The sequence below is a fragment of the Eschrichtius robustus genome, chromosome 2 (genome assembly GCF_028021215.1).
Source record: "Eschrichtius robustus isolate mEscRob2 chromosome 2, mEscRob2.pri, whole genome shotgun sequence".
Classification (NCBI taxonomy): domain Eukaryota; kingdom Metazoa; phylum Chordata; class Mammalia; order Artiodactyla; family Eschrichtiidae; genus Eschrichtius; species Eschrichtius robustus.
In genome coordinates, this window is record NC_090825.1 from 14,506,718 (window position 1) to 14,650,896 (window position 144,179).

General features: G+C 41.4%; 1 protein-coding gene and 1 long non-coding RNA gene across 3 annotated transcripts; one reads left to right on the forward strand and one right to left on the reverse strand.

Annotated features, from left to right (window-relative positions):
* Positions 1-2,339: 2,339 nt before the first annotated feature.
* On the reverse strand, positions 2,340-42,497 carry LOC137759204 (uncharacterized). The gene is made up of 3 exons (XR_011073046.1): positions 42,147-42,497; positions 7,104-7,265; positions 2,340-2,604 (listed from the first exon to the last, which is right to left on the reverse strand). It is a non-coding gene; the product is annotated as an uncharacterized lncRNA (long non-coding RNA).
* Positions 42,419-119,383, forward strand: BASP1 (brain abundant membrane attached signal protein 1). Of its 2 annotated transcripts, none has more exons than XM_068535174.1 (2): positions 42,419-42,440; positions 117,794-119,383. In XM_068535174.1, exon 2 carries the CDS (start codon positions 117,803-117,805, stop codon positions 118,484-118,486), a length of 684 nt encoding a protein of 227 aa, XP_068391275.1. In that variant the 5' UTR covers positions 42,419-42,440; positions 117,794-117,802; the 3' UTR covers positions 118,487-119,383. The 2 variants fall into 2 exon arrangements, with proteins under 2 accessions (XP_068391275.1, XP_068391274.1); XM_068535173.1 differs by lacking the exon at positions 42,419-42,440 and adding an exon at positions 68,559-68,763.
* The last annotated feature ends 24,796 nt before the right edge of the window (positions 119,384-144,179 follow it).

The window sequence follows — 144,179 nt, forward strand, 5'->3', positions numbered from 1 at the left end:
CAAAGTCTACTTGTAAAGTTGTGGAACCAAATTTCGAGCTGAGTGACCTTGGGTATGTTATTCACCCTCTCTGTGCTTCAATCTGTAACATCGGAAAGAACAAGAGTACTCACCTCTCGGGGCTATAGAGAGGGTTAAAGGAGTTAAGATATGTAACATGCCTAGAGCAGTGCCTGGAATACACTGTTAGCTCTTATTGCTTTTAACATCCATAATGTCAGGTTTCAACTTTTTTTTTTAAAGCTTTTCTCTTAGGAATGAAGATGATAGAAATATTCTGGCCAAAACTGCAGGTGTTACTTACTTAGATGGAGTTACTAATTCTCTAGACTGAGAGCCAGCATAAATTTGGAAATGACTTTGATAAATCTGGAGGGTTGTTGAAGGAGATATTTGCTGAGGAGCATGAATTTAGTAAATAGCTATGAAAAGAGATAACATTAATTACAATCCACAGATAGACACCGAGTAGGGAATACAGCACTGGAAATATCTCAAGAGTGAGAACCCAGAGATCCAGCTGCAGGCTTCCTCATCGGGAGCGGGATGATCTCAGCGAAGTTCCAGAACTTCTCCAAGCCCATGTGCTTTTCTGTAAAATGTGCGTAATGACTGACCTACCACTTAGGGTGGTGACGAGACATTAGCAAGGGGCAACAAAGTTAGATGCCACTATCACTGCTGCTGTTGTTGAGATTATTACAGAGACACGTTTAGAGGCAAAATGGCCTGGGTGGAGTGGACTCAGTTTACTAAATAAATATTCCTCAGAAATGCTGTAGTTCTATGGAAGAAAGCCACCATGGTACTGAGACGCCAGAAGTAAAACAGGAAAGGTTTAGGGAATCCTTTTTTGTGTGTTCTTTCTTTAAGTGTTTCACCTTAGTCCAAACTTTGCTAGAAAACACTTTTTTTGTTGTTTGTTTGTTTCTCCTGTTAAAAAGGGATGTGAAGACACCAGAGACACTAAAATGCTGTAAAGGGTACAGTTAGTTCTGTGAGAAGAGGTCCAGGGGTTTGGGGTTGTTTGGCCCAGAGAAAAGCAGGCTGAGGGAGGCTTAATGACGATCTTTACATAAATGCAAGATCTTAACATGGGGAAAGTGTGCCCGTTTTTTGTCAGATTTGTGGAGGACCAAACTAGTGAACGTGAACTTAAATTAAAAAGGAGGGATTTCACATCCATAACTGTGATCAAAAGTCACAGCCACCAACTCTTGCAGGGAACTGCCAAGAGAGAACCGGGAGTTGGCCTCCAGAGGTTGGAAGAAAAGCAAAAACAAAAGTATGCCATTAAGATGCTCTTTCGAAACTCTCTTCCAGGCCAGTAAGTCTGCCGTTCTTTGGATCTCACTCTAGGCAAGGAATGTCAAAACTATTTTCTTATTTTCAGCGCAAACAAACTGGTATTTTCTCACTGATATCTGGGATGTTTATCAAGTCCATCTGTTCCCAAAGCCACTTTCTCCTGGCCCTTGTTCCTCTGGCTCCATCATAAGGCTGGACTTCTGGTTAAATCTGCCCCTGCATGTTTATCCCTATTTTTCTTCCTTTTACCTCTTTTCTGTCCTCCTGGTACTCATCCTCCTATCTCCTCTCAAAGTCGCCTGTCTCCTTCCTCCATTCTCTAAATTCTCTGAGTTGCATGTCTTTGCTTTTTCTTTTATTATGTCTATTTCTAGGATTTAGAATCAAGAAGTGACTTGACAGCATGCTGTCACATGCATTTACATTTTGTAATCCAAATGCATGCATTCCTGAGAAGCATTTCCAAGGTATATTTTCTATCTATGAAAATGTGCAGGTTTAGCCCTTTCATTAAAATATAATTAAAGTTCATTCTAAACTTATAACACTTGTAAGTATAGCATAGTGTGGTACGGTAAGATATATGTGAGCGTTTGGCAACCACTGCCATGGGTCAGATCTGACCTCCTTCTTGTTTTTGTACCATCTGTGGGCAAAGAATGGCTTTTACATTTTTTAAATGTTTGCAGAAAGCACCAAGTAGGAAGCAACATTTACAGTTGTACCTTCAGTTCTCTTGCACTTTAAAGTGATGACACCATGTGGCAAAAGCAGAGAAAAAGCATATAAAGGTGTGCAAGGAGGGAAGTCCTGCCTCATTTCTGACAAGAAATTAATATGTCCAGGACTGAAATTCACATACAGGAAGATTAAGCGATAGTTCTCACAATATGGTCATACGAATTTAATAAACTGCTTTCCTATGACATATATGCTCTGTGTGTGTGTGTGTGTCCATATTATACTGCAGGATATATAAACATGTGCTTTTTAAAAATTTTTATTTATTTATTTATTTCTGGCTGTGTTGGGTCTTCGTTTCTGTGTGAGGGCTTTCTCTAGTTGCGGCAAGTGGGGGCCACTCTTCATCGCGGTGCGCGGGCCTCTCATTATCGTGGCCTCTCTTGTTGCGGAGCACAGGCTCCAGACATGCAGGCTCAGCAATTGTGACTCACGGGCCCAGCTGCTCCGCGGCACGTGGGATCCTCCCAGACCAGGGCTCGAACCCGTGTCCGCTGCATTGGCAGGCCGATTCTCAACCACTGCGCCACCAGGGAAGCCCTAGGAGAACTTTTGCTGTAAATGAAAATAGAAGTGAGGTGATGGCTTGTAGGGTGGGTGGAGCCAAATATGCTAGTTTCATCTTTCCTCTTTGACCTGTTAGATTGGAGGCACTCAGAGCCGCATCCTTGAACCTCACCTCTCCTCTCCCTGTATCACTCACTTGGTGATGTCATCTAGTTTAATCTGATGACTCCCAGATTAAAACCTTCAGCCTCGACTGCTCTCCTCAACCCCAGACTCGCATCTTCAAGGGTCTACTTAATATCTCCATGTGAATGCCTAACTGATCTCTCAAATTTAAGGTATTTAAAACCGAATTTCTAGGCTTCCCTAAAAGCCGCTTTACCCACAGTCCTGCCCAAGTCTGTTGATGACTCTGTCTGCCATCCAGTTGCCCAGGCTAACAACCTTGGAGCCATCCCAGACTCCTCTTCCTCTCGCTCTGCTATCCAAAGGAAAGCCTTTGTCTGTGTCCAATCAAGAAAATGGGCAGCCACTAGGGAGAACAGTATGAAGATGCCTCAAAGAACTAAAAATAGAGTTGCCACATGATCCAGCAATCCCACTCCTGGACATATATCCAGACAAAACTATAATTCAAAAAGATACATGCACCCCTATGGTCATAGCAGCACTATTCACAATAGCCAAGCTATGGAAACACCTAAATGGCCATTGACAGGCGAATGGATAAAGAAGATGTGAGATACACACACACACACACACACACACACACACACAATGGAATATTACTCAGCCATAAAAAAAGAATGCAATAATACCGTTTGCAGCTACACGGATAGACCTAGAGATTATCATACTAAGCAAAGTAAGTCAGAAAGAGAAAGACAAATACCATATGATATCAGTTATATGTGGAATCTAAAATATGACACAAATGAACCTATCTAAACAGACTCACTGACACAGAGAACAGACTTGTGTTTGCCAAGGGGGAGAGGGGTAGGGGAAGGTTGGATTGGGAGTTTGGGACTAGCAGAGGCAAATTATTATATATAGAATGGATAAACAGCAAGGTACTATTATATAGCATAGGGAACTATATTCAATATCCTGTGATAAACTGTAACAGAAAAGAAAAAAGGGGGGGCACCATTTTCTGCACACAAAGGCTCTGCCTGCTTAGTGCATAGAGTGGGATCCTTTAGAAGTCTGTCTGTGCAGAAGCCGTGAGTGAAAGCTAGCAGCAGGACTACTTCTATTTAGAAAGAGAAATGTAGCAGTAATGGGTTCACTAACTTGCCCAGAGTCAAGGGCAACTTAATGGTTCTAACCATAGCTTCTAAACATTCTCAGCCCTGCTGCTTCTTCTTGTGTTTAAACTAGCAATTTGATACTGTGGTAGATTGTAAAAGTGGCCACCAAATTTGTCCCTCCCTGCATCTGTGCCCTTGCAATGTGGTAGTGATAACCCTCCCTTCAAGAGAGGGAGTTTGTTCCTCCATCTCTTGAATCTCGGCTGAACTTGTGACTTGCCTTGATCAACAGTATGCAGCGGAAGTCATCTGTCTCTCTCTCTTCCTATGCCAGCCTGGGCTACCCACCTGCAAGATGAGAGGCCATGTGGGAGACAGTGCCCCAGGCAACAGCCAGCCAACTGCCAGATATGTGATAAAGCCAGCAGGGAAGAGCCAGTCTCCAGAGGACACACCAACTGATCTCAAAACAGCAGCTCATCACAGATACGTGAGTGAGTGCAGCAGAGAACACAGAAGAATCACCCAGCTGAGCCCAAACCAAATTACTGACCCACACCGCTGTGAGCTAAATAAAGAACCGAGATTGGATGAAAATTATCGAGAATTTTTAGGTGGCAAAAACTTAACTGAAAACAGATAACCGCCTTTAATTGATTTCTCTTTAATTTGCCTAACTAGATTAAAATCTTTTTCAATGCAACAACCTGTATGTAAGTTACCTTGTTTTATCATTTGAACTTGAAGTCCTTGACCTTTTTAAATACTGTGACTCATGAATCTCACTGATGGGGGCAGGCTTTGTTGTTGTTTTACTGCATTTCTCTTAGGAACCACATCTAGTTTCAAAAAGGCTTATATTTTAAGGCCCCAAAGCAAAGGAACTACAAAAGTCAACTCTTGAAATCTTCAAACCCTTGAATAGACATTGTGACATCTGGTTTCTTGAAGTCTTCTAATGAATCTCAGCTCCAAATGCAGAGAAAAACTCAAAGCCACAAGAAAGAAGGAAGAGACTTTAGTCTGAAGGGCCTCACTTACTACCTGTGCAAAGATGTTACCTTAGAAATGGTTAAGTAGTTTAAAATTAAAGGTAATTTCCTCTCATTCATCTAAAGATAAATTATTCTAAACATTTTCCATGTATTTTGGACAATAATAAAAAGGAGTATTTTTAGGGTATTGTTCCCTATGCCAGGAAGAAAGTGAGAGTCATCTTTCTATCAGGTAGCAGTAATGATGGACATGAGTGCCTCATTTATGTTATGAAATTTACAATAAATGAATAAGTTTGAATATCGTAATTGCATCTCCCAAATGGCATGGGCAAAAGCCATTAAGGGTGCCAGGAAATTTGGGGGAGGGAACAAGTTTCTTTCAGGAATAAAGCCCCAAAACAAAAAACAGCTGTTTTTAAACATTTGACGTGCAGAAAGACGAATTCCACCCTAACCATTGTTTCACAAAGTGCAAGAATGTCCCGAAGGGTTCTTTTCACTATAAATGCTTTTGCCCCCGTTATGAAATCCTACTATCAGCTTATAAAGTCTGCTTTTAATTTTCATCAAACCTGGAGGCAAAGATGAAAAATATGTCACCCTCTTCTTTTGAATTTTAAAATTTATTTATTTTGGCCAGTGTGGAGAATATTTCCACATAGACAGTATTTCCTCTATTTGTCGTAAAACAACATGAACTGTGTTTTGAAATGCCAACCAAAAAACCAGTTTCACGAGAAACACATGAGATACTTATGCTGATCTATTGCATGTTAATGTGGGGACTGCAATAGCTGTGTGTGTGTGTGTGTGTGTGTATCGTCTTTTAATAAATAGCCTTCCATTGAAAAAACACATTTTAATGCTGACACTTTAACAAGGGAACTGAACACAGTCTTACAGCGAATTAGAGAAAGAGTCCATGAAATCCTTAAGCGTAAACTGTCGGATTAGCAAACTAATTTATGAGATGCTCGTTTTTTCCTCATTTTTGCTCTTTAGGTAAATGTTCTTCTAATCCTTATCTTAAGTTGTCTTATTCTTTTGACTATATGAGTTAGGACTAATGACTTATCACTAAACCTGACCCCCAGGGAATTCTTTATAGACACATCTTGGTAATAAGATTATTTTAACAGACATCAATGGAAATTGTGTTACACATCTGAGTGGAAATAAAATGAAAATTATTCTCAGTCTACGTGTGTTTATGTCTTTTTGGCTAATGGCTGCCTGCCAAAAGTCTATGGTCAGTATATGTAAAATACTACTTAGTCAAAGTAATGAGCACCCCTTGTTACCCCCATTTTAATTTCTCATAGTTTAGATGAGTTAAAATAAGCAGATGACAGAATGCTTGCAACATGTACCGCATCATGACCTAAGGATTGTGCGACATACTTTCTCCAGGACATGTTTTCCCCCAAATTCATAACTTAGAATGACGCCTTCCCTCTTTGGGAGAAAGCCCCAGGAGCACAGGGTCAAGGGCCCCCCCTTTGACCCATGACCAATGCCTGCAGCAGATCTGTGCGGGAATCTGCTGTGGGTGGCAGCATCTTAGCCTTTGAAAAGCAAGTAAGGAGACTCTAGGATGTAGGCCTTTGCAAAAGTGAAGAGGCAGGACGTCAGTGCTGCTGATGTAATTGCTCATTTGGGGAGATTTTTCACAAAGAGTTTCCTCTGGGGTCCTGGGACCCCAGAGCCGCTAAAGGACTTCCGTTTTGGCCACAAACAGGGAGTGCAGGATCCACTGATCTAATGCTCTTTTTGGATCTGTCTGGGTTTTTCCCGTTTTGGTCTATTTTTGGTAACTGGCTACAAGATCATATAAACAGCTATGAAAGCCCAAGAACGAAGCATGCAGTTGCATTCATTTCGGAGAACATTTATTGCGTGACTATGGTGTGGAGGACTTTGTCCTGGATCCTGAATGTAAACTGTGGACTTGGCTCTCCGTGCACAGAGCTTGAGCTCGCTTTGAGATGGGGTGTGCTGGCACGTACACACAGATGCCGGCGCCCGGCCACCTAAGTGAAAGCACTGCTGGCCTGTGATTCACCAATCTACACACTGAGTTAAAAAGCCCCGACTGGAGGATGCAAGTTACAATTTAGGGATGCCCTTGCTGCAAACGTACTCAAACTTGATCTTCCAGACATGACCACATGAAATGTACATGAGGGTGGGGCTCTGCCTGTCCAGTGGCTCCCGGCTACAGGGAGATGTGCGTTAGAACAAGCTAAGCAGGGGCACAGGGCTCGTCCAGGAGCTCTGGTTGAGAGGGAGTTATTACCTATTTTGGTCTTTTGGTTTCTTCTAGATATTTCAATCGTCATAGCAGATAGAAGTGAACTGAGGAAATCTGAGATTCTTCTGATTTAACATTGGTTTCTGATTCCAGCATTCTCCTTTCAGAACTTCGAGTGGGTCATAGATTTCTTAAGCTTCAGTTTGTCTGGAGGGAAAGCACAGATTTCCTTCTTACGTTGACTCATCAGCGTTAAAAAACAGGGCAATTACAGGTCCACCACAACCCAGTCCAACATATGGACACTTGACTAAAGACCAGCTCATACACAGGAACTGGCAGTGGAGGTGGGGTAGCAGGGATAGAGCAGCAGATTCCAGCCCTTCTGCCTTCATGGGGGCAACAACCCTTGTTTCTCAATCCCAAACACCCAAAACTTATCGATCTCGAGCAGCATCTTACAGGCTGTGTGGAGGGCTTCATTAGGCTGTGTGACCAACTGTCCTGGTTTGTCCAGAGCTGTCCTGGTTTCAGTCCTAAAAGTTCATGCACCCCAGGAACGCCCCCCAGCCCTGGGAGAACCAGGATGGTCATCCCACCCTTAGCTGTAAGAGAAATACTGAACACAGAATGGTTCTGTAGCCAAAAAATTGTAGAAACTGCTCCTACAGTTTCCACCTTTTAGAGATATAAAAGATAATAATATACTGAGGCACTTAAACTCTTCAGCAAAGACACCTGTTAACACTTATTGTTTCCCAAACTTATTTGGCCATAGAACCCTTGACAACACCTCTTTAACATTGTTGATTATAACTTGAAAAATACCCTTATGGTTTCAAGGATATTGTGATTTATAAGAAGAAATATATTTCTCATATATATTTCGTCTTTGTCCATGGTTCCTGGTTCACAGCTCCCCAAACCCTTGGAATTTCTTAAGCAGTAAGAGAAATGCGGGCATCTTTTGTCATAATATTTTGTCTCTTGTCCTCAGTTTGTGAAATCACTTCAGAACCATAAGGGGAAAAGGGGTGTCTTGTTATTCATAATAAGCCCCTTTCCAGCACAGCTGGGTTTATGTTAATGAGGTAAATTTTGGAGAGCACCTAAGGATGGGGGCTGGTTGTCAGGAAACCAACCATGAATAGAAGGTTGGAACTTTCTGTCCCATCCTGATTTCTGGGGAGGGAAGAAGGGCTAGATGTTGAATCCATCACCAATGGTCAACGATTTAATCAATTGTGCCTGTAATGAAGGCTCCATAAAAATCCCGAAAGATGGGGTTCAGAGAGCCTCTGAGTTGGTGAACACTTGGAGATTTGGGGAGAGTGGCCTCTTGAGAGGGAGTGGAAGCTCTACGTCTTTTCCCCATATTTTGCCCTGTGCATCTCTTCCATCTGGCTCTTCCTGAGTTGTGTCCTTTTATCATAAACCAGCGATCTAGAAAGTAAAATGTTTCTCTGAGTTCTGTGAGCCGCTCTAGCAAATTAATTGAACTCGAGGAGGGGGTCGTTGGAACCTCTGATCTCTAACCAGTCAGTCAGAAGCCCAGGTGACGATCTGGACTTGCTTTTGGTGCCCGAAGTGGGGCAGTCTTGTGGGACTGAACCCTTAAACTGTGGGCTCTGACATTGTCTCCTGGTGGATAGTGTCAGAACTGAGTTGAGTTGGAGGACACCCAGCTGGTGTTGGAAAATTGCTTGGTGGGGTGAGGAAACACTGCCCCGCTCCCAACTCACACATTGAAATGGGAATTTTTAGTTGCCCTTTTTAATCTTGTGCAGTAATAAACGTATCGAGTGATGTTTTCTAGTAAGCAAATTTCTGCTTTCTGGAAGCATCTACTGACCTTCCCTAATTCACTAGAAGAGTGGAAGAGAAATGTGTTTCTGATTTCCATTTCTGGCTAAGAAAGTATTTTTTCCATAGTAACAAGGTGTTACGAGAGATGGCTAGAGGTCTCTAGAATCATTTCTTCTGTGCTCTGACCTAGGAAATTTCCCATTGCAAACCTATTGGTAGTGCCTGGGGTCTGACATGTGATTGGCACACAGAAATATTTTTACTGAATGGAACTAACCTTCACTTATACTCTTGCTTCCATGGGGGAGATGGATTTTGAATTATAAACATATATAACAACAATTTGTTTAAAAATTAGAGACAACCTGTAATTATATTTGAAGTTTGCCTGTGGTAAAAAAGATTTTAAGAGTCTAAATTTTATAGTTTAAAACATGTCTTTATATTCCCCACCGAAATAGTTCTGTTTGAGATGACACTTTAATCTTCTGAGAAGTGTATGAACAATCTCTTAGAATTTCAGGATGTCGGAATATGGTATGTTCTCAAAAAATGGCAGCCGGTGTCATCTTATTAGTTGGACCAGGTACCTCAGGGATCATCTATTTCTATGGATAAATTGAGGCCCAAAAGTTGAAGTTGCTTATCCCTGTAAATGTCAGAATGGGGGCTAGAATCTTAATGTGATAAATTCTCATCATACCTCATCTCAATATTCTTCAGATTATTACTTCCTGTGAGAAAAATATAAGGTGAGGATTTAATTCCAAGTCCATATGAGTTAGTACAAGCTCTTTCCCCTCCCCCTTTGAATATCTAGCAAGTGGCATTATATTTTCTACAACCAATGTTGCATGATCAAATCAGACTACCTCAAGTTTTAGGTTTTCGGGAGCCACAGCACTTGTGGCTCCTGAGAACTCTGTGACAGAGATTACGTGACGGACGTTTATTAGGGAGTGTATTTGATGTGGACACCTGTCAAAAAGAGAGAAAGTTTGCAGGATTACGTGAGGGAAGCTGTGATGCAACGCAACTCACTAGGAGCTCTGAAGCTGAGGTGGCCCTCAGAGTTGGCTCCTCCTGGGGCAAGGGTCTTGACCTTTACAAGCCCTGTGAATTAGTCACTGGATGTGGGCAGTTGCAGGAAGGGATGCAACTTCGAGTGAAGCAACTCCTTTTCACCACGGCAGTTGTCATGGGGCTGACACACAGAGTCTGGAGCCTGCAGTACTGCCAGCCCCTGGGGGAGTGAGCTTTCATTCCCGAGGGGGATCTGTGCTGAGCACTGCAGGGACCCCCACGGGCCTCATCCCGTCTTGCCTCCCAGGCAGCGGATGATTAGATTAAAATGTTCTGCGCTAACTTCTGCGATGCATCAAAGAACATGGACTGAACCCAGTACAGGAGTGGCTACAGAGCCGACTCCTTTTCGAAACAGATCTGAACAGATAATAATAATCCTTTTAATGTCAGCCTTCTGGATGCTAATTCTGCTTACTTTGATAGAGTAGAGATGGTGGTAAAGAGGTCTGACTTTAAAAAGAAGAAGAGGGGCTTCCCTGGTGGCGCAGTGGTTGAGAGTCTGCCTGCCAATGCAGGGGACACAGGCTCGAGCCCTGGTCTGGGAAGATCCCACATGCCGCGGAGCGGCTGGGCCCGTGAGCCACAACTACTGAGCCTGCGCATCTGGAGCCTGTGCTCCGCAACAAGAGAGGCCACGATAGTGAGAGGCACACGCACCGCGATGAAGAGCGGCCCCCACTCACCACAACTGGAGGAAGCCCTCGCACAGAGACAAGACCCAACACAGCCATAAATAAATAAATAAAGTATTTAAAAAAAAAAAAAGAAGTTTAAAAAAAAAAAAAAAGAGAAGAAGAAGGAGGAGGAGGGGGAGAAAGGGAAGAGGAGGAAGAGAAGAAGAAGAAAAAAGTCATGGTGCCAGAGTATGGGCATTTTTTTTTAACTGTTTCGTTACTTTGTATATTTCCGTGCAATCATGCAATGTGCACCATTTTTTAAAAAGTATTGCATAATGTAAGTATAATTCCGTCCCCCGCCTTGGAGAGTGTCTTTGTTTAGGGAAACCTCAGGGCAAGCAAAGAATAGTGGTTAGTGACAGCCTGGCCGCTAGAGCCACACTGCCTCGTTCAGTTTCTCCAATTCCACCGCACACGGGCTGTGTGACCACGGGCCTCATGTTCCCAGGATCCTGCCTTAGAAGGTGGCTGGAGAGTTTCACTCCGGGGCACTGCTCAAAATACACAACCTCACCATATGATGCAGCAGTTCCACTCCTGGGTATATATATCCAAAAAACCTGAAAACACTAATTCAAAAAGATACATGCACCCCAATGTTCACAGCAACATTATTTACAATTGCCAAGATATGGAAGCAAACTTAGTGTCCATCAACAGATGAATGGATAAAGAAGTGAGATATATATATATATATATATACACACACAGACACACATATACACACAATGGAATAGTACTCAGCCATAAAAAAGAACGAAATGTTGCCATTTGCAGCAACATGGATGGACTTAGAGGACATTATGTTAAGTCAGACAGAGAAAGACAAATACTGTATGATATCGCTTACATGTGGAAACTAAAAAAACCCAACAAACTAGTGAATATAACAAAAAAGAAGCAGACTTACAGATAAAGATAACAAACTAGTGGTTACCAGTGGGTAGAGGGAAGGGGGGAGGGGCAATATAGGAGTTGGGGAGTGGGAGATACAAACTACTGGGTGTGAGGTAGGCTCAAGGATGTACTGTACAACACGGGGAACGCAGCCAAAATTTTATAATAACAGGAAGTGGAGTATAACCTTTAAAAATTGTGGGGCTTCCCTGGTGGCGCAGTGGTTGAGAATCTGCCTGCCAATGCAGGGGACACGGGTTCGAGCCCTGGTCTGGGAAGATCCCACATGCCGCGGAGCAACTGGGCCCGTGAGCCACAACTACTGAGCCTGCGCGTCTGGAGCCTGTGCTCCGCAACAAGAGAGGCCGCGATAGTGAGAGGCCCGCGCATCGCGATGAAGAGTGGCCCCCGCTTGCCGCAACTAGAGAAAGCCCTCGCACAGAAACTAAGACCCAACACAGCCAAAAATAAATAATAAATAAATTTAAAAAAAAAATTGTGGATCACTATGCTGTGCACCTGTAACTTACACATTATACATCAGCTGTTCTTCATAAAAAAATAAACTGTAGGTTCCAAACAAAGAAACAAAAAACACACAACCTCTAGTTGCTGTTTTTCCCCCCAAATGCACACCTTTCCTGTTGACCTCCATCCTAAACCTTTCAAGTGTGCATCTGGAACATCCTGTTTTTTCTGTTGTAAAGACTTTCTTTATATCATCAACTCGTTGTAGTCTAATCCATTGTCCTCCCAGAGGGACGCTGTTCTTCTTGAATTACTGGAGGCTGCTCTTTCTTCTACAGTCCCTAATCTGGGAGAGGGCGTCAGCATTGTCCTCAACCCGTTTCCGGTGCCTGGATAGTACCTGCCCTCTGGTAGAAAGCCTCTTTGTTTTGGGTCATGCCATCCACCTAATCCACCCTACATCCTTGTGGATCACTGTCATCTACTGGCCTCCTGATCTCTCCCAAATTAAGGAAAACCTTGGTCGTTGGTTCACGGTCTCCTCTAGGTCACCATCGGCAACATACAGAGTCAATTTGACGTCCATGTCGATAACCCCAGACATGGTGACCTCTAAGGCTTCTTGATCTCAGAAACAATGCATTTTCCTCCACTGCATTTTAGCATCTCTCTTTCACTAGCACACTCTGTACCTTTTTACTGCCAAACAGTGTCACCTCTGAAAACTGCAACAGCAATAGCTTAATGTTTTGGCTTGAGTCTCGCAAGAAGCAAACACTGAAAAGAGATTCCAGTCCAAGTAGTTTACTGGACCTAATCCCAGTAGGGGAGTGGGGTGACAAGGAAGAGAAGGAAACAGAACATCCCTTAGAGCTATCCCATCTGGAGGAAGGGAAAAGGAGCTGGGCAGCTATCCACCAATTCCCATGAGTCCTTGGCTAAAGGCTGCTTCTAGTGGACATTAATTGCTTGGTGTTTCTGGCCTGAGAAGGCGCTGAGCTGAAAGCAAGTAACAGTCTGGCTAGAGAAGGGGGCATAGAAATAAGGATTGGGTGACACAGACAGCATCCATTGCACCTATCAATTCATCTCTCTTAATGTTGCATTTCCCCTAAACATGCCTCTCGTCTTTATTGAGGTGCCTAATCCCTTGACTTGTTCGTTTTCAGCTAAACGATCAGCCTCCTGGTACCACAATTCCTTCCATATGGAGCCTGGGTCCCAAGAACAATTTGAGCTTCTTTCTCTCAAGCCTCTCAAATTCACTGTCTCCTGGCTGTTGTTGTTTTTATTTTGTCTTCTTTTTCTTTTTCAACCACAATTTAGTATTTCCCAACTAAGCTCAGACTATAATAGCTAGAAAGAATTGCTCACCCAGGCACACTGGTGCCACCGCAAATTAATGGAAATCTGTCTTCCCAGTCTATTATATTTTTTTACTTGTTCTAGATCAGCCCTCTCTTGAATAACTCTCAGTGGCTCGGCTAAACTTTCCCTCTTTCGTCAGGCATCTTCTCAGCTTTTGTCCCTCTCATTCTCTGTGATGACTCGGACACATTTCTTCGTAGACTGGGCTCTATATTCACTGCCTCCATTTCTTCTCCTCTCCCTCATTCCACAACCTGCCCCAGTGTGATTTCTGGTTCCATTACCACAATAAAACTGTTTTTGCCATAAAGCCAAACTCTGTGTCAACTCAATGGACATTCCTACTCTCGTCTTTCTTCTTAGCAAACTTCTTGGATATTTTCTGTTTCTGGAACATTCTCGGCTCTTATTTTCGGTGCCACGAAACTATCTTAGTTTTCATCTTATCTTTCTGGCCAGTTCTTCTGTCTCTGGACAGTCTCATTATCTTCGACGCATCCACTGAATGTTTGAGCTCCTCAGAAGTTTGTCTTGGACCCTACCCTTTCCTCTATAATCTTTCTATAAACCATCTTGCTCTACTGATGCCTGTGCTTTATATCTACAGGTTAGCCTTCTCCTGCAGGATTTAGGCTCCTATGTGCTGCAGTCAAAGACACGTTAAGGTCAGTATGTCCAGAAGTAAACGCATAATCTTTCCCCCAAACACAGCCCACCTTCAGGGTGCTTCATTTCAGCAATGCACCCAGTCTGTGCAGAATGGAAATCTAGGAGCCAGCCTCAACACTCTTTCACCTTATCTTGCTGAACCTCGCTTCATAAATGTCTCTTGAACTCATCCCTCAGTTTTCACCACTACCACCTTTTTGAGCTATAGTTACTTCTTGCCAGGATTACACAAATGGGTCCATCTTGTTCTCTTCTCACTCTTCTAATCCTTTCTCTGGGTTATGGCCAAAATCAACTTCATGAAATCCGAATGTGATCGTGTTACCTCTGCCCCCAGCCCCTCTTGAAATTCCTCAGTGACTTCTTAGTACTTTACTGATTAAGATATGCCTTCCTGACACGTCTTACAAGGTCCTACTTATGTCTCCAGCTCACTCTTTCTGCCCCAGCCACACTGCCTGTCTTTTCCTCCTGGCTCTTTCAATTCTCCCCACTTTCACAGGACTTTTGCAGATGCTGAACCCTCCCTCTATCTCTTCTCTAGTTGACTCCAACTTGTGGATTGCAGTTACATCTCTTCAGGGAGTACATGTCCTAGCTGTGTTACTTTAGCAAAGAAGGTTTTGTTGATACCTTGGTAGGTCAATTCCTTTTTGTTATAAACTGTTATTGCACCATGTAAATCTCCATACATCTATCCCAGTTGCAATTTTACATGCATTTGTATGAGTTTTTGATTAATACCTGCCACTCCATCAGATTTTAAGCTCCGAGTGGACAAGGATGATGGTTATTGTGGTGCCAGGGTACTTGGCAGGCGCTCAGAAAAGATTTATTGAGAGAGTGACAGTTAATGAATGACTAATTTTCTATTTCCTGGAGAAAATCAAGTCTCTAGAAGTGAATGCCCTCATTTTCCAACCCACACCTTAATGAGTCTGTAGTCCCGGGAAGATCTCTGTTCTAGATGAACCCCCTCAACTGTACTCTTAATCACGTGCCCTCCCTGATCTGGTTCCAATGAGTCCATCTTTCTCATATTTCCATCTTTCCTTACTGCCTTATTCCTTTCTTGTATCCATTTATATTTTCAAGCCCCATCAGAAAAAAATATCCCCCTCAATCTTACATGTTGTCTGTCTCTACTTCTCATTTTCATGTGCTGTCATCTTCCTTAATTAATTTTGAAATCAAATTCAAATCTTCTCCTTGAACTCCAGACTCAGATTACCGACTGGTGACTTGATATATTTATCTGCGTGTCTCAGGGGCTCTTCCAATTCAACCTGTTTCAACCCTTTCGAACCTGCTCTTCCTCTACTCCTTTAGAACTGGTAAAAAGTACTATCCCTCACTCAGTTACCAAGTTAGGGTTCTGATAGTCAACCTAACAGCCTTCAACTTACGCTCTATTCCAATTAGTCAACAAGGCCTGTCTATAGTGTTTCTTAAATGTTTCTGGAATCTCTGCATTTAATCCATGTTGATACTCATTGTTAGTTCTTGGACTATGGTGAGAGCTTCAAAATGGTCTCCCAGGTCAGCCCAGCCTCACTTTAGTCAGGTATTCACACTGCTATAGTGAGCTTTCTAAGGCACAAGTCTGGTCCTGTGTAATCCGTACCCCTGCCCAGGGTCCCCATGCTCTCGAATGCATTGACGGAGCACGCAATCCCCTACATGATTAACAGCTTCACCTCCAGCTGTTTCTCCCATTATCCCCTCTGCTCTAGATATTCCCCAGTCCTTGCTAATCTTGTAATGCTAGGACGTTGCACTGTTTTATGCTTCTATGCCTTTTTACACACTGTTTCTCCCTACAACACCCTCCCCAGACCTTTGGAAAAATGCAGAAGCCCTACTCATGCTTCGAAGTCCAGGTCAATGACTACTTGTTTTGAACAGCTTTTCCTGAATCTTCCCAAATAGTGTTGAGCATTCTGTCTACTGTGCTCTCCATGTACCATGTCACATTCTGTTAAAACTCATGTTGGCAGAGTTGCTGCATAGGGTTGTTCAGGTTGCGGACTGCACAACTCTCGGACCCTTGTTCACAAAATCAGCAGAGTCATACCTCATGGCGTTATTTTTGAGCTCTTTTTCCATTCTTTGTTCTTAAGGATCACAGGAATGGGGAAGAAGGATAAAAAGGTTAAGAATGTAGTGTGTGGAAGGAAACCATAAACAAAACGAAAAGACAACCTACAAACTGGGAGAAAATATCTGCAAATTATGTGACTGACAAGGGCTTAATTTGCAATATATACAAATAGCTCATACAACTCAATAACAAAAAAATCAAACAACCCAACCAAAAAATGGGCAGAAGACCTAAATAGACTTTTCTCCAAAGAAGACATATAAATGGCCAATAGACACATGAAAAAATGCTCAACATCGCTAATTATCAGAGAAATGCAAATCAAAACTACATTGAGGTATCACCTCACATTGGTCAGAATGGCCATCATTAAAAACTCTACAAATAGGGACTTCCCTGGTGACGCAGTGGATAAGACTCCGTGCTCCCAATGCAGGGCACCCGGGTCCGATCCCTGGTCAGGGAACGAGATCCCACATGCATGCTGCATCTAAGAGTTAGCATGCCACAGCTAAGGAGCCCGCCTGCCACAACCAAAACCTGGTGCAACCAAATAAATAAATAAATATTTTTAAAAAGTCTACAAATAATAAATGCTGAAGAGGGTGTGGAGAAAAGGGAACCCTCCTACAATGTTTGTGGGAATGTAAACTGGTGCAGCCATTATGGAGAACAGTGTGGAGGTTCCTTAAAAAACTTAAAACAGAGTTACCATGTGATCTAGCGACCCCACTCCGGGGCATATATCTAGAGAAAACATTAATTCAAAAAGACACATGCACCCCAATGTTCATAGCAGCTCTATTTACAATAGCCAAGACATGGAAACAACCTAAATGTCCACTGACAGATGAATGGATAAAGCAGATGTGGTATATATATATATATATATATATATATATATATATATATATATATATCTCCACACATACACACAGCCATAAAAAAGAGTGAAATAATGCCATTTGCAGCAACATGGATGGATCTAGAGATTATACTAAGTGAAGTAAGTTAAAGACATATCATACGATATCACTTATATGTGGAATCTAAAATACGATACAAACAAACTTATTTGCAAAACAGAAACAGACTCACAGACATAGAAAACACACTTATGGTGACCAAAGGGGAAGGGGGAGAGGGATAAATTAGGAGGAGTTTGGGATTAGCAGATACAAACAACTGTATATAAAATAGATAAACAACAAGGACCTACTGTATAACATGGGAAACTATATTGAATGTCTTGTAATAACCTGTAGTGGAAAAGAATATGAAAAAGAATATATATGTATAACTGAAACTTTGCTGTGCAGCAGAAATTAGCACAACATTGTAAATCAACGATACTTCAATTAAAAATTAAGAATGTAGTGTGTGGAATTTACACGTGCAGCATTGCTATGTTAACTCAAGACAAATGAAGGACAAAGACATGGGTGCAAGTCAGGATGCTCATGTGGTAAGGCAGGAGCTTAAGAGCTAAGCTTTGTTGGGCTTTAATGTACCACACTTAAGTGGCAAATTGTGTAAGAGGTGTGACAAGAAGAAGCTGGCTTAGGGTGGTGATGTTCATGCAGAACCCCAGAGCAGGAAGAGCTGGAAGAACACAAACAGGCTCTTTAAAAATGACCTGCCCTGGTGGCGCAGTGGCTGAGAATCTGCCTGCCAATGCAGGGGACACGGGTTCGAGCCCTGGTCTGGGAAGATCCCACATGCCGCGGGGCAACTAGGCCTGTGAGCTACAACTACTGAGCCTGCGCGTCTGGAGCCTGTGCTCCGCAACAAGAGAGGCCGCGATAGTGAGAGGCCCGCGCACCGCGATGAAGAGTGGCCCCCGCTCGCTGCAACTGGAGAAAGCCCTCGCACAGAAACGAAGACCCAACACAGCCATAAATAAAATAAAATAAATAAATTAAAAAAAAAATGACCTAAACACAATTGACCACTGAAAGAGGAGTTGATGATTGGTGCTGGCAGTGGGGAATCTCGCCCAGAAATCTCCTCCCAGGGCTGCTTAAGTACTCAGTTATGGACAGACCAAGGCAATCACCGCTAGTGTGGGTGGGTCGTTTGTTTATATGTTTGTCCCTCCCCTCTCTCAATAGATGGAGAGCTTCACTAAGCCAGGCGTTGAATCTTTTGATTTTAAATCACCGGTATCTTAGGTGGTGCCTGGCCCATGATGGGCCCTGCCACACCCGTCCCAGCCAGAGGGAAAAAAGGGAGAGGTTTATGGACTTTGACAATAACAGTAATAATAAGAACAGTCAACACTCATATAATCTTTATTACGTGCCCTGCACTTTTCTAAGTGCTTATCTATAGTAACTCACTTTATCCTCATATGTAGGTATCATAATTCCCATTTTACAGATGAGGAAACTGATGCTAAGAGATGTTAAGTAACCTGCCCAGGGTCACACAGCTAACAAGGAATGGAGCCTCCTTGGCACCCCACCTCTTGGGATGGCAATTTTAATCTGAAGAGAGGTTGAGGAGTTTAAAGCAGATTAATTTCCACCTGCCTTTTTTTTTTTTTTTAATTATTATCTCAAAGCTCTTAATTTTTATTTTATTTATATTTTTTATTTTTGGCTGTGTTGGGTCCTCGTTTCTGTGCGAGGGCTTTCTCTAGTTGCGGCAAGCGGGGGCCACTCTTCATCGCGGTGCGCGGGCCTCTCACTGTTGCAGGCTCTCTTTTGTTGCGGAGCACAAGCTCCAGACGCGCAGGCTCAGTAGTTGTGGCTCACGGGCCCAGCTGCTTCGCGGCATGTGGGATCTTCCCAGACCAGGGCTCGAACCCGTGTCCCCTGCATTGGCAGGCAGATTCTCAACCGCTGCGCCACCAGGGAAGCCCAGTTGAGGAGTTTAAACGAAACTTCTGTGCAACCTCCTGCTCTGTCTCCCTACAATCTCATTGCTTTTTGTCTTATATTTTCAATTATATTTCTTTCGGAAACATTTATAATTTAATTTTCTTTGTTACTTAGCTGTATATCCCTAACCTGTAGAGAGCTTGGAGATACAGTGTTATAATACGAGGTCTGTGAGCCTGAAGTTTCCTGGTGAAAGGCAAAAAACAAAAAAAACACACCTGGCTTGCATTTGCGGAGGATCCCACATGTTCCATTATTTTCTTTGGATCCCCAACAGGCTTTTAAACATGTACATGTTAGTATTTTTGTGTCACGTATATTAATAAATAAGAGCTTTGATTTTTAAATTCTAGTTCTGTGGGAGAAAACAGACATTGTGTTTGATATGCACAGTATCAACAACAATGGACAGATTACAATTCATTCCTTGATTTGGATCTTGAAAAATATTTAGTTGAAAATAATCCCTTTCCACCCCTGTCCCCTGGTGTTTTCTAATTATATAGTTGGTTGGCCTAAGAGTCTGCAAATGCTGGCCTATGCCATTTCTCTTACAGGATTTGTCTTCTTGAAGCATTTAGGCTTCTTAGATTTCCTCTTGCCTAAAAATAGAACAGTATGTGCTCACAGTCACTTATATGTTAAGGACAAAAAGTCCATGGATTTCTGTCCTTAATTCTCTCTAAATTACATTTGGTTTCTAAATGGTGTCAAAATGATGCATGGCAGTAAACCTTCAGTTTTACAATTGGTACATTTCCAGTGGTGGTAATAGAGCTCCCTTTTGTAAAGAACTGAGTAAAAGTTATTTTTCTAGGATTAAGTCATGTCCTATTTGGAAGTGAGACTACAGATTAGGTATGGCTGGGTTTCAAATATAGGGTATTCCAGTCAATTGATTCTATAAATCACTTGTACTTGTCAGGCCACGTGTCCTAATTTTCCACTAGGAAAATATGGTCCCTGTATTCATTTTCTAGGGATGCCATAGGCTAGGGGGTCTTAAATAACAGTAATTGCTTTTCTCACAGATCTGGAGGGTAGAAGTCCAAGATCAAGGTGTTGGCAGGGTTGGTTTCTGCTGGGGTCTCTCTCCTTGGCTTATAGATGACCATCTTTTTGCTATGTCTTTGCTATGTGGTCTTTGCTCTGTGTTCACATTTTGTGTCTTAATTTCCTCTTCTTGTAAGAACACCAGTTAGATTGGATTAGGGCCCACTCGTATGACCTCGTTTTACCTTAATTACCTCTTTAATGACCTAATCTCTGAAACTCTCTTATTCTGCAGTACTGGGAGTTAGGACTTCAACATATGAATTTGGGGGGTGGGATGTTGGGGACACAATTTACTCCATGGCAGTCCCTACAGGGCTGGTCATCTTCTGGCCCTTGGCAGGTAACTGGAACCTGACCTTCTTTAGGATATTTATTACTATACTGAAGAATGATAGTGATCTCAAGGGGTTGACACACTCCTTGATACCACCAAAGAATAAGGAATGTTTTAATTCCAGAAAAATAGTTTAATAGTATAAATATAGTAATATAATAGATTATTATTATATAATAAATATAAGAACCTGGAGTGCCTTTAGATAATAAATCGCTTTGTCTGGCAATGGCAGAATCTTAGGCTACCAACTATGATAAATGACATCTCAGTACTTACTAATTAGTTAAAATTTGCAAAGTAATGCATTAATATTCTTTCCTCACCTATTATGAAGTAGGCACTTTGCCCTGCTAGGAGAAAACAAACACTTTATCCTCCTATCCTTGAGTTCCTAGTTTAGGATCTCAAAGATTGCAGATATAATGGGGTCTCACATATGTGTCAACCAGGGATCAGGCTACCCACCCTGCCCTTAGATCTGGATCAGATCTGTTCAAACTCCTTGTCTACCAGGAAGTTCAATGCAGTTGCCAAAAACTTCTATCCATTCCTGATGTCACACTCCCAGTCACCTCCACTTTCAGCTTCCTGCTTCTGCTGAATTTTTGTTCTCCACTCTATGTTTTGCAGCTGTTCCTTTATCTTTTCCTTGGAATCAACCCAAACATGGGACACAACCCTTGATTATTTGCTCCTTCCACTAAAATACAATATATGATGTAGCTGTGTGCAGTAGATTTCTGCTGGCAATTTGATGACAAGGAAAGTTACACTGCAAGGCCATAGAGCAATTAATTTAAAATTCAATAACTGACTTCTCTATTCTTCAAAACACTTCTTGGGCATTTGCATTAACTCGAATTCCATTCCTCCACTATTTTGCTGAGATCTCTTTCTGTTCTCTGCCTTCCTTCTCATTTCCTTCTCTCCCTCTCTGCCTGCCTTCCCTGCTCTCCCTTACCTCACTCACTCCATCCATCTAATTCTCTTTCACTAAATAAGCAGAGCTGTTGGACTATCTTCCTGTAGTTTGCTTCCAAATTACACACTCAGGGCCTCAGCTTCTACCCCTACAAGTTTTTTCTTATACAAATACAGTTCTATCCCAGAGTAAACCACTACAGCTAATTGGGAATAATGAGATTTCTTAACTTGATATTCATGCAAACAGATTGAGTATTAGCATTTTAGCAGTAGAGGTTAGTACACATTCTTTGAAAATTTAGGGAAAGAGGTAATTAGTCATGCCTACAAGTGTTTGAACTTCGTAATAGGAGGAGGTGACTTTTTAACAGGGTCTTGAGGGATGAAAGGAGGGAGGGAATTTTCCCCTCCTCCACCCCCATTCTACTTAGAGGGAGTAGCCCAGGCAGTGAAGCAAAGCACTCCTTGGTTGAGCAAGGGGTCCTAAAAGCAGAAGGCTGGGACATACAGGGGAGAGAGAGGCTGGGCCCACATTTCTGATAGCCTGTGGCAGGTTGGAAGGTCCAAGCCTCAATTAGGGCTTTTATTTGTTTCATTTTAACAGAGAATTTTCTGCAAAGGCTACTACAGATCTGAGATCAAAAGTCAGAGGCAGTCGACTTCTTCGAAAGTTTAAGCCCCTCTAGTCCCAAACTGCAGCACCTCTATTTACTCAGAGAACAGAAAGATGACAGGAGGGAAATTTCTTTTGGTTCCTTGCTCGCTTATCAAGGCGATTCACTTTCCTATGTGACAGGTCTCAGAAGCTTTCCTGGGTTCTTGGTGTTAAAGGGTAAGTTTTTAAAAAAAGGCAAAGTCATGATTCTTATGAAAATGAACACATGAGAGAGATATTCTTGGACTTCCCTGGTGGCGCAGTGGTTAAGAATCCACCTGCCAATGCAGGGGACACGGGCTCGAGCCATGGTCCAAAAAGATCCCACATGCTGCAGAGCAACTAAGCCCGTGCGCCACAGCTACTGAGCCTGCGCTCTAGAGCCCGTGAGCCACAACTGCTGAGCCCACGTGCCTAGTGCCCGTGCTCTGCAACACGAGAAGCCACAGCAATGAGAAGCCCGCGCACCGCAACGAAGACCCAACGCAGCCAAAAATAAATAAATAAATATTTTTTAAAAAAGAAAAGGCAATTTCTTTTAATTCATTAATTAATTTTTGGCTGCGTTGGGTCTTCGTTGCGGTGCGTGGGCTTTCTCTAGTTGCAGCGAGCGGGGGCTACTTTTCGTTGCTGTGCATGGGCTTCTCATTGCTGTGGCTTCTCTTGTTGCAGAGCACGGGCACTAGGCACGTGGGCTCAGTAGTTGTGGCACGTGGGCTTAGTAGTTGTGGCTCACGGGCTCTAGAGCTCAGGCTCAGTAGTTGCGGCACACGGGCTTAGTTGCTCCACGGCATGTGGGATCTTCCTGGACCAGGGCTGGAACCAGTGTGCTCTGCCTTGGCAGGCGGATTCTTTTTTTTTTTTTTTTTTAAAGTATGTTTACCACCTCTTTCATGTCTTACTTTATTTATTTATTTATTTATTTAATTTATGGCTGTGTTGGGTCTTCGTTTCTGTGCGGGGGCTTTCTCTACTCGCGGCAAGCGGGGGCCACTCTTCATCGCGGTGCGCGGGCCTCTCACTATCGCGGCCTCTCTTGTTGCGGAGCACAGGCTCCAGACGCGCAGGCTCAGTAGTTGTGGCTCACGGGCCCAGTTGCTCCGCGGCACGTGGGATCTTCCCAGACCAGGGCTCGAACCCGTGTCCCCTGCATTGGCAGGCAGATTCTCAACCACTGCGCCACCAGGGAAGGCCCGGCAGCCGGATTCTTAACCACTGCACCACCAGGGGAGTCCCTGGGTCCTTTGCTTTGATAGGTGATTTTTACTTCGTATTGTAGATATTTCTTCCCTGGACTGTATCCCTAAGGCCAGTGCCTTTCTCTTTCATTGCTTTGGGCAGGTCACAAAAGCAAGTTTAGACCAAATATATGTTCTAGAAGAGTAACACGAATAACCTTCTATTTTGCAATAGTTGTACACATTACGACCCATCCTCACTGTCAGTGTTCCCATAGCACCATGCAACTGGAGGTAGAGTCATTCTGAAATGAATAGAAAAGCCCTCCGATGATTTAAAAATTTTCTGTTGCTTCTTTTGCAGTAGTAGCTGAAAATAATAATCTGACACACCAAATGCTGCGATCCTCAGATGGGGTTGTGTGTACTCAGAAGATGCAAAAGCTAATCCAGTCGGGAGTGGGAAATATATTTAAACTACTTGAGTTTATTCTCATATTTTTAAATGTATATGCAGTAAAATTGACTTTTTTTAGTGTACAGTTCTCTGGATTTTAACACATATATATATAAATTTGTGTAACCATTGCTGTAATCAGTACCCAGGACATTTTCATCACCCCAAAGTATGACACACGAGATAATGTCACACTTTCAAATTGATTTTCATGTGTGTATTATTTTATGATATGCACAATATATTAGCATAGTAATACGTATTTGTAATTTTTGAATAAGTCATCATATTTTACAGGTATGAGCTTAAAATTCTTTACTAACAGAGGCATATAAATAAAAGTGTTTGAAGACAACCTCTATAGACAGTAGTAATGAAAATCGTTAACTGGGAAAAATGACATAAGCTGATTTGTTTTAAAGGTAACTGGGCAGCTGTGCTGAAGCTACGACGCAGAGAACCTGAAGGTTGGTGGACCAAATGGACCATTATGATTACTTAGGCAAGAAATGCTGAAGGCCTGGATTAGTTAGTGACAGAGGAGCAAGGTGGCATTCAAGAGACTTCTCTGGGGTGAACTGGGAGGTGTGGGTGAGTGAACGTGGGAGAAATTGAGCAGAGATGTGGGGTTTGTTGGGTGTGAGGCAGGGCTGATGGTGGTACCACCCACGGAGAACTTGACTGCAGAGGCAGACCTGGTTTACCGGATGCGGAGATAATGAGTCCAGGTTGGTTCCATTAAATTGAAGAGAAACTGATTGAAATCATGTGAATGATGTGCAGTGGTGAAGGTCCTGGGGTCCATGTTGGGATAACCTTTTGGATTTATAGTTTATAGTTACAGCCAGTTGGAGCCAGTTAGGAGACGCATGGGCCCATTTCCTATCTGTCATGTAACAGGACTGACCTCACGCTCCAGGATTTAAAAATGCCTTAAAAAGGACAGTACCGGGGCTTGCCTGGAGGCACAGTGGTTGAGAATCTGCCTGCCAATGCAGGGGACACGGGTTCGAGCCCTGGTCTGGGAAGATCCCACATGCCGCGGAGCAACTGGGCCCGTGAGCCACAGCTACTGAGCCTGCGCGTCTGGAGCCTGTGCTCCGCAACAAGAGAGGCCGCGATAGTGAGAGGCCCGCGCACCGCGATGAAGAGTGGCCCCCGCTTGCCGCGAGTAGAGAAAGCCCTCGCACAGAAACGAAGACCCAACACAGCCAAAAATAAAATAAATAAATAAATAAATAAAATTTTAAAAAAAAATTATCAAGTCTTAATAATAGAGAAAAAAAAGATTAAAAAAAAAAAGGACAGTACCTCTTCATATATATATATATATATATATATATATACACACATACATATATATATACATTTTATATATATATATTTTATATTGGAGTATAGTTGATTAACAATATTGTGCTAGTTTCAGGTGTACAGCAAAGTGATTCAGTTATACATATACATGTCTCTATTCTTTTTCAAACTCTTTTCCCATTTAGGTTGTTACATAATACCGAGCAGAGTTCCCTGTGCTATACAGTAGGTCCTTGTTGGTTATCCATTTTAAATATAGCAGTGTGTACATGTCAATCCCAAACTCCCTAACTATCCCTCCCCCCATCCTTCCCCCCTTATTTATATATAGTTTTAATTGAGATACAATTGACATATAAGATTGTATTAGTTTAACAATGATTTAGATATATGTATGTATTGCAAAATAATTACCAAGATTAGTTTAGTTAGCATACATCACCACACTTAGTTACAAAAAAATTTTTTTCCTGTGTTGAGAACTTTTAAGATCTACTTTCTTAACAACTTTCAAATGTACAATACAGTGTCATTAACTATAGTCACCATGCTGTACGTTACATCCTCAGGACTTATTTATCTCATACTGGATGTTTGTACCTTTTAGCCACCTTCACTAAAAGGGACACTTTTAATCTCCTGAAAAGTTGTAGTTCAGACTTCTGGCCAGTTATACCTCAGGGGTGTTCTCAACTGGAAAGCAACTTGGCTTCTGGCTATCAGGAACCTCTGCCTTTTCTGTCTTAACTCCTTCGCTGCCAAAAGTTCAGCAGGACTGGAGCAAAGGGCCAGATGGAGGGGGCATGAAAATGAGGGTGAAGATGGGGACGCGTGGGGTGTGCTCATCTGAGCAGATACCTGTTTATCTTTAGAGCCAGATCTGAGGCTACAATGAGCAAAAAAGGAAATCCAGAAGGGCCTTGGGTTTACTTTAAAAGCTAAAGACCATAAATTGCATGCAGGACTTCAGAAAGGGACTTAACTATGATCTGATATCTTTTCAGAAAGTTCGCTCTGGTGGCTGTTTTGAGCAGTGGTCTCACAAGTTGCAGGGGAGACTTGTACTCTGAAAAGTATGCAAGAAAAAATGAGAAGAAAATTGGTTGCAGATGTACTCTTTTATTTGAAAAAAGAAGACACTAAACTTGACTGATATTTAAACAGTACTTCAGAGTATTACATTTGTATAACTTATAAATAAATGTACCCAGATTGGGAATGCCTGCTCAGAAGTATTTTACTGATGGAGATGCAATTATGGTCTTTTGCTTTTACTTTAAAATAAACCCAAGGCCCTTCCGGATTTCCTTTTTTGTCCTTTATGGGATACAAAAGAGGAGGAGATGAAGCAGTTGGGATAAAAAGAAAGAAGCAGATGGGAATGGTATTTAGGATTTGGTGATTGATGGTTTGTGAGTGAATCTCTGATAAAACCCTGGCCCCTCAATGAAGAATGTATTGCCTTTCTAGCACTTCTACAGAACTGCCATCAATTCTGTGACGGCATTGTAATCTATCTAGTTATTTACTAGTCGTTTTCCTCTCTGTCTTTCAGAGGTGTATTCCTAGCAATTTAGTGGATGCTAAAATAATATTGCAATGTGACCATTACTTTAAATGTTTTAATAGCTCAAAAATGGAAGAGATTCATAGTTTTGAATAACAGAGTATTCCATATAACGGTTGGCACTCAGCCTTTTGCTTCAAGAATGAAATAAGAATGTATTAGGCTATGCTGTGGAATTAGGGCTGTTAAGACTGGCCTTACGATTCTGCACTACAGGTTGGAAATTGAGTTAGTCATTTGTTGGTGCCACTATTTGAAATTTACATGGTGATTCAGGACACTATTAAATATTCACATTTTACAAACTGCAAACATCAGAGTCCAAATTAATCATAAAAGTTATTTTTTCCTTACGAAAATTTAAGAGTCAAAATTAGCCATAAAAGTTATTTTCAAAGCATTTCCTTTTGGAGATGTAAGGAATGCTGACTATTCAACAAACAGTAGTTGCATAAAGAAGATTTTTGGTCCCATGATCTGGCTGAAGCTTTGCAGGAACAGCTGCTTATCTCATGAATGGAATTTCCTGTTAATATTCTTGTGGGCTAATTGTTCATCAAAAGTATAACAAACGTCAACAAATATCACAAATGTGTTACATCTTAATATTTAAGAGACAGCAGAAATAGTTCAGATGTTTAACTTGGTTGCGCTTAAAAGGCAAGAGCACAATCTTTAGCTTTTGTCACAAACTACCCTTGAAAGGATTAATGCTATTCAGAGAAACCATTTGGTTTAAATGCCCTTTTCTTTTAATTTACAGCAACATATGGCTTAAGATAAGACAGGCTAAGGGAAGAAACAAAATTGTAACTTCAAACATCGTTATTATAAAGCACCTTCGTTTTAAATGGATTGCATATAGTTTTCGTCCCAACTACATATGGAAATAAATTTTCTTAGACTGAAAACACTTCAAATGGACTCAAATTCCTCGGCAGCAACCACAAGGACATCTACTTTTTAATGTGAGATGCGAGGTGCTTAGATGGAGGTCCCAACCATGGGAAGTAACATCACCGACCCCAGGGCTGAGGTCAGAAGTGGAAATTTAGTGTCAGTAGAAACTTCCCGGAACACAAGACAACAGGTTTTTAAAAAGCATTTCCACTTTTGTTTTTTTGTTTTCCTCCTAGTAAAATTAGCATTTTGCACTAAGGAGCTGTTTCAGGAATTTTAGCATAACACTCTGCCCTTGTTCAGACTGTTAATCCTGCCCTATTTTCTCTTCCTTCACCCTAACACACTCAGAGTGCCCAAGAGCTAGAAACAAGCTACAGGTCTTTTTCCATTCGCTTCCAGATGGAGTCAGGCTTCTGAAAACCAGAGCTGCCTCTCACCTGGTTGGCATCTTCTCCTGGGGAGGGAAGGTCACACCATCACAGGCACTGGAAGCCACATTTGGGGTTACAAGGAGGGAAGTTTAATTACTCCCACCTCTGCTTTCTTGTCTGTTCCTGTACATTTGCAGCTGTTAACTCTCTTCTGGCTACCCGTGTTTAGTCCCAAGAACCTCCACGTCAATGATGATCAGACCTAGGCACGGCCACCAATCTCCTCTCACCCTTGGAAGAAGGCTTGGCAAGTGTCTGAACACACAGGGTGGTACTGCCTGTAACCAGTGCTCTGTTTATATGTAGTGTTTTTTATAGTTCTGTATAGCTCAATTTTCTGTATTAATAACAAATTCTTGTAAGTATGCCATATAATAATTTTATATATTCATGAGCTTCGCAAACATTGAGTGAGTATCCCTTCCTACGTGCCCTGCTATAGGTGGGGCATACAGGGATGAGTGACACTTTTCCTGCCCCCAAGGTACACGAAATAAGAAAATGAAATAAGGAAGGTGTTGGCAACCACCCAAAAGCCAAAGCTCAGGGCGTCGCCTGTTTTTGTCCACCCTGCTAACTGAGAATATGAAGAATTACAGACGAGAAGAAGAGTATGTGAAAGAGATGCATGTGACTTGCAAAGCCTACAGTAGCTACTATCTGGCCCTTCACAGTCAAAAGTTCGTTGACCCTGGACACAAGGACTGTAATGCAAGGTAGATCTTTGAATGTTTTACCTCCATTGAAGTCCTATCAGGAATGGTCAAAATGCTATAGGGTTCCAGAGGGGGCAGCTGCTATTTTTGAATTGCATCCTTCGTCCAACTGACACTTTTTGACTCTCCTTGACAAAAATGAAACAACACAAAAACAAAAACAAACACATTCTACAGAGTTTTTATTTTTATTTTTTATTTTTTTATTTTTGGCTGTGTTGGGTCTTCATCTCTGTGCGAGGGCTTTCTCTAGTTGCGGTGAGCGGGGCCCACTCTTCACTGCGGTGCGCGGGCCTCTCGCTATCACGGCCTCTCTTGTTGCGGAGCACAGGCTCCAGACGCACAGGCTCAGTAGTTGTGGCTCACGGGCCTAGTTGCTCCGCGGCATGTGGGATCTTCCCAGACCAGGGCTCGAACCCGTGTCCCCTGCATTGGCAGGCAGATTCTCAACCACTGCGCCACCAGGGAAGCCCTCTACAGAGTTTTTTAACTTCACTGAAACCTTTGGAAATTACAAATATGGCAATAGTTAAAGCCGTTTTATTCTTTTGGGATAGAAATCTCTTTACCTCTGAGAGCGGACACAGAAACCGTCAAAAAAAAAAAAGAGAATTTCCTTTTGTTCTCTTGGAGTTTCCTAAAGCATCTCACATTTAATTAGTGGCATCATTTTGTTGAGTTATCCATTTCTTCTAGCACATGCTGGGTGATCATTTGTCTTCCTACACTATCCAGAGCTGTCATGGGAAGCGTCCAGAGGAATAGCACAGTATTATTATTATTTTTCTCCACAATTCTCTAAACTGAATAGTAAATCCTCATAATTTTAAGTGCAAGAGACTGAAAACTGTGGAACGCTTGATGAATTTGCAGGTCAGCCTTGCGCTGGGGCCAGGCTAATGGTTCCAATTTTAGTATATGTGCTGTTACTCTTGACTAATGGGATCAAAGGAAGGATTTAGAATGGAGGAAGTGAGCCTTCAAGAAAAGGTGGAATTTCAATAAAAGCAAATGGGAGAGAAGCGGTTTCAGGAGGAGGGAAAGGGAAGAGAGAGCAAAGAACGCAGTCCGTGCCTCTCAACCCATAACTGCACCCTGGAATCCCTGGGGAGTTTTAAAACATACTGAGGCCAGACCATAAAATGGAAAACAAATGGGAACAAATACACCTAACTGTATATCAAGTTGCAACATAAGCACACGGAGAAAGAATTATTCCAAGTGACTTTTGAACGCAGTACTCTAACTAGATATCCCTAGCAGGAAATATTGTAAGGATAAAAAGAATTGCAAAGAAATGTTAAACTTCCCTCAGCAGTTTTATTAGTAGTCATATGGCACTGTGATCTTGATACTATTTTATTTGTATGATGAGATAAAGCAGATTAGTAAATATGTTAATTTTATTAATGTTTGGTGAAAGGGAAAAGAGGTACAAATTAAAGTCAAAAATGTTGAGAAGGCTAAATTTTAACAGGAAATACTGATATGAATTCATGATTTGTATATATGTAGATATCTTAGTTTTTGATCTAAAGTGTGTGTGTGTATTTCTACTGAAAGAACCTAAACGTGATGACATCCCAGTAGCCACGAGAAGGCTATGGTCACTTAGTTTCTCAATATCATTTAAAGAAATCGGTGCTTTTGGAGAGCTGGTTGGTTCTAGGCCTGGGTCAAGGGAAGTTCAAGGTGAGAATAGGAATCTTACTGTGCCAGAAAGGAAAATAGTGTCAAAGGCTAATGAAGTCATCAAAAGGTCAAATGCTACCAACTTGATAGCATTTCCATTAGGCAAATTTGGGACACTTTGAGAATGAAAAAGAATGACAAGTGTTATTGATTGTAAAATATGGAATAAATTCAGAAGAGCATAGTTACAGAAAAGAAAGAGAGACAGAGAGAGAAAAAAGAAAACCTTGCTCGCTACCACTGGAGGTGATTCCTATAAAAACTCTCTATTCTAAAAATTGGTAATTAAGCAGAAAGAATTAGCATTTACTCTGCCTTTATGATAAGAGATAGAGCTCATATCAAGTTGATGAGAAAATGTGTTTTTTTTTTTGCCCCCTATGGGAGATTACCAGTTAAGAAATATAAAGGATGATAGAATTTAAAAAATGACCATTTAACTCTCATGCATCATGAGTGAGAATGTAAGACGGTACAGCCACTGCGGAAAAGAATTTAGCATTCATTTTCTTATAAAGTTAAACATACACTTACTGAACACTCCAGAAATCCTATTCCTAAGTATTTACCCAAGTGAAATGAAAACGTAAGTTCACAGGGAGACCTGGATGAGAATGTCTGAATGGGTTTGTTCGTAATTGCCTCAAACTGTAAACAACCCAAATGTCCCTCACCTTGGAATGGATAAACAAACTGCAGAGCACTCTTGCAATGGGATTCTATTCAGCAATAAATGGGAAAGAACTACTGATACATGAACACCATGGATGGGTCGTAAATACATTCTGTTAAGTGAAAGAAGCCAGACTCAAAAGGCTACACAATGTATGATTCCATGTACGTGACATTCTGGAAAAGGCAAGTCTAAAGGGACAGAAAATATGTTAGTGGTTGCCAAGGTCTGGGCTTGGGGGTTGACTGTAACAGGATATGGGGGGACTCTTGGGGGGGAGTGGAACTATTCTATATCTTAGTGATGGTGGCACAAACATATACATGCATTTGTTGAGACCTACAGAACTGTACAGAAAAAAGAGTGACCTTTCCCTGTACATGGATTTTGCCTTAATAAAAAAGGGAAAAAAAATACTTTTTTGCAACTTCTAATCAAATAATTCTTCCAGGCAAGGGTAATCAATAGGTCCTAAAACTATTAGATGGAATTTTGTTGGGGAAATAAGAAATTCATGTGCCAGAATACCACCTCACAGATTCCTTGCTAATTTTAATAGAAAAAAGAGTTTTAATGGAGATATATGACAGTCACCCCCTTAATCACAGGGTCAAGGTCAGGATCACTAATGGTATGACAACCCAACATTATATGCCACCTGGTGTGGTGTAAATACACACCTCCTATGAATTATACTTGCCTCAATGCTTGATCTGAATCTAGTCTCTTTAGACTTAAATTTCAGTTTAGGACCAACTGGGAATAGATGTATAAGTTAAATAATGCCACAAAGAGACAATCAGACCAATACAGATTCTAGGCTATGCTATAAGACAGCCGGCCTGGTTGCTTTAAAATGTCAACATAATTTTAAAAATAAATAAATAAAAGGGAGAACAATAGACTAAAGAGTCTTAAGCAAGTGCAATGCATGAAAATTGATTGGATTCTGGTTTGAAAAAAGAGGAAAAAATGAGATTTTTGAGGCAATTGGGGAGATTTGAACATGGACTGGATATTGGGGAGTTGCTGTTATTTTCTTAGATCTGATAATGTTACTGTGTTTATGTAGGACAATGCCATTATTTTTGGATAGTTCCATGCTTAAATACTTACAGGTAAAATATTATGTCTGCAAATTATGTTCAAATAGTTCAGCTATATATATCTATCTGTGTATCTATGTATCTTTCTATGTATCTATCTGTGTTTATATATGTCTATCATCTATCTCTCTATCAATCTATCTATCACATTGCAAAATATTCATGATTGTGATGGGTTCACAGATTTCCATGTGTTATTCTCTCCACTCTTTTTAAAAATAATTAATTAATTAATTAATTAATTAATTAATTTTTGGCTGCGTTGGGTCTTTGTTGCTGCGCGCGGGCTTTGTCTAGTTGCGGTGAGCAGGGGCTACTCTTCGTTGCAGTGCGCTGGCTTCTCATTGCAGTGGCTTCTCTTGCTGTGGAGCACTGGCTCTAAGTGCGTGGGCTTCAGTAGTTGTGGCACGTGGGCTCAGTAGTTGTGGCTCGCGGGCTCTAGAGTACAGCCTCAGTAATTGTGGCGCACAACTACTGTGGGCTTAGTTCCTCCGTGGCATGTGGAATCTTCCTGGACCAGGGCTCGAACCCGTGTCCCCTGCATTGGCAGGCGGATTCTTAACCACTGCGCCACCAGAGAAGTCCCTCTCCACTCTTCTTGATGTTAAAAAAATTTTATAACAAAAAGTAGGGGAAAAATTAATACCAGATCCTACTCTAGACAAAATAAATCAGGATGTCTTGGGGACAGGACTTCAGCTACAGCATTTTTTAGAAGCTCCCCAGATGATTTTTTCAAAAAACATAAAACAACCAATTTATTAGGCTCCTGGATTCTGTTGGTCAGGAATTCAGACAGGGCAAAGAGGGGATAACTTGTCTCTGTTCCACGATGTCCAGGGCCTTGGCTGGGATATACTGGTACCTGGAGGCTGGGGTCATCTGGATGCAGCTTCACGTGTGTCTGGCGGTTGAGCCTAGCTGTTGGCTGGAGCCTTAGCTGGGCTGTCAGCCAGCACTCCTCTAGGTGGCCTCTCTACGTGGTGTCTCTGTATGGCCTCCAGGTGATTTTAATCTGAAGTCAGCATTTTCCCAACCTTGGACAGTCAGAAGAATGATCTTAAGCATTTATTAAAATTCAGATTCTCTGGCTCTTTTCCTGGGTGTGGGATAGGGACTATTAATATTTACGGTTAAAAGCCACCCAAGTGATTCTAACAGTAAGGTGAGTTTGGAAAGCACTGACCTAGTGCATCAGCCGTAGTTTTCTGTTAAGGTCCCAGATCTGTACAGACACCAAGTACCAGACACCAGAGAAGAGGGGCCATGTCATTTTCTATTGCCTTATTTCTGAAATTTTGTCCCACATTCTTCCTCTGATTTCTAGATTATCTTGCTGCCTTTGACTCTGTCTTTCACTTGGCTGTGATTATGGTTCTTCCATGGCTATGTGGCTTTTGTTGCTTTAGTTGAAACACTTGTCTCATTTGACTAAGCCCTTGGAACTTCTTACTCAAGGCATGATTATGTGGGTATAGAAATTGGATGAGTTTGAGATAAACTGGGAGAGAGAAAAATGAGGCCAGGTCAGACCAGGTCTTGAATACTGGGTTGAGGAATTTGGCCTTAAGTCAAACTTCATATGCAATGGTAATTCAGAGAGAGTTTCTTGGTTAGGAGTGCAAAAGGATCAAGGATGTGCATTAAGAAAGTGAATCAGGGGCAGGGAGGACCTGGAGGCATGGAGAACAGGTTAGGGCCTAGGAGAAAAGTTATGGGGGGCATTTACCAAGAAGGCAGCAATCTCAGTGTTAAGGAGGAGATGGATCTGGGATCCATCATTTTCAAATTCCTTACAGACCACCATCATATTCTTTGGCATTACTGTTGGTGTATAAAATGGAATAAATATTTTATCTTTGAAGTAGAAAGATGACGCTGCTGACTTATAAGCTACACTCTGAGTTGGTTTTAGGCTAGTCATGATGTACTTGAGGTGATCAAATGAGTTCATGACTCTGGTTCCCCTCTTGACCAAGGGAACTGAAACTGAGCCAAACTTTGGATGTGTGGACTTTTACCTCAGGCGCATGATTTTCCAGCCAACTGAGCCTACTATCATAATCTAAAACTAAGGAAGAACTTCTCTAAGGATGTTCTTCTGAGGAGGTTGCCTCAGAGAAAAGGATGGTCTTCTGAGGAGTTCCCAGTGGAATCTGTTAAGTGATTACTCAGATATACTGGTGTGTTTTTTGTTTTTGTTTCTTTTGTTAAAATTCTGCCTAACTTTAATGAGGGTATAGTTCCTGCTCGTTAGTTTGGAATAAGGAATAACTTGTAGATGAATCTAGGATAGGTCATCAAATTATAGGCCACAGCTGAATAAGGTCCAATGCCTGTTTTTGTAAACAAAGTTTTCCTGGGGTGCAACCGTACTCATTCCGATATGCCCTCTATGGCTGCTTCCAGCGACAATGGCAGAATGGAGTAGCTGCCACAGAGCCTTGGGTATTTACTATCTTGTCCTTCATAGAAAATGTTTATTGACCCCTGATCTAGGAGAATGACTTTCTCATCAACTGATGGCGTGATTCTGCACGTTCAGGATATTGGAGGAAGGACAATGAGAGGAATGCAAACATCTTTATCTATTTTTTCCTTTAAAGCCAAGAAAGTCTAGTTGGCAGAAACAAATTTGGGTCCCCTTTTGTGTGTATGTTCTTTGAAGTTTCCCTTCTTTTTCTCCCCCAGCTCCTCCTCCCCCTCCCCCTCCCCCCTCCTTCTTCTCCTCCTCCTCCTCCTTCTTCTCCTTCTTCCTCTCACATCTGTGGTTTCATCTGTGATTTGTGGTACCAGTTAACCCTGTGGGCTCTGGAAGCAGACTGCCCATGTCCACAGCTCAGCGGCTCTACTGATTCCCTGTACACCTTGGGCAAGTCATTTGACTGCTTTGTGCTTCAGGCTCACCTATGATAATAGAACCTGCTGTCCAGGGTTGTTGGGAGGATTAAGTGAGATAATGCAAGGCATGGCTAGGACAGTAGCTGCCTACAAGCAATACGCTGTAAACACTAGCTCTTACTAGTATCAATTTGACTTAGGGTCATCTACAGCCAACATTCCTTGCTGAGACTTCCAAGATTCTTCACGTCAGTGATGACTTATTTCAGGATAAGAACCTGTCATCCGTTTCAGGGCTCTCTGAGATGTTTTTCCAAGCAGTTCTCAAAGTGTGGTCCCTGGACCAGCAGAGTCAGCTTTACCTGGGAACTTACTAGAAATGTAAATTCTCAGGCCCCATCCAAGATTTACTGAATCAGAGACTCCGGGTGATGTGGTGATAAAGGTTTAACAACTGGCTCACCAGGGGAAGATATGTCCTAGAGTTTGCTGACTCCTGTCGTTTAAATTCTCCCATTGTGACTGCTTTCAAGCTACCAAAGTGAAGTTATCGAATGCATTGTTATTGAGTTGGAAAGAGATACACACAATCATCTCTCCTGAGCTGATAGGGGAACCTGCTCTAGCATGCTACTGGCCCAGAGAGCTGTGTTTCAACAAGCTTTCTGGATGATTCGGATGCACGCTGGAATTTGACCACCATCGCCCTAAAGAGCTTAGTCTTCCAGAGATCCGGGGAGAAAGTGTAGCAGAGCGCCTGGGCTTTGACAGCAGAAGAGCTGGGCACACATCCCACTCGGCCACTTCCTGACCTTAGGCAAATGCCTGGCGTGTACTTAAGCATAACTGCATATCCGTTGTTATTATTATTACTCCAGCTTCATTCCTTCTGCAGTCAACCAACACCTTCTCAAACACTTAGAGGAGCTCCGAGGACTTCTACTGCTGCCCAAGCCCCCTTGGGTAAGCCAAGGATGATCCCATTGCTGCGCTTTGCAGGTAGAATGGGAGAACTTTCCTGAGGACTTTGTCATATTGTCCGTTGTGTCTCACGGTGATTATGCAAAGTGGAAAATGGTAGTTACCCCTATGTGACATGATCATAAAAATAGCCAACATCAGTGTGGTGATTTGCAGAGCATTGTTGTAACACTAGTTTGGGGTCCAGGCTGTAGGTGGGCTGGAGGTTCATTTTTGTCCTATAATATCTGTAACTGAAACGACTCAGATGGAGGTCTGGCAAATCTTTTTTTTTTTTTTTTTTCCTGGCTGTGCCCCACGCAGCTTGTGGGACCTTAGTTCCCTGACCAGGGATTGAACTCACCCCTCCTGAGTTGGAAGCGCAGAGTCTTAACCACTGGACCACTGGGGAAGTCCAAATCCTTCTTGATAATCCCAATTTCCACCACAGTCAAATAGCTGGGCTCCTGCGTGTAAGGGAGCCTAGAGGCCAGCGTGCTAATCCTGAACTCTCATGAAACTTCCTTAACTTCGCTGAGTACGCCCAGCCGCACCCCAATGTTCATACCAGTGTCTATGCCGGTCCTCCTCTGGTCTTCCTTTTTTTGTTGATTGCCAGCCCAATGTCCACCTCCACTTCTTCCTTGTGAACAGAGCCCTGAATTTGTTCAGACACCAGGCGAAGATGTGCTTAGGGCAGGTGGGTCCCTCATGCATGAACTCTGATTCCAGAGCTGTCCAATAGAACCTTCTGTGAGGATGGAAACAGTCTATATCTGCATTGTCCCTTCTGGAGACCACTGGCTGCATGTGACTATTGAGCCCTTGAAATGTGGCTTGTGTGATTGAGCAACTGAATTTCTAATTTTTTTTTTTTTTTTTAAATTTACTTATTTATTTATTTATTTTTGGCTGTGTTGGGTCTTCGTTTCTGTGCGAGGGCTTTCTCTAGTTGTGGCGAGCGGGGGCCACTCTTCATCGCGGTGCGCGGGCCTCTCACTGTCGTGGCCTCTCTTGTTGGGAGCACAGGCTCCAGACGCGCAGGCTCAGCAGTTGTGGCTCACGGGCCCAGTTGCTCCACGGCATGTGGGATCTTCCCAGACCAGGGCTCGAACCCGTGTCCGCTGCATTGGCAGGCCGATTCTCAACCACTGCGCCACCAGGGAAGCCCTAATTTTTTTTTTTTTTTTGGCCACACCAAGCAGCATGTGGGATCTTACTTCCCCGACCAGGGACTGAACCCGCGCCCCCAAGTGGAAGCGTGGAGTCTTAACCACTGGACCACCAGGGAAGTCCCTGAATTTCTAATTTTAACTGATTGTCATTTAACTCTCAATTGCTTCGTGTGGCTGATGGCTACCGTGTCAGATCATACAAAGACTCCAAATCATGATAGTTCCGGCCCTCTTTGCCAGGTGTTGCCAGGCATGGTCACCTGGCCCAATCCTGACCTCCAGGCTCTGGTGAAAAGGGATGTGAGTGTCTGGGAAAGACTTCTGTCCCGGCTAAAGGAGAGGGATGCCCTAGGAAGCACCTGTCATTCTCATCCCCTGCCCCGTCCCCCTCCCACAGTTTCCTCCCTGCCCTGCAGGTTGTCATGTGCAGTGTGAAGCTTGGTGCCTTGCGAACCCTCCTGTGACAATGAGAGGATGATATTAATAAATAAAGATGATACAAACTAACATGTATGGGGACTTCCTGGAGGTCCAGTGGTTACGACTCTGTGTTCTCACTGCCGAGGGTCCAGGTTCAATCCCTGGTTGGGGAACTAAGTCCCACAAGCCACGCGGCCAGAAAAAACACAAAAAACAAAAAACAAAAAACAACCACCCCGCCTCCAACATTTACGTAGTGCTTATTACACATCAGGCCCTGGCCAAGCAGTTTACACGTACTAATGTAATGCTAGCAAGGCCCCTGGGAGGGAGGTACTGTGTCACCTCCAGTTTCACAGCGGAGAGAACTGAAGCTCAGAGAAGTTAACTTGTCAGAAGTCCCACAACCAGGAAGCACCAAAGCTGGGATTTGAACCCAGGGACACTGACGGCAGAGGCTGTGCCCCTCACTGCGGCACCATCCTGCCTTTCCAGAACCGAGAGAACGGCATAACCCTGAAACCACCAATTCCCTAGACTTCTTGGTATGTGAGACGAACACACGTCCTTATGTTCAAGCCACTTAAGGTTGGTTTCCTGTGACTTGCAGCCTCAGACATCCTAACTGATACTGTATCTTTGAGTGGGTCTCCTTCATCTGGAGTTCCTGACCACGCTGGTCCACTGTATCACACCTCCACCAAGGGCTGATTCACAGCTGACATGGATTAGGAAACCATCCCAATGTCCGGGAGGAACAATCCATCTGAGGCCTGGGAACACCGATGTCGAAATATCTAGATAGAGATGCTCACGGGGGGGATTCCATCTGTGCTTACCCTGGAGCTTATATTACAGCAAAGCTCTGTCTTTCAGCTCCTGCCCTAATCTCTGATTCTGATAAATGAAGCTTGTCCAGAGGTAATGTGCAAAAGAGAAACTCAGAGAGATAGGGAGACTTGAAAATCATGCATACAAGTCTGCAGCGCAAATTCTTCAAGTCTGTTCATTATGTTCTCATCATGGAGTCAGCGTCTGGGCTCCCCAGTCTCTCAAGCCCTCTTCTGTGACTAAGAATTCAGGCCAACTTGAAGTTGTATTTCACTGATAATAAGTAGGGTGTTTGTCTCTCCAGGCTGATGAAAATTTGGAAAGCTATGAATGTTCGATTCATTCAGTTAGAAGTAAACATGGGTTTGTGGGAATAATGCTAAGACTCTCTTGTCCAAGACAGCGTGTGACACATTGAGCAGGGACAGAGCAGGCGCCCATTCACAGGTGGAGCAGGAAGTCCCTTTCCATCCCCAGAGCCATCCTCCTTCCTTCCCTGCTGCTGGGTGGCTCTACCTTCTCCATTGCCTTTCTCCACACTGCCCCAACCCTTGTAGTAAAAAAGAATTTTACTACATCCCAGGACTAAGTAGAGCCAGGGCTGCAATGGCAGGATGCACGGGATGGTCTGAGAGGAGGAAAGAGCAAACCTAAGTGGCAGACAGTCCTGGGTCCAATCTTCACCACTCTCTTTATTTGTCCCTTTACTTATTCAGCAAAGAATTCATGTGCACCTACTATTAAAGCACCAGAGATAACAATTGTGGAAAAACTCTTCCTGGGAGAAAAGAAACTGCTGTAGGATCCCGCTGGGGTTTTATTTCTTAATCTTATTTCAATATTTGGTGTATCCAAAGACCCAACATTATATCAAGTCTGCAAGATAAATAGGTTAGGCTTTATTGTCTCATTTCACAGGAAGGTTGAGGTCAAGTGACTTTCTCACGGGATGTGGGTAATTGGCAGACGCAAGCTGCCCGGACCCACATCTTCCAACTCATTTCTTTCCTCCCAAGACACCTCACCCTGGGTGAGGGCCAGTCCCTGCCGGGTTCACTGCTCTGAAGCAGACCCTCAGAAGTTCTTCTTTCACCATGAGCCCCTCATTGTAGGGATGGGAGGGGCCCCTGGCAGACTGTGCAATCCTGCTGGCTAGTCTTTGAAGTAAAAAAATCTCGAGATCAAAGGAAATATTTGGTTGAACCCAGTCATTTGGACTTGATCTGCTAGAAACCTTAATTTAATTAGCAACATAAACTTTGTAAAGACTTCACTTTCTCAGCTTGGTTTAACATATATCATTTTTTAAAATTTCTGAGTGACTTGGAACAAATAAGGGGAAAAAATGTAGAATATCTCATGTAAGAAACGAACTTTGAAATACTTCGACCTCATGAGTATTTTTCAGTAGTACTGACCCAGACTTGTATAATTTTCATGCTACTATGAGTAAGAAGTTAGAGTGGGAAATATTTTGGACTGAATTATCTAGCTGTGTTACAGAAAGGCAACCTTCCCAGATTATTTGATGTTTCAAATCATAGCATTTTAGGAAGGAGGGTACTAGCAATGTGGCATATTCCATAGGTCAGGTGCTTTATATATGTTGAAAGAATTCAGTCCTTATAAGAACCTGTGACATAGGTATTCCTCTCTCTAGATGGCAGAAGAAATCAAGTGACATTCCCGTGGACACACAGCTTGGATGCATGGAGCTAAGGTTTGATGCCGGCAAAGTCCGAGCCCTGGTCTGTGTTCATAGTTTACTATGTATTTAGAGCTGCCTTTAGACCTTCAGAAATCATCTGGTTCACTTCCTCTTACATCAGAGCTGAAGAAATTAGGTCCTGAAACTTAAATCCCTGATGGAGTGCAGACAAAATCCAGCCACTAACTCTCTGGAGGGTGGTCCTCTCTTTCGCACCTCTGCAGATGGTAAAGAATCGCGAAAGGTTGTCCCAAGTGGATGCAACCACCTCTGGGGTCCTTGAGGAAACCCTTCCATTTCAGGATGTTTGCCTGACAGTGAGGAGCCTTCCAGGGCATTCATGGCCCAAGAGAATGGGTCTCCTTATTTCTATTTGTGTATGGTGTGTGTGTGTAAGCTATGGAATCCACCCTCCTCTGTGGGAAGCCATTCATTTTAGAGACGTGTCTGCCTTAAGCAATTTTTTCCAGAGAGGAATACACGTGGAAGTGGCGATGCCTCTGGCCAAGATTTCAGCCCGGATCTATTTCATGCTAAACCTATTGTGTGCTGTTGCGTAGACATGGTCAGGATTTGGAGGCCGTCCGTCATTTGAGTTCATCAAATCCCACATTTGGAGGTTTCCAGTGACTCTGGAAATAAATTACATGGCTAGATCTTGAGCGAGAATTGGTACCTACTGCTTATATTTTTTTCTTTTCAATTTCACCTGCTAACAGAAAACAGGAGAGTGATTGTGTGACTGCTAGTACTGATGATGTGAATTCTCTTTTTCTTAATAAGGCCAGGCTCTTTAGAAAGACAGAAAGAAAGAGGGAAAGAAGGAAGGAAGAAGGAAGGAAGGAAGTGACGAGCTACATTTGAGAAACTCTCAACAGACGGACCAACCTCTCCCCCTTGCTCAAGAATAGTCAGACTCTCTCTAGAGTAGTCTCCGTTGACTCACCCTAAAGTGACCTCCATGGACTCTTTTTCAACAGTCCGAAATGTAAACTTGCATGACTTGGCTGGAGGTTACAGAAATCCAATATTATTTGTACCCCGCCCCCCTCCTTCTTATTCCTGCCCCGATCCTGCCACCACGAGCATTTCTTTACCTGGGAAAATTTTAAAGCTTCTTACCAGAATTTGCTGCATGTGGTTAAAATCCCCAGGTAAAATGTGAGCCTGGCATAAAGAATCAGTTTGTTTCAGAGCCACGTTCAGAATAATAAGTGACAATGAGATAAATTCCTTTGTAAGGAGGCTCCTAATTCCTATCACCTAATGATTTCCCTGAAATCTATTTGAAATTCAGAATCTAGGAACAGTTTGCAAAAACAGATCATATGTCATTTGTGCTGAGAACTATTTCAAATCTGGGTTCCAGTGTAAGAGGAAATATGGAAGGAATGCGGGATTGTACTCCAAACTGTGTGCCACATTTTAACGCATTTTTAAAGGAATACTGAAGATAGTGGCTAAAATGAGCTGATGATTGCTCGATCTGAGTGATGGATACATAGGGCGTTACTATTCTTTCCTCCATGCTGTTGTGCATGTTTGGAACTTTCCTTACCAAAAAAAAAAAAAAAAAAAAAAAGAAAACCAAAAGACAAAAAACAAAAAAACAAAAAAGGAGAAAAGAGAAAGAAAACAGTGGCCAAGAGAAATGATCATGGCCCTCGTATTGGACTGCTCTCAACTTGCAAGAGGCTTCAAGGGGACCTTAACAGAAGCACGGATTCCATTCAGTTCCAACTCATCTTTTAAAGAGACTTAAAAAAAAATGTTTTCTTGGAACTTTAAAAGCACACTCAAAAACTATTTCAACACAATCCAGCCTGGGAGGGGTCAGAGATGGCAGGAGAACAAGACGGTTGAGAAAGTCTATGACGTACCGTTAGCGGCTGGTTGAGATCGTTTCCAAGCAGAAACAGAAAGGGAAGATTAGAAAAATAGCCTAAAACCAGTGATCCCGAGATTAGTCACGTGGCTGCTACATAACTCGACTTTACCTAGGGCCGGAAGAGAGTACTTCCGTTCCCGGGTCTTAATTATCCTAATTACTACAGGTCTGGCTCCTTCGGGTGACTCCGTGTCCCACCCCTTCCAGACAAGCAGAAGGTACAGTCATGCTTTAAGGCAAATTGTTCTCTGGTTCAGATTTTCCAGTGGAAAAAGGCATGTATATTAGGCAGATTATTTTACCTTCGCTGTCACGCCAGGGTAAGCTTCCTAGACTGGTTAATTCTCCTCCTGCGGGACTGACGGCTCCCAGCCGTCAGCGGGAGAAGCAGAATCTCTTCCTCCTCCACGGTGTCTGCGGCCCCAAAGATCCCCCTTCCACCTGGGGTGGCGCCCAGCCCACCGAGCGCTCCGGTGCCCCGGGGGCTCAGCGGACTGGAACCGACTGGACGCTTGTGGGGCTCCTGGAGGCTGGCGAGTCCCATCGTGTCTGCCGTTCTGTTGTCTCCAGGGATCGCCCAGGGGCTGGCCCCTCCGGTAATGTGTCTCCCGTGCTCCCTGCTGCTCTGTGGGTCTCTCGCAAGGACTTCTGACTCCGCCTGTGCTCCAGATCTTCCCACAGCGCTGGCTGCATCCTGGTTACAAGCCGGATAATCTCTTCTGCATTCTCAGAGCCTTCAAAGGATGCCAACCTTACCTGCAATCTGGCTTTCTGTTCACTTTTCCACCTTCCACTGGCCAGGGTGGGGATTCAAGGTTATGTCAGTCTCCTCTCCTCCCCTCCCCCGCCCCTCCCCCAATCACTTGCAAGCCATCACTTTCCTTCTTTTTCGGAAAATATCCTCCGTCTGTTTGGTGCTTGACATTGTGTGATTCCTCTCCCTTTCCTCCTGACTGTCCCCTATGGGATGGCTTGGTGACTGCTCCCTCCCACCTCCCCAGTTCAATTTAGATGTGACTGTGAGTGTGTGTGTGTGTGTGTGTGTACCTATATAGTGTCAAGACCCCGGCTGCAATACCTGCTGACTTGGATTCTAATTTCCGCTTTGTACTCGCTAGTTTGTGTGACTTTTGGCCAAGTGACTGAGTGTTTTTAGGGTTATGAACTCCTCTCTAAAATGCAGATAACAGGAATTCCTAGAGCATATGGTTGTCGAAAGGATGGAATGAGAAGATCCAAGTAAAGTGATTGGCACGTTTCAGGCATAACTCAAGAATTATTAACTATTATATCTGGCTGCTTCCTTTCCTTCCCAAATCCACCACCATCTGGGGAAACTTCAGTGTTCTTTGGAACAACCTAAGCTGTTTCCCACCAGAGATTCCCTGCCTTCTGCCGCATGCCCATCCCACATCCTAATGACAACGTCCTGGTCTACGTGTCCCACCTTCACCGCCAGTGTCACTGCCTTCTTATCCATCACATCCTCCTCTTCCTGTGTCACTAGCTGGAACCTTCAGCCTTGGTCAGATGAATTACGTTCCCTGCAACCTACACGGGCTGTGATGTGTATGTAATTCATCTTGTGTGAGATTCATGTTTATTCTAAGGTTGTACTTTCATAATTCTTCCATTAAAAGGATGAATATGGGGCTAAGCCACTCCCTATGTGAAGAATCTTATCCTCTACCTCTCAGCTGGAGATTGGGCCTTAGGCCAGTAATGGCCTTGATCCCAGGGGGTGATCCGTCTAGGACACTGGCTTGGCAGGGAGGCAGGATGGCACCCCTCACCTGATAATGACTCAGTAGCTGGGACACCAGGAGATGGTCTTCATCATCTGAATTCATTGTCTGAGCTCCGATGAGGAATGGGACAGGACCTCTGAGCCCTGGGACAAACCCAGCTATGCTTCTCTGCTTCCTTGACTTTCTTTGATTTCCCTTAAATTTTTCTTTGGTAATTTCGGAAATTCCAGTCTGACTCAACCCTGCTGAGTCACAGCAAGGATAAGGGATTCTGTCCTAGCGTGAGCCAGACCTGGAAGATGGCACTGCTCTTTGGGAGGCAACATAGGGACGGCAGAGGGAATAGGACCAAGGGCTGCCTAAGGCATTCTGAGCGATCTTGGCGCACAGAACCAGCAAGCTAATGATCTTCCTGTGCCAGGGACGTGGGGAGCCAGGAAAGTTGGGGAGAAGGTTTAGCTCGGCTTGATCTTTCCCATATTCTGAGAGGTGGCTGGCCCTTTTTCAGCGATGCAATGGGGAGGAAGGGAGAAGAAACTCTCATGGATACTGAGAAATTAGAACATGACAATGTACTTGTACCACATGGCTTGAGGTTTTATGAAGTCCCAGAGAATCAGACACATTTCTATCCAAAATACAGGAAAGGCACCCAAAAGGCAACTTTTGATTGACCCTGATTTTGGAGGATTTCTGCACTCTTCTCTTATTGGTGGATAATTAAGAATAAAATAGAACTGTACAATATTTAAAAGAGACCACAGTAGCCCCCGCCCCTTATCCATGGGGATACGTTCCAAGACCCCCAGTGGATGCCTGAAATCACAGATAATAACAAATCCGATATATTATGCTTTTTTCTATACCAACAGACGGGTACGCTGGACAAAGGGATGATTCATGTTCTTGGTGGGACAGAGTGGGACAGTGTGAGATTTCATCATGCTACTCAGAACGGTGCGCAATTTAAAATTTGTGAATTGTTTACTTCTGGAATTTTCCTTGTAATATTTTTGGACCGCGGTTGACCTCAGGTAATTAAAACCATGCAAAGTGAAACCTCAGATAAGGGGAAACTACTGTATACAAGGAGTTGGGAGATCTGTCTCCCAAACCCTGTTCATCCACTGAAAGGCTATGTGATTTAGGACAAGATGCTTAACTTGGCTCTGTATTTCCTGAGGTTTAAAATAACTTCATTAAAAACAAATCTCTTTCTTTAAGATGTCATGAAGAATAAGGGAACATTTATGTCATCCTTTGAGCGACTCAAGGGAGCAAGATGCTTTAAAAATGCCATCTGCTCTGTGAAGTTTTTAGGTAGTTGAGGAGAGCTATAAAATGCACCAGGAAAAAAAAAAAGGACATATCTCTAGAAAGCATTAAGAGCTGTGCATGTAAAGATAAATAAAAATAGTGTTTTATATTTCATAAAAAATTGGAATAGTGGGGTTGGTTAGACAGCAAAAAAGGAAACGAAAGGGAGAAAACAGAGGAAAAATTCTTTAAAGCCTTACATAGTAAGTTAAGTCTCTCTTCACTGCCATTCCCAGAATTCCATCCTACTGTTTCTGAGTTTGGTCATAAATAATTACCTTCCTAGGGATGCAGTAACAAAGTGCCATAAACTAGGTGGCTTAAAACAACAGAATTATGGATGCTGGAAGTCTGGGATCAGGGTGTGACCAGGACTAGTTTCTTCTGTGGGCTCCGAGGGAGAATGTGGGCCATCCTTCTCTCCTAGCCATTGTCCGCAATCCTTGGGGTTCCTAGCTTGTAGATGGATGACCCCAATCTCTGCCTCTTTCATCACATGCCTCTTCTCTCTGTGTGTCTCAGCGTCGAAACTTCCTCTTCTTTTAAGGACAACAGTCATACTGGATTAGGGTCCACCCTAATGACCTCACCTTAATTTGATCACATCTTCAAAGAACTACTTTCCAAATAAAGTCACATTCAGGTGTGTTGGGGAGTTAGGACTTCAACATATTATTTTGGGGCAGGGGGACACAATTCGACCTACAACGCTGACCAAGTTAAAACTAAATCTTCCCTTTGCCCGGGTGATTGAGGCACTGGTAACTTCTCTGCGTGGGAAAGGCGTCTGAGGGCACTTTAGAGGGCAGGTGGGAAGCCCAGGGACTGAGCTGTAGGGACTTGAATTGTGCTGTACGTACCTTTATGGTGCCTTTGCTGTAGCTTTTGCCCAGGTTTCCATCGTGCCCTCCACTAGCCCCGAGCCTCAGCTGTTCTGCTCTCAGCCCAATAAATTTAGTTTTAGTTTAACAAATAAATCAAATACTTTAAAAAATGGAGTTAGTTAAATGCAAAAGTCAAATGCTTTTAAGAAATGGGTCAGAATACGTGCTTCTGGCCTCTTGCACTCCACTTCATTTTCCTCCGCTGCATTTCCTGCAGCCACAAAGGAGCCCCTCTTGACCTTCTGAGGCAAAGGGACCACATCCCCCTCGAGATTAGGCCCTCACTCAGCTGGAGGCAGCTGGTGATGTCAGATGCATTATGAAATTAAATGCCTTCTACTCCTAAATCTTATTTTAAAGCTTCTCTGAGTCCCCTAAATTTTCTTGTCTGTGTTTATCAGCAGGGGTGACGAGGGGATGGGGAGAGGAGAAAGGAGGGGGGAGGACATTTTCAGCAGAGCCAGTGCTGTACGACAATTACAAGACCCGCTGTTAACCTCTGACCTGACCGGCTTGGTTCACATTCTCATGCAGCTTCATGTATATTAACCTTAGTACAGAGTCAATTCTGGATGCCCAGAGTGAGCGACTTTTTAGCTTCTGCTGCCAGAAAATGGATTTTTTCCCCTTCAACAAAATGTGAAAAAGGTGGCCTCTCATTTTGTGAAAACAATATGCTTTTGACAATATTAGTGAAATGACTTGAGTTTATCCCAGTTGATGAAAGGTTTAGAGTTCATTCTGGTCTGCTTTGACTGCAGTGCTCCCTAGTGGATACTTTTATGATAAGGTTCTCACGGTTGATCACTTGACAGAAATAGAAGAATGCATTTTAACAAACTCATTGTTTTCTAAAGTGGGTTCGTATTTCGTTTCTTCTTTTTTTTTCCAACGAAAGTTCACTTAAATACATGACCAGATTGTGTATACGTATAATCCTCTGACTGTTCACATGAAATTCTCTGCACGTCCCCTCTTGCTTGTTTCAAGAGAAGGGAGAAGGAAGGGAGATGTAATGAAATAAGCACAGAAGGAAATGACCATAAGGACTTTCTGAACTGTGGTTGGTAACTTGATATAGGTGCCTCGAAAACTAAAATGCTGAAAATATGGCTATAGTGAAGATTTTTTAAAAAAATAAATTTATTTATTTTATTTTTTTATTTTTGGCTGTGTTGGGTCTTCATTGCTGCACGCGGGCTTTCTCTAGTTGCGGTGAGCGGGGGCTACTCTTCGTTGCATTGCGGTGGCTTCTCTTGTTATGGAGCACAGGCTCTAGGTGTACGAGCTTCAGCAGTTGTGGCTCACAGGCTCAGTAGTTGTGGCTCGCAGGCTCTAGAGCACAGGCTCAGTAGTTGTGGCGCACGGGCTTAGTTGCTCCGCAGCATGTGGGATCTTCCCGGACCAGGGCTCGAACCCGTGTCCCCTGCATTGGCAGGCGGATTCTTAACCACTGCGCCACCAGGGAAGCCCTATAGTGAAGCTTTAAAACTGAGATTATCATGACTAAACAATTCAGGATAAGGATATGAATTCACACAGCCAGAGTCTGACCTCTATTTTCTGCCAGAGGGCTTGTAACAAGTGTGTGGGGAGGAAACAGCAGGTCCCCAGATAAAGGCCACTTTCTTGCTGCTTTGCATAAAGATATTCTGCCTGTGACTTTATCCCCATTTTATTCGGCTAAGACCCGGATCTCCAGCTGCCCTGCCGGCTCCCTCTCCGTCTGGTCCATAATTGGGGTGGGGGTGAAGGCCCTGGCCTCCCTTCCTGGCTCTATAGCGTCCAGGAGACTGCACGGCTGCAAAGCCAAGGGATTCAAGCAAGGATTGTCTTGTACGGGAAACAGATCTAGGGCGAGGTTTCTCAAGTCTTCTCTAAAGCTATCGCAGAGATTCCCAGACTTTGAGATTTTACACGCAAGCCAAAAATAAAAGAAAGTTTTAAATGGGGAATTAAAAAAAGACTGCTAGTTAAAAAAGTTTTCCCCAATGAATGGCATTAAAAGTAATAATTAAACAACTACTATCCACATTAGTTCATAAAAGAGAGAACAATTATATACGAAAGATAAGACATAATTATAGAAGGACATTTCTTCCGGTGGAAATTGTGTTTTCTGTATATGTTCTATATATGTTATACATGTGTGTATGTGTATGCATAGACACACACAAACACACACACACACACACACACACACACTTGCCCTTCCTTGTCTTTCATTTCACCACGGAACAGGGAAAAGTTTGTCCTGAATTGGCAGCTGTCTGTGAACTGGCTTTGGGGGACGGTGTGGGAACTTGGCTCCTGAACTTTGACCCTCCCTGGCATGATTTGGAGAGCACCTCCACTACCTGATTTCTTTGAAATTGGACTCAGGACCCACTGCTGTGTAAGGAGAGATGAACTGTGAGAGACAGAGTTTGCTGTCTAGGGCTACAGAGCTTGTTCCCTGCTGGGCTCTGCTTGCTCTGAAGGGCACATGAGAAGTTCAGACTTCTGAGAACCTTGGGGACCACAGGACCCAAAGACAGTGCCTGGTTAATCCTTCCAGGTTAGTGCAGAACCGTGTGTGAAGCATCCCAGACACATGGGCTGTGCTCACGCTTAGGGCCAAAGCATCCTCGTACACGGTAATCCTACCCTCAGGCATGCTCGCTCTCAAAAAGGAAATCCGCAGACCCTTAGAATCAGCAATTTAGAGCCAGAGTGGGCCTAAAATCACGTAGTTGAATTTCCCCATATTATGAAGTCACTCATTCACTTGGAAGAGGCAAAGGACAAGCACAGATTCACTAAAATGCTCTTGGAGCGGCTGGCACTACTCCGTATGCACCACTGCCCAACATTGGAGCCTTGAACACCTCAAGGTGGTGGGTGCCTGGGCTGGGGTCTCCTGACACCCAGCCTCACTCCTAACCCCAACCCCCTGAGATACAGCCTTTACCTACTAGTAGCCCTGTGAGCCGAGGAAAAGGCAACAGCAGAGGACTTTCTTGAGAGCCTTCTCCTCCTGGGCTGGGATCAGTTATTTTATCGTCTAAGCTTTCTCTTATTGATGCTCAATCTTTTTATCCTTTCTTTAAAGCCATTATTTTACAAATATTTAATTGTTAGTTATTGTTTTTTTCAAATTTAGTTCCCTTTTCACAAGTATTGTTCCAAATGGGCCACAGTGTCCTAATGTTCAATTGACATTGAACATTTACACAATTTAGGCATTTTCCTATTCTGTCCATTTTGAGTGTCTGTGCATTGCACACTCCTCATATTTTTATTGGTTGTGTATCCTTCCATTTGCCTTGTCTTATGCTGCCAACCTTTGAATTAGTTGTATATTTCAACTATTTAACTCAGTTTGTTGGTTTTGTTGGTGTCTCTGTCGCGAACTTAATGATGCCCCTTTCCCCACCCCCCATAAAAAGAGAAATGTTCACATCCTAATCCCTGGAACATGTGAATGCTACCTTGTTTGGGAAAAGGAACTTTGCAGATCTAATTAAGTTAAGGATCTTCAGATGGAAGATCATCTTGGATTATCTCAGTGGGTTCTATATCCAGTGACAAGTGTCCTCGTGAAAGACACACGTGGGAGAGACGCACGGAAAAGGTGATACGGAGATGGGAGCAGAGACTGGGATAGGGCCACAGGCCAGGGAATGCTGGCAGCTCCCAGAAGCTGGAAGAGGCAAGGAAAGGATTCTCCCCCAGAGCCTGCCGAGGGCGTGTGGCCCTGCCAGCACCTTGATTTTGGACTTCTGGCCTCTAGAACTGGGAGAGAATACCTTCTGTTGTTTTACGCCACCAAGTTTGGGGTCACTTGTTAAGGTACCACAGAAAACTCATGTAGTCTCCAATATTCTAAGACTATGTTCAGCACATTTCCTATATAGTGCTAGTCATTCACTATTCCCACATTTAATGCTATTTTCCAACTGTCCACATTTTACTGCAACTTTTCGGTCACTGATCTCAGTCCTTTGTGTATTCTAATCATTACTTTTTTTTTTTTTTTAATAAATTTATTTTTTAAAATTTATTTATTTTTGGCTGTGTTGGGTCTTCGTTTCTGTGTGAGGGCTTTCTCCAGTTGCGGCGAGCGGGGGCCACTCTTCATCGTGGTGCGCGGGCCCCTCACTATCGCGGCCTCTCCCGTTGCGGAGCACACGCTCCAGACGTGCAGGCTCAGTAATTGTGGCTCACGGGCTTAGTTGTTCCACGGCATGTGGGATCCTCCCGGACCAGGGCACGAACCCGTGTCCCCTGCATTGGCAGGCGGACTCTCAACCACTGCGCCACCAGGGAAGCCCCTAATCATTACTTTTTATGTGTCAACTTATGAGCTGTGTCTAGGATTGGAGGAGGCTTCAGTGTCTCTCTACCAGTCAACAGAAAATAAATTGGTTTATTTTCTGATCCGCAAATTTTGGAGCAAAAGTCTGGGAAACTTATAGAGTTGAATGGTTTGACAACTCAAAAGGAAATACATGTCCTGTGAAGGTATTTGTGAGCTATTACACTGATTACATTCTTGTAGCAGTTTAGTGTGGTTTGGAGCTAGACTTGCTGGGCTGGGATCCAGCTTTACCAGTTGATGGTGGGCAAGTTATTTATCTTCTCTGGGTCTCGATTTCCTCATCTGGGAAATGGGTATGATGATGGGTAAGAAATGGGTACCAACTTATAGGGATTTTGGTGAGGATTAAGTTACACATTTAATCCTGTGTAAAGTTCTTAGAACACCAGCAGAGGCATGCTGAGTGCCACAGAAATCTTAACTATTCATGTCTTTATACCTCAAACATCCAATTAGTGTGAAAGCGCCTTAAAAACGGGGAAGGACTGAGTGTTCATAACCTTAAATTATTCCTTTAGACTAAGAGTATCAAGAAAGATCTCTGACAGACATACAGAACAGACTTGTAGTTGCCAAGGGGGAGGGGGTGGGAGAGGGATGGATTGGGAGTTTGGGATTAGCAGGATTATATTATATATAGAATGCATAAACAACAAGGTCCTACTGTATAGCACAGGGAACTATATTCAATATCCTGTGATAAACCATAATGGAAAAGAATATGAAAAAGAATGTACGTATATGTATAACTGAATCACTTTGCTGTACGGCAGAAATTAACACAACATTGTAAATGAACTACACTTCAATAAAATAAATTAGAAAAATAAAAGAGAGTGCCCCTAGGTACATAACCCTGCGTATAACTGAAAATAAAGTTTTAAGCAGAATACAGTTGCCTAGGGACAAACAAGGAATGATAGTCATAAAGTTAGTAGTATTATCGCGCTTTATGCTGTTGATGGTTGTTTTTACCAGGCAGTGTCATGACAAATGCCCTCCCTTATTAAACCAGCCAGGACTCTTTTCTTGGTCCTTTGCAGTATTCCTCCAATTTATTCCATCATTGCAATTCAAGGGCTAATAGATTAATCTCATTTAGCTCATTATGGTTACATGACTGCGCTGTTGTAAATATTCATGGAACCCATCCCCACGGGACTAAGTCTTTTCCCTTCAGTAGAATTCTGAGCACAGCCTTCTGCAGTCCCCAGACCTTATGAAATTCCCGTCATCTACAGTAGCGGGCTCAAAGCTCTTTTGATCCTGCGTACAATCCGTGGAGAAAAAAAATTCACAAGTCATATAAATAATACGCAAATACAATTATACTAAGCATAGGTACATGATAAAGCACACAACAACAGGAAGCTTTAAAAGATAAATCTATGCAGAAATAGAAAGTATTTCTAGATGTCTTGCTAATCATGTTGCTCAATCCCGCCATTAGCTGTCACCTCCAGGCACGGTTTACTTTTAGGGCGAGGTTCCTCTTTAATAATAGTGGGTGCAAATCCTCATGACAATGCATCTTCCTGGTGCCTTAAAACTTTTTGTCCATAGTATTATCAGAGGTGATCTGATTAGCGCTGCTTTTACCTCATGCTGAAGTAGAGATATATCTGCCCTGACGTTTTCCTGTTGCTTGTCTGGGTTGGCTTTATGTTCAGTATGCCATTTCTTTCTGGGAATCTATTTAAGCCACTTGTCCGTTTTTTTGAGGGTTAATTAAGCTAAAACATGAACTGTCTGCACTGCAAAATGTGACAATAAATAGGAAGTGAAGAAACAAAGAGGAGCCCCTTTGGTCACCCACTCCCCTTTGGGATAAACTTCCGCACTCACGGGCCGTCTGACACCCAGGCTGAGTGAGGACATCGGTGTCCATTGCTATATTTAATGCTGACAAAAGAGAAGACCCCGTATGCTCTTGTTGCCTCCCATTTTGTGTACTTTCAGGGTGAACGTGCATCTCTTTGGGGACCACTGTCTACAGATAAAAAGTCCAAACTGTTTAGCCCCACTTCCAAGACCCTCCAAAACCTGGTCTCCGCTGGCTTTTCCTGCTCAGATGGTCAGACAGCTGGGGTCATACTGGATGTACACAGTTAGACTTGTCTAAGTGGATTGCTCTCTGTTCCCTTCAAGTATCCCTCATTTTTGCCTCTAAAGTCCTTGGACCACCCTCCCCATGTTCAAGTAGACAATTCTACCTTTCCAAGGAAACTTGGGCCGGATCTCACCTCTCCACAAAGTCTTTCCTTACAACCTCAAGGCTGCAGCAAGAGCTCCTCTCTCTGACTCTGGAAATAAACTTTTGGGAGTTAGTCAAACTGCCTGCTGAGATATCTTCTAGTATTGTCTTTAACTGTTATTGAGAATTCTATTATTATTATTCTAGTTCTACATGCTTCTGTCTTATCTCCCCAACTGGATTGGTAATTCCTTGATGATGAACCTGTGTTTTATCTTTTTTTTTAGTTAACTTAAAATAATCAAGGTAATAGGTGCACATAATTTACGATGTCACAAGTAAGAAAAAGTTTATAATGAAAAATACCATTTTTCTACTCACTCATCTTTCTTTCCATGTTCCTTACAGGAATTCCCTTTCTAGTCTTATTTGTTTCTCCTGGCAAATTCCTCCCGGTATTATTGCCCTTTCTCTAGGTCTCGAATTGTCACTTATAGGCTATCTATTGAATTTCTGCTAAGGAATATAAACATAGGGTATTCTTCTCCCCATCTTTTCCTCCCCGTTTTCAACCTTGCATTTTCCTAATAAGTCACAATTTGTTGTTAAATTATTAGTCAGTATTTACATACTTATGACTATATAACTGAGCCAAGTAGAGTATACGAGCTCATTTCTTTTTCCAAACTTTTGTTGTCTTTGAAACTGTCATTACATTTTATTTCCAAATGCTCTGGTAGAACTAACAAGTGTCTGTCAGTATTATTTTCCAAATTCTCAAATGCATCATATAAGCTTTCAGTTCAGGTTTTGCTGGGAGAACTTCCTCCTCTGGATTTTAATTCACTTGATCTAGCCTGGACCAGTTGTTGACTGAACTGGCGGCACTGCTGCTCTACTAGGACTTCCCTCTGATGCTCTCCTATGTTCAGCATCCTCCTTTCTTGATTCCATGTCTCACTTCTCCTTGGTGTGGGTCCCCATTCTGATGGGGTCCTTAAAAGTCTGCAAATGTCTATTCCACTCTTACGTTTGGTGCATAGATTGGCTGGGTATAAAATCCTAGACTGAGAACAATTTTCCTTTAGAATTTAAGAAGTTTTCTCTCTCACTTCTGGTGTTTCCATTCTTATTCCTGATTCCATTTGTTTCTTTCCTCTCTGAAAGGCTCTGGCATCTTCTCTTTATCACTGGGGAATTTCAAGATAGTCTGCTTTGTTGTGATATTTTCATACATTGTGCTTGGCACTCAGTGTGCCTTTTTTATTTGGAGACTTGTGATCCTCAGTTCTGGGGAAAATTTTTCTGTAAACTCTTCGACAATTTCTTACTTTCTGTTCTTTTTCTGGAATTTCAGAAATGTTGGACCTCTTATTCCATACCTATCTTTCTTTTCTTTCCTAATTTCTATTTCTTAATATTTTTGTTTTACTTTCTAGAATTTGCTGCATATTATATTTTAATCTTCTATTAAAATTTATCTCTTGGCTATAATTTTTTTTTTAATTCTCAGGAAATCTCTCTTGCTCTTTGACGCTTGTTTCATATCTTCCTGTTCTTATTTTATGAACAAACTCTGTTCTCCAATAGCTCTGATGGGGGAATTCCCTGGCAGTCCAGTGGTTAGGACTCGGCACTTTCACTGCGGGGGGCCTGGGTTCAATCCCTGATCTGGGAACTAAGATCCTGCAAGCCGTGCAGCGTGGCCAAGAACAAACAAACAAACAAACAAAAACAGTTCTGATGGTATACACACACACACACACATGCACACACACATGCGTGCACACACACACACACACACACACACACACACACACATCTGTTTCCTGCATCATCTCTATTTCCCCCGGAGTCCTTCCTATCACTCTCCTCTAAGTCATGTTACAAATTTTCTTAAATACCTGGTAATCCTTGGCTGTCCTTTTGTAATTTAGACTAAGAGACTTGAAAGTGATTTACAGCTCTCTGTGTGGGCAGAGCTGTGGGCAAATGGGCTTCACAATGGTGTCAAACTAAAATTTTGGCTAGAGGGCCAACTGGCCTTTTCATTAGGGAGCCATTTCTCCAGAGAAGACTCCAATCTCCTATTGAAGGGTATTTTATGGCTGCAGGAAAAGACAGGTAACACGTTCTGGAAAACGTTTCTGGCATCAGGTTGTGGGAAATGGGCTGGGTATTCTACTATCATTGGGGCGACTCTCAGTTAATTCCCGCACTTTCAGGCCTGTTGCCTCATCCTCTTTCTGTGCTCACCAGTAACAATTAGGCTGGTGCTTCTCGGAGTCAGTTTCTCTAGAGCAAGTTTCCAGTCCAGGCTGGGGGCAGGGAGCTTGGAGGCGGTTGCCTCTGTTGAATGGTTGGGAGGGAAGCTGGGGCTGCATTTGTTCTACGCAGAGACTGTCAACCACCCCCCTGCACCGCCCCTCTGCCTTTGGGTATCTCTCACCTCGAAGTTGTGGCTCTTTGAAGGTTCTATAAGGTAAGCTGGCTTTCCAATACTTCTGGAAAAGAATTACAGTTTAAACCACTTTCTTTTTCATTAAAGGGACCAGCTGAAGAACTATTGTTATGAATTGTGTGACGGGGTGGAATTGGTGATGCTTGATCTGGGCTGAAAGAATCAGCAGGAGCTGCAGGCCAGAATCTACATGACTCAGCATGCTGGCTGTTAACAGGCACGCATTAAAAGCTGTATTAAGAACACTAAGTTGTCACCAACTGGAAAGTAAATTTGTATTCTTCGGGACATTAGAATGCATCCTTGCAGAAACATCAAGGGGATGTAAAAATAATTTTAATCTGGCACCAAACAGACATTGCTTTGTTACCAGTTAGGACCAGTAGGGGAGTATGTACTTTCCCTTCCTTGATGCCGAGAACATAAGTGAAGAGCACAAAATTATTTAATGGGATGGAATTTTAAAATCAGAGTATCTCAGGTTAAGTAATTTGGTTTCATCGAATGCACTTAGCAGTCAAAGAAATGTGCACCTTCTGAAGAACAGGCTGTAAAGGCAGAGTAGCAGCATCAAGAAAATTAACACTAGCTGTTCAAGAAATGACTCTCGAGTATGTGCATCCCATGGATGGCACTTAACCACGCTTTCCATCGCTCTCCATGTAAAATATGTCTTAGTCTCTTTATTAGACTCTAAATCTCATATTAAACCTCTCTATGATGCTGACACTTTCCAATGCAAATTAAATAAAGCCTAAGTATGTTTTTATCATGAATATGGTAGGTAAAGTGGATGAATGGAAATGATCAATGATACTAATAACTTAACATTTATTCATTGTTTAATATACACCACACTTGAGGCTAAGCATTTTATAAGTATTTGTTCACTTATTCTTACAATCACCATACAAGATATTGTATCAGTCAGTGTAGATTAAGTTATGCTGCAGTAGAAAAGAGCCCTCAGATCTCAGAGGATTATGACAACACTCGCTTACTTTTTATTCACATGACATGTCCATTGTGGGGCTGCATCACTAGGGACCCAGGGGTTAGAGCAGCATCTGGGTGGGTGGTGGTAGTCTCAGGCGATGAGAGAGGAGAGATGGTAAACCATGAGCTGGTTCTTAAAACTTCCATTCAGAAGTGAAACATGTCACTTCTCCCCTGCATTCAATGGCCAAAGCGAGTCACGTGGTCACTCCTGACCTCTATGTGTCAGGGAGGTTTTATTCTATTTCATGGAGACACATCTCAAATCACGTGGCCATGCCTGCTATCAGTGGGTGGGGAAGTCCTATCCTCCATCAGGAAGAGCAGCACATATTTTGAGGAATACACCCTACCATAGACAAAACAAAACCAGCAAAACAAAACAAAAACACAATATCGAGGGCTTAATCATGCAGAAATGTTAGAATCAAACCCTGTATGCTACTTTTTTAAAAAGAGAAAGAATTAAATTTCCCCTGTATGTTATTATCCTAGGAGGTAGTTGGGAAAGAAAAAGAAAATATTAAGATATTATCTGTGAGGAATAACACCAAGAGAGTTCTTTACAAAAGGGCCAATCTAATGTTATTTCTACAAATTAAATTCAGGTTCTAGAATCTCGATTTCAGACAGCTTAGGTGGTCTCAAAGAGGATCTTGTTTCACTCTGGAGATTCTGTAGTGTTTTACATTCATCACGTGACTCTGAAACTTGCCAAATTTGAGAAATAGCTGAGGCAGTTAAGTGTTATTGTTTTAAAGGGAAATAATTTTATTTTATTTATTTAGTTTTGTTTTAAAGGGAAATGATTTTAAAAGGAAATAATTTCACATCATCAGAAGCATATCTTAAACTCTTGGGTACCTAGCCAATCTTTGCATTTTATTTCCTGTCTCATGGTTACATGAAGTCTTATCTGTCAAGTAAGTGCTTGCCAAGACAAATAAGTTCATACACATCCCAATACTAGAAATTGTTTTCTAGTTTATTTGAATGTTCATTAAAAAGTCACCATTTCTCTGGGTTTAGCATTTATCACACTATAGCAATTAGCTAACCAGGTGACAGTGTTTTCTTGGTACGAGCCTGCCACCTTGTGGTCATTTGGAAAACCAGAGTTGGCAAAAAAGTGCTCTGCAGTACTTTTCCTTCAATAAGTATTTTTTGACCTCCTAATGTGTACCAAGTGGTGTCCTAGATACTCAGCTTATGACAGTGAATGAAATGGACAAGAATCTCCACCCTCCTGGAGCTTATGTTTTGAAGCACAAAGACTTGCGTATATAAGTTAAAATTTGGAAATGTAACCCCCTTTCATAACCTGCTAACCTTATATCCTACCGGCATGTGTGCCCATTTTCTCTACGATTCTTCCTGCTGTATGTGAGCAAAATATCCCTATTGCTGTAAAGGTCAGCTCGTCCCTTTTTTATTCTCTGGATCCAAATACTTCTTGCCCTCCCAAGGACTCAAGGACTTTACATCTGTAATTAGCCCCTTGTTCTCCTACTTTCTGTTTTCCTCCTTTCTACATTTCCTTCAACATAACACATGCTCCAAAAACTGCCATTAAAAAAAAACTTTCCCTAACTGCAAATTCTCTCTAGCTAATGCTGCATTTCTCTGCTTCCTATCACAACAAAACTTCTCAAAATTTTGTTTTTATCTCTTGTGCCCACAAGAACATCACCCGCCTTGTTTATTGCTGAATTCTCAGCACTCTTGCAGAGTTCCTGGCATTTAGTAGTTGCTTGATAAATGTTTAGTTTGCATATGAATTCATATTTCAAGAATGGCGACTCCCACCCGACCCTGGTCTCTGGGTAATCTGTTATATGGAAAATAGAAGTCGAAAAGGCATTAAATTGATGAGGATCTTGCTTAGCACTTGGGAAGATGCTTTAACCTTATGGCTTCCCAATTTGTAAAATGAGGGACTGGAATACATTGCAGATGACAATTACATATCAGCCTTGGGTATGATCTAATTGGCAGTGGCATCTTGGGTATAGTATTACAACGAATTTTTTGGCCAGGAAAAGAATGCTGTGGTTGACTGATATTGATTGATTAGCGATGCCCACCTGGACGTGGAAGGCGGTGTTGGCTGTGCATTCCTGGGTCACATGGTTTCATTCAGCTCTAAAGGGAATGTGATTTTAAGAGACAGATTGTCAAAACATTGTTGTTTTAACTGCATTTTAGATCTGAACTGGACTTAAACCTTTGAGCAGTTCTCAACTTTTAATGATAGGGTAAGAATTCAATTCAGATGCAAAATGATAAACTACAATCTCCAGGAATAAATCTGAGATGAATGCAAAGGGATCTGCATCTATTTATTTAGCCAGTGTTCATCTGATACCCTATATCTCGAAAGAAAAGCATTTTATTGTATATTAAAAATGTTCCTTTCAGAAAAATGTCCTGCACTGTCCAGTATTTATTATGCCTATTATTTTATTTCCCTAGATGCGTTATCTTTTCTTCTATTTGGCTGGCTTCATTTGCTTTCTTTTCTTCCATTTTGCTTCTTTACAAGGAGATAATTCCAGACTAGCCTGACAAATATTTCAAGCCATATTTCAATTATGGGAACAATAAATGTGAAATTAATGAGATTAAGATAAAATGAACCCCAGAAGGGAGTGTAACCCCCTTTTAATGAAAATCCGGATTAAATGCAAATTTTCATCACTTTATAGGTCACTCAGGCAGTCATAAATGTTTTGAGTGGATGAAAAAAACACCTGAATGGACATGGAGACTTAAAAGAATGTGTAGGGTTTATCTTAGTGAAAAGAAAATACAGTGACTGGTGATTTTAGCAGGAGGAAATTACTAATGATCTAGAGCAGGGGTGGGCAAACTGCAGCCCTTGTGTCAAAGCTGACCTGCCAATGTGTTCTTTTTTTTTCAATAAATGGCTTACACGCCTTCTTTTTTTTTTTTTTTAATAAATTTATTTATTTAATTTTTGGCTGCGTTGGGTCTTTGTTGCTGCGCGCGGGCTTTCTCTAGTTGCGGCGAGCGGGGGCTACTCTTCGTTGCGGTGCGTGGGCTTCTCATTGCGGTGGCTTCTCTTGTTGCGGAGCAAGGGCTCTAGGCACGCAGGCTTCAGTAGTTGTGGCACGCGGGCTCAGTAGTTGTGGCTCGCGGGCTCTAGAGCGCAGGCTCAGTAGTTGTGGCGCACGGGCTTAGTTGCTCCACGGCATGTGGGGGGTCTTCCTGGCCCAGGGCTCGAACCCGTGTCCCCTGCGTTGCCAATGTGTTTTTGTAAATAAAGTTTTATTGGGACACAGCCATGTCCATTTGTCTTTATGGTCTATGTGGTTGCTTTGCTGTGAAATGGCAGAGTCCCAGTGGCAGACAGAAATCTCATGGCTTGCAATACCTAAAGTATTTACTACCTGGCCCTTTCTGGATTATAAGCTTCTCCATTAGATTGTATATTTTTGAAGGCAGGGATTCTAGGTTTAATTTCAGTTTGTAATTTCTCTTTAAAAAAGTATCAATCCCTTTGAGATGATCAGTTAATACCAACCTTAAGAAACAGAGTATAAAATACAAATTTATGCAGTGGGTGGTATTTTGTATCAGTAATTACATGTGTCCTTTAGGCCAACCCTGTTTTTTTCAACCATCAGAGAAAGGCTTGTGCCCTCTGCTTCTCTGCCCTCAGCTGGGGTCTGTAGCAAGCCCCACCCGGAAGGGCGTTCTGCACAGCAGGACATCAGGGCCATCAACCTCCAGCCTGGATCTGCTCCCAACATTCCCCAGGAGCCACTTATGGCATCTTTGAGGCCATCCAGCTGGTTGGCAGGAAACAACTGCCCTCAAAAGTCTTCCCGGCCCAGGCCGCCTCTTCCATCCTCAGGCTTTCAGCCTCTGGAGCAATTTGCAGGCCCTTGAGCAGATTTTAAGCAGCTGGCAACAAGATGTGGGGTGTCCATTGCCAGACTCCCACAGCACCCCTTCTGGCAGACATCGGGGAACCCTCTACCTGTGCCAAAATACAAGCTAGGGGCTTAAGTTGAAAAGAAGAAAAAGAAAACCTTAAAATACAGATATTTTCTTATTATTTTTCTGCCAAAACAATACTTGAGAAGTCAATTTTTGCGCTGCAGTGTTTGCTTAAACTTCACATGAAAATATCTAGTAAGCATTTAGTAAGAAGAAGCTAAGGGAGAGGGGTGAAGAGTTCCCTGATGGCCACCCCTAGGTCCCCGGGGAGTCTGGAGTCCCAGGTTGAAAACTTCTGCCTGAGACTCAAGGGGAGAGGCGGCATCAGAGCCTGGGGGTGAGGGTGGACGCGTATCTTGAGTAGACCCTGCTCCCGCAATGGACATTCTGCCCAGTCCAAGGAGAGGTGCCCTGCTTCCTCCCTGTACCCTCCATCCACATGGAGAATCTGTCTGTGTGCTCCAACACAGAGTTGCTGGTCTGGACCACATGATTTTTACTCTTTTCATAAAAATGCTTTAGCAGAATTATACTGAGATGGTTTCTGCAGTTTGCAGGTGGATATAATAAATGGCCTTATGAGAAAATTGCTGTATCTCCAGTAAAAGTCATTATTGAAAAGTTGTCCTTTGTGAAATTCAGCATCTTTTACAGAAAGGGATATAGTGATACATTCTTCTTAAAGTTGGTTGCTAGGAAGAGTTGTCCCTTCTGACACACTTGAAATGTTTCCCTTTTTAGAAAAATTAATAGCCTATAACATTTTGATTTTTTTCTCTTGGCTGCCAGGAAGCTTAGAGCTAAATTCTTTATGGAAACATAGTGACAAACTTCAGGTTTTCCGTTATAGCTATCTGAGCCCTCCCATCCTCCCTGATTCAGTACTTAACTCTTGTTATTTTATCCCTTCCTTAATGGTCCTGTTGGTGGTGCTGTAAAATTAGCTTCTTTAGGACACATTTTGTGAGTGTGTTTTATGAACTGGCTAAGGGCTTTAAATCCATTTTCTTAGATGATTTTCAGAACAACCCAATGAAGTTGGTAATTTTCCCATTTTTCCGATGAAAAGACCAAGGCTAAAAGACAGGAAGGATTGTGTTCAAACTCATAAAGCTAGTAAGTGAAGGCAAAGTTAGGATTTGACACCATTATCATCTAAAAGCCAAGCTTGTCAACCACGGAGATGGACAATCTCCCCTAGTCATACTCCAGTGGATTTCAACAGATGTCAAAGAGAATGGCTCTATAAAAATAGAATCAATTTTCCCATTGAACAATGATTAAAAGGATGAACAGTTAGAAGACTTTTATCCATAGAATTGACAGTAACATTTTCATAGGAGATTGTTACACCAAACGAAATGCAAGCAGTGAATCAACATTGGAAAAACAGAGTCTAATCTTGTCAGTAATTAAATATTGATATGTGCAACTTAAAACCATTTTGCACCTATGAAAAGTTGTAAAATGTTTTGGCATTGAATCTCTGGGGAGACGGGTTCTCTTAGGTTCTTTTGGTTGCACCAAATTTGTTTAATCTTATTGGAGGGCAAAAGTCAGAAAAATCAGCATAGCGTTGATTTATGGGTCCCATTTCCAGAAGCTGAAACTGAGGAAATATTTTTTTTTTAAATTTTTTAAATTAATTAATTAATTAATTTTATTTATGGCTGTATTGGGTCTTCGTTTCTCTGCGAGGGCTTTCTCTAGTTGCGGCGAGCGGGGGCCACTCTTCATCGCGATGCGCGGGCCTCTCACCATCGCTGCCTCTCCCGTTGCGGAGCACAGGCTCCAGACGCGCAGGCTCAGTAATTGTGGCTCATGGGCCCAGTTGCTCCGCGGCATGTGGGATCTTCCCAGACCAGGGCTCGAACCCGTGTCCCCTGCACTGGCAGGCAGATTCCCAACCACTGCGCCACCAGGGAAAGCCCTGAGGAAATATTTTAAAAGATGAGGGCTATGTGTTCAAAGCTGTCACCGCAGCATTATTAGGAGTAAAAAAAAGAAAGGAGATAATTGATCTTCAATAGAAGATAAAATGCTTAAGTGATTTTTGATTCAGCAGCAATGCTGTGTACTAGAAGTTCACTGATAGACTGAGGAAAACATGAAAAGCAATGCTACAAAGAAAACAGAACTTTGTGTTGATTATGAGTCCATCAATGCAAAAATTAGGTCAATACAAGGATGGAGTAGCAGGGGCTAACTGTAGACTAAAACCTTCTTGTTCCTGCAATCACCTGAAAAGCCGGGGATAGGAGGCAGTCTTCTGCATTAGACTGGATTAGGGTACCCCAGAGACCCAGGCCCACAGCCAAAAGGGGAGTGCCAGGGCTGCGGCCACATTCTTCATCCAAACTGAGCCACTAATTCAGAGGTGAAGAAGCAGAGAGATGCAAGAAGCAGCAGTACGGTGTTAAAAGACAGAGTGTCAGGAAAGCTGATGAGAAGGCAGTTTCCAAGTAGTGATTTCTCAGCCTAGGTCTCCTGAGCAACGTACAAAATTATATATTCTGATTCCCAAAGTAATGAGCGTTCATTGCAGAAACATTCATTCAACATAGAACTTTAGAACACAGTACTAGAAAGCTGAGCAAACCTCCGTCCCACCTCTGAAATGACACCAATTCCCAGTGAGAGCTACGATTAACAGTTTGGGCTAAAATCCTGCAGATGCTTCCCATGTATTGATATTTATTTATAGCATAATATAGGGACAATAATACTCTCTATATTGTGCAGCAACTTCCTTTAGGCACCTAAGAAGTTGTTTTTGACATCTTTCCTTGTGTTTGATTTTGATCAGATGAATATTTTAATTACTACTATGAGATTGCTTTTCTTTTTTGTCCCATGTCCTCCAGAAACGCTGATACTTTAAGACGGGAGCCATGATTTTCTTGTTTTGTCCAATACCCTGGCCCATCACTCATTTTCACCGATGGCTTTTGGGTGCCCTTAAAACTACTGACACGATAGCTACTTTTGTGGTTGGTTGGTTTGGTTTTGGCTATCCTCAACTATTTATGCCAGCTCTTTCCTTACTACATTTTAAGTCTGGCTCTCTCATTTCTCACTGTTTCACTTTTTTTATTTTTGTTTGGGGAGAAATCATTCTTTCTGACATTGAGTTGAACTTAGCTGAGTAGGAGATTCCTCGGCTTGAGAAGCAAGAGGGTTAGGGCATCTGTTCAGGAGTCTTAGGGAGTCTATCCAAAGAGCGGAGTTAGGGAGATGTTGGAATTTGACAATATTTGCACTTGGAGAAGTAGGCAAAGCAGCATCCCTTTATTAATTTACAGCAAAAAGTGCATCCTCTGCATTCTGTTTGGCAACGTGCTTTTGCAATTACCAATTGATTTTGGGCACCATTTCTTGCACTGGAGTTAAAGTAAAAATATTTTCATTACCAGTAGAGGCTGATCTGAGAGAGAAGCAGGTGGTAACAAGAAATGGGGCTAGACTTAAGGTTCACACTATTTAACGTTGGAACCTCTGCAGTCTCATTTACTCAAAAAGGAAGCCATGTGAAAAAGTGTTCTACAACATTCTTTATGCCATTGGAAAGTCACTTGTTACTTGAAGGGTTTAACTGGTGATTATGGGGGAAGGGAAGCCAAAGAATTAAGGACTATTCTCCCAAGACGAAGGTCTCCCTGTTCTAATCCCCTGCCCTGTGTCTGTAGAAACAGGTAAGCACTGCCTGAAAAAAAGCCCTCCCTGGTTAGTGAGGCAAACACCCTTTGATCACTGGTTTTATGTATTTTCTTTCTTTCTTTCTTTATACTGAAGTATAGTTGATATACAATACTGTGTTAGTTTCAGGTATACAGCACAGTGATTCAGTCACATACACACACACATGCACACACACATGTATATATACATATATATATATATTCTTTTTCAGAGTCTTTTCCCTTATAGGTTATTACAAAATATTGAGTATAGTTCCCTGTGCTCTACAGTAGGTCCTTGTTGTTTATCTGTTTTATATATAGTAGCGTGTATCTGTTAATCCCAACCTCCTAATTTATCCCTTCCCCCTTTTCCCCTTTGGTAACCATAAGTTTGTTTTCTATGTCTAGTTGTATGTATTTCCTTAATAGAAAATAAATGCTGGTGAGTAGAAAAAGTGCTTTGGGATTGAAAGGATAGGTGGGGAAATTCTGGTCTATGAAAGGGAGGAGTTGGGAATGAGAACTATTCAGGTGGAGGATAAGATTATTTTTTATCCACCTTTTATCTTGGGCAAAAATGTTCCCAATGTGGTACCAAGGCCAGGTTGCTCCTTGCATTTCAAGTCCGATGCTTCGTGGTAAGCACACGTTGGTTCAGGTTTCCAACTATCCTCTTACAGGACATAAAGAGGAGCGTGAAATAGGGGACCAGGTAAGCTGTTTTCTTCCAGTTACTCAGCGTGTAGTAACAGAGTGGAATTCATAATCCCGGATGGTAACCTTTGTCATTGCTCTGGAAGCCACCGCCTAGATCTATGTTCTAGCCAAAGAAGGTGGCAATGAAGGGCTTGGGGCACAATGCAGCCCCTGCTGAAAGGAAAATCTGTTACATCTTTGCATCTCCAGACCTGCTGCCTGCTACTGACACCCTGAACCACAGCAAGAGGCGGTTCCCCAGGCAGCATGTGCTATTCAGAAAAATCAAGTTTTAAACCAAGGTTTCTCAACTCACCATTATTGACATTTTGGGATGGATAATTGCCTGTTATGGGGCTGCTCTGTGTGCATTGTAGGATGTTTAGCAGCAACCCTGATCTTTATCCATTAGATGCCAGTAGCATGTCTCCCCTTACAGTCTTTTCCCCCAAAGCCTGGAGATATTGTCACATGTCCTCTGGGACGCAGAAGAGCCCCTGCTTGAGAACCACTGATGGAAACAAAGTCCTTTCACTTGGCTATGGGAAGGGTGAGGTTGTAACACCAGAGGGAGGGTAGAAAAGGAGAAAGATGAGGTAAATATACAGAATTAAATATTTTCCTTTGATTAAAAACTATTAACATATTTAAGAAAGAAAAGCTATCTGCTTTCATATGTAATATTGGCTGTTTGGCCTTTAGCTTGCAATTTGTAGAAGAGATCTTGTGAGCAAATGATAGCAGTTCAGTCCTTCACCCAATACTTAGCTGTCGAGCTGAATTGATCAAATTCTCTACATGGGTCTCTGCGGGTCTGCGTTAATTCAGTGGCCTTGAAGAGGAGCTAGCCAAAAAGATGTCAAGCAAAGGTGGCTAGGGCAATACTGGGGTGACACTACTGTCACCATGCCTTTGCTTCATCCATGTTGGTCTACATGTTTTATTTGGGATCTTAATTCTCTTTTTACTGTTTAGAAGGAAAGGATGGGGAACTGGGAAGATGCTTAGCCTTGGTGGGTGATATGAGAGGTACCGAGAGCAGAGATGTGGGTGAGATTTGGAGGTGAGATGAGGTCTATATAATAATCTATTATATATGTCTCAACTGACAATAGATACAATTTGAAAAGCTGAACACATATTGAGGTTTTTGTAAACCTACTAATTTAGGTGACAATGAGTCCATTACATTGCAAGCAACTCTACAGCAAATCATTCAGCAAAAATCAGTAGTCACTGAATCATTTATCTTTTTGATTAATATTTCCATAATGCAGGTTATGCCTCACTGAAGCAAAATATGTAGGCAATTGAAAATGACAGTGGAATTCATTTTACAACCCAGGAGGTCTAGCTTTATTAATTAAAAAATTATTCATTCCTTTAGGAGAATAAAGCAATCTTTATTTTCAGGAGTATAATGTTGAAAGGTAATTAAATTTGTCATAAATTGCACCTTTAACATCTACTCCCAAGTTCATTCGTCTATAATCTAAACAGCTAGTGACATCCACAATAGTTAATGTTAAAAATTTTCTCAACTCCAGAGCTTTAACTGCTTATTCATTAATTTCCTAAGTGTGTGTTTAAAAAAAAAACAAAACTTTCCAGAGAATGCACCTTACAAATGTAAGACGTTAGATGAACAACTAAAAAGGAGACTAAAAACTTAATCAAATTGGATTTTATGTAGTAATGTATTGGGATATAACATTTTGGGTACCATTTGATGTATGTCTATAAATTCTGGAAAAGCTTCCATTCTTAAGGTTAATAGCACTATCAGCCAGTTACATTATTTTATTAAAGAAGAATTCCTTTACAAATCTTTTAAGTAAACAAATAAACCTGATGGAAGACAAAATTGAGGAGACCCACAGTCTCACTGGTGTAAGCTTTTGCCTCCTGTTTCTACGATAACCTATGATCTATATTCTAATCACACCTTTAAAAGGCTTGTTTTCTCCATCATGAAAATTTAGCCAGTAGCACCGAAGACATTAAATTTTATGTCTTTTTTTGAAAAACTGAAAAAAAGAGAAGATAGGAAGAAGATAACATCCAGAGGCTTATCATGCAAACACAATGGGAACATATATTTACTAATTTTGAGATGAGTTTACATGCCTGGAAGATCACAGGGATAAAAACTGAATGCTAAACGAAATAACTACACAGATACACTAACAAGTACACTCAGTACAGGTTTTGAGCATAAAATTGTAAGTGCTCATTTAATTTAATAGAGTAAAAACTTAGAGACTTGCTCACGACAGGTAAAAAAAATTATAGCCCAGCAGTTTTCAACCTGGAGTGATTTTTACCTCCCAGGGGACATTTGACAATGTCTGGAGACATTTTTGTCGTCACAACTGGTGGTGGTGGTGGTGGTGATATGTGTGTGTGTGTGTGTGTGTGTTACTGGTAACTAGTGGATGGATAGAGGCCAACAGTACAGGTTCACCCCCATCCCCATTGGAAAGTTATCTGCCCAAAACAGGAGGTTGAGAAACCCTACATCTAGCTTCATAGATAATGTGCTGGAAAGAGGGACGTATACTTAACATATTAAATTATTGAACATTTACGTTCAAATAAATAAAATGCTTTGGAGGAAACCCTAGCTGTAATTTGCTTCCCTGTTTTTGTACCATATTTACTTCTTTGTTATTTCATTTAAATGGCAAACAGAAAAAAGAAAAAATGAAAAAGACAGCAAAATTCCCCTGCCACTTTGGCTTTCATGTGTGAACATCCAGCTTGCATGTCTTTGTCTGATTTGGTGTGGCCTGTATAAACTGTAAATACCTGCACAGTCGGGGAGCCTTGTTCCACCGCAAAACTTGTAGCCTAGTATGCGGTTGACACTGCCACCCCGCTGAATTTAAATATAGTAATTAGATTCTGGTAAGTTTTCTCCCTGTTCATCGAAAATGGACTTACCTTACCCCAGTTGAAGGCGGATGCACTTGCCTTTGGCGTCTGCCTCCCTAAATACGGTCACATTTTGTCACCCCGATTTTGGATAACATTTCTATCCTCGAATCCACGCCCAGGTCAAGAGGGCAGAACCATCCTGGAGGGGAAACATCAGCTCAATCGTTTTTTTTTCCTTTGCTGCGACGTAGGCGAACATAAGAGCAATTCAGACACAGCCAGAGGGCGCCCAAATGCCGCAAATGAAAGTTCCAACGTTCAGATGCGTTTTGCAGGAAGGAAAAATTGGCTTTTGTCTAGTGAAAGAGCTACCGTTCTAAACGATGTCGTATTTGCTTCTTGCCAACAGATAAGCCAGGTGAGCATATCTCCCCACCCTGGTGGTTACTCTGTATTCCTGTGTTAAACAAAGTGGCAGCCCCCCGGGCCACGCCGACACACGGCAGCTGGCTGCGGTTTTGACCTGTGCGTTTCTGAGCGGCACTGTGCAGGTTGCCTCGGCTAACTCAGTCTTCCTGAGAACCGGTGCCTCCATTAAAGCACAGGCATCAAAAAAACCCCGACGGCTCCTTGCCTAGGGCTCTTGTCTTCCCTCCTTCCTCTCCCAAGTCCTGAGAGTATCCTCGCAGGGGCTACGCCGCCCGCCCGGCCAGCTGAACCTTAGCGCCGCGCTTGCCCAAAGCCGCAGCCTTCCCGGCTCAGCCCAGCGTGTGCGCCCGCCGCCCGCTGAGCGCACTCAGTCCGCCGGGGCACCGCCCAGACGCGCCTGCAGTTGGAGGTCACTGTCAACCGCGCGGGCATCTGTCCTGATCGGCTGAGGGAAGCCACCAGGTCACCCCCGACCTCACTGCCTGCCCGGGGATCAGAATCTCAGCCGGACGTCGCGAGCGGCCGGGTGGGGATGCTGAGAAGGGTAGCAGGTGGCAGGGGGCGTCATTCACCACCTCGAGGCAGCCCCTGGAGTCTGAGCGAGAGCCCGAGCACTTCTTATCCAACCGTTCCAAATAGAGAGAAAGAAAGTGAGAGAGAGAGAGATTGAGAAAAACAGAGAGTAGTGCCCACGGACATCTCCGGCGCCGCGGGGAAGGGGAGGCGACAGAGGTGGGGGGCATGGGACCGGAGAAGAGGGGAGGGGAGGGGAGGTGGGGAGGGAGTGGGAAACCGGCGTTCAGATATGATGTAGAGAGGCAGGAGGGGCACAGGGATGGAGGGAAGGGGAGGGGGAAAGGAGGGGACCAGCCGTTTGGAGGAGAAGGGTGGTGGGGGTAACCGGGATGGAAGGGATTTGAAGGGAGACGGGCGGGGCCCCAGCGCGGCGGGGAGTTCAGGGGAGGCGGGAGGGGCACCGGGACGGAGGCGAAGGGAGGGGAGCGAGGTGGGCGGGGTGAGCGGGAGGAGGGAGGATGGGCGGGCGGACGCGCCGGGGGAGGGCGCTGGGCAGGAAGGGGAGGGGGAGCGCGAGCGCAAGAAATGCAGAGGCTGCAGCGGCGGCGGCGGCGGCAGTAGCGGCAGCGGCGACGGCGGCGGCGGCAGCGCTCCAACTCGCTCCTCGCTCCGGGCTCCGCCGTCGAGCCGGGGAGAGAGCCACCGCCAGCGGCCAGGCACCCGGCCGGACGACGCCAGCGACCCGGGCCCTTCCGCGGCACCGCGTTCACCCAGGGGCGGCACAGGCACCCAGATCCGGTAAGGAGGCGCGCCCCGGTGGCCCAGCTGCCGCCGCGGACCCGGGGTGCCGACCACCCGGGGGCCTCCGTTCCCCCCTCTGCCCCCGCCCCACCCCCGAGGCCCTTTGTTCTCTCTCGGCGCCGCAGCCCGGGGCGGGGAGGGAGTGGTGCGGGCCCCACTAGACGGCGCGGGTCGTGCGGTCCCTCCGTGAGGCCTCCGTCGCGCTTCGGGCATCTGGGGTGATGGGGGGCCCCGAGGTGGGTGGTTTCGACCGCTCGCAGGGCGGGGAGGATGGGGGGTTGGGGAGCCTGATAAACGGAGTTGGGGGTGGGCGGTGGGAGGGAAGCTGCTGGTTAAGGAGGAAATTGCCGAATGTGAAACCCTTTAAATGATTTGCGTCCCGAAGAGACGGTTTTGTGAGGCCGAGGGGAGAGTATCTGCCACCGGCACCGTCCAGAGCCGGGAAGAAAGCGCTTGGTGCGAGGGGCGCAGCAGCAGAAGATGGAGGGTGGGGTGCGGTGGGGCGGGAGGGAGGGAGGGGAGAAGGAATACGGGGAATCTGGTGTGATCCGAAGGGAGGAGGCGGCTTTTTGGTTCAGCAGATGGGTTTCCTTGACCCGTGGGACTCCTGAATCTTGGCTTGGGGTGGCCAAGGAAATGCGAGGTTCACACGACAACGTGCCTCCAGAAGCACAGCTGAGCAGAGCAGAGCCCCAGCCTCGGTCGTGGCTGAACTGCCTTCCCATGAACCCGTGGGCTACATCTGAGCATTTTATGTTTTCGAGTATTCGGTTCGGAGAATGCGCTGAGCGCCTCCTGTCGCGGGCCCGGCCGGGAGGGTGTGAGCTTGAACCTGACAGCGCGCGGCCCCTGACCGCCCAGCCCGGCTGTGAGCGAAGGTTTGGGGTTTTTAGCAGGTTTTGCTTAAAGCGCTAACACTGAAAGCCAACGCCCGGCCCTTGTTCGCCCTCCTCGCCCAATCGCCCCCGCCTACCCCCCCCCCCGCAAGAATAAAAATTGCAGAATCCCTGGGTCCGCGCGCGCACACACAATGCGTGGCTACAAACCGCATTCTTTCATGAATATTCATCGAACGCTTGGCTGGCCTCCTGATCTGCTTCCTTGGAGACATGTCCGCCTTGAAACGGACTCCGTGAACAGTCTTTGCCTGTGTAATTTTCACTCTGCTTAAATTAGCACAGCGCACACGGGTGCATTTTTAGTACCTTGACCAGGATTGACACCACACCTCGGTCTGCCGCGAGGCCACTAGCACATCTGTGGCGGGCTAAAAATCAAACACTAGTCTAGAGGTGGTCTTCCTGCTATAGGGGTGTGGATCAACCTCCCAGGGATTACAGCCGGGGCCAGCAGATCCTCAGTACTGCGGGCAAAATGAATGAATCGGGACTGTAATTACCTATTCCTTTGTCTTGGCCTGGCGCATGCGCCGGAGAACAGGGAGTGGAGGGCCCAGGCAGCCCCATCTGATCTCTCCATCACCCACCCCCCCACTCCCTTCCCAAGCCCAGGAACAAAGGCGTTTGCCCTAAATGTTGCGTGAAACCGCTGGATACAGATGACAGTTTTTTCCCCCCCCCCCTTGTGTGTGTATTTCTTCTTGTCCAGGCTATCTCATCTCTTGCTTTCTTAGAGATTTCAATTGATGAAAAATAAGATTAGCCTTGACGATGAGGGCAAACTGGGGATTAAATATTTTTGTAAACGAACACTGCTGTTTTCCTTTCTCGTGCTGTTCATTGTTCTCTTTTCCTGTGTAATGTATTGCTCTGCAGTGATGGCGGCTGTCTTAATGTGCATCAATTAACCGTTTGTCTGACAGATTTTTGCTGCTGGCCATTTGATTAAGGGACCTTGGTCTCAGAAATGACAGTGGGTATTGCCCCTAGTGTCACTCCTTGGGAAAAATTAAGACATTTTGGCGTTTATACGAACAAGATGGCCTACAAAACCCAGAGCTGAGAAAAGGGTTACCTTGTCAGGATCCTAACGCTGTTTTCTCTTGATTCCTAGTACCTCATTGTTTCATTAGGAATCCCAAAGACGAACCCCATGGAGATGGAAATCCACTGATAGGAGAGGAAGAAGGTAGCTGGGGCTGCTGGGGTGAAGATGGTTGATTAAGTTCTTCATTTTTTTTTTTTTTTTCTGTGTCTAACAGAAGCCATGAGCCATCCTCTCTCTCTCTCTCTCTCTCTCTCTCTCTCTCACACACACACACACATTTGATGGTTGATGACTGATTTTTCTTCCAGTGATGCAGTAACCAGATTATGGCCTCTTTTTGGGCTAGTTTGTTCTACCAACTAAAAGGAGACTTACTGTGTGTATAAAAAGGAGCTAAATATTAATAATATTTTCGCAATGGTACATTATGCTTGAGAGAATTTTATGCTTAAGTATTCTCGGTACACCCTGGTAAGACAACACGTGGCAGGAAAATGGAAATCATCTCTTTTGTTCCTTTCAATAAAACTTGATATTGATCAAGTTGACTGTATCAGGACCTTTCTTTGGTAGGATGGCTGCCTGCTATCGTCTCTACTCCGTAGTATTGAGTGGTTTTTGTTTTTTTTTTATGGTTTAGAGGGCTAGATGTAGGGTTTTTTTGTTTGTTTTTTTTGTTTTTCTTTTCCTTTAGGTTATGTTTTGGTGGAAGGGATGAGTCAATATAGACCACATGCAATAGCAAATATATACCAATATATCCCCAATTCAATGAATCTTAGGTTTTTGAGCAAGATAATTCTTAAATTGAATTATAAATGATCAGTTACCTTTTTCTTTTATCCAGCTAGCTTTTTGGCAAGCTTTAACAGGTAGAGAAAGGGAGTTGGGCCTTTTGACAAAATGCGCCAACAATGACTGCACAGTATTATCAGTGGCGCCAGTGGCGCATCTCTCCTTCACTGGTGCTCGCGCTCTGATTACGTGGGCACAGGAGGACCTTTTCTCCCCACAGACCACCCTAATTTGAACATCTAATTTGAACACCCTAATTTGAATGGAAGAACCCTATGGGCTTTGGCTCCCTCTCTTTGGAAGTATCTTTAAATCTTCCTGGATTTACTAGACCAAACCATATTATAATCTAAGATGTGACATATTCTCTTTAATTTTTGTCTTTTTTAAAAAAATTTCACGTTAACAACAATTTCAAACCATTTTCACTCCGTGGTCAAGATAAGTGGAGTATGAAAAACTTAGGTTTGGAGGAGATTCGGTCACTGTGCAATGGATGTCTGTAATAGTCACTGTAGTTTTGTAAAAAATGGCAAAATCCAAAACCATTTTTAAAGCAAGTAAGGTGCCGTGTATATACACATACACAATGTATACATATATCCTCATGTTACGAAATAAAATTTTATTAATGATATGAAACTAAACTAGTTGGTGTAGAATATCACTTTACAGTGCTTCATAATGGTCTTCGGAAAGTAATCAGTTTTCTGTTTTGCTCAGTATGCATATAGATGGGACAGCCTAGCTCGTCTATTGAGATGCTCATTTCCAATTTTTACCCATGTACCCCTGAAACAAATGGGTTGCATTGAGCATCTGAAATTAACATGTTCGTTTATGGGCTTAAACATTCACGTAAAGCCCTTTAAAAGCTGTAATAATGCTTACTAAATAAAAGATTTATAATAAAGTTGCTCTGCCTTATTTTTGTTATCGTTTGTAAAATTTTGTTTTGAAAAATATTCAGGAAAGGCGTGCTAACTGTTGTTTGTCAAAAACAATGGCCTTTGGTGTCTGCTTCTGTTGAGGGCAATGCTCTCATTTGCTTAGGTCTTTATCTTTCTAATAGGTAGTTTTTACCTACTCATTTTACACCCTGTTTATCAAAAGATTAACATCTCCTTAATGATTGTTTTAGCTGGTAAACTGGAAACCAGGTAACTGCTGAGGGAAAACCGAGCATGTATCTGGGTTGAAGTTCTGGGGGTGGGGGAAATGGGTTCGGAATCTGGCATTTTATCAAGTTTTCTCAACTCACTGAATCCTTTGCATTTATTCTGCCTCTTAAGACTTTGGATAATACAATGCAATGTGAACTTTACAGCTTAATTCTGGTGGATTAGTATCAGGAAATAACGGAGGCTGTGAATAGCCAGAATGTTTTTTTTTTGTTTTTTCTTTTTTATAACATCTTTTTTGAAGTATAATTGCTTCACAATGGTGTGTTAGTTTCTGCTTTATAACAAAGTGAATCAGCTACACATATACACACGTTCCCATATCTCCTCCCTCCTGCATCTCCCTCCCTCCCACCCTCCCCATCCCACCCCCCCAGGCAGTCACAAAGCACTGAGCTGATCTCCCTGTGCTATGCGGCTGCTTCCCACTAGCTATCTATTTTACATTTGGTAGTGTATATATGACCATGACACTCTCTCACCCTGTCACATCTCACCCCTCCCCCTCCCCATATCCTCAAGTCCATTCTTTAGTAGGTCTGTGTCTTTATTCCCATCTTGCCACTAGGTTCTTCATGACCTTTTTTTTTTTTTCCTTAGATTCCATATATATGTGTTAGCATACTGTATTTGTTTTTCTCTTTCTGACTTACTTCACTCTGTATGACAGACTCTAACTCCATCCACCTCATTACAAATACCTCCATTTCATTTCTTTTTATGGCTGAGTAATATTCCATTGTATATATGTGCCACATCTTCTTTATCCATTCATCCGATGATGGACACTTAGGTTGCTTCCATGTCCTGGCTATTGTAAACAGAGCTGCAATGAACATTTTGGTACATGACTCTTTTTGAATTATGGTTTTCTCAGGGTATATGCCCGGTAGTGGGATTGCTGGGTCGTATGGTAGTTCTATTTTTAGTTTTTTAAGGAACCTCCATACTGTTCTCCATAGTGGCTGTATCAATTTACATTCCCACCAACAGTGCAAGAGTGTTCCCTTTTCTCCACACCCTCTCCAGCATTTATTGTTTGTAGATTTTTTGATGATGGCCATTCTGACTGGTGTGAGATGATACCTCATTGTAGTTTTGATTTGCATTTCTCTAATGATTAATGATGTTGAGCATTCTTTCATGTGTCTGTTGGCCATCTGTATATCTTCTTTGGAGAAATGTCTAAGAGCAAATACTCTTGATGCGGAGGTTTCCTAGGATGTAGTTAGTGGAAAAGAGTCAGTTTGAGAAATCTCTAGGCACTGGCTCGGCCACTTTGGCCAAATTACTTCAAACCTCTTTGAATTTCACTTTATTCAGTTGTATAATTGGAGTAATAATTCCTAATCTTAGGCTGTAATAAGGACCACACGTATGTCTGAAGAGTGCGTAAGTACAGTGGCTGGCTCTTAGGGGCCGGCCTAACCTCTCAGCCTGCTTTTTCAGCGCAGTCATCTGTGTGATTGACATCGGCAACTAATTTCTGTATATTGAGCTGTATTTTTGTTCCACGCTGATTAGGACCTGAGGGTTTCGGTGTATTCAGTCAGAAATAGGATATTTCAAACCTCATGTAGATATTTGAAATTCTGTGAGACGCCGTATGGGAATTTGCCCCAAAGTGGATTGAATGAAGCTGGGATGGCCACCCTCACTGAGTTTCCCATGGCTGCTTATGTAACTCAAGAGATGGCGTTTAAGTTCTTTTGAGAAAATACAGGGGTAGTCTTAAAACCACAGAAGTTCCCAGCCTGCCAAAGGAAGATTTTTGTTAAATGCCATTCCCTCCGCTGCTATGAAGACAGACATCTAGGTAAGTGTCATGTGAGAAAAAATGTCCAGTCAACCTTATCAAAAGTAAAAGATAATCACTTAGGGAATCAGATTCTTACCAGGATATAGTGAAATTGTAATTTTGAAAAGACACAAGCCTAAGAAGCAATGAGGTTAAACCACAGTCTTTTCTTCCCTCTGGAACTCAGAAATGGGATGAGATGGATGCAGAGAGTCTCATAGTGTGTTTTCCCTCTTCTGCACCCTGAGGGTTTAAGTAACTTTAAAAATCAGCCTTTCCAAAGGCAGTAGAAGCTTTGAACAAAAACAGGGAAAGCAGAGATTTTTTTGACTAGCGAAGGCAGTCAGTGAGGGGAGGTTATGATTGAGCATGCTTCGAAGTCTAGGAATAAATTCCTGAAAGCTTTGGAGACTTAGAAATGGAAGTCATCTGCAAGCACAACAGGGAACCAGGTCATAAGGAAACATTTCAAGATAATGTAAGAAAATGGTGTTCAGTGAGAAAGGCAAAGTATTTACACATTTCCTTCTTATCTCTTAAACACTTTCTGAACCTGTTTTTGACTTGATTTTTTATTTTCTTGTTCATTTTGGATGAGGGAGGAAGGACTGGACTTCATGGGTTTGTTCCTTGAACTTCTCTTTGAAATATAGGGCTCAGCCACTGTACATTGTGTAGGAAGTATGATATTTAGAAAGCGTGACTTGGAGGGCTGGATGTGGAGCCAGATGCACTGGGTTAAGAATCTTGTCTCAACCATTTACTAGCTGTGTGACCTTTGGCAAATTGCTTAGCTTCTCTGTGCTTCAATTCTTATCTATAAAATGGGGGTTATAATACAGAGTTATTGTAAGGATTAAGTAAAATAGTCAAAGACCTAGGACAATGCGTCACACACATTCTGTGCATCTTTATAATGCACATACACTATAAAGTTGTGAGAGGACCAGCTTTCTTTACTTTATCCTCTACATTTATAGCTGTTTGTATGCTTATTTCAAAGATTATTATTGCAAGACAAGCTGGTGGTGGTACCCTGGACAGTTGGTAGAACATAGAAGTCTGTGGTTTAGAAAAGTCCTCCAGGTGTAGCTATGATACCTTGAATATGTTGCCAGGACACTTGTACTAGTTTTGAAATCCAAAGTGGGTAGAGTCATAGAACCCCAGCCTCCATATTGATTGGTATTACAGTATAAAACAATAATGTGCAAGTCCTTGGAAATTGAGAGACCTTCAGAGAAAGGCTCACTGGTTTGATATGTTGAGATCTGGACTCCACTGGATAACCTTGGGTGTAGACATAATTCATTCATATTCCTGAAGAGGCTTGGCTTTGTTGTGTCCTGAATCAAGGTGCATTCATCAGCATCTGAAAGGAGTGTTTTAGTCATTAGTGCAAAGATTGATATAAACCAATTTAGATATTTAAAATCCTGAGGACACACCAGGAATAAGTTTTCACTTTTCCACATCCCTACCACCCACACCAGGAGTAAAAACTAAAGCTTGTCTTACTCAGGAATGTTGAAGGTGTTGTCACCTGTTGACAAAATCTTTAGAAATAATTATCTCTCTGGCAACCTTAGTCACTGTGGCCTCTTAAAAAAAAAAAAAAAAAAGGGAAGTTCTTTGGAATTTCAGATATTTGAGATGGTTCATCCTGGAATCAGTTTGACCTTTCAGGCATTTAATTCAGGGATCTGCCTAAGTGATTTGTTTTTGGCCTTCTGGACACAGGGCTTTGCTGCTGAGTGAAGGTAAAATCATTCTCATTTTGGCTAAATTTTTTTTTAATAGTTTCTTTAAACAGGATTTTGAATCTTAAGGAATCAGGAAGGACATTATATTTTACTTTATTTATCTGTCAGGTATTCACTATAGGAAAGAGGTTTTGGATATAGTGATTGCATCATTTAAGAAATTTCCTCCATCAAGGTTTTCTTTTCTTTTAAATCTGGAGAAGTTAAGGGACGAAATTGGACACTTGTTGACTATTTATTGTATGTCATATGCTCTAATTGAAATTTATGCCGTCAAACAAATTGTAAGATGCATTTACCTGTGAATAAAGGAAAAAATAGAGGGTTAAATAATGTACATAAGATCCTAGAGCTAATAGAAATTGATAGAATTTGAATCCACGTCTGATAGCCCTATTCCGCTGGCCAATGCTGCTGTCTTTCCCATAAGCCATGGCCATTTTATTTCATGTAATTATGGACACTTGAAGAGAAAATGGATAACATATTGTAACACATTAACTTCTTCAATATTCATTTAGAGAGAGTTGTACTAAGTTCTTCAATGAAAAATTATTTGTCTTAGAAGAGATACAGTGTCTAATAAATATTTCATCTGTAAATACATTAAGTGATCTCTAGATTAGAAATGCTTCCTGTCATAGTGAACATGGGCTGATATCCTTAAATTATTTCTGGGATGACGATGGTGAGGATGAGGGCTGCTTTTCAGGACTGTAGAGAAACGTGGGTTTGGTTGCCCCCTTCACTTTCCTCATTACACTTCCCAAGTGGAAGGAATCATTCAAATGCCGTACCTGTGATTCTACCTCTGAAATACTAATCAGAGATACTAGTCAGCCCTCTTCCAGCTATGTAGTTAGCGTTGCCCGATTAGAAATAAACCAAGTCCTAAATTTGTGACCCCATTTTCCTTCTGCCCCCACACAGGATTCGTTTACAGAAGGTTGGTGGCCGCTTTTAAATACTATCCTAACTCAACTTCAGTCCTTTGTAAATACTTGCCTGATTGTAACAGAAGGTTTGAAAGCTCATGACTAAAACACTTCTTTGGAACTCAAGAGGATCTTAGAAAAGTTAGTGGCTTATTCAAGGTCCCCTGAGCTGGTTAGTGGCTGAGTGGGAACCCAGATTATTTCTCAATAAAGCCTCACTCCTACGGGCCCTCCCTTCTGTCTGATTGAGTCAAGCTCTTACTCACTGTCTGTAACTTTAAAAAAAAAATTCTTACCATTCTTTGACTCTGATACCAGTTTTTGAAAACCCAGTCCTGATCCTGTTTCTCTCCCTGATGCCCTGTCTCTCCTCTCCAGCAGAGAGAAGCCATTCTGCCTTTTGATAACTGTGCTTACTTGTGCTTACTGCCTGCTACTGCTTTATCTATGCGCCATCTTTCCCCCTCAACTTCTCTCTTTTTTTTTTTTTCTTACATTATAGGCATGTGGTTTCCTTTAGATGCCAAAGAATTTACGGCATGCATTAAAACAACTTCGCCCAGAAAACTAAATTTTCGTGTCATATCTTTGTTTTCCTCCTAGAATAAACAGTGTTGCAGGGTTTGGAGCCTGCACATGGGAGGGTAGGAGTTTGAAAAGAAAGCCAGTTGGTTTTCGACTAATTTGGGGGCTGTAGAGTGAGTGGAGCAGTCAAGCATGGTACTCTCGAAATGCTCCGGAATCTCCTGGAAAAGCCAGCGTGCACAGTGCTGTGGAGAGGTGATGGACACGAGCTTTTATGCCGATTACTAGTGTTATCTGGCTTATTGGTTTGAGAGCTGCGTGAAACATGAGGTTTAATCTTTTTTCTTTAAAATGATCATTTATAGTATTTGGGCTGATTTAGAGGATTTAAAAGGGCTGTAAGTTTCTGAAGTAGTCATTAAGATATGGAACTTAAGTACTTAAGTTGTTAAAACACTTCATAAAGCTTCATATTCAGATGTTTGAAATGGATTTTAGCAATGTAAACTGTTTATGTGCATCTGTATTTGGAGAAACTGTGATAAGTTTAGTTTTAGATAAGAGAGTTCTAGTTTCATATTTAAAATAATCTATTTAGACATTTCAATAAGTGGAGAATAAGTTTTAGATAAATTTATATTGTTTCCCAGGGAAACCTGCAATAAACAAGTGGCGTCACAGTTTTCATAATGCTTTTAATTATTACAGTTTTGCAGGTTCAGAAGTGGATATATTCCTAAAATAAACCCAAATTAAAACTTTTTTGTAAGTTTATGAAGAAAAAGATGTCAGAGAACAGCTTTTCCTGGTTGAGCTTTCTAAATTACAAGTTTCCTGGTTTGCTTGGCCAAGTGATTTTGAAAAGACCCACATCATTTACCCACTGACAGGCATTCAAAACACCATTGCCACATAGACTAATACAATAGCCAAGTTAAATAGTAACAGGATCTAATTGGGAAAATAGTATGTCAAAAGAGAAAACAATAGGAACCATCTAATAACTGAGGACATCCCAGTTTCTTAAGGTTATAGAGAAGAGCGTCTCCTTGGAATTGTTGGGTAGTCACAGAGTACTGTTTTAAGCTTCTCTGAGCTTGTCTTGGAAACTGTAGGAGCTGTAGGAATATTTGCTGTCTCTGACCTTTACAAATGTTCTCAGCTGTTTCAATACAAGATAACATCATCTGTATTTGCTTTCGGCATATTTAAGACTATTGGGTAAAAGGAAAATTGAGAGAAATCAGTGACTTACAGGTGGAGAGATTTTGAGATGACTTTCTCTCCTCCTTTATCCTGCATTCCATCAAGAAGGTAGGGTGAGGTTATATGACCACTTGGGTATTCACTAAAGACTTAAATGATTAAATGAGGTGTTCTGGAATCTTTTCTGAATGACTCATTTTCCTAAGGAAGAGTCTCAGTTAACAGTTGGTGGTGACAATAGCTCTTGGAAGGTCTCGTGATCACCCAGCCTCAGTGCATACTACCCTTATTGACCAGAGGTTATTGTGGCACTAGGGTTTCCTCAGTAGCCCTGGTGATCTTTTGTTGAGACCTCAAGCTTTGAATTCCTAGGGCTCACCCAACTGGACTTTTCCAGCACTTTCAGTGTGTGGTTTTCAGACAAATAGTAACAAGTGTTTGTAGCAATGTTCTCAAGAAGGTTGTTAATACAAGATTGATGGTTTCCCAGGTGTGTGTTTCTTCATGTGACTCACATGATTATCAGTCTTCTTCCTCACCTAATCTGGTGGTTGACTAAGGAAAAGTCTCACTGAAAGTTTCATTGGTGTAAGAGACAGAACTAGTAGCTCACTCCATTTACCTCCACCCTTTCTATTCTTACTGGTTTTGTTTCCACTATCCAGAGAGCTTAGCTTTGATTTCATCTATAATAAAGTCTCCTGGGTGGGTGGGTGGGTAGGTGGGTATGAGGGTTGTCCAAGGAGAACTCAACCGGCTACAATGCAGAGAGAAGCAACTACATGATGGGATTATAACACATGATTTCACTAAAGTAAGAGTTGTAGTTTTAAATGGGAAAGGAGTTCCATTAATATTTCTAAGCTTTGATGTTTGATTTACTACTAACTCTGAGTGCTGAGAATATAACCAAAAAATGAACTCCTGAAAAACTGAATTTGAATGTCAACAGGCTTCACATCTCTCTGCCTCATCGGCCATGTTAATTAGTCCTTCCTCCTTAAAAAATATCACATTGTTGCACTTTAAACTTTAATGTTGTCAATAGTAACACATTCTTGGACTGTATCCTTATTTCCGGCAACAAATATTACCATGTTAAATGGAGAAGTGGTGGTTAAAGGAAGCAGTTGGCAAATTAGGATTTGTCCCCAGTTAAATTAGGATTTGTACCCATGCTACTCCCTTTAACTTGCCTTCTTTAAGACCAAGAGCAACTGCTTGCATATTTCTTTTCTGTTATTGATCCGCTTTGCTAGGCATACTACCTAAGGAGTATCCTTTGTCATACCTGTAGTGAGATAGCCAAGAATCCCAGATAAAGGGTAAAGAAGTCCAGAATGATGTAATACTGCAAAAAATGTTACTGCTGTTTCTAAGGGGAGTGAAAAAAAACCTCAAGCCAGTTTTGAGTTGAGCATGATTTCTTTTGGAAGAGGGCGTGACCTGAGGGAGATATATCTAAAAATCAACCCCCAAACCTCCCAAACCCTTAGGGTATTTAGACAGCATAATATAATACAATTAATATTAGCAGCACACAGCATGGCAAACCAGCAAGCAGGCCCTGACATGCTAGCAATTGTTTGCATAGTTTACCTAGTAGAGAAAATATCTAACTACTAGAATAAATGTTTTAGATCACTAACATGCACCATGGTTAGTGTGAGATGTGAGTTGGCTGGGGATGAATTTCCATTGAAATCTGATTCAGATAACACATTTAACTACCACCCTAGCTAATTAAACCATCTCATCTTGAGAGAGGGAGAGGCATTTGGATACAATAGCATTTCTTGTGAAATACTGAGCTTTGTAAAATCCTTCTGAAAGGGAGCAAATGGCTACACTTGAGGGAAGTTTCAACGAGGTACTTTTGCAGCCATATTTCTGGATGGAGAGAGGGGAATGCCATTCCTTTCAGTTCTTAAGAGTGTCTGGATTCCCCTTGCGTGGGCAGGATTTCTGGTAAGTACGCTACAGGAAGCAAAACTACATTGTTCTAGATCAGCAGTCAGTGACCTCGTTTCCAAGCCCCGCACCACCCCCTCCTTCTAGAGTTTTCAGGGGAGAAAAGGAGACTAGAGCATGTGAGGAGGAAGGGGAGGAACAGGAGGGGAGAGGTGGAGATGCTCATGCAGTGATAGGAATGGCAGAGGCAGGGATGCTTTGTTCTTGTGTTCATCTGCTAGGGCTGCCATAACACAATACCCCAGACTGGAGGCTAGAATTTCAAAGTCAAGGTGTTGACAGTCAAGGTGTTCGGTTTCCTCTGGGGTGTCCCTCCCTGGCTTACAGATGGCCGCCTTTTTGCTGTGTCCTTACGGGGTCTTGCATCTGCGTGCGTGCACCCCTGGTGTCTCTTTCTGTATGTCCCAATCTGTTTTTATAAGGACACATCAGTCCTATTGGACTTAAAGGCCCTCTCTCCAAATACAGTCACATTTTGAGGCACTGGAGGTTAGAGCTTCAACATATGAATCTGGGGGAGGAGGGGACACAGCTCATAACAATTCAGGTTTCATATTAGGAAAGGTGGTTTACAGTGAGGAACATTCGAAGCCCCTGTGCAAAGTGCCCTTTTCCCTGCCCTCAAGATGAAGGGGGTGGGGAGAATGAGCTACCCTGGAGCCTGTGGTTTAATCCTCACAAATCCATGTGAGGCAAGCCTAAGTAGCGTTCTCTTTGGACAACATGAGATGCAGAGAAGTTAATTTCCCTGAGGTTCACATTGCTGGAAAAAGTAGAGCCTGTGTGGGATTCAAAGCCTGTTTTTGTGGCTCCCTTGGGCTGGGGTTGGCAGAGTGTGTATGCAGGTACCGTTCCCTCTGTTGTACTCAGGATGGACATGGGTCTATGGATGAGGCCTCAGAATCCTTCTCAACACAGTGCTCTAGGCAGTCGCCACCAATCAATAGGCATTAATACGTGGTGAAGCCTATTTTTCATTCTAGCACTGTATAATCATGTTTTTCCTCTGCTTGAAGCATTTCCCATTGGTTATCCATATACCTAAAACTGACAAGAGTGAATAAAGGAAGAGAGAAGGATTTACCTAGTCCATGTTGTGTAAAGAACTAGCCAGTCTTGGGTAAATTAAAATAGAGGTATTCTGGGGGAAAAAACAACAACAAAAAACTCTTACCAATAGTGGCATTGGTAAAGAGCCCCTCCTACTCTAGATGGAAGAGTTGACCAGATGTGTAAGCCAGTTTAAAATCCTATTCTAGCATCTATGCTTGTTGGTAGGGATTCACCATACAGAGTATTACTACAGGGCAAGTTTTATTGCATGGAGACTTGAAGACATTAGAAGATACAAGCTTTAACAGAAAGCAAATGTGGGAAGAATGGTTGGAGTTTTGATAGGTTTCTGCACAGTGGGACATTAAAGACTGGGAAGTTAGTGTCAGGAGTCATATGAAGTCTTTGATGACAACAAAAATCAAGGCTCATGAATGTTGGGGCCTTTCCAAGTAATAAAACAAGTAGTGATACTGAAGGGATTTTTTGAGGGGCATTCTGAACAAATGTGGATGTGGGTATGTCTTCACTGAACACTTTGGAGACGCTCTTTTTCAAAAAGCAATTTACAACTTTTGAAAGTGCCCTCTCAAGTGATTCAGCCGTTGCCTTTCTGTTTCAAGCTGCAGGTCACGTCATGTTGTGTTCACTACGGCAGTAAAAATATTACCTCACTGAGCCACAGTCTAATTGAATACAGTAATTCACTGTGATGATTCTAGATGAACCAGCAGCCCTAAACTAATTGAAAGTTGGTACTGTTTAATATCTTTTATAAAAAATTTCACTGGTAAATTACTTTCTGCATAAAACCTGCAATGTGAGTTAGTGTTGAATTTTTTATTTTAACTAGTTTAAGCCACATCTATTTTCGAGCCAACGTCTGTGGTCTTCTTTCAGTGCTTGACTTCTGGTCAATAGCAACTTCTTCCATTCGTTCCAGAAAACTGGGCTCTTCCTGCTAACAGAGCTCTATGGCGTCTACCTTATAATTAGCCCTCACATCCGTCCATTTCTCTCTACACTAAGCTAGGAGCCTAGTCGAAGTTTGATCCCTCTCCTCGCTTACTGCTGCCTTCCTCTGCTAAGTCTAAGCATGGCATTCCTGTGCCGAAGAATCTTCTATCATGACTTTATGTTGCACTTAGAATAAAATATAAAAATCCGGGCTTCCCTGGTGGCGCAGTGGTTGAGAATCTGCCTGCCAATGCAGGGGACACGGGTTCGTGCCCCGGTCTGGGAAGATCCCACATGACGCGGAGCAACTGGGCCCGTGAGCCACAACTACTGAGCCTGCGCGTCTGGAGCCTGTGCTCCGCAACGGGAGAGGCAGCGATGGTGAGAGGCCCGCGCATCGCGATGAAGAGTGGCCCCCGCTCGCCGCAACTAGAGAAAGCCCTCGCACGGAAACGAAGACCCAACACAGCCAAAAATAAATAAATAAATAAATTTAAAAAAATAAAATAAAAATCCTTTGCTGATCTGTAAGTTCCCACGTGTGCACCTTCTGTTTTCCTCTTCAGCCTCCTCTCAAACTCACCGTCACCCACCCTCTTTTCACGGCCTGCCTCTCAGTTCTCCCAATGCTCCAAGCTCTTTCCCACTGTTCTTCTGCCGGGAGTGTTCTTTTTTCCCATTGTCCGAGTACACCTCGGCTTAAAAATGCCACTTTCTCAGAGACGCCTTTCCTGATTATCCCCACACCTCTCAGAACACTTGGCAATTTTACCCCCACATTTATCAAAACTGATGTGATTATTTAATGTCTCCATTCCTCTAGCTGGAAAGACCTGGGAGGCAGGGGTGTGTCAGTTTGGTGGATCCGTAACAGTGCTGTGCAACAGTTCTGGGACTTAGCAAGCGCTCCGTGTTTGTTCAGTGTCAAAGGTTGCCTACAGGACATTATATTTATGGAGCGCACACGTCCTCTGAAAGGCTGAGGTACTTTGGCAGCTGAAGTAACTTCCATTTATGGACACGAAATTTCAGCTCATCAGTTGTGCTTACCATGAAGATGAATATCTGATGAACTCCAATTAGTGTAAGTATTCTGTCTCCAAGCGGTAACCTTAGTGGTAATTGTACTAAAGCCCTGGGACATTCTGGAGTAATTAGTGCTAATGGCTCCTGCACCCGAGCTTCCTTCTAAGGTAGAGTGTCAAAGGAAGAATGAAATCGTATTGTTATTTGGGAAACAAATAGTATTATTACACTGTGAGGTCTTCTCAGACATAAACCGCAGTGAGTGAAAGCTGGGGCTGGCTGTGGTTATATTTCTCATCCATACTTGCAAGTCACTGAATGTCATGGATCAATAGTATTCAGCACCTTAACCAATGAATGTTTGTAACAGTCTTTGTGAGGTCAGGAGTATTAGGCCTCCAGATGAGCATATGATTTTAAATCTTAACACATTAGTGGATTATAAACCTAATGAAGTAGATACGAATTTAGCCCTGGTTCTGTGCTGTCACCACTTACTCTAAATGGTGAGGTCATCCATGCCAGGACTTTGCTTCCTTCATCTTTGGATGTCAGTTTCTAGCACAAAACCTATGGTCCAGTAAGGGCTGAAGGCACAGAAGGGCGTGTTTTGTGGCCATGTGACATCATGCGATACAGATAAGGCATATTTCAGTGTTGGCCCTTCACTGTACTTTCACATCCGAGAACCAGCTTGTAACGAATCTTTAGTAAATATCACAGTGTTTTCTTTGGGGGTAGGGGGTTGAATACAGTTAAGACAACATTTGTGATTTAATCCTCACCCCCTCATTTACATGTCATCCTTGGCGGTCAGTATTCAACTTTTATTGTCTCATTCCTGAGTGTATCTGGCCTTAGTGGGAACTAAGATTCTTAGAGATAAGTGTTTTCGTGTCAACCCTGGGGTCTCACAGGACAGTGCCTAGTGCTTTAAAGCTGATTCTTAATGATCGAATTCTTATTAAATAAAATAAGTTTGTAGGTTTTTACAGTGATAGGGAATTGATTTCTGAAATAACCTGTAGTTAAGAAATAATGCAGGGTTCCAGTAGGCAAGTCTAATCTGGCAATACAACTTACTCATTCTAGAACGTTTCTAGATATTGATACTTTATTTGCAAAATTTTTATTTTAATAAGCTTCCTTTTTACATATTCAAAGTGTAGTTATAGTTGAGGTGATGGCCGGGTATTTATTGTCTATATCTGTGAGCTGCTTTGGGCTCTAGGACATTCTCATACCCTCTCCAAGATTTATACCATAAACATGTGCTACTTTTACTATTAAATCAATACTTTGTCTTAAAATGGTCTCATTTTAGACAAGATGGGACACATTCCGGTTGTATGTGGCTGATTACTCAGATGGTCTCATTTTATATGAATTCAGTTTATGAATTAGCCAACGGCATTCTCTGCAGCTGTGGCTCCTTTATCTCCCCCCCTTCCCCTGGTGCCCCTCCCCACTAACATATGAGGATGGCACTTCCATATGGATCTAAAGGAATGGGCCCTCAGAAGGGAGAGCATAGCTAGGGATCATCTACTCTGTAGGGTCGAGTCAGTTGGATTTAAATTAGGTAGTAGAATAAAAAGGGCAGTGATAGCTCTTTTTTTTTTTTTTAACATCTTTATTGGAGTATAATTGCTTTACAGTGGTGTGTTAGTTTCTGCTGTATAACAAAGTGAATCAGCTATATGTATACATATATCCCCATATCTCCTCCTTCTTGCGTCTCCCTCCCTTTCTCCCTATCCCACCCCTCTAGTTGGACACAAAGCCCTGAGCTGATCTCCCTGTGCTATGTGGCTGCTTCCCACTAGCTATCTATTTTACATTTGGTAGTGTATATATGTCCATGCCACTCTCTCACTTTGTCCCAGCTTACCCTTCCCCCTCCCCGTGTCCTCAAGTCCATTCTCTACGTCTGCGTCTTTATTCCTGTCCTGCCCCTAGGTTCTTCAGAACCCTTTTTTTTTTAGATTCCATGTATATGTGTTAGCATACGGAATTTGTTTTTCTCTTTCTGTCTTCACTCTGTATGACAGTCTCTACGTCCATCCACCTCACTACAAATAACTCAATTTCATTTCTTTTTATGGCTGAGTGATATTCTATTGTACATATGTGCCACATCTTCTTTATCCATTCGTGATAGCTCTTTGCAGCTAACTTTTTATCTTATGCACCCTTGAGTATCCCTAACTCACCATACGGATGGCTGATTACCAAACTTCATGTTTTGTTTTGGAGCCCTGAGGTCGTAGATTATGTACTTGGAATGTGTAATCAGCTGGCATGACATGGTATTGATGGTTGAGCAGCAATTTATGACAAATGAGTAACTGGACGACTGGTATACCTTTGGATGTGTATTTCCAAGCAGTTTACTAGATGATATTTTCCTTACTTTATTTTTTTAAAAAGTCCTCTCATGTGACTTGCTAGGGTAAAGGTGCCATTTTGATTTTGCGATTGAGGAATATAAACAGGAAAGTTGGTGTGGTTGCAGTAAGGAAGCCCAGGGCATGATTGGCTTAGGTGTTTAAATTCCACCATCCCCCAACTCCAGGAAACATTCTCTGTGGGCCTCCATCTTCTGCTATTGTGGGTACCTACATAACTCCCCTTCAGTTGTGTGAAGACAATTCTATTTCTGCTCTATAAATGCATTATTGGGTTGGATGCACAAGATGTAAGTTTAAAAATTTATTTTATATAGTTGAAAGGTGCAAGTATTGCTTTGGTGATGAATTCATTCTTTATTTAGAGATCAGCGGTTTTCTAAAAAATTTTAAAAAAAGATCGGTTGTTTTGGTAAGCATATTTTTAAGACTGAGCTTTTTAAAAGCAGTTCAAATGAGCAACGGATGTGGGAGTTTTCTACTCTGTTAAATGCAATGTAGGAAAATACAAACCACATTAAAATCTTGTAGAATTAATGTTTGTTTACTGACTGAGCTGAGAGATGCAAAGACTTGTTACCTTGTTTTTAAGAAGCTCACAGTTGGTGAAGACAAACAAGTACACCAGTAATTACAGTGAGACAAGCGTTGGTCTGTATAAACAGGATAGAGATATTAGCAGATAATCATGGAATTAATAGCATGGATCAATGATTACCTCTGTCCTTTCTCTATTCTTCTGTCAGTAGATCCATCTCTTCCACTTGACTAAACCATGTGGGATATTCCAAATTCAATTGGCTATTATTTAAAAAGAGTTTTATGTAACTATCTCTTTTGAGAATATGGAATTCAGGATTGATTTCACTTAATTCAAAGGTTATAAGCACTCGGTAGAAAAGTCATTTACATATCTTACATTTTCATCAAAAACAAAGTACTTTAGGATTATAAATTGACGGAAAAGCCTTCGAGAATAGTTAGTTCTTAAAACACACTAAGGATCTGCTTTAGATCTCGAGCAGAGCAGCATCCTTAAGTACCTGAGGACCTTCTGGGGAAACGTCCCCAGCTGGTGCTCCCTCCTGCTGGCCTGACTGCCTTAAGACAGGCTACTCAGCTTGAGAAACAGTGAAGAATTTCTGATGTTCTTTTTTGAAGAGTCTCAGAAACGCACACAATGGTTTGCAGGATCCTTCAAGTCTTTATTCTCTGGAAGTTACTCCCTGAATCCAGGAATGAATGGTGCTGGTCCTTTGTTCCAGAGAGAGATGGAATCTCTAGGAACACAATGGGAGGTGCGTGGAAATGACTGACATGCGACTAAAGAGTGTCTCTATACAAAGAAAACATTTTTTTTTGATAAACTGTGCTTTGGAAAATGTAAGTTCGAGTTTCTTCTTGGATTGGGTAAGTCTGTAGTGCTAAGGTTGATAGCAGATCGTTTTTCCATTAATGTTTTGTCACAGGAATTATATTTTCTTATAGGTCTAGTCCTTGCTCTAAAGTGCTGGTTTCTCTTGACTCCTGAAATTTGCAATTCAGGAGCTGACAGAGACTCTTGAACATGACTTAAAAAAAAAAAAAATCTCTCAATGAATTTATGGCAAGGTTGGTAACCAATTTCTTATTGTTCCTCTAGCCTTCACCTTCTAGTCTGATTTGTACTACCTGCCATCTGTATCAGCTGACTGACAAACGATTATTTCTCAACCTCATGGGGAAACTCCTTGGACATAGGAGCCCTGTCTGCTTGACTGTTGTTCTCCTAGAATGAAAGGCAATAGTTGGCCCAGAATAACTGCTCAACATAAATCAATGTTCTCCTAGAATTAAAGGCAATAGTTGGCCCAGAATAACTGCTCAACATAAATCAATGTATTAATCTTGGAGATTATTCTACCTTGAGGGAGAAAAGCAAAAATGATTACTTTTTACATTTTAAAAATTTATTACTACATGAGTTTAAACCAGTGATACATTTGTGGGTCTCTTGGGCAAATCACTCAAGAGAGCTAGTTTCCTGGCTGATAAATGGGAATTAAAGTATTCATGCTCTGTTGATGTTCTTTCCTAAATAGTTAAATGGCTACTGAAGATATCCTGAGACCATATCCTAAGAGTTTAGTTTTCATGTCATTGTTTAAAAAAAACCAAATATTTTAATAATAGGAATTAAAGATTTATATCATCTTTGTAGCTCCTAAATATCAAAAAGTTGAGTAGGTCAAATGTGGCAAGTAATGCACACTTCTAATTAGATCCATCTTAAGAAAAAATTCTTAAGAGGCGGTCTTGATGTAAATAAATCATGTCTTCATATCTAACAAGCTGCTGTGTAATTCCTCTGAAATTTTCAAGAGCTGGAATTTTTGTGTATACCTTTGAAAGCTTGTTAATGGAATGTTCCAGCCCACCCTGCAGTAAACAACCAAGAATTCTTCCTGGAGGTGTTGTAAGGAAGACCCGATAAGGCTCTCTGGTAGGGAAGCAAAGACCCCTCCTTGAGCTCATCTGGAATTCTCTTCTGAATTAAAACACAGACTAAAGGTCTGTTTTTAACGTTAGTGACTTGGATAATTTTCATTTTGAAGAAGGAAAACTGCCTAAACCTGGGGTTGAACTTGCAGGCATTACAGTGTAGACCTTGGATAATGAGGTGTTTAAATGAGGCTTCTGTAACCTGACCTTTCCTGGGTGTTCCCTGATGTTACTTTCTGAAGTCAGAGTACTTGTGGTGTCACCAAGCCAGTACAAAATGGAACGTGTGTGAAGAGGCTATTTAATTATATAAATGCTTGTTTGGGGGAGTCTTGTCTTTTCCAGTTCTCAGGCATATTCTCTTGGATGGATCTGAGCAGTTTGACACTTCCACTAACACTTTATTTGGTTTGCAACTTGGAATATGTTTGTGAATTGTACCTATTCTATTGTCTAGGTGCCTTTCTGTTTTTTTCTCTATATCAATCGCTTTCTCTTTTCAGAACGGCATTGCACTTCCCTTCTCCTTAAACTCAGTCCAGATTCCTTTGGTTCTCCTCAACATCTTAGACTTAGTACAGGAAAAGTGGTCACCATTTTCAACCAACTCAGTTTACATAGCTGGCTATCTGAGTTTTTATTGAAAGCAAAATAAAACTTCAAAGAAACTGAAGAAGCTTGAGCGTCCCCTCTCTCCCTTTCAACTAACATGATACCGAGGTTTATCTTGGGACTAATTTGATGTTTATTTGATGAAACATGTAGTTAAGTGTTACTAATGTCAAGCTTCAGAACGGTGTGCAGAAACCTTGGATATTTTCTGTTGAGCGTTGGATATTCTTTGGTCATGGGTTTCTATGGAATCCATGAAAGCTAGGAGTAGATGCTTGCCTGACTCCCCAGTAATCTCAACCAAATGTACTGAAGTGTAGCCACAGCCATTTCACATCTGAACTTGGTCCACCTTTTCTTCATCTCCTGCTGTCTCTTATTGCTGCCTTGGGCCATCTCCAGTTTGCCATCCCATTATCCAGCACCACGAGCTGCTCCTAATTTCTGATAAATATCTGAAGTGTGGCATAAAGGATATGACTCTTTAAACATAACTCATTATGAACTGTATTTAAATATTGATATGGCGATGATTTTCCAAAGAATACGTGGAGACTTCTTTTTGAGTGTAAACTATTAATCACCTACTTTTCTGTTCAACTTTGGTTATCTTTGGTAAATTTTAAGGACCTTTCCACTCAGATGAAGACTGCCCAGCTCTCTGATAAATGCCTGGAAAAGGAGGATTGGTTTAGTGCTTCCTCATTTCAGTCGGGTAAGAAGCCAATTTAGCTGGCTTGAGCCAAAGGAACTTGTAAAGAAGTGGGGGGAATAGAGCCACACAACTCCGTATTCTTACCTGAATAATCAGTCAGCACTTGGCTGAATATTACACACTACTCTAGCTCCTTCTGAAGAAGGTATGGATGGCATAGATGAAAAGTCCCCTCACTCTGTTTTTTTCTTGGTAAATCATTTTCTTTCTTTCTTCCTTCCTCCCTCCCTCCCTCTCTTCTTTCTTCCTTCCTTCCTTTCTTTCCTTCTTTCTCTCTTTTCCTTCCCTCCTCCCTCCCTCCCTCCTTCCCTTCCTTCCTTCCTTCCTTCCTTATTGAAGTATAGTTGATTTACAGGTAAACCATTTTTGAAGTTGCCAAACCCAGGGTCCAAATAAGAAGGTCAATGTTGGTCCATATACAGAGGGCCGTATATTTGGCGGTAACTGTTGGCCCCATACTCACCCTGGGACCTAGGCCTCAGAGTCCTGAAGGATGTGTTTAGACAGCCTAGACCATCACCTTAATTACAGCTTTGGTTACCTTCCTTCCAGGACCTTGCAATGTAAGGCTGATCCTAGTCTGAACTCAGTTAGGGATTTAGATGTGTGCGGCATATTTGCATCTGCTAATGTCCTCTAAGGGTTGAAAACAGAAGTTTCACTTAGTGAAGTAAAACCTCCCCAGTTTAGATTTCCCCTTCTCCACCACCCCCAATCTGTGAATCTACAGTACTTATTCAAAGTCCTCTTTACTGGTAACCACCACGGTGGTGCTGAAGTCTTTGGAAAAGTAGTACGGTGGTATTTGCGTTTTCTTTTTCCACCTGTAGTCCTGTATTTGGCACTGTTCATAGAGATGCAGTTTCAAAGATTCTACTAAATAAAAGGCCCAGATTGTTATGATTTTGATTCTAAGTTGATAACATGAAACCATCGTTACAGGGAAGGCAAAGCTATACAAATATCTAGTGTTTAAATGGCATTTCACAGCATTTTGTAATCTTTTAAAGTTATATTATTATAAAATAAAACCTTTTAGTCTACTGAATACAAGGTTATCATGGGCCAGGCAGCCAGTGCACCAAGCTTTACAGAGACTGACATTTACAGAGACTGACAAGATACAGCAAACTGATGGTACTGTTGTCATCCCGTTGTACAAGTGAGGAGACTGAGACACAGAGAAATAAGTAACAGGTCACACAGCCAGTGTGACCAGCCATTCTTGGGCCACATTCCATGCTCTTAACTTGCCAAAAGCATTGCGGTCAATAGAAGAACTTAATTTGTTGCTTCCAATTTGGGTCACTTCTCTTTGACCTCCTTAAATAAGTGCCACGCATTAGCTGTATTTGTTGGAAATGAACAAGGTTCTGAAGCTTTCCTATGTCTGTCCTGGGACTGGAACGGAGCCACTGTGCTTGCCTGTGAATCCCTGAGGGCCACCAGTGTCACAGACGCCCCTCCTCCAGTCCCTTTGGCTGCAGTGGGCGGGAATCGGTCCTGTGGGTCAATCTACCAAAACAAAACAGAGGTTTCAACCCCCCGACTGACCAGGAGCTGGGGATTTGGGGACCAGGCTGCAAAACTAGTACATGGAGTCAGGATGCAAACTTGGGATTTTCTGAGACTCAAACTTAAGCTTAAAAAATTAAATCAGAGGACTCTTAACTGAAATATTGAACCATACTGTGGTCTCCCCACAAAATATGAGATGTGCTGAGTTTTAAGGGAAAGTGGTTATCTCAGAGAAGACACCTCATTCCCTCGTATTCTGGGTGCTTTCTTGAGTGGCAGAGAAAGGAGTACAATTACGGTAAGGCACTATCTTCTCATGCTGCACCATAGAGTGGAAGGCATTCTTGATGCACCCTTCATACTTTTGGCAATTACTATCAACTACACTGAATCACTGAATTTGTAGTTCCTTTTTTTTTTTTTTAATTTTATCGATGACTCAGTTAATAAAAAAGCAAGGAGAGGGAGAAGTTTAGGATACGTCCATATCAGCAGTGAATGGGGTTGAGAACGATCCCGTGGCTCTGTCTTTCTCTGTCTCTCTTTTAATACTTTCTAGAGCAGTTTTAGGTGCACAGGAAAATGTAGCAGGAGGCACAGAGATTTCCCCTCTGTCCCCTGTCCCCAGACATGCATAGCCTCCCTCATTATCAACGCCTCGCCACGAGAGTGGCATGTATGTTACAATCCATGAACCTACACTGACACATCATAATCACCCAAAGTCCATAGTTTGGTGTCGTACATTCTGTGGGTTTGGACTAATTTATGACATGTATCCACCACCACTGTGTCATACCTTTGTCTCTTAATAAATGTTCAAGTCAGGCCTCCTCATTGAATTTAAGGGGGATTAAGTGATTGTCAGTGCATTTGTGATGTCATTATGACTACTAATATGTTTTAAAATCTTTAAACAACAAAAAAAATTTAATGTTATTTATAATACTACATATTTGCTCAACTTATTAATATTCCAATGGAGTGGAAGTTTAGGGGAAAAAATCAACTTGGTTTAAAAAAAAATGGTAAGCATCTTTTTCCTCCTAAAAGGAATTTTTTTGGGGGGGAGGAGGGCATATCTTTAAGTGAACATGTGCTAGTAAGATGACATTTTTATAAGCCCTTCCATCCCCAGAAGTTTGCACTTTTCCTTAAAATCTGAGTATAAGAGTGGATCATGTGTGTAAAGGGGAAAGGAACATTCTGGAACACCTGTACCCTACTGTCTCCACCAGGCTCATGTGACAGATGGTGAAAGGGAATCATGATAGACCCATCTGGACTTAAATCTTTGTTCTATGCCTTATTTATATCCAACTCCTCCATCCTTCTTAGCTTCAGATACTTTGTGTCTAATTTGACATGAATGGTATCTACCTCATGTTATTACAAGGATTTGCCAGGCACTGGAGTAATCCCTCAAGAAGGAATGGTAGTTACTGTTATTCACCTCCCTGCTCTAATCCAGATCTTTGTTTTCTTATAGCACTTATGACACATAGTAATTATTTTGTTTGGGAATTTGTCTTGTTTGTGGACTATGTCAGATCATATGACCTTATTGTTGGTGGTCTTGTCTTGTATGTGCATGATGCTATCTCCCTGCTAGCCAGTAATGTAAGCTCTCTGCTAGCAGCCCAGGTCTCTCTCCAGCGCTCTGCACCTTGCATGTCCTCAATGCATAATTATTCACTGCCAGCAGAAAACAAAGCACTGGAGCTCTTGCCAAAGTGTTTATCAGGCACAGTTTCTCCAGTGCAATACATGCTGGGTACTACGTGAAATCAGGTAAAGTTAATTCCTTGCAAATATATCCTTACACTGAACTGTAACACAGAGTTGAAGTTTTCTCTTTTGATATTTTAGATTCTCAAATATTGGTAGATAACTTTCTATTTGGTGAGAATCTCCATATTAGATATTTCCAATATATGCCCTCTTGATAAGAATATATACATTATACATTTGCAAGATTAGGTGAAAGATTGGTCCAACGTCATGCTTTTTTTCCAAACAAGTAATTTAACTCATGCCAGTATAATTGGATTTATGCTCATCAGTGATCTGCTTTAACTTCAGACTGAGTATCATATAGTGTCAGTTTTTGTTTGATTTGCTCTGTGTGTACAGGTAAAAATTATGTTGAATGACAAACATGAATAAAACATGTGTTGCCCGTTATCAGGAAAATACATAATGGCTTAGAAATTTGTTATCCATGGATATCTGGGGACCTACATTCTAGCCAGTAACTCCTGCTGAGTTGGGGTCTGACATTGAATCCTAGGAGCCATCTCTTCCAACTCTCCCTTTTAGGGGTGAGGGAACTGATGACGAAAGGGTCTATGAGTTACCCACAAGCACGCTGCTATTGTATATACTGTCAGATCCTAAAGTTATGTTTTAATGTAAAGGGGGCTTGATAGGTGTAGAGGCATTGAATATATATTTACGTTTATGTGCAAAATACTCCAATTACAGTTTCTAAAAAGGTAGTTAAGACATTTTTTTTCTTATAGTGGATGTCAAATAAACTATATAAAAATTATCTTAAATTTTAATATTTTAATATTAAATTATTTAAAATTAAAATTTAATTTTTAAAAATTATCTTTTACTCTCATTTTGAAGATGGCGTTTATTTTATCATTATTAATACTATTTTGTCTCACGTATTTGATTAACATTGTTTTGTTTCAGTATTTCAGTTGTTAACTAGACATTTATAAACACTAAATCTAAATGCCAGATATATTTATATATAAATCATATAACTCTATAAATACCACTTTGCCTCCTTTATTAATTTCATTTCTTTTATAAACATTCTCACCTCAGCAATTTAATATATGAGATTCTGAGATTAAGGATAAATAAATTTATAGTTTTATAGGCCTTTAAAATTTACTAGGTTCCTCATAGAAAGCTACATAATTTTTTTTTTCTTTCCTCTAATCAGAGAATCTCTTTGGTCTTTACTGTTTGTCTCACTTGAAAAAAAAATACAGAGAAAGCTCGCTGGGTGGGAAGAGGTGAAAATGGAAAAAGGGAAAAGGGAGGGAAGACAGGAAAAGGAGAGACTGAGATCAGAGTGAATGAATACATTGCTTAGGATAACTCAGGTGTTACATGGAGGCACCAGGATTCAGAAGTGTGTGTGTGTGTGTGTGTGTGTGTGTGTGTGTGGTGCTTAAGCTTGTGTGTTTGCTTTCATGGAGTCTAAACAAAACTGGGGGGCAGTAGTGAGTAACTGATAACGTTGAATAATATCAATGGACTGTATGGATAGAGAAAAAATGTGAAGAGGACGCTAGAAAAGGAAAGGGAATAGATGTTTTTCTAGATTTTTTCTGGAATTTTCTAGAATTATTGGAGAAGATGTCATGGTAGAGCCACATCACGTTCCAAGGTATTTGAAGAAGGTTTTTCAGCAAGACTTGTCTCAGCTTTGACGGTGGGCTTAGCCTCTTCAGAGGACGGTCTCAACTGTATTGACCAGAATAAAAGACTCCCTGTACAAGGCCTTTGGAAGGGGGAGAGATTCTAGATCAGAGGGCCCAGAAGACAACCCTGAAACCTAGGTTGAAACTTGGGCTCACAAGATGGCAGTGGGGAGTTAGACTGGTCACTGATGGAGCAGACCACAGCTCTCCAGTGCACAACGTTGTCACATGGGAGGGAGAGAAAGAAACTCGTGTGCCAGGGGCTAACCTGCAGGCAAACTAGTAAACTTGAGAGAGGATTTTTAGGTTTAGAATCGAACCCTGGTTATTATTTCAATTATTGCTGTTTAGTTCAAACTTTGTTAAATACAACTCATTATGAGAGAAACGGTGCTGTGCTTTGGGTCAGCTCACATCTCTGCGTCTAGGTATAAGCTTGTACAGGTGTTTGTAACTTGGCAACATCTAAAGGAGAGGGGTCTTTTTCAAAATTGCATGTTTCTACCTCTGAGCCGCTGGGGATTTGAACTCTGGCTGTCACCATGGAGGTGAATTGCCCTGCCTTCTATCCGCCGTTTTATATCACCTTGTAAAAGTCATCTGGATTTCTGAATGTTGGATTCTTACTTGGATTGAAGTTCTGAGCATAGAAAGTACTGGTCACGGGATCTGAGAGGCCCTTGATCCAGGGGCCCTCGGCATGGAAAAGGGCTCCACGGGTTCTAAAGGATGTGGATCCTGACTTCATACCTACAACTATGTTATTGCAATGTTTCCATTTGGTTCAGAGGACGGGGAAACATAAATGTTACCATGTCTTCATTCAACTATGGAAGAAATCATTTGAATACCAGACTGCCCAGGGGGTGTGTGTTCCCATTTCTTGTCCGGCTTTTGAGACTGATCCAAAGCTATAACTGTATCATGGATGCTGCTTTTTCAAAAGGTACCCGTGGTTGGGAATCAGCTTTGATGTGGCTTATGAAGTTCCTGGACCAGCACTTAAGCCTGCCTTTGATGGAATCGCCCCTCAGTCACGTTTAAGCAATGTGACTGAAATTGTATCTCTTTCAGCATATAAGACAGTGGCAGGAATGAAGTACACGAGTGTGTCTGAGTAAATCTTCTGGCCCTTCACATGTCCCAGATTTAGCTTAAAAGAATCAGTAGAGTTTGTGTTATGAGAATCAGGGGATAAATGTATTGCAGAGGATTTGGAAAATAGTTAGCATTTTTGTGGTCTCTTCAGCAGTGCCCCACTGTTTCCTGGAAAAGCAACATTAGTGATCAGAGAAATTGTGAATTTCTTTGCAACTGGGCCACCACGAAGCTGTCTTAGGCATAGGCTGGCCAATAGCCCCACAGTCATGAGGTTTTCTCTGTCTTGTTCTCAGTTGCTTATGATTATTTCAGTTCAACCATTTAAATATTCCAGGTCTGGGATAGTGAGCAGATGGTTTCATGCTGGTCAGTTTTCTAGTAAATACCTTTTAGACGGTTGCCTGTCGGAAATTCTCACTTCAGCTATAAATGCAATAGTTTCTCTGGCACACACTTAAATGTAGCCATTGTTTATAAACTATTGCAATGAAAGGACCAAGTTCACATCCAGCATCTGTTACCTGGAGAAAGTGACCAACAAGTGTGCATTTCAGAGCAGCCTCTGTTGTGACCTTAATCTATTGATTTGGTGTGAAAACAGTTCCATCATACTTTAAAATAAGAGGTGTTTTCATCATATGCTGTTGCTGTGTGTGCCGGATAAGGATTTTGTAACTAAAATTTACTTCTGAACATCAGTGCATATTGATGCTGTAGTTGGCTGTGTGAATTTAAATGGGAGGTCACTTCAGCAGACTGTTGAAAAGATCTGTCTCAACTTGAGTTGGACATTACTCTGTCCAATGTCTCTTCTATGATGGAACATTCTCATTGCATGAACTAGAGGATTAATAAAACCAAGTTCAGTCACAGAAGTGTTCTTTTGAACTCAGAAGAAGGGAGCGATGTGTTGCCCTATAGGATGTGAGTAGCTTGCAGCCTGTGGTAGAGCATGATGTCCTAAAACAAGCATGTCTGGGGGCCCCCATCAAACAGGAGGGCACTGGATGACTCTGACACCATAATATCTTGATATAAATACACTTCAAACATTGCAATTGTGCTTTTTCGTAGCTTTTAAGCACTTTTACCTATTGTTGCACTTTCTTTGGGCTCCTTCACTACCTTTTTCTATTCGCATACCATCATTCCACAAGTTCTAGCATCTCTTAATTATGGAAGGCTTACTCCACATCATATTAAACATGAGAACACTTTCATCCCAAATTAAACATAATTTGCATAACTATAAATCTCTCTGTGTTGAGTTGTAGGAGCTCACTGGCATAAGTGTTACTGTAGATGCATTTGTCTGAGTCTATTTGGGCTGCTCGAACAAATAATGTAGAGTGGCTTAAACAATAAATGTTAATTTCACTTAGCTTTGGAGGCTGGGAAGTCCAGGATCAAGACCCCAGCAGACTCAGTGTCTGGAAGGGGCAAGGAACTCTCTGGGACCTGTTTTATAAGAGCACTAATGCCATTCACAGGGCTCTGCCTACATGACCTCGCACCTCGAAAAGACCTGACCTCCAGACACCATCACATCGGGGATTAGGTTTCAACATGTGGATTTTGGTGGGAGGGGGGAGGAAACAAACATTCAGTCTATAGCGACACTTAAACACTTATTAGTGAAAATCTGGAGGTCTTCTTTTTGCGCTTTGGAGGCACTATTTTATTTCTTCGAGATCTCAAACTTTTAGACTTTCCAGAGCCCTTGTGAGCTCAGCCAGCCTTGCCCTGCACCTGCAGGGCCTGATGCACAAACCGTTCCTGCTGCTGGCCTGCACTGCTTCACCTCTTGATGGGTGGGTCTGACCTGTATGGGGTCCAGTTTTTGCCAGTGTTCCAGAAGCCTTTTGTTTCTCACCCTGAAGAAAATGTGGTCACAGGTGAGAAGCCATCTGCGCCTCTCTTCTGCAAGCCTGTAGCAACAGGTCAGAGCTGTCATCCTGAGTTGCAGCGTTCAGGCCCTTCTTTATGGTAGCTCCCTCCTGAGCTGAGGCTGGCAAAAGTCTAAATGGAGGTGATTAACTGATGCAAAATTTGCAAAGCCAAATTCAGTGACTAGTTCCATGAGACCCTCTTGGTCCTGTTCAATCAATGCCAAGGCAGTTTCCCATCATACATATTTTTTAAACCCTACTTAAAACCACTTGCTAAACATAGCCTCTTTACCTTTTTAAAACTTCAATTTAGATCCTATCCTGTTTTCTATAAATCACTTTTTTCATACTAACACGTCTCTATCTTTCCTTGCTTTGCTCCTTCCTACTTAATTTTTTTCAACCCACAACTTTTTTTCTTGACCATCCTTAAGGCTTCTCATGCGAGTGTGTTTTTAGGGCTCCTTTTTGCTTTGACTAATTGCTAAGACTCACTCTTGCTCGTGCTGTTTGGTCCATCTTTACTAAAGTACCCCTTCTGTTTCAATTTGATATATGGTCTGCTTGACTATAAAAAGTCACTTTGTTCTTTATAAAATCTTTGCACTTTACAGAAAGTGTGTTCTTTGATTAGCTTGTCTCTTCTTTTGTGAGATTAGCTGCACTGACTTTGTAGTAAGTATGACAAGTCAACCTAATTTTCTGTTACTGTTTTATTTTTTTACAGCGTCAGTAATATTTTCTGTGGCGAACTCATTGAGCAGACTTGGTATTTTCAGGTGATACCTTACTCTGAACACTGCCTATTTAGAAATGTATGTATGTATTATTTGAGAGATGGTCATGGGGAGGAGGGAGTCCTCTGAATGATTTATTGCCAAATGTGTTGAGATACTTTAACCTGAACTTTTGGTGCTTGAGGAGTGATTTTGAGAAATCTACTCTCTGTTAGGATTAGATTTTGCTGCATAGACAGAACAGAAAATCCAAAATTATAATGGCTTGAGTGAAAGAGAAATTGAATTCTCTCTTACGTAAAATTCCAGAGATGGGTCCCAGGGCTTACGTGGCAGTTCAGCAGTGCCATCAAGATACCAGGCCGTCTTTCCGTCCTCATGGTTCAAAATGGCTGCTGGAGCTCCAAGCTATCTTTCTTTCAGAAGTACGTACAACACTTTAGATCATATTTTGTTTTCCAGCACTTAGCTGTGGAATGATGGACTGTTTTAAGCAATTGGATACAAAAGTGCTGGTCGTGGTGGTTCAGCTTGGTCCACAAAGACCCCTGTATTTCTGCCCAGGCAGTGGGATGGATGGTGGTTGTAGTTTCTTGGATGGGAACACTGGAAAAGGAGTAGGTTCAGGAAGGTGGGGAAGGTAGCAATGAGCTCACTTGGGGAGATGTTGAGTTTGAAATCCCCAAGGGACGTCCATGTTGGGTCAGTGGTATATATAATGTGTGTGAGTCTGAAGCTCGGGAAATAACAGTCAGCGAGCTGTAGACACTCGGCAGAGGGAACCTTAGCATCCCAGAAGGCTCTTGAAAGTGTACAAGTGGTTGGATCTCCCAGGAAAAGCAAGACAGCTGAATTGATGAGGATCAAGGGTGATTCCCCCATGGACCTCTGGAGGAAGTTACGGACAGAAGTTGGAGGAGGCTTGAAGATGAGAAAGACAGGTCCAGGGAGAATGGAAGGAGATCAACAGCTGTGCTTCCTTCAGCTTCACTTTCACCATTGCTTGATATTATGGAAGCATCACAAAGCTGAGCATTTTCACTTCAGAGAAGGCCGGGCATGATAGAATCTGGAGGGTGTCACAAGACCACGCACTCTGCTCAAGAGGAGCATTGAAGTCTTTGTTGTCTGATTTGTTATAAATCCTCTCTCGTGTAAAGGTATTATCCCCACTTTATGCTTTTGAAAAAAGAGGCTCACAGAGGATAGGAAACTCACTCTATGCCATGCAGCAGAAAAGAATGGAGCCCTAGCTTGGAAACTAAGCAAGTGTTTTGGTTCTCGTCTGGATTTTGTGCTGGGGCACCATGCCTCCTGAGAGGTTCAGTGGCTTGTCCAGTTTTTGACCTGGAAGTGCTGTGTTGATTCCAAACCTAAGTCTCCCTGCTCTCAGGCAGTCAGAATACAGAGAGTAAGTGATAAGAGGTTAAAAAAAACAAAAAACACTATCTTGTTTCCCAATCTTAAAGCATTCCCATGTGACATTCTTCTTTACTGATAATATTGTTGCAAACCCAAAAGAGCCTGATTAATTTTTGCAGCATCTTTTAGGCTTGAATCACACTTTCATCCGATAGTAGGAACTGAGTCACCGGTGAAGTATGTTCATCCAAGACTCTAGACAGGGGTCAGCAAACTTTTTCTTAAAGGACCAGATAGTAAATATTTGAGGCTTTGCCAGCCCTACAATTTCTATCGCAACTACTCAACTCTGCTTTTTCGGCATGAAAGCAGCTGCAATATGTAAATGAATGGGCATGGCTGTGTTCAAATTAAGCTCTATTTTCGAAAACAAGCAGGTGGCCCAGTTTACTGACCCCTGCTCTAGAAGAAAGCTAAGTTCTGGAATTTCCACGTTTAATCCTGCAAGTAAAGTCATCTGACAAAATTGTGAAAAAAGGCAATTGTTCTTTTTCATTTCCAAAACTCAAAATATTTGGCTAATTTTGTTTTTTAAAATTAACTTATCTCTGTAATGATCTTTTATAAGTGTAAGGACAGTTCTGGGAGAGCAGCTGCAAAGTATGAAACTGGATTTCCTTATTTTGTTCTCTATTTTGTTTTCTCCTGGGTAGTCTTGATGGAATTCTGAGTTGTCAAGGTGCCTCCACATCTCTCAAAATAATCCATATCTTTCAAGTCAACCCCTAAATCGTGGAGATCCTTGAGTACCAAGCTGAGACGTTGAGCTGCTTTGATCCTCATCCATGTTTGTGTGGACCCCAGCATCTGTGGATTCGCAGACTGGAATCTGTGAATGTGAGAAAGTTCCTCTACGTGCATTATTAGCAAAGTTTCACGCATTTTACTCACCAACGATAAGACCACTAGCACATTCTGGGGGATTTATAGAATAGAAAAGTCCTTCAACATCAGTTACTTTATCTCCTGTTTTTTGTATTATGCAGATACACATAGCTATCTTAGAAAAGCATTCTAAGTGGAATTTGCATGTAGATAGTTTTCTGATAGGTTCAAATTGCAAAGCTGCATTTGTTTTGTAGTTGAACGTTTTGGTAACATGAAGTAGATGGAAGTTTTAAGGGAAATAACTTCTTTTCGCATGAAAGAACAAACTAGGAGGACTTCAACATCTTGGATGCAAATAAGGGCTGATTATGACAAATGAGCATAATTAATTTGTAAAAGAATCGTAAGCAGATTCTTGATTCTCTTTAGCACTTCTCATTTATTTGTAATTGAAAAGGCAAATTTCTGCTAAAATAATTGTCATTCATCCTTTCTGTTCATTTCAAAGTGCCTTTCCCCTCCCAGGCAAGGCCGGCTGCATGCATTGTAGTAGTAATACAGGATGCACCTTTGGTGAATGTCCCCTTTCACTGCTGCTGAGTTCTGCTTCTGTGTTTGGCCTTTGCCTCTCCTTGTGACTTACAGGAAATAAAATATTTCTCCTCCTTGTTCAGAAAGTCTTTGAAATTCGAATGCCTGGGGGAACTGAGACGTCGTGACTGTGTTTGGGGAATCCCGTGAGTCTGTTATAATCACCTGTGACAGTCAAGTTTCACTAATTCCAAGTAAAAAGAGACCTAAGAGGATGGTTTGGATTTTAGCGTAGTCTGCTTTCAAAGCTGCGTTATAAACAGAATAAATCTGTGTGAATAAGTAAAGTGAGGTAGGTTGATAGAAATGTTTAATTTGCGATGGATCTTCTGTATTTAATGAAGAATTCAATAAATTTTGAATAACTATATTCATTTCTCAGATAAGCATTCGGTAAGAATCGCAAAGCCCATGTTTGAGTCATCACAAAGTGTGAATCGTGATTTAGAGCAAGGAATTTTTACTGTACAGCATGCTTGGTAATGATCCCTAAGATATTTTAGGCTTAAATTAGTGAGAGGTCCAATACTAAAATGGAGGAAATAAACCTTAAAGCACCGTCTATGTTGAATGTCCTTATTTCAGTAGATGGCACCTTGGACGGCCTATTTCAGTTGACACCAAAAGAAATAACAATGTTCTGACACTGATCTTTACCTTATTAGATGCTCCCTCTTTTATGGGTGGTCTTAGGTAATTTTAATTCACATTCTGCTTCTTTTTAGCCTTCCAACTGACTAAAGGTATAGCTTTGATTTTTCTTCATGTTACATGATAATTTATTCTAACCAGCAACGTTTGTTCATGTACTTATTTGCACCCATTTTTGCAAACAAGTAAACAGTTTGGGACATGCAAATTTTTCTATATTGGTATTTATTGTAATAGTGTTTTACGCACGTGACATTTTAGAGATGAAATAGCTCGAGCCCTTTATTTTACAGGAAAACCTCGTAGGCCCAGAAATGTCGGGGATGGGTGGACAGTCTCAAGGGCTAGAGGATGCCATTCTAACAAAGATTTTCCTTCCCTTTGGTTCAAGTTAATCTACTTTAGGTCTCCTGGTAATGATATAGTAAAATAATTTACCCACTTAATACTATAATCGGCTCACTAGGATTTTCCCATTAAAACAGACTCATGAGTCATAGCCTAGTGTTACCTTCCCAGCTTTGATTGTATACTCTCTGTACACCTGAAGAGTTGTATGGCGTCTGTGGTACCTGTGCCCGTCTCAGGCTGGTGTGTGTTTTGAAATCTCTTGCCCCACACTGATGCCTAGCGTCAATCAGGAAATGCTGTAATTTGTCACCCACTACCCTGAAGGTGTTACAGGGTCGGAAGTTGTGGGAGTGCAAGGTGGGTGGTGGGAATGAGTACTAGAACCTTCGGATTCTTTACTGAGGCTTAGTTTTTCCTGCCTGTATAAGTCAGATGAACTTTGTCACGTTAAATACATCTCTATCACCTCCACCTTCTGTTTTCAGTGGACACTATGTTTGCCTTTGACTTTTTTATTAAGACAGTACACCCCTCCTCAAATGTATCTGTCACAACTCCAGGATTGCTTAAGACTCACGCTGTCACCGGCACATTCCATTTAGCAATGTCCTACAGATCAGAGTAAGGAGAGGCTGGATGACAAAGGACATTAAATGTTACACTGTGTTGCTTAAACTCAACATTGTAGTAGCCTCTTGAAGATAGACATAGCACATACTTTCTGCCTGTGGATTTAATGCATTGTTTCTTAATTCAGCATCCATTTACTGAATCCTTATTTGTGCTAAGCACACCACCAAGAAAAAAAAAACATTCTTTGTTTAAAAATCCAGGACACGTATGAAGAATTTTGGAAAGGTTTTCATCAAAAATGATTAAAATATGCAATAGTTTTAGGACTGGAAATGCTACATTTGCTGTTGGTGCCGGGGAGGGGTGGGGGGCAGGAAAGACACATTAAAATGTCAATATATCACGATTTTAGGCAATCATAGAAAGTGTGAACCTCCCTTGATGATTGGATATAGAAATTACTAGAAGTAAAATTGCAGCTCCTCTTGGTGTAGGTGGGCCGCCTCCCCGTCTCCTGGGCCACCAGCCTGTCTTTGTCGAGTGAGCTACACTGAGCAAGCCTGTTATGGCGCCAGAGCCCATGATGGTCTGTCTAGTGCATTAATAATCTCAGCTGCTGTAAGGTTTTTTTCCGTGTGCTTTATTTTAACTCTGTTTCGAGAATTCAACATTAGTTGTGGTGATAAGACATGATAGTTTCCTGACTCTGTGGAAGAGAGAAAAGGTCCAGAGGTGATCTCAGGGGCTTGAATTTCCTGGGCTGGTTGTGGTTCACTTAGTAGCTTTATTGAATAAAAGACCAGGTGATTCATGTAAAGTCATATGTTAGGATGCTGTAACCAGGGCTTTGGAAAGGGCCACCTTACCCGTTAAGTGCAAATAAATAACGATGTGAATGTACAGCAGACTCTAAAAGCATATTAGACTATTGATGAGAATGAATAATACATGTTTTCTGATAGTGTTTGCTGCATGTGGCAGGATATTTTAAAAGTGGGGAAAAAACCCCTCTGTGTGAGGTCTGCATTTAGTTAACCTTTATATTCCAAGACAAGCTTAACTGTCATCTGTCATATTTATAACAGCAGCGTCAATTCAGAGTTTTATGCTCAAAACTTGTAGACTCAATTAGGAGATACGCTTTGAAGAATTGGTCTCTACGATATGCACGTAGTAACCTAAAAGAAAAATGTCTTGTCAATATTATTGTAGTGATTTCTGTGTATTCTTGTTTTAATTATGTGATGGGTTCTAGTGCTTTAGAGTTTGCCATCATGGATGATCCCTGGAACTTGGCCATGTCTCATTGAATGGAATGGACATTTCAGTTCTAATTTAGCATACTTACTTCTCCTGCTAAGTGAAAGCAGAGTTTACATAACTCAATTTATATGGGTTGTACAGACTTCCATCTTCTGAGTTTTATAACTCTTTCAAGTTAGTTATAAAACTTGAAAATTGCATGTTTCAGTGGATAGTGAGTCCGTAGTACTTACCAAGTACCCATCGTGCTTTACCAATCTTAAAAACAAAATCTTTGTTCTGGGGTCATTATATTTACGTTGAATAAATCTGAAGTTAGACTTCAGGTCGATGTTGAAGTGGGGTCAGATCTATTTTACTGCTAAAACTTCCAGCACAATCACAATAGAAAAGGGTTAAGCAATGATGATACAGGTAAATAACCAAAGATGGAGGCTTATCTAAAACCAAGTCTAAATTGCATAATAAGAAAAGAATAAGGATAGTAATGAAGTTCTTAAGAATTAATGTTCCTTGTATACACTGCTATATTTAAAATAGGTAACCAACAAGGTCTTACTGTATAGCACAGGGAACTCTGCTTAATACTCTGTAATAACCTAAATGGGAAAAGAGTTTGAAAAATTCATACATGAATACTGTATGAATACAGGTCGAGATGTCAGCTATGCATTTCTTATCTAAGAAACTCTTAAACCCCTTCATAATGCACTAAGCCTATTTGCTCTACTTTGCACATTAAATTCTTTCACAATAAGACCTCTCCTGGTTTAGTGGTCACTATGTTAATCCTTTAGCATTTTAAAGCATTTTGGTTGATGAAATGTCTGTCCTTTTCCTCCCAGTACTTGAGAAATCCTCACCGTTATATGAAAGAACTGAGAAGATAAAGTACCAAAAGGTAAATGACTGTTTCAAAGACACATGATCAAACATTTACTCTAGAGAGACCTTATTGAGTCTTTGGTCTGGAATCATTCAGATTTGACTGCGTGCACTTGAAAGACGGTGATGCCAGTGGCCAGGCTGGGAAAACCACTGGATTTGGAATTCATTTCACTCCTCTCTTGCCCTCCCCCATCTGTATAGTTAAGGGTCCCTCCTTACCAAGCTTAATCTTGACTGACCTTTCTGAGTCTTCCGGAACCTTGCCTTATCAATTATTTGTCCTTTGTCTTTGCACTTTCGTTTCTCTCTTTATTCTTCGTCTCATCCCATCTTCCCGTATATATTTTCAGTTCTTCCGGCTGCTTATAAACAAATAGACAAAACTCAGTCTTGACAAAGTTGCAAATTCTTGCCTTGACATTGCTTTTACTTCACTCATGCTCTTCAGCGTGGGCCTTTGTGGATATCTTTTCTGGCTCCTCATGTGTTCTTTGAGCCTTTCCAAAGAGGCACGTGTCTTCACTCCTCAACCTGAGTCACTCCAGGGTGAGTAGTTAACAACTCGTCACAAGATCAAATCGCACAATTCCTGTTCTTGTTTCTTTTTTCATCTTTCTGTAGCAGAATATAACTCCTCCAAGCTGCTTCCTAAAATTCTCTCTTGATTTCTGAAACATATTTATTTTTTTCCCTTTCTGGAAAAAAGCTGGCTTTCTGCTTTCTGCCACCTAAATTCAAACATTCAATTAGGCAACCTTGATAGATTATATTCCATCATACCTCCCTCCAGGTAGGTGAGTCCTTCCTCACCGAGCTCCTGAATATAAATCAGGTTTTCTCATACTCTTGACTGGATTCTTCCTGTTGGTTTGCGCTAACATAAATACTTCCTACTTCCCTATCTTGATCTAAAGGTAGCTTAGTCATCTTTCAAGGCAGTTTATCACGATGGTTAAGAGACCTCACTCCAGAGCCAGAGTGCGAGGGTTCACACCACATCTCCAGACTACTAGTATTTGATCTTGGGTAAGTTATTTGGCTCCAACATGCCGTAGTTTCCTCATGGTAAAGTGGAAGTAGTAATAATTTCTTCCTTGTAGGATTGATGAGACAGTTAATGGGTTAATATATGTAAAGATTAAATAGTAAGACAGTTCTAGACAGAGTAAGTTCTGTGTGTATGGGTACTTTCGATATTTCTACTCTCTCAAACTCCACCTTGTCTATAATACTTTTCTCATCTCCTGAGTCCAACTAAAGGTCATCTCTTCTGGGAAAACTGGGGGTTTTTTGCTCTCTTATGAGGCTTAACTTACTCTAATTTTAATTGTCTCTGTCTTAACCTAGATTAGAGTAGGCTTTTTGCTCTCATATGTTCTCACATCTTACTTAACTTCAAAAAATTTTTCTTTTCCTACTAAAGATCCAGTCTGTTTTTTCCTAAAATAATTTCTGAAGATTTGAAGGTCTTGAGACTATCCTGTGTTTTGAATTTTTGATGAGAGATCCCCAAAGATACTTTGAGGATGCCCTGTAGGGCTAGCCTGAACTTCATGAAGGAGAATAATGGAAGTGTCACTTGTGATTAATTTCCTTTTCTATAGGAGGGCTTTCTGACTGTGTAGCTCTAACTCATCTTACCCACCTCTTTGGGAAAACTGGGTTGTAGCAGTGTATGTGTATCTCTGTGTTTTTCAAATATTTCTTGCACATTTTACAGTACATTTTTACAATGTTGAACATTTTTATTGTGACAAGGAAATAAATTATCTTGAAAATGTTTTCTTTAAAATTTTACTCTTGTATTTAATAGGTTGGCGTTAGAAATTTTGACATGGGTTGACAGCTCTTACTATAGTACCCTCTCCCCAGAGGACATTCCGATACCCTAAATGTTGGTGATGTCACAATTGCTGAATGGAAGCTTTCACTGAATCAGATACTGACAACAATAATTCCAACAATAGAAATTATCACCAGGCATTCATAAAACCTGAGAGCAAATCATTATGACAAAGTGCATCCTGATGGGAATACCAAAAATACACATAGGCTACATTATCTTTATTTCATTTTCCTCTTTTAGAATAAAAGTTTTGATATTTGAAAGAAAAGGGACAGTTGTTTGTTGAAAATAGAAATTGTTGGACATAACCAACCGTATGTTTTAGATTTTTTTCCCTGTGTTCTCACTGAAAATGTATTTTGAATTTGTTGTGTTTCTCCATACTTTGTAAATTCTTTCCTTAAGGTAAAAAAAAAAATTTTTTTCCTTTCTCGTATCCCAACATTTGCTTCAGCTAGGTTTGACCAACAAGTTGGATTCTTTCAGCCTGAGTCATTGTAAAGCCAACATGTCTGGTGATGTTTGTCTGCAGATGCAACTAATGAGTCAGTTCTAACTTTGTATGTTACTTTAAAAAAATCAGTAGTGGATTATCTTGTATTTAAACCTGTTGAACCTCTGCAGCTTGAATTTGCAGAGTGACACAGTTAATGTGCCATGGTCACATGTTTAACTTTGTCAGGAAACATTGGTTCATTTTCATATGTTATCAAGACAAGAAACAGTCTCTTTTTGATTCTGTATCCATCTTATAATCAGAAGAAAATATATCTGCCTCACAGATGGAAACAGAATCAAAAGGAGACTGTTTTTTGTCTTGATCACACCGTGAAGCAGCAATCAAACCAGAAATAACACTTCAGTCTCTGACACATACTGTTGCATATTCAGATTGGGTTTTGCTATAGACTTGGAGTCATCTTTTTCATTGTAATCTGTTTGACATCATCCCTAAGAACTTTAGTCTCCTGGTTCTAGATGACATGGTTAATTAATCCAAATTTGTGTTTTCAAAATAGAAACTTGGCAATGGATGGGCCCTTTGTATGATTCAAACTGTCCTATATAGAAAATGCCTAGATATTAGTGTAGAGAGAGAAGATATAAATAGGAATAGCATTGGAAGTCCATAATATAGTAACTTTCAGACCATATGGAGAAATACTATTATCAGTCATTTTCTTGTTTTGTTTTATACACCAGTTAACGTATGCCAGTGATTTTCACTGTCACAGAATTGCATTGTTGTTCATTGACAGAGTAGCAAAAATGTAGAAGTATGCAAACGAGAAATGGAATTGGGAGATGTCATGGAATACGTACTAATTGAAGGAAGAATACAGTGCATGTAATCCCCGTGGTTTTGGGGTAGTTAATGCCTGGAAACTGTGTCATTATGCAAGGTTGCATTTTCTGAAGAGGGTCAGTGCTATAATTGGGGCTTGCATTTTTTAATCTGAAGATGTGGGAAGCTTTAACTAATGGATATAACCAACAAAGTGCTACCTAAATGAAAATTCAGCAGTCACAAATGGCGGTCATCTGCACACCAAAACATCTAAAATTCAGTACATGGGCTGAGATAAACACTAACATTTAATTACCAATAATTTTGCTTGCCAGCAGAATGCAGAATTGTTCTTGAAAGCTCTTTGGATAATGCAGCTCTCTAGAGGGACTCTTCTAGGAGGCCTGATGGTATGCTATTACTTAGACCTGCCTCAGAGGACTGAAATTTTAAAGTTGGTGATGACCGTTCTCTTGTTGTTTCTCCTACTCAGAACTCCTTTTGATCCAACACTTCCCCCTTCTCCCTCACTTGCACTCAATCAGACTACTTAGCAAGTATTTTATTTCAAAGACTAAAGAAAGGAAACAGTAAATGATAGCTCCCAGAAACCTCACATTTTATTGGAAAGCCATAAGAACAACTTCCGTAACGGCTAAAATTTTGATTAGATTCTATCCTGGTGGGTAGGGTTGTGCCTGTGTCTTAAAACACTGGCAGTTGTCTTAACCGAAACCAAAGGAATATATGGGGAGAGGGACGGAGCTGTGTGTTTTCACTTGGTAGCCAGAGCATTTGAGAGCCTCAGTCACTCGAAGGGGCAGAACTGTCTTCTATAGAGACCACTGAGGACCAGGTCAGCTCCATGGGTCCACTCACCACAGTCTGCTAATTGGCTCCTTTCTTAACACTGGGGAACAGGAAAACTGTTCCAATGGGCTTCTATTCCTAATACCATTGCTTTACCTTTAGTGCAGAATGGAGTCAAGGTTTAAATCCTTTACTGCTGGATACTTTTGTCTTGCCTCCGAAGGTGTCCTGCTAGAGAAGCTTATGGGATTGAATATTTGGCTTCAGTTTCTATAAGTTAAAATGCAGAAAAAAATTGGTTCCCGTGGAGGAGCAGATATTCAGAAGCAGAATAGGGAGGGTGAAGAGAGACTATTCAAAACGAGAGACTTCCTCTTTCTCCAGACTCTCTCCCTCTCTCTTTTACGTGTGAGTAATGAATCTTTGCCCTTACTGTGTTGAAAGTCACCGTGACCTCATGCTGATATTCCCAAAGCAAAGCTGTTGGTATTAAAAACCTATAGCTGGCCTCGAACTCTTTCCCAACTTATGACAAACTCCAAACAAAATCTTCTATGTTGCATTCTAACAGCTCTGTAAAAATGGTTCTATGTCCTAGTTTTGTTTGGTGTAGCTTTCCAATACAATCGATGTAGAAATGAATTACCCCTTGACTTTGGAAATAAGCAATTCATGAGAGATTTCTTAGATAAAACTATTTAATCAGGTTCTGAACATACAGGAGAATCCATGAAAAGATACAGGCCTTTATGAACAAGTGAAAATTTTTTTGTCTTAGAAGAAATATTCCATTTTCTGGGCTCAATTCAAAACAAAACAAAACAAAAATTGTTCCTTCCAATAGTGTTTGCTTATGTGTTCACCTCTTCAGACTTGTTGAAGGAAGGAAAAGGGAATGGCTCCACAGTTAAAACCTTCAACTTTGGCAAAATTGAGACCATTTTTGTGGTATCAGACAATCGTAACACTTATTCTTGCTCAGGAATTTAATCCACTTTCTTCGTAAAATTCAAGATACTTTATCATATTTTTTTTCCATGAGAAGATTAACCTAGGTATAAATAAAATTACCCTTCATACTTTAAAGATCCCTTGCGAACTTTGGGGGACAAAGGAGTCTCTAGTTAGGAACTTGAGAATTTTAGCATTTATTGAGGAACAAGTGAATCCAGCCTCTACTTAGATAATTTTTCTCACCAGTAGCAAGTGGGTGAAAGCTGGTTTCTGGCAGACAAAATACACCCTGTCGGGAGGCCACACATGACTAAGTGCTCAGTGTTAGTGCCCTATGAAACGGCAAATCTTGCTTTAGAATAAAGTCAAGACTTGCATTTGCATTGAACGTGTGTTCCCAAAGGATTTGCAGACACTGTTCGCTATATCGACTAGTTCTGGATGAGGTAGTGGAGATGGTGAGGGCAAGAAAATAATTTCTACATTGCACCAGTTTATGTTTCATAACTGGCTTTTATATATAGGAAACAGAAAATTTGGGCATAGAGCAAATCTTGCCAAGCAGAACCACCAGTGGTTGGTAGGTTACCCATCAAAAGGAAGTAAAGTGGAAACAACTGAGCATCTTCTATAAACACAACGCTATGAAGTAGTTCTGCATAAGCAAGGCTAATGAAACCGATTTTTTCTAGCACTGATATCTTCATCTAAGATGTCTTCAGCGTTCACTTCCATTCCCATTCATTACTTACAGAACTGACACATTATCCTGAAAACATTTCCTAAACGTAATTGAAAACATTAAAAAGTCTGGTATTTGATAAACATTTGGATGTTGTTTTACAAATTTTTATTTCTGATTTTTAACAAGCTTCACACATGTTAAAATTATGTATAAAGAAATCCAATCATACCAATAAACCAACTGGTTGGCAATTTGATCTTCAGGGTGAAAGGTGGTGTAAGTTTTTATGGTAATAATTAACAGGAGTATAGAACTTTATTGATTGTCTTCATCCATTTGGGCTGATCTAACGAAGTATCATGCCTTGGTGGCTTATAAACAATAGAAATTTATTTCTCATAATTCTGGAGGCTGTAGAATTTCAAGATCAGGGTGCCAGTATGGTTGGGTTCTGGTGAAGGCCCTTTTCTGTGTTGTAGACTGCCATCTTCTTGCTGTATCCTCATATACTGTAAGGGGCCAGAAAGCTCTATGGGGGTCCCTTTTATAAGGGCACTAATCCCATTCATGAGAAGTCCGCCTCATGACCTAATCACCTTCCAAAGGTCCCAGTTCCTAATACCATAACCTTGGAGGTTAGGTTTCAGGATATGAATTTTGGGGAGACACAAACATTCAGACCATAGCATTGATCACAGCACATTTTTCTCACACATACCTTATTGTTTAGTGCTATAAGCATCCATAATATATACGTAATTTTTTTTTTTTCAGAAAAAGAATAAACTAAATATCTTCATTTTACTGAATGGGAAATTTGAGACCCAGAGGGGGAAGTGACTTGCTCAGAGTTTTATAGCAAATTATTGACAGCTGGGACCAGCATTCAATGTGCATGCTATGTTTAGCAAACTTCATACTGAGTGAGTGCTAGGTGGCTTGTTTTTGACATGAGTCATAAAGAAAATATTTATAATTTAATTTTTTCTAAATGACATTTTGTCCTCTGCCTATCTACCTTTATTTTCTCAAAATGAAAGACTAAGTTTTAATTCAGTAGGCTATGCTGATAGATTGGTTTATTTCAAGGTGAGAAAAACAATCAGGTGCGTATTAGGAAAGTTCTGGATGAGTTGATCATATTAGAATTTGCAAGAATGGTGATTGTTTAGTGAAACCCCATGATAACTCAGCTTATACAGAGGTGATTTTGCCCAGTGTGTCCTGGGATTGTGTGTACAAAATAAACACAACTTAGCTGATTTGAATGGCTAAGGACCATCTTCCGTGTTCCCTGACGGGCTTCCTGGAGCGAAAGGAACAAAGAATTTGAAGAGCTTTGTAGAGGTGATTATCTTGTCTATTAGAGTATCTTTATTACAGCATGGCATTTCAAATTATTTCTTGCCCAGAACCCCCCAAAGAAATTTTTTTGTTTAAATTTTAGGTTTGCTAGGGTGGCATATGTAGGATCATATTTTTTTTTCCTTATAGATCTATATTTGTATTCAACTTGGTAGTTGAACATTAGCTTGTAAACAGGATTTCCTTTTACAAGAAAAGAAATACTTGTTAGCTCTAAGACTCAACAAAATCCTCCAAATATTTGCTTTGGAGAAAAAAAATTAAAATCTAATATTTAGGCCACTTATTATTTACTTCATTTACTTATTTCTGAGGACAAAAAATTTCTCACCTTACCTAGCCTGCCTAACTAGGAATTTACTCTATCACATGGATGCCATCTCTCTCTGGGACCCTGACGGGAGGTGTAGGCGAAGGAGAACTGGGCTTGGGGGCTCCGTACTGCCACGGATCTTCTCTCTAACTTTCACAGCTTCTCTTCTGTTTTCCCACCTACCATCCAAGGTTGCTTTGATCACATAACGGTGCTAGAATGTCACTTTCTCTCTTCACCAAAAAGCAGAATTTTAATTCTTCTGGACTCTTTGTTTATAGCCAAGTGGGATTAATTAACTAGATAGAGGCTCACTTTGATAAGATGGGGGGAATAAGTCACAAGACAGATGTGGGAGATTTAAAACACTGTTTCTTAGTGCCTAAAAAATATTAAATGATTTGGGACTTTATACAAGAAAAATGTCATCTGTGGAAAATTTAAAAAAAAAAAAAAAAAAAAGGTGGTGACATTTGACTGTTACCTTCCCTCACAGACATTCTGTGTTTAGCTTATTAGCCAAGATAAAGTGTAGATCAATTTTTTTGGTGTCTTTCACGTATGTATATAATATGAGTCAGTAAATGAGTTTTAATTGAAGAATTTGGGTTCTCTTTTCATCCTGATGACTGAAAGGGACTTTTTTTCTTCTTTCCTTGGACCAGGTGATGGAGAGGTAGTGGGAAGATGAAATGATATTTCTTCTATGATCACTCCAGTATCAGATCAAATTGGGAGGAGTTATATTTGATGACTGAGCTATAATTTTTACTTCTGTCTGGAAAATGATTTCTTGGTATAAGACTGTTTATATTTTTAAAAGACTTGGAACCTCGAGAATCTTAAGTACATAAAAGATTCAAATCAAAGAAGTAGACTGATTTTAATATTAGCAGTATGGTGGTAGTATGGTGACAACAGATAACTGTACAAACGTCTTTTCCACATATATCCAGTCAGCAGGAGCATGCTTGGAACACAATTGCCAAAAGTCTTCTTGATGCCATTTAAAAATATTTTTAAAATGTTTTAATGACAGTGCTTCTAATTCCTGATTCTAGAACTTGTGTGTGTTTGTGGGTGTGGAACCTGTGTTCTACCTTTCTCTTGGGGTTTAGAAGCACAGAATTATCTAAGAATTGCAAAACTAAATGATGGGGAAAGGAACTAACATTTATTGCAGGCGCATGAAATGTCAAACGTTGTACTGATGCCTCACATAAAATTTTCCTAAGATTGACCTTTCTTATCGTACAGGAAATGAAAGGACAATGAGGGTAAGTAACTTGCCCAAGGATTCAGGGCCGGTGTGCTGTGGAGATGGGATTCGTAACAACATCTACCATGATGCAATGTGCAAAGTCTCCCTGAAATAATTCCTGCCCGACATTTTCCAGATTATACACAGTGATGTTCCTCTCTCTTGCTGTTGGTTGTTAGTTGTGTTCTGTGCCGATTTGAAGCCATCAGTCTTCAAATAGTTTTGGCCCTTGGAACTTAGAATTCTTTTGTAATTTCAAAGGGCAACTCCGGAGTTTGCTTTCCTTTGAGATGCTGTAACTAATAAATCAACTTTAGTGTTTGGTTATTGTATCAACATGGAGAGCTTTAGTTCCAGTGCATCAGCTTGGGTGTGAGTTTTCTTGCTGTGTCACTCTATGGCTAGTGAATGTCCCAAATGTGGAGAAATGCAAAGGTAATCCCAGCCCTTTCATTGTAGCTTAGATTTGGGTTTAAGTGCCTTCCAGCATGGATTACTAGTTGCTGTGTTGTTTTTGTTTTGTTTTGTTTGTTAGTTTGTTTGTTTAACTGCCTTTTTTTTTTTTTAACTTAGAAGTTCCAGCTTCTGAATTTCTATACCAACTGATTTCTTTCAAAATTGGAAGTAATAGAAATGAGAAATAATTAAAATATATGCCCACCACTCTCCTTATTTCTTAAGGATTTGATACAAATCTCCATTGGCAAATGGGGTGGTAAAAAGTTTAGGGGCAAAGGGTAACTGAAATTCTGAATTTCATCCTTGTCTTGTCAACATCTTGAGTTTTGAATCACCCTAGATCTGCACCAAACTTGTGACCCAAGGTGGGTACCATTCCTGAGACAAGAGCTTTGCCCATTTGCCAACTTCTTGGTGGGGTTTCCTGTAACCTCCTAGATAGTGCCCTCCTGCCTTACCTAATTTTGTTGGCTTGGCCTTTTGCTTATGACACTGCTGCATGAACTCAGCTAGTTAGAATTTCCATATGGGTAAAAGGAGGACACTAATGGTATACTCACGACCTCATGGTCCTGTTGAGAAGACTAAATAAAATAGTTTAGTAATGTGTTTGGAATTAGGATTGTGCTGGACCCCTGGAAACAGTTAATAGATTTTAAGTTATAATTTTAATTTATCCCTGGCTCTTGGCAAGGTTTTCACCCATATTGTCTTGGGAAATAACCAGACTGCCCTGCTTTTCCAGGCTTCTAGTGGATTCTATAAGCCTCCCTCTGATACCTCACTATAACTAACATGAGAAAATTTGCAAAAGTAGGAGTGTTTATTAACTTTGAAAGGCAAACAGGAATGGAGACACACTTTCTTACTTAGAATTTGATTATGTACATTCATTTCCTACCCAGAAATAAAGGATAGAAAGTGGCCCTAACTGTGTTTCAGAACACCAATTTTAGTAAAGTAGATTTTAGGTTTGTAAACCAACATGACTTTAAGCCTCTGGGGATAGCTGTATAGAATTTCATGCCTTGTGGGTCAGAAAGGGGCACTCATGTGTTATGTTCATACACACACTACATTTATCCTTTGTTTTCTATTCTATAATTTCTAAGTTGGTGCATGGGTTTCTATTATAGAATTGGGAGAAGATCCTAAAGGCAGGCCCGTCAGGTTTTCTCTTTCTTAGCTCTAAACTAATGTACCAAAATATCTTGAAATATCAGAGCTGACATTTTGACGTGCACCATTCATGCATACTGGGTAATTAAGAATTCAATGAAAGAGTTGTAAACTACAATTTAAAATACTGCTCCAGTTTATTTCTTCAGATTTTCATCTATTGTTTTGTGATTGCTTTCAGGATAAAGGTGCATTTAAAGTACTTTTACCATATATGTTTGCTCCCACTTCTGAGGGAGAAATAACCAAAAATTAAGTCAAATAGAGCCTGTCAGATGTCTGAAGTAGGTTATGACCAAAAGCCACTCTCTTTTTAGAAAGAAATGTGTAAGAGAAATTCTTACTTTGATAACGTAATAAAGGCCTTCCTTGAGAATTGGAGCAGTATTTTCGTCATCCTTCGGTTTGTTCCTTTTTTTTTTCTTCCCCAGTTTCCAACAGGAGATTCATGTATAGAGTGGTGAGACAAATTTTGACTGAAGAATAGCACTATTCTACTTAACACCTGGCTTCTAAATAAGATAAATGTAGGTTATCACTGTCCTGAGTCATGATTCCAAGGAATGGAATGTATAAGCAGCAAATTTTCTGTTCTAAATGGAAAATACTTTAAAAAAAACACAAAAAAAGATTGGTCAAAGAGTACAGTATAATTCTGCCAGGAGACAGCCCTGAACTAGAACAGAACCAGAGGTCTCACCTGTACACCGGTACATGGGGCACAGGGCAAGGCGTGTGTCCTCTCTCTTTTTCTCTCTCTTTCTCTCCTGGACTTATTTGTGTGGACTAAAGAGGATATTGCCATATAATTTCTGCCGTGCTTCATCAAGGAAAGGCAACAGATTTTCCTCTGAAGAGCAACATTTCAGTGGATTCCCACTGATATATGATGCCGTAAAAATACACTTGAACAAAAAGAAATGGAGTGCCTGTTTAGCTCCGACAACGGTCCTGGATTGAATTTATTATTTTTAAATTTATAATTGATTACTGATTTGGATTAATGCTTTAGTACCAGAGGAGAAAAATTCAGGATCCAAATGTATTCATAGAATAAAAGTGTCAACCTCCAGGAAGTTGGAGACTTAACTTTGAGTGAAATAGGCTGTTAATGACCATTGAAGTTGCGTATCTAGTTTGACTTCTCATCAGGAAGTTGATAATGAAGGACACTTGTATATTACCATGGAACTATTTCTTTTAAGCCGAAAATACCTTGAAAAGCAATGAATACAAGTATGACACAACTAACAAACCAAATGTAACCGGCAACACCATGCTTTGCATTTTCTGCATGATAGTTTTCCTTTAATGGGTCCTTCTTAATAATGAGATAGACTAAATCCTCCTTGCATTTGGTCTTTGAAGATGTGTGTGCATATATGTGCATATATATGAATGATGGAGTTTGAAAGGAGTTTGGAGTTTGAGATTATTTTCTTGAAATTTGTGATTTTCCAGCTGTGCCATTTCTTTGCAAAGTGTTTTAAAGTTATGACACCTTTTACTAGCTTTGCTATAGACCTAAAATGACTGTCACTGCCATTTTGTTCAAGACTTGGTGTTTGCGCCGGACATCGGAAAGCAGATAAAACAAATACTGCACCACTTCTCTTTACAATTGACAAGCTTAGTCTTCTTTTAATCACTGATTCTTTGATCTCAGCTTGGTATGTCCTTGGCTTACTATGATTAGACACTTTACTTTTTTTTTATGACTCCTTTTTTTTTTTTTAATTGTGGCAAAATACATGTAGCATTAAGATTTTCCATGTTTTCCTTTCTAAAGTGTACAGTTCAGTAGTGTTCTGAGCTGTTTACTTTGTAAACAGAACAAGCAGCTTCCTCCACTGGGGCTGCTATAACAAATTACCATAGACCGAGTGGCTTGTAAACAACAGAAATTTATTTCTCACACTTCTGCAGGCTGGGAAGTCCCAGACCAAGGTGCAGGCAGATTTGGTGTCTGGTTGGACCTGCTTTGTGATTGTAGATGGCTGGTTTCTGGCTGCGTGGGCACATGGGGAAAGGGGCCAGAGAGCTCTGTGGTGGGGTATCTCCTGTGAGGTCACTGATCCCATCCATGAGGTCTCCACCCGCAACTCCCAAAGGCCCCTCCTCCTAATACACTCACGCTGGGGGTTAGGATTTCAACCCATGAATTTGGGAGGACACAGACATTTGGTCTAGAGCCACGAGTAACTCTCTCTTCGTTTTGTGTTATGTTTTGTTACAGAACTCCAAGATGGGAGGCAAGCTGAGCAAGAAGAAGAAGGGGTACAATGTGAATGATGAGAAGCCCAAGGACAAAGACAAGAAGGCAGAAGGAGCCGGGACAGAAGAGGAGGGAACCCCGAAGGAGAATGAGACCCAGGCGGCTGCGGAGACCCCAGAGGTGAAGGAGGGCAAGGAGGAGAAGCCAGAGAAGGATGCCCAGGACGCTGCCAACAAGCCCGAAGACAAGGAAGGCGAGAAAGACACAGAGGCGGCCAAGGAAGACGCCCCGAAGGCAGAGCCCGAGCAGGTGGAGGGAGCCGAGGGGAAGCCCGAGCCCCCGAAGGGTGCTGAGCAGGAGCCGGCGGCCGCCTCGGGCCCCGCCGCGGGCGGCGATCCCACAGCTGCGGAGACCGAGGCGGCGGAGCCCGCGGCCCCCAGCAAGGATGACAAGAGCAAGGAGGGAGGGGAACCCGCAAAGACTGAGGCCCCCGCAGCTCCTGCCGCGCAGGAGACGAAAGGTGACGGGGCCCCAGCTTCAGACTCAAAACCCAGCAGCACTGAGGCTGCCCCCTCCTCCAAGGAGACCCCGGCAGCCACGGAAGCACCCAGTTCCACGCCCAAGGCCCAGGCCCCCGCAGCCCCCGCAGACGAGGTCAAACCCGCCGAGACCCCGGCAGCTAATTCTGATCAAACCGTAGCCGTGAAAGAGTAACAAGGACAGCCTATGGAAAAGAAGAATACCGCTTAACGACGACCTGTCTCTCTGTCTCTCTCTGTCTCTCTCTCTCTCTCTCTCTGTCTCTCTCTCTCTCCTATACTAACTTGTTTCAGATTGGAAGTAATGATATGTATTGCCCAAGAATAAGGATGTGTTCCCATCAAGGGAGGGGGGGGGGAGAATCCAAATAGTATTTTTGTGGGGAAATATCTAATATACCTTTGGTCAACTCTACCAATCAGTCCTGGATTTGAAAGATCGATGTCTGAAAGTACAGTACATCTTTTGTACCTGAACTGCTGTTACATGCACTCCGCCACTAAGATCTGAGCATCTTGTCTTCTGCAAGGGGAGTTGGGGGTGATGCGTTTGATTCTGCCCGCAGGGCCTGTGCCGAGGCAATCAGATCTTTATGAAAGCAGTATTTTCTGTGTGTTCTTTTTCATTTACAGCCTTTCTTATTTTGATATTTTTTTAATGTTGTGGATGAATGCCAACTTTCAGACAGCCCACGTAGCCTGTCCACATGTATCTCAATGCCAATACTCCATTCTTCCTTCCCAGGTCTTTTTGGGAGTAACAAACATTCTCTCATCCTACTTAGCCTCCCTAGATTTCTCATGACGAGTTAATGCATGTCCGTGGTTGGGTGCACCTGTAGTTCTGTTTATTGGTCAGTGGAAATGAAAAAAAAAAAAAAAAAAAGTCTGCGTTCATTGCAGTTCCAGTTTTCTCTTCCATTCTGTGTCACAGACACCAACACACCACTCATTGGAAAATGGAAAAAAATAAAAATAAAAAAAAACAAAAAAAATGTACAATGGATGCATTGAAATTATATGTAATTGTATAAATGGTGCAACAGTAATAAAGTTAAACAATTAAACTGAAGTCACGAGGATTACTGGTTTCTTTTACCACCGGCACGCTGCCCCCTGCTCTGTAATCGCCTCAGTAGAGAACAGAACAATGTATTGGGCATTTTCATGGGTATATTTGGATAGAAGTATAAAGCAGGATCCTCAATGTTATCTTTTTAAAAAATTAGCTGGATCTGTGTCAGTAAATCTTGGAAGAAGGTAAACTGAAGACTTACTGTGTCTATGGAGATACACCCTATTAAAAAATGTGGGTGTTTTAATTTAATTTAAAATTTACTTAAAAGTCACAGATATTTTGAATAAAATACATTATAAGACAATAAATGGATCTGAACTTGAAGGCTGGGTAGAAGAGAATTATAAGGTCTTATAGAAACATCACATGTATGTAAGTTGTGAAGCCACTGAAGATTGTTTCGTTTTATCTGTTTATGTACCGTAGTCATGACAGAGCCCAGAAAGGGGACCTGAGTGTTGTGAGCAGGCCATGAGATAGCAGTGGGGTGAAAGCAAGCATGGAACTGGCCTTTACAGTGACCGGATTCCTGTTCACATTTTGCCTTGACTAATGACTTGACTAATGACTCATGGCTTTTAAGTCACATCCAACCTGCAGGCTGCTCTACCTACAAGAGGGTTAAGGCAAAGCCCCTTTTACTTCTGAAATATTTAATAGTTTGTATATATGTCTGATGACAATTTTATAGGATGGATAGGTATACACCAACAGATGTGATGTCACCTCTGTCCCTCGGTTTCTCCCCCAGAGCTGGAATAGTGACCCTCAGTTTGCTCATGTGTTCTGTAGATGGGGAAGGGGCTGGAGCATTGGTGTCAGCAGTGGCTTTTATGGGGCAGCCAGGCACACGTATCAATTCTATAATGTAAGAAAAGAAGGAATTGTCTCTAATCTCTTGGTAGTGATTTTGGTCTTTCCGATTGGATATTAGAAACCAAATCTCAAATATAAAACACTTAAAAATGAATTTAATGCTAGCCACTACAAAGATTTCTCATGATTGAATCAGCTAAATGGCAGGTTTTGGGGAGAGTGGGATTGGGTGGTAATTACCTAGAGTAGTAAATACAGTTTCACCCTGTAACCTAGAAAATTTTCCTTAGAATTTGTGAAGGGCCAATATACTGGAATTAATTCTCAGATGGACACTAGTGATATAGTGGGTGAGGATGAACCTTCTTCGGTTCTTAACGGGTTACATTACACATGGTTAAATAAAAAAGGAGAAAAAAGTCCCCTCCAATTATCGTCTCAGTAGTCTAGTATGTACCACACCTGAGATGTTGCCAGTGGGTAATACTGGAGAAGAAGAAATGGTGAAACTGGATACTAGGCCAATATCCCTGTTGGGTTTAATTCATATCTGTGATCAACTTTTGGCACTTTTGGTTCTTGTTTCTATAGTGAAATAAATTTGAACTCTTAATGCTTGAAAGCACAACAAACAAGAAATATGTAAACACATTAACCACCAAGCAACAGTTTTAGGTAAGCAAAATAGCAGAGGAATGTCCAAATTATTACTGGTGTGTCCTAGCAGATGTAAAATAGCTCAGGGGTGGGTTGGTCGTGGTGGTGGGGAGATAACAGAGTCTATGAACCATGGAGGACATTTAAATAGTTACTCATTAAATACCACGCATTTCTTGCAGATAGATGTGCTTGATGGAAGTCATATAAATTCACTCTTTTCATCTTTTAATAAAAAAATTCACTAGGATTTTGGGTGATTAGAACAATCAAATCAGCCTCCTGGATTAGCGTTTATCACTATAAATTGCTGTTTAGGGATAAACGAAACTAAGGAGGCATTTTTCCTAGTTTATTTACACTTAAAGTTGTTTTGTGGGAGAATTAAAATCTGAGCTGTTTTTCTCTTTTCTAACTCTAGTAGGTGTTCCAGCAATTAAAAAGTATCAGAAATGTGGTCCTCCAAATATTTAAATCAGAGTTTTAACCTAACTGTGGCTCATGACATTTAATTTTACCATAGTTAAGAAAAACTTAGTTTGACATTGTATATTCAGCAGAACGTGTTTTGCGTGTGGGAGTGATGGGCTCAGTCAGGAAAGAACAACATTGAGCATCCATTTCAACTTCGGAGGAACCTCGAGTGCTCCCTTCTCATGAATGATCTTAAATAAAGTGAAGGTAATGCACAGACTTTGCTTAACTGGCAAGTTATTTGGAGACTCCCCACATGTTTGGCTTAACTACCTCATGCGTGTTTAACGTCTGCTTTACGAAGAAGAAAGGGTTCCAGGACCTAACACTTGTTGGGTGCCTATGGACATACTGCAGGTAGGAAACTTAACAGGAATTGAAATGAATTTGTCCACAGTGACCAGCTTTGTCCCTCTACCTTGGGTGTCCTGTCCAGCAGCTGACACTGCCTCTGCATGATAGGGATGGACCCCAGTCCTCAAGAGCTGGGGTGTGCCATGATGATCCTACCTGGCCTCAACCCTAAGAGCAGGCCATCTTCAGCCTGTCCCTGGCCACTGAGGCAGAGGCCACACATGGCCACCATCCAGGGATGCCATTTGTCATTCTTAGAGGGCGTCCTTCCTTTCAGTGGGGTCGGACCCAGGTCCAGTGTATATTGTCAACCGCCAGGTACTGATGGGATCTAGACATTCTTTAGCTGCCTAAGTTGGGAAAATGATTAGGTGCCAGCAACTACACACTTTGTTCTCATAAAGCATCCTGAAAGCTTAATTTTCATTAAATGAAATACCATGGTATATTGAAACACAAATGTTTCTTCATTGAAACATTCAGCATATCAACTGATGTCCACTGTCAGAGCTGGCTTTGAGACACCCATCTTATGTTGTTCCTTTACGTATATAAAGCTTTGACATACAGCAATTTCAGTCAAGTTTCATTTATGGGAAAATAATCTACTATTTAGAGAATTAACTATTTTGTTGTTATCCAATTCTTGTCACAAGATTGATGAGCTTGATCTCCATTCTTTTGATTTCTATTTTCCAGAGTAACAGCACAGTTATTTTGATCTTTATTTTTAACTAATTTACACAATAATGGAAATCAGATGCTTGGAAGATAATTTTAAGAATATACCAAACAGCAGTGCCACTAATATTTGTGGGATTAATCGGACGGGCTTTTCTATGCATCCTTATAAAAGGAGGCAAAATTTGTTTCATTTATAACTGACACTGTTTTTGGTCAGCCAAGTAGTTCATATTTTAAACGTTTAGCTCAGGGACTGCTATTTGGCTAAGATGTCACATTTTTTTACCCTTTCTGTTCATGAAAAAGTTAAGAGAGTAATGTAGAGAGTTTTTCATAAAGGTATATGTCTTTGATTTTAAAAAAAAAGCGATTTCTTTTTATGAGCCTATATGCTGCATGCCTTTTTAAGGATAGAAATTTTATTAGCGTATGAAATCTCGAAATCCAGGAACCATTGGTTCAGTACATTTCTACAAGTTTTTCTCAGTCTTCATTTTATTAAAAGCAATTTTCCTTCTGAAGCTGTATACTTCCACTCATTTACATATTTGAATTCCTAGAGGGAATATCTATTTAAAGAAGAACTATGCTCTTGAAAAAGAATACTTAGTACAACTGTACACATTGAAATAGAAAAATCAAATAGCAATATCATATATCTCTATCTCATGTACACTTGACCTTCATATTTTCCTAAGGTCCAAATATCACATTTGTTCCTCATTTTGTTCCCTTTGAAGGTAGTTTTATGTTTCCCCCAAGTTTCCCTCTGAGTCCAGGAAAATTCACATTTAATATCATTCACTTATAAATTAATTAACCTTCTATAATGTATCCACCTCTTTTGTTTTAACTCCCTCAGGTTCATGTCTTTAATGGTCGAATGACAAAATGATAGCGCAATAAGCACCAATTTAGAATCATCGAGAAAGCTTTCATATTTGCTTTCTTCACATATGTTTTTGCTTATATAGCCCAGGATTTAAAAGAGTAAAAGTGTCTCAAAAATGATGTATTGGGGAATTCTCATCTTGAATATGGCTTTACATGTATTTCCCTAATTCTGAGGCAGAGTTTCAGATGACAAAAAGAAAGCCAGACAAGCTGCGGCCTTCCCTGAAGTCATGGGTGTGGGAAGGTCTACTAAAACTTAAAAAGAAATCTATTTTTTTTAACTTACATAAATATTCTGATACATGAAAAAAATATATCTTAAAGACTGAGTTTCAATCATTAGAAAGCCTACTGGCAACCTCACTATCTTTTGGCTTTTTAAGCTATGACTTCATTCAAGTAGAAAATATGTTGGAATAGGTACCAAAGACGCTAGCTTTATAATTGACTAAATTAATCCTGAATGTCTATTGGATTGTACTTAAGAGCCACACATCCAGGAAGTCAGGCCCATGACATTGTTACTCAAAGGAAAAAGGCACTTTTTTTAACCTGGAGGAAAACACATTCACTTGTAATACACTTTTGTTAACAAAAAGGACACCGAAGAAAATTGAAAAAAAGAAAAAAAAATCCCTGAGCCCTTAAAAAGAAAGCAGTCCTCTTAATGGAAGAGAAAGACTACATTTTAGTACTTTACTGACAGAAAGGACCCTGCTTGGACATTTGCCATGAGCAGAAGGGAAATGACATGTCTGATTCCAATTGCCTTTTGCGCAGGTTTGGGAAATTTGATCTGACAGGTGAACCCCATTAAAGTCTCCGATTAGAAGAAGGACCTAGAGCAGCAGTGAACAGTTTCCGTGCTACCCTCTGCCTCAGCCCAGACGTCTAAGAATAGAGCTGCCTGTCAGCCAGAGCCACCCACCGCAGCCACCAGAGTCTGGCTAGTATGCAAATTCCCCAGAGGGTTCTTGGTTCTTTTTCTTTTCTTTTTTTTTTTTTGCTGAGCATAATAGAGACTATATTTTGCTACCTATTCAATCAACTGCCTTCTCTTGCAGGAGCTGAAAATGCCTTGACATTCAGAGCAAATTCTACCTTTTCAAAATAAAAATAAAACACACACACATACACTAGTAAAAAAAAAAAAACAAAAAACGAAAAATAACATAATTAGAAGACAAAGAAGAGTTGCTTACGTTTCTGATGCTTGTCAGAACTTCATTATAGCTTTTTTTGTCTTTTATTTCCTCTCTTCCTTATTCTGTTTCCTCTGCGTTCTGTCTTTCCCATCAAGTCTCCTACTTCTACATTTTTTGGTCAACTAATCAAATTCTAAAGTGATATGGTCACTGTCTTCCCTCCCTTTCTCCCTTCCTTCCTTCCTACCTTCCTTCCACTGAATTCACACTGAGGCAAATACATACACTGGGCCAGAACTATAAAAATTATATACATCTTAAATGTGTACTCCTTAAATACACTTTAAGTGTACTGTTTTGTTTTTTACTTTGCACAATGCTTATTATTTATTTGTTCTTTGTTCAGGAAGAACAATATACTTTACTTGGAACTTACCTATACTTTACTTACGTCTCCTCTCCCCCCTCCCACCCCTATTTATCTAGAAGAATAACAGGGAGATTAAGGGAAGATATATTCAGAATCTAACATAATTTGAAGCAGTCTTTGATGTAGAGTGCTTATTAAAAGGGAATCCTAAAGGTTTCACCTCCAGAAACTCTATTCCAGAATGCAGGGCAGTGGTTCCCAAATGCCATAAAACCCGACTACATAAAATTTTCTAAGGTATTGAAATAAAAACATTCCAGGCAGCAAGCCATGATTCTGAACCAGTAGTTCTTATGGGAGGTAGAGGGAGGGGAAGAGTTTCATAAAGCCCTTCTTTGGGAATCCACTGAGATAGTGTAACTTTGACAAGATTTGCAAAGAGACTTGGGTTAGAATCTGTTTTTGTGGATTATTTGACCTTAAGTAAATTACTTAACGTCTCTGAGGCTCCCTTACCTCATTAGGGAAAAAAGGAGTAATAATAAGTTGCTGTGAATATTTTTAATAAGAGCTGGAAGTAACCAGCTCTTGATAGATACTCCATGAACCACAACAGAGGCTTCAGTTCCTAAAAAAAGCTGGGATTGTAAGCTCTGGCTTGTCTATCCTACTTAAATTGTAAAGGAAAATGTAATGGGAAGACATTTCTTAATGTTTCCTTGGAAATACAAAAGCAATGACTGTGGCATTGAGACCCAAATTATCCTAGATGAGACAGCCTAGTTTGTAGGGAAAAAATAAAACACACATGCAAGGCATGGAAACCATTTGGGGGGTGGGGTGGGGTGGGGGGGAAATGTCAAAATCCAAGATGGTTTCCCTGAGAATATTCGAATTAGTTTACTGAGATAACTAAGATATGACTCAAGGAGGGAAAATGAATTGCCTTGTGTATAGCAGGTGAAGACCTGGAATCCTACCTCTATTATTTAGTTAACTCTGTGACCTGGGACAGCTTTAACTTCTCAAAGCCTCAATATACTAATCTGAAAACTAGAGAATATGCCTGTCTTGGGGGCTTGTGGAGAGAATCAAAGGACATATTTAGCACAGTACATAGTACATAAGTGTTACCAAGGCTGTTGCCCCAGAATCATACCCCTGCGTCTCCCTCAAATGGAAACCAACTACTCTTATCTAAGTTTCAGGAGGAAGCTGCAAAGAAAACAAAACAAGAACTGGTTAGAACCAACTAGGCCCAAGATGGTGAAAGATTTGACTTCCAGTAGACCCTGAGCCTCATTATATGCCCATTGTAATACATTAGCATGCTAAAGACACACCCACCAGTGCCATGAGAGTTGACAGTTGCCATGACGACAGCCAGAAAAGGCCATACAACTACTGAAAAGGAGTGTTGCATCAGGTCTGGGTCCAAATTACTCTCCTGTTCTCAAAAAAGTCATGACTATTCCTCTGAGGCAAGAGTATTTACTGCGATTGAGGGGGGCCAGCTGGGGTGCTGGGCAGAAAGCTTAGTAGGAGATTTGAAGATGCAGAAGAAGGAAGATCTGCAAGGTGACCCTCGAAGTTTAGTAAGGTGGTGAGACACACTTGAGGGCCCATTGGAGACGGCTGATCTTGAACGATGAGTAATGATGCGCCGTTGCTTGCTCTTCCCCAGAATTCCTGGGCTACTTGGGTGCAGACACATAAAAAGAGCACAGCTGGGGGCCTCCAGGGTTGGATTTTTCTAGGTGCATGTGACAGAAACCCAGCCCTCAAAATCCAATTAGGGAACTGGCAAGATTGTTGTTGATATGGTGGCGATCCTACGGAAGTAAGACCGAGAGAGTGAAGAACCAGGAGATGGGTGGGTGGATGGGGAGAAAGGAAAGCAGTCCGTGCGATAAACACCGTGGGGAAGTCGAACCACAGTCTTGGTAAGAGTGGCTGGAAAAGCATGTTTGAGAAATGGAGCAGGACACTTGAAGTGGAAATTTTGGAAGTGGAGAAGTTTTGCACAGTGACAGTTTTCCTGGTGACTGAGGAAGAAGGTCGCTGGGGGGGGTGAGTGGGTTATTGAATAAGAGGAAGTGAAGACACTGAGAGGCCAGGACTTGAGCTAAGTTGTCCGCTTGGAAGGCAATGCCACCCAGGAGGCTGGTGGCCAAGATGTGGGGAAAGAGAAGGAGTAAGCAGGAGCCCATGAAAACGTGAGGGGGAGGGGATGCTTTGGTCAAAGGGCAGAAGCCTCGAGGCAGACTTGGTGCTGTGTTGCACAGGACCATTGCAGACCAGACTTCTGGAAGTTGCTGTAGGAAGCAAGGAGGGAGCTCATCCTCAGTGGCTCCCGTTAAGGCGGGGAGGGAGGAGGGACGTTCCAAAAAGACAATGGAGGGCAAAAGGCCTCTGCTTGCTATGACGCTGCGCTTTTGGAGCAGAGTCTGGGAGGTGGGGAGGAGAGCGCAGCTGAGTCCAGGCAGGGAAACAGAGTGCATTATGGGGAGGACGATGTCGCAGCAAATGGGGCCCCCCGGTAGCTTACACTGTGTGTTGACTGATGGTAACCGGAGATGAGAGATGTAGAGATTAAGCTTTAACATTCCCTTTGAGGACAGTAAGTTCTGGCCTTAATGGCCAAAGAGGTATTCTCCACTTTGCCTCAGTAGACCTTGCAGGCTGGCCCTCAAACAAAGCACACGTGGGTGAACCTGCTTTCCATGTGGGCTCGGCACACACCTCACATCTCTCCGAAGACCTCCCGTGCCTTTGTGCTCCTTGACCCTTCCTCTTTCACAACCTGCACTGAGAAGCTGTTAGCAGACTCCTGGTTTGAAGCTTGTCTCTGAGATTTTCTGAGCTCAGCGACCTTGGGCAAGTGACTTAACCTCTTGGTGTTTTATCCTCCTTATCTGTAAAACGGGAGTAATAGTATCACCCAACTCATAGGGTTGTCACCAAGATCAATGATATAATGGACCTGAAGCACAGTACCTGGAACCCAGTGGTGGACTAAAGAAAATATGCAGCCTTGTCTCTGTTTCTCCAAATATTTCCTAAAATCCAGACTCACTGGACTTTTTCAAATCCTCTGTGTCGTATAGCTCCCTCACTAGGCTGTGAGTGACTTGAGGGCAGAAACATAATTTCTCATTCTCTTATCTCCAGTACTTTGAATGTTGCTTCTCACTTAGTATTTTTAAAATATTTGTTGAGACGTAAGTGGCTTATATAATATGACCACTTATGTTCTCTCCCAGACCTATTTGCCTTTTAGGATGAGACAGAAAGTTTACGGAAAAATGACTCTCAACTGTCCAATTTCAGGTAAATGGTCAGGCAGAGGAGAGGTATTTGTTTGGGGAAGAGTGGGGTGACTTTGGGTGGGCAGGGCAGCATTATTGACGAGGATCTTCCTAGAACCACTGAAATTGCATCGTGCATGGCTGGTTTTGACTTTCTCAACTAATAAGGCCAATTCTGTATTTGGTATTTGTTACAAGTACATGATACGATAACAACATAATTTGTTTTCTTATTAATAATTTAATATATAGCAATCTCTAGCATTTGGAAAAGAAGGGAGGGAAGCGCTTGTCCTAAATCAAATATTATAAATGAAAACCATGCATCTGTGAACCACAGATTGAAGCCAAGCGTTATTAGTTTATGAAGATGCTGAACGGAATTGCCTCCCTGAGCTTCCTATCTCTGCAGAGTCCAAAAGACCTCCAACAGCCCTCCTGTGGATTGAACAGTAATGAGCGGATGGCCTTAGAGCGATCTTGCTGAAAATACTATTATTCAATTTAAATTTGGATAAAAGAAAAGAAATTAGAAAGCAACTAGAATATCAAGCTGCTTTGCTTGATATTCTTTGGAGAAAGTAACATTTATTGTTGAGTTCTTCGTGGATTCCTGGAAATTTGATGTCTGTTCTGTATTCTGAGTTTCAGACTTTTCCTGAAGGTCCCACAGGAAGTTCAACTAGAAGAGCTGGCATTTCCTTAACTTAATTCTCTAAGTCTCTCTAAAGACGACTAATAATTATGGGATAACTTTATCTTTTTAAAACAAGGAACTAGGAGTTTACACACTAATTCTATAATCAATCCATCAGGGTTATTAAGTAACTAGAGAGTGAGTTTATTCTGGCAAAGCCCCTACTGTAAACTAACATACATGTTACCTTCTCTCTGTATGTAATGCATGATGATTCGGTAACTTCTAGTAGAAACGTACATGATTCACTTATGGATTTTCTTTTTATGAAATATAGTATTTTCCTTGACAGAAAAAAATGTACAGTGTTCATAATTTCCATCAATTATATCATGTATTGTGCATATGCCTGTATCTTCATTATATTTCGGTAATTAAAAATAACTTATTCTTCATTTACACAAAGCATACAAAAAGGTGCTCCATCTATGTTGCACTTTTAAAAAGAAAAAATCCTGTTATTATCTTTAAATTTGTTCACTTATCAAATGTATAATACAATGAAAATAATCTGTATAAGGTTATAAAGCATGTGGATTATTATATTAAAAAAATATTCACATTGCTAGTTTCTTCATTTATCTTGGGCATCTGATTTTAGAGAGAAATTCTGGCTAGTCATGCTACCTAGTTTGATTGATACTTTCTTATAATCTTAGTCCTCGAGGAAACATTTGGATCTATCAACTGAGAAGTTGATAGATTAAATCTTGGTTACTTTTTTTGAAGGTCACCATTTTGTTGGCTGCCCAACCATCTATACTTCATAGCTCAGAGTCACTCACATGAGGTCCTTTTGATGCTTTAATCAGAATTCTTCCAACTTTCCCCATCTTCCAATTCTCTGAAGCAAGCACAAGTTCATACTTACGAGAGATTTCATACCAGCTACAAGCCACTACCACTCCCAAAGGCAAAAGGAGACCAAAGAATTGCTGATGATTCAGGTGATTTTGTTGGGTTGAGCCTAAAGATACCTTGCATCTGAATTCTGGCCCCTTTTTTATATCTTAGACTATGGTTCTGCATTGTTCCTTGAGACAATTTGGTTTATGGAAGAGCTGGAAGAGAGTCTTGTGTGACTTTTGAGGAAGATCACTTAGGAAGATAAAGGTGCAGGGGTAATAGTTGTAGACAGGATAGATGCCTGAAAACCAACAGGGCCCAGGAATGAGCATACCAACTGGGGACTAGCAAATCAGATGAAGAAGAAGCTGGTTATCCACTTGAGCACCCAGTCAAATGGCAAAGTCAGAAATCAGAGATCTTTGTGATTTATGAAGCCAAACACCCAACCATATGTGCATTTACCATGGATGCTCCCTGCTTTCAACTTCTCCCCAGGCTACCTTTCCTGCCTTTTGACTTCTCCCCAGTCCTCCCAGGGCTTTTCCTGAATGTGTGGGCTTCCCTCCTGCTGTTCACACCATTCCTCATCCCACTTGTGTTTCTGATAATGGGTTTGCTAAGTATAAGGGAATTTTCACCGTTTTGAAATGGTTGAGGTGGAGGGGTGGAGATAGGAAGTAGTTCTTTAGTATATTTACCTTCACCAATTAAGAACTATACTTAAGAGATAACTAATGGCGACTATGATGGAGAGTTTTCTGCATAAGAAATAAATGTAGTTTTCTAAATTTTCCTTTTTGAGCACACTGCAAAAGGAAAGGTACTAGTATATATCTCAGAGTATTTCTCAAACATAACCTGCATATGAATCACCTGGAACCCTCATTCAGTTGCAGATTCTGATTCAGTAAGTCTGGACTGGGGCAAAGGCCCATCATTTCTAAAAAGCTCCCAACGAATGCCCATGCTGCTGGTCCTTGCTCCACACATCAATAGCTAGGTCTTAAGGGATTTCAAATAATTAATATTATTTATTTTATACAATTGAAAATTCTTGATTTCTGGAAATGTATGTCATAAGTGTGTATCTAATTTTTTCCAGTCTGGTACTTAAAATAATATTTCTAGTCTTTCTGCTTTGCTGTCTGTATCTGAATGATTGCTAGGCTTAAGTCATGAGATGTTGAACGGACATTGCTTGGCCTCCAACAAGAGACAGCTAAATGACAGCTTCTGTATCTTTTAATACATAGAGAGTTTTTGTTTTCTTTTTCTCAAAGGATTGCTGACCATTCCCAACATACCCTCCACCCCCAACATTCACATACGACTAAAATAGAAATAAGGTTAAATTGGGAAGTCCCTGGTGATCCAGTGGTTAGGACTCAGCGCTTTCACTGCCAAGGGTGTGGGTTCGATCCCTGGTTGGGGAACTAAGATACTGGCAAGCTGTGCTATGCGGCCAAAGGAAAAAAAAAAAAAAAAACAACAAAAAAGTTAAATTAAGGCTGCATAACTGGTTTGTACATAGCAGAGATTTATAGAATGCTGGGACATGTAAGAATCCTCATCACTGAGTGAGCTTCTCAAAGAGAATAGACTCTCATGTCATCCCTGCCCCTGGATAAGAACCACTGATTCAGAGCATAACCTACCAGATTTAGAAGTCTGGACCACTGATCCTCACAGGTCACGACTGTTCCGTGTAATAATGGAAAGATCACACTGTCACCTTCCATTTCGTGTACAGCCCCTGCCAGGTTCTCATCCTCTGAAGCCCTCCTCTGCCTGCCTCTGGGAAGACCTCAATCCCACATGAAGATTCATCTTTGCCTCCAAGATAGGGGACCATTTCTGGACCTCAGTCCTGTCAGGGGACTTAGGAAGACGTAGCCTAACATTGAGGTTAATGATGGCACTGTGGCCAGTCCTCTGGTTTTGAAGACTGGTTTTGAAGCCCAGTCTACCCTTGGACTTACTTAGGATAAGAGAATCAGCGGCCTATCCCAGAACCTATGCCTTCCTAAACTGTGCTCCTCCAGAACTGAGGTCCTTCCTAGGTCTTGCCAGTCCTCGTCTTGCCTGGGAGGCCAGGTGTTAGCCCACTGCTAGTGGCGAGATCCCAGCCATCAGCCAAAAGGGGCTTTTCACAGACTCTACAGAGGTTGCCTCTAGAATCTCTGAACTTTGCCTTTTACCTGGATCCCCTGCCCCTCTTACCTGTGCAGAGAATCCTGTTATTGTTATTCCACCCTATACAACCTCACACTATTTGCCTGGACTGGTCAAAATTTACCAAATTCTCTGAATTCTGAATTTTGTTCAGTTTTATCCCTGAACTGACAGGCATCAGAGCATTTCCCACATTAAGGGGCAGGCGGCCTATTTCTGGGTCCCCCTCCTCTGGTCTAATCTTTACACCACAGTGAATCTAACTTTTCCTGATAATGTCCTGAGATGAAACGTGGACGCCAGGGAGACGGATGTTCTTGATGTTTCTGAGTGTTTGGTGATGGTGTCACCCAACAGAAGAACCATGCGCTGAAATTTTGAAACAAGGGTGTTTTATAGAAAGTTTTGGGGAAGAGTTCTTCGCCTAATCTCTGGATAAGAACTCAGACTCTATGAACCACATATATTCCATTACCGTGAGGAATAAAGCTTATTATCTTCCTTTACCATTGCATCTTTAGAGTACTTATTGATCATCTATTATGTTAACTCTCAGTTAGTTAGGAAAAAGCATTCTTTTGTGAAATAGATGTTTAATCTTGGTACTATCATTGAGAATTGACTGCTTATTTTACAAAAATAACCAGGTACTTTGGATGCTTTTTGGTTCCTTCTTAGTTTTTTTTTTTAACACTATTCTTTGTCAGACTTAAGGAGATTTGAAATAGATCAAGATATATATGTATCTAATAAATATACATGTATGCATACACACACATATATTAAAAATGCCTCTAACGAACTCAATGTTTTCTTTTTCAGTCACTCACATACAAAGTTGATAGTTTTGCTACATTCATGTAACACTTGGACTTGTTTACTTACATGTTTTCTTCAAATTAGTTCACTGGTTTATTTATTTCTATTGAGTCATATTTATTTAAAGAGGAACATTTATTTCACCATCAAAATGGAAAGCCATTATAATTTGCCATAAATAGGAGATACCTGAAGACTTGAATTCTAGCCAGATGGCATGGGCTGACACAGCCTCTGGATGGGAGGTATACTGACTCAAGTGAGGAGATTAGTCAGTGCAAGAGTGGAGATGAAGAACTAGTAGATCAAACTGAGACTTTAACCTGGCTTTCATTTGGATTGAAGAACGCTGAAAAGGCAACCACTGTGTGTTTTATTTCATGTTGGTTCCAGGAACCACCTAACATCATCTTGCCGATCCCCAGGGTGGACATCACACTGCATGGAAATTAATGACCAAACTGTGTCTGTGCTCAACAGAAACTGTCCGTGTTCCTGCTACTCTGAACATAATTCCTATTGTACCTAAGCTGCGAACACTATCAGCTGAAAAGAGAAAGATGAATCCAATCACATACCTTTCAAATAATATAAAAGAGCTCCTTTAGCTGGCTGTGTCACTAGCTTATTGCTACTTCACACAGAATAATAATTAAGAAGAAACAAATCATTTGCTACCTCTCTGTACGAACTCTGCCCGTGAGAGCTTCCCGGAAAAGTTTGCTAGGAGCTGCCTCCAGGACCCCTTCAAACAATTTTTTCATTCAGTTTCAAGCCTTTTGTCATTCAGCTTCCAGGCACTAAGCTCTCCACTTTTTCTCATCTCTCTTCTTCCATTTCTCTCCATACTCGTCCACTTGTGGTGTAAGGCTTAAAATTAAGGCCCAATATTATGCGTTGCCTTGACATCTAGGGGAAACTGGGAGGGGCTTGAATGGCCTAAAGCGTGTTTCCCTCTGCTCTCTGCTCCCGTGGGCAAGGCGCCCTAGCCAAACAGCCCCCCTTGTCATGGGGACCAGGCACTGGTCCTGCTTCTCCCTGAGTGGCAGGCTTCAGTTCCCTGCCAGCCCCTAGATTTGTTCAGATGAGCCCATCGCACCCTCCCGTGGGAGCCATCCCACCCTCTTGTTACTACAAAGCCTGCCTCTCCAGCCTCTGCTCCTTCGCTCTGCTCCCAAGTGCACCTCCCATGTGGCCCCACAGAGCAGCGTCCCCCTCCTGAGGCTGTGAGTACACGTGACTGATAAACTGCTGTTGTTCTCCTCTGTCCAGAGTTGGGGTCATGTTGTGGACCATTCCTATAACTCTCGAGTGCCACTGCTGTAACAACATTCCATCCTCCAGTGCCCTTTGCTGTGGAAGAATGGGAAAAATCAATTTGAAGACACATTTCTATTGAACTGTGAATATATGGCCATTTCACAAGTTTTCAGGGGGTGCAATTTTAGGCAGTGTACTCGGTGGATGGGAGAGATATGTGGGGGAAGTGGACATATCAAATCCCGTTGCAGGGATGACTGTCTTCCTTGTCTGATGGTAAGGCCTTGTCCTAAATACTCAGCTCATGTGCTTATATACCAGAGGAGAGAAACTTACCTAAATATAAAACATAAAGTCTTGGACATAAGGCCAGAGTGTTTTTCAGGAAAGTACCACGCTCCGTATTTTAGCATTTCAAAGTCCTTACAAGAAACCACATCAACAGGTAAAAAGAAAAGATTTATTTCTCTTGGTCATTGGTACCATGGTAACAGTTTGTTAATAACAAATGCAGGGGTTTCACCTCACTGGGCTTGACGTGTAGTTCTGACTCTAACCATTGATAATCCTGGCTCAGTTACTTACGCTCAGTCACATCTGTAAAATGGGTACCTATCCCTTGGGGTTCTTGTGGGGATGAATGGGGTTAATAGTGTCAGGCCCCTGGAAAGTGCTGCTCACATTTTTGCTGTATTTCTACTCTATAGAAATCTCAGTCTCAGATGGATGTTTGACAGCCTCCATATGTTCTTACATTGCTATTTTCTAATATCCTGACTTTCTGTAGATTTATGGCTAGTGTCTTAGTTTAAATCTGCCCTAAAGCCTTACTTGTTCTTGATTGAACTGCCATTTTATTTGAAAGTAATTTTTTCTCTGATCTGAATTATTGCAAGGGGGAAGCAACAAATACTGGGCATAAACATGCTTGGTGCGTGCTCGGCAAGCAGCAGGCTAAATAAATACAGTGTTAGGCATACTTTCTGATGTAATGATCTGGATTTTTTCTACACTAATGCTTAACTTATTTCTGCATTCATATCTGTATTCAAGATGGTTAGATTTTCCAAAAGTTTGACTTCCAGAATAAGGGAATGTTCAGTTATTGCCTTGAGGAATTATGCTTTGGTCACCATAAGTTAAATTCACTGTTTTCATCTGAGAAAAATCATAATTTAAAACAAAAGGCTATTTTTCATGTTGGAAATAAGGCTGGAACTCCATGCCCTGTTTGTCTAATTAATCAGACCTCTAGAAGGGCAACATTCCTAGAGGAGTACTAATATGGTTTGGGAGGAGCTGTTATTTATAGATAGTGGGCTCAGATAAGAGTGTGTTTGATATGCCATCTATATTAGAGATAAAAAGAGGAAAAAGGAATTAGACTGAGACATTGCAGATTCAGACACGAACTTTAGGTTATTTTAAGTTTATATGTGGACAAGTGACAATCGGTAGAAAGTGTTTCTGTGTATGTATGTTTGCATGTGCATGTAAGTGCATCTAAGTAGGGGAAAACGAAGACACTGAAGGAATGGACAATAATCACAAAACACCAGTGATCGTTTCAAAGTCTTGATTGACGGTCATGCATTATAGGAAGAGTGACATTGCTGCCATAACTCTCTGCTCTCCTGAGATGGCAGTCTAAGAATATTGCTGTGTTAATGGCAATTTCCAGAAGAACTAGTTTACATATTTTTTCTATCAAACCACAGTAGAACTAAGAATGGAAATAAGATTAGACCTTCCAAAGTTGTTTTTATTATACATTTTCTAGCCTTTGAAAAAAAGTATATTTTTTATTTTGGGTCACTTATAAATTGGGGGAAATATCCTTCATGAGTAGATATATGGAGTTAAAATCATAAACAGTTAAGAACTGAAGCATTTTGGTAGGCACACCTATGCATATTTTGAACAATATAATGAGTTTTTGTTTTAAAGAAATAATTTTTTTTCAACCAATGAAACATTTTAAGTACATTTTATGAAGACCCAACAGTTCAATTCGTGGACGTGCTAGCGCTGTGACATTCCTCTTACCTTGGGAGGTCAGGCTTATGGAAGCTCATGAGATGTGAACCCAGAAATAAGCCAAAGAAAACCATGAGCAGAAATCAAAGAAAATTCCTGTTACACGGCCTGCAAGACATTGCTCTCCAGAAGGTCTCAGTTCCTTGCTTAGATAGTCGTCTGCAAATAAGGGAGTGGAATAGAAAGATGGTGAATTACACAGTAATGGTTGTGAGTACAGAGAGGAGACAGAAAAACTGTAAAGGATGGGCAGAAGTACCGCAGTCTGAGTCCATCAAGCATGGGGCAAGTGGTGCCACAGGTCTCAGGAGCTCTTTTTTCTGTTGCAGTTGCTGTTCTATTTTCTCATATCTTTTTTAAAAAATTGAAATATATTCTCAAACTCTTCCAAAAAATTGCAGAGGAAGGAACACTCCCAAACTCATTCTATGAGGCCACCATCACCCTGATACCAAAACTAGACAAAGATACTACAAAAAAAGTAAATTACAGACCAACATAACTCATGAATATAGACGCAAAAATCCTCAGCAAAATACTAGCAAACAGAATCCAACAACACATTAAAAGGATTCTACACCATGATCAAGTGGGATTTATCCCAGGGATGCAAGGATTCTTCAATATATGCAAACCAATCAATGTGATACACCATATTAATAAATTGAAGAAGAAAAACCATATGATCATCTCAATAGATGCAGAAAAAGCTTTTGACAAAATTCAACACCCATTTAGGATAAAAACTCTCCAGAAAGTGGGCATAGAGGGAACCTACCTCAACATAATAAAGGCCATATACGACAAACCCACAGCAAACATTATTCTCAATGGTGAAAAACTGAAAGCATTTCCTCTAAGATGAGGAACAAGACAAGGATGTCCACTCTCACCACTATTATTCAACATAGTTTTGGAAGTCCTAGCCATGGCAATCAGAGAAGGAAAAGAAATAAAAGGAATACAAATTGGAAAAGAAGAAGTAAAACTGTCACTGTTTGCAGATGACATGATACTATACATAGAGAATCCTAAAGATGTCACCAGAAAACTACTAGAGCTAACCAATGAATTTGGTAAAGTAGCAGGATACAAAATAAATGCACAGAAATCTCTTGCATTCCTATACACTAATGATGAAAAATTGGAAAGAGAAATTAAGGAAACACTCCCATTTACCATTGCAACAAAAAGAATAAAATACCTAGGAATAAGCCTACCTAGGGAGACAAAAGACCTGTATGCAGAAAACTATAAGATACTGATGAAAGAAATTAAAGATGATACCAAAAGATGGAGAGCTATACCATGTTCTTGGATTGGAAGAATCAATATTGTGAAAATGACTATACTACCCAAAACAATCTACAGATTCAACGCAATCCCTATCAAATTACCAATGGCATTTTTTACAGAACTAGAACAAAAAATCTTAAAATTTGTATGGAGACACAAAAGACCCCAAACAGCCAAAGCGGTCTTGAGGGAAAACAATGGAGCTGGAAGAATCAGGCTCCCGGACTTCAGACTATACTACAAAGCTACAGTAATCAAGACAATATGGTACTGGCACAAAAGCAGAAATATAGATCAATGGAACAGGATACAAAGCCCAGAGGTAAACCCACGCACCTATGGTCAACTAATCTATGACAAAGGAGGCAAGGATATACAATGGAGAAAAGACAGTCTCTTCAATAAGTGGTGCTGGGAGAACTGGACAGCTGCATGTTAAAGTATGAAATTAGAACACTGCCTAACACCATACACAAAAATAAACTCAAAATGGATTAGAGGCCTAACTGTAAGACCGGACACTATAAAACTCTTCGGGGAAAACATAGGAAGAACACTCTTTGACATAAATCACAGCAAGAGCTTTTTTGATCCACCTCCTAGAGTAATGGAAATAACAAAAATAAACAAATGGGACCTAATGAAACTTCAAAGCTTTTGCACAGCAAAGGAAACTACAAACAAGACGAAAAGACAACCCTCAGAATGGGAGAAAATATTTGCAAACGAATCAATGGACAAAGGATTAATCTCCGAAATATATAAACAGCTCATGCAGCTCAATATTAAAAAAAGAAACAACCCAATCCAAAAATGGGCAGAAGACCTAAATAGACATTTCTCCAAAGAAGACATACAGATGGCCAAGAGGCACATGAAAACCTGCTCAACATCACTAATTATTAGAGAAATGCAAATCAAAACTACAATGAGGTATCACCTCACACCAGTTAGAATGGGCATCATCAGAAAATCTACAAACAACAAATGCTGGAGAGGGCGTGGAGAAAAGGGAACCCTCTTGCACTGTTGGTGGGAACGTAAACTAATACAGCCACTATGGAGAACAGTATGGAGGTTCCTTAAAAAACTAAAAACAGAACTACCATACGACCCAGCAATCCCACCACTGGGCATATACCCAGAGAAAACCATAACTCAAAGAAACACATGCACCCCAATATTCATTGCAGCACGATTTACAATAGCCAGGTCATGGAAGCAACCTAAATGCCCATCGACAGCGGAATGGATAAAGAAGATGTGGTACATATATACAATGGAATATTACTCAGCCATAAAAAGGAACGAAATTGGGTCATTTGTAGAGACATGGATGGATCTAGAGACTGTCATACAGAGTGAAGTAAGTCAGAAAGAAAAAAACAAATACCATATATTAATGCATATATGTGGAACCTAGAAAAATGGTACAGATGAACTGGTTTGCAGGGCAGAAATTGAGACATACATGCAGAGAACAAATGCATGGACACCAAGGGGGGAAAGCGGCAGGGGGGTGGTGGTGGGATGAATTGGGAGATTGGGATTGACATATATACACTAATATGTATAAAATGGACAACTAATAAGAACCTGCTGTATAAAAAAATAAATAAAATTAAATTTAAAAAATTGAGATATAGTTGATTTACAATATTTCAGGTATACAACAAAGTGATTCAGTTACACATACATACATATATGTATATTCTTTTTCAGCTTCTTTTCCATTATAGGTTATTACAAGATATTGAATATAGTTCCCTGTGCTATACAGTAGGTCCTTGTTGTTTATCTATTTTTTTGTTTATCTATTTTATATACAGTAGTGTGTATCTGTTAATCCCATACTTCTAATTTATCCCTCCCCCTATTTCCCCTTTGGTAACCATAAGTTTGTTTTCTATGTCTGTTAGTCTATTTCTGTTTTATAAATAAGTTCATTTGTATTTTTTTTTTTTTTGGATTCCACACATAAGTGATATCATATGATATTTGTCTTTCTCTGTCTGGCTTACATCATTTAGTATGATAATCTTTAGGTCCATCCATGTTGCTGCAAATGGCATTCTTTCATTCTTTTTTATGGCTGTGTAATATTCCATTGTATATACATACCACATCTTCTTTATCCATTCCACATCTTCTTTATCCATTCATCTGTCAGTGGACATTTAGGTTGCTTCCGTATCTTGGCTATTGTAAATAGTGCTGTTATGAACATTGAGGTGCATGTATCTTTTTGAATTCGAGGAACTCCTTTTTTTTTTCCTGTTTAAAATATAAGTTTAGTTCTCATCACACACACAGAAATTCTGTAACTATGTGTGGTGATGGAGGTTAACTACACATTGCAGTGATCATTTCACAATATGTACAAATACCTAATCATTATGTGGTACACCTGGATCTAATATAATGTTGTATGTCAATTATACCTCAATAAAAATAAAATGTAAGAATTTATTAGAATTGTATTCTACTGAAATGATAAAAGCAGAAGAATTGAGAGGGAATTTAAGGAATCTCTGCCAACATTTCTCAAGAGCCCTTGAAGGCAAGCTTGCATTATGGTGCACAATAAAATATTTGATGTGTGTAAAGATGACCAAATCACAAAGAGAACTTAGATTATGCTCAGTGTCATTCCCAGCTCCGTTTCTTTTCATTTCCTCCACCAGATGCTCATTCTCGTTGGTTACACTGTGGGAAGGAGCATGACCTTTGTTTCTTCTTCGCATCTCTAGGTACCAGGGCAGAGCCCCAACCAGTCTTTGACATTAAGCAGAACATTCTGGTGTCACAACACATTGTAAAATCATGTGCCTTATATGTTGTATACATATAGTCTACAAAACCTGGGACTTTCACTCTCACCCTCTTCCCACCACAGCTCTTACTTTGTCCTCACCTCTCCTCACACCCTAACAACACTGCTTCATCCTCTAGCTCAGAGGTCGCAAACTCAGGAGTTGTGAACCCAGGGGTTGCGGACTCAGGGGCCTACAGGAGCCACGTAGGGCCCAGTGGGGACTGAGACAAAGTGCTCTGGGGTTAGCTGATGCTCAGTTCCCACAGATGGTTGTTATAAGTGAAGGCAGGCCCAGAGTTGCCAGGCCTGTTTCTCAATTTTCTTTTTTATGTGGGATTTCTGAATTTTTATGTTAGTTAACGTAATATTTTAGAATGTGTGGGATAAAAGTAACAGTTTGCAGGACCAATCTGGCCCATTGATTCAAGTCTGTCACCTCAGCTTCCTCTATCTTTGAAATTCACTCCAGGGGACTTCCCTGGCAGTCCAGTGGTTAAGACTCTGCGCTGCCACTGCAGGGGGCACGGGTTCGATTCCTGGTTGGGGAACTAAGATCCCACATGCCGTGTGGCGTGACCAAAAAAACAAGAAAAAAAAAAAGAAATTCACTCCATCCCTGACTCTCCCCGCACCTGACCTGTGTCTAATAAGATATGTATTAAGGACAAAGATGTGTATCAAGATACCATTTCAAGCTAGATTATGACAGCAATTTTGTGCAATAAAATGTTATAATATATACCATAATATAATAATAATAGTAGTGTGTTATAATAATATAACCCTGGACAGCAATGTATTTCCCAAAAGAATTGTACATATTCTTTAGTTATAAATGGCACATTGGGGAAAAGAAAGCTTATACATAATTTATTCTTAAAAACTTGAATTCATAATGGAACAAAAGAAAGCTCTAGTTAATATTCTTCAGCGGTTGTAAACCACCCTAAACTATTAAGATGTGGCCTGGGGCATATTTAGGATGTTAGGAATAGAATTCAGATTAAATAAAATGTACTTATGGTCATGCCTACTGCACAACAAACACACATTTTAATCAAATCATGGAAATAGGAAAGTTAGGATGCATTATATCAGTCATGAGAAACATTTTATTGAAATTTTCATTTGGTCTGACAACAGTTTCCGTGGGCAAATATGAATTTGTCAGCCTCTCATATGAACTCCTTTGCAAAGTTCTTGCCTTCAGTAAACACTGGAATGCTGATATAGCCACTCTGCTGCTAATAACTTCCTTTCATCCCCTCTGATGTTGGCCTTGTACCCCCAGATTTAGCCTTGGGTAATAAAATTCCCAGGCTATTATTCAGGGATCTTTTATCAGCTTTGAGTTGGCTTTGTGGCACTAAGCTTTGTGCCAAATTAGTTTAAGTATACAGGTTGAGGGGAGGGGAGGAAAGCAAAACATTTCATTGCCTTGATGGGAACCCTCAGGTGATCACCTCCATGATGCGGTCATTGCAGAGTCCCACTGCCTGGTGCCTGGCCAGTGTCACCCCCAGGGAGGCCCTTGCTCACCATGGATGTTCTTTCATGACTTCCCCTTGGACCCCTCTCAGCCTTGAATCTTCGCATCTACACCAGCCTTGCAATTCTGGGGATTTCAAAGGGTCCTCCACTGCTCTGCTGAGCAATCAGTTCGTAGCTTGAGCCACTGCCTTGAGGTCCCCGTTGGTGTTGCCACTTCTTCACTGCTCAGACCCGGCTTCTGAGACCCCTACTTCTGCTGCTGTGCCAGGGTTTCTGCTGAAACGTGTTGGACACTTACTTGTCTCTGCTCAGTCTTACAACTCTGAGTTGTTTGTTTGCCGCCAGCTTTTCTTGCCGAGGAGTCCTCTTTTCTTGTTATTACTCTATGACATCTACCCGGAGTAAACTGCTCCCTGAAGGAATATACTCTTTTTGGGCTCCTCCCAGGTGTTCTATCTAGAGGATTTCTCACTCTGGAGACACAGCCCAGACTTCTGCAGAGAGCTGCTCCAGGAGCACTGTGGAGTGGTTTTCACAGCCCTGTACCCTAAATGGGCTGGAGGGGGAGGCAAAAGAGTGTGGATTCCAGCAGGTCATAGCGGAGACCATAGAATTTTCCTCCTTTGCTTGAGATGCCCTCCTCCCTGGGGACCTTGGGTTGATACTGTGCAGGTTGATACGCATCACATTTACTTTACACTTGACAATATACCTTGGGATCACACTGTATCAGGATCATGCTGTATCAAGTTGTCTTGTGGTCTTAGGGAATCCCTGGGTTAATTGATTTCTTCATTCTCCTCCTGAAGAGCTGCCAAACTTCTTGATCACAGACACTCCAGGGACAGAGTGAATGTCCCTGTACCCACGCCATTTCATCCAGGTGCCAATCAACCTTCAACAGAAATTTTAAGTAGACACAAATAAGGAAAATGAAGAAAGAAAGATGCTGTAGTATCTGCAGCAGAAAGACCACAGGACCAGGAATCAGAAGATTTGGGTTCAAGTCTCAGCTCCACTATTTGTGAGATATTGACTGAACAACCTTCCTGAAGCTTAATTTCCTCATTAGTAAAATGGAAATAAACCCCCTGCCTTGCCTTACTCATAAGGTTTCTATGAGCACCAGATCTGTGGGCATGCCTCCCTCCTTTCCTGCCCTTCCTTCCTTCCTCCCTCCCTCCCTCCCTTCCACTTTCTTCCTTTCTTTCTCTCCCAGTGTTCTTTCTACTATACCACAACTTTCAGAAAATTCATTCACCTCCAAAGGAGCTCTTCCTGCTTCTCGGGGTCCCTGGTGTAGGACGGGCCTGTATTCTTTCTCTGTAGCCCTTACCATTCTCAGGAGGTCCAGAGGGACTAGGTAGGATGCTTTGAGATTAGCCCAATATGCTAAGCTGAGAATGGCTGAAGGGGTGGTTTGGTACCTGGAAACATTTCTGTAGGCAACGTCCTCTGTCTCAGAAATCCTAACCTTATAGTGAAAGATTCCTAGCAGATCCTCTTGCACTTAAGAAAATATGTTTATTTTTATTTCAGGGGAAAGCAGTGGAATTTCATCAAGAAACTTCAATTCCATTGAGAAACCAATACATGACATAATGTCTCTGAGTTAGCACGCCATGGAGACAGGACTTGGAAAAGACTTCTGGCCTTTCTAAATCCAAGTGGCCCAGATCTCTCAGGCCCTCTCCTTCGCTCTTGTGCTGGATGGGAGAGAGTGCCTTCAACAAAGGATTCAGCGGGACTGTGGTTGCCTCTGTGCAAAACCCTCAGCCAAGCAGCAATTGCTCTTAGGTGTGGGGCTGCCATCCCACCCTACTGACTTATTTCCTGATTAACCTCTCAAAGATTCAGTTTAGCAATAACAGAAATTCTTACGGAACTAGAAATACTAGAAATTATCCTGGAACTAATAATAGGCACTATGCTAGCTGGTGCAGTTAAACAAATGATTAAGATATAATTTCTTCTGTGAAACAATTTTTTGTCCAGGGGAGGAGAAAGATAGTGGAACAAGTTTGAAATAAATGAAAACAGTTCTTTCTACAAAATGATTTTTTTTTTCCAGAACAATCTATTCAATATTTGCAAATAAAGGATTAAAATACTTCTAATAGTCTTGGCAATACTGACAACTGTCTGTTCCTTGAGTTTTCAAGTTCTAGGAAGAGGAATTTTTCTTTTTTTTTTTTTTAACTGAAAATTACTATATTTTGTTTCATTTTTAAAGTTTTTTAATTTTTAAAATTTTTATTGGAGTATAGTTGACTTACAATGTTGTGTTAGTTTCAGGTGTACGGCAAAGTGAATCAGTTATACATATACATATAGGAAGAGGAATTTACTGAACCTATTTGCTCAGCAACTAACGTGCGTTGAGAACCTACTCATTTCCAAATTTATTCAGCGTCACTATATTAATCACCAGGCACCAGAGATACAAAGCCTTGTTCTTAAAGACATTCTAGTGGGAAGGTGGAGATTGTAGCATCACAGAGTCAATTTGTACCTCTGTTTGTCTGCATGGTATAGTTTACTGAGTCAATGGCAACAAGGTTTCAAAGTTGCAAAATATTTTTCTTGTAGAGAAATTTTGCTTATAACGATATTTGTTTTGTTTGGAGTTTGGTCTAAGCTCTGATGATAATT

Bases quoted from the DNA above. Each gene is read 5' to 3' on its own strand.
- BASP1 (XM_068535174.1), top strand. From the start codon at position 117,803: ATGGGAGGCAAGCTGAGCAAGAAGAAGAAGGGGTACAATGTGAATGAT.